General features: G+C 41.7%; 2 protein-coding genes and 1 long non-coding RNA gene across 15 annotated transcripts in view; 2 read left to right on the top strand and 1 right to left on the bottom strand.

The window, feature by feature from the left end:
- Positions 1 to 46,480, top strand: part of ank2a (ankyrin 2a, neuronal) — a 99,812-nt gene extending 53,332 nt beyond the window's left edge. For 2 of the 8 annotated variants that reach the window (XM_037532925.1, XM_037532920.1), the window contains 25 exons: positions 685 to 811; positions 1,282 to 1,357; positions 3,126 to 3,229; positions 4,673 to 4,705; positions 7,564 to 7,788; positions 9,140 to 9,238; positions 10,701 to 10,855; positions 11,392 to 11,603; positions 12,311 to 12,518; positions 12,827 to 12,923; positions 13,482 to 13,710; positions 15,820 to 15,945; positions 16,057 to 16,179; positions 16,966 to 16,998; positions 17,154 to 17,175; positions 20,098 to 27,609; positions 28,205 to 28,282; positions 29,808 to 29,939; positions 31,066 to 31,206; positions 31,773 to 31,977; positions 32,124 to 32,199; positions 38,089 to 38,172; positions 40,849 to 41,013; positions 41,186 to 41,359; positions 43,045 to 46,480. In XM_037532925.1, the coding sequence (XP_037388822.1) occupies positions 685 to 811; positions 1,282 to 1,357; positions 3,126 to 3,229; positions 4,673 to 4,705; positions 7,564 to 7,788; positions 9,140 to 9,238; positions 10,701 to 10,855; positions 11,392 to 11,603; positions 12,311 to 12,518; positions 12,827 to 12,923; positions 13,482 to 13,710; positions 15,820 to 15,945; positions 16,057 to 16,179; positions 16,966 to 16,998; positions 17,154 to 17,175; positions 20,098 to 27,609; positions 28,205 to 28,282; positions 29,808 to 29,939; positions 31,066 to 31,206; positions 31,773 to 31,977; positions 32,124 to 32,199; positions 38,089 to 38,172; positions 40,849 to 41,013; positions 41,186 to 41,359; positions 43,045 to 43,065 (10,457 nt within the window). In that variant the 3' untranslated portion in view covers positions 43,066 to 46,480. Of the gene's footprint in view, positions 1 to 684; positions 812 to 1,281; positions 1,358 to 3,122; positions 3,230 to 4,672; positions 4,706 to 7,563; positions 7,789 to 9,139; positions 9,239 to 10,700; positions 10,856 to 11,391; positions 11,604 to 12,310; positions 12,519 to 12,826; positions 12,924 to 13,481; positions 13,711 to 15,819; positions 15,946 to 16,056; positions 16,180 to 16,965; positions 16,999 to 17,153; positions 17,176 to 20,097; positions 27,610 to 28,204; positions 28,283 to 29,807; positions 29,940 to 31,065; positions 31,207 to 31,772; positions 31,978 to 32,123; positions 32,200 to 38,088; positions 38,173 to 40,848; positions 41,014 to 41,185; positions 41,360 to 43,044 lie in introns of all 8 variants that reach the window. The other 6 variants (XM_037532921.1, XM_037532919.1, XM_037532926.1 and 3 more) reach the window with 4 other exon arrangements.
- A 2,057-nt stretch (positions 46,481 to 48,537) lies between these two features.
- Positions 48,538 to 101,632, bottom strand: camk2d2 (calcium/calmodulin-dependent protein kinase (CaM kinase) II delta 2). 4 transcript variants are annotated; one of them, XM_037532932.1, is made up of 21 exons: positions 101,188 to 101,632; positions 95,321 to 95,415; positions 85,409 to 85,468; positions 83,976 to 84,030; positions 83,191 to 83,256; positions 82,803 to 82,875; positions 79,035 to 79,137; positions 78,778 to 78,861; positions 78,076 to 78,170; positions 73,712 to 73,834; positions 73,136 to 73,219; positions 72,873 to 72,915; positions 69,811 to 69,848; positions 63,861 to 63,920; positions 59,987 to 60,031; positions 59,794 to 59,842; positions 57,847 to 57,867; positions 56,340 to 56,415; positions 55,633 to 55,727; positions 54,111 to 54,339; positions 48,538 to 51,517 (listed from the first exon to the last, which is right to left on the bottom strand). In XM_037532932.1, exons 1-21 carry the CDS (start codon positions 101,247 to 101,249, stop codon positions 51,514 to 51,516), a joined length of 1,560 nt encoding a protein of 519 aa, XP_037388829.1. In that variant the 5' UTR covers positions 101,250 to 101,632; the 3' UTR covers positions 48,538 to 51,513. The 4 variants fall into 4 exon arrangements, with proteins under 4 accessions (XP_037388829.1, XP_037388830.1, XP_037388827.1 ...); XM_037532933.1 differs by lacking the exon at positions 57,847 to 57,867; XM_037532930.1 differs by lacking the exons at positions 85,409 to 85,468; positions 95,321 to 95,415; positions 101,188 to 101,632 and adding an exon at positions 84,287 to 84,306.
- A 131-nt stretch (positions 101,633 to 101,763) lies between these two features.
- Positions 101,764 to 119,821, top strand: LOC119262052. 3 transcript variants are annotated; one of them, XR_005129381.1, is made up of 3 exons: positions 101,764 to 101,886; positions 105,063 to 105,161; positions 119,570 to 119,821. It is a non-coding gene; the product is annotated as an uncharacterized LOC119262052 (long non-coding RNA). The 3 variants fall into 3 exon arrangements; XR_005129382.1 differs by lacking the exon at positions 101,764 to 101,886 and adding an exon at positions 104,789 to 104,879; XR_005129380.1 differs by lacking the exons at positions 101,764 to 101,886; positions 105,063 to 105,161 and adding exons at positions 117,055 to 117,141; positions 117,272 to 117,639.
- The last annotated feature ends 24,358 nt before the right edge of the window (positions 119,822 to 144,179 follow it).

Here is a 144,179-nt window from a genome sequence, read left to right as displayed (position 1 = left end):
AGGTGTCATTACCTGGAAGGCCCAGTTGCTTTTGGGTTCAGTTCTTAAGGGTTCAGTAGCTGTAGCGTTTAGTAGCTTTTGAGTTTAGTAGAAGTAGGGTTCAGTAGCTGTAGGGTTTAATAGTCGTATGGTTTAGTAGCTGTAGGGTCCAGCAGTTGTAAGGTTCATTAGCTGTAGGGTCAAGCAGTTGTAGGGTTCAGTAGCTGTAGCATCCAGCAGTTCTAAGGTTCAGTAGCTGTAGGGTTCGCTAGCTGTAAGGTCCAGCAGTTGTAAGGTACAGTAGCTGTAGGGTCCAGCAGTTGAAAGTTTCACTAACTTAAGGGTACAGTGGCTGTAAATTTTAAGGGACAACAGCAGTGCAGATTTGAGTGTTCTGCTTTATTAAATGTGCTTCATTCAGTTCATTAGCGAATTAATACGACATTCATTAATTGAATTTGGAACATTTGCTTAAGGAAAGCATTAATCTCTGCAGAGCTGGGATCCAAAAGATTCCCACATTGACATGCCTGCTCTGAATAAAACCTGTGTGCTGTGTATGATACTGGAGACAGACTCCTGGAGAATACAGGAGATTCCCTCTGACTGTTACGTGTGGGAATCACTAATGATGGTTTGACCATTAATCCTGGTTGACCCACAATGCAAATACTGAGTTATGTGATAATAAGTGTTTGTGTTTAGGAGAGGACACTATGACCGGGGATGGTGGTGAGTATCTTAGAGCAGAGGATTTGAGAGAACTAGGAGACGACTCTCTAACTGGACAATATCTGGACGGCGTGAGCTACTTCAGCCACAACCTGGACAGGTATAGTGCCACAAGTTATTTGAGTAATCCATTAATTTAACTATTCTTCTTTGGTTCTGCTTTCTTTGCTGTTGCTATCATTCAAATATTCACCTGTACAATAAGAGTGTTCTTCTTACATGGTACAGTAAAACAATAAAAGCCATATCGCCCCCTACACTTCCTGTAGTGTATTACAGTCTGTCAGAGTGACTGTGTGGATCATATGAACATTATAGAGCTTTTTAAATGAAAGAGTAGAAGCTGTATCGCCCCCTACGCTTCCTGTAGTGTATTACAGTCTGTCAGAGTGACTGTGTGGATCATATGAACATAGAGCTTTTTAAATGAAACAGTAGAAGCCATATCGCCCCCTACGCTTCCTGTAGTGTATTACAGTCTGTCAGAGCAACTGTGTGGATCAACTAATGGTTGTAATCATAATATACATAATATTGTCAATTATAATATTAATCATTTCTTGCTTGTAGAGTCCATCAGACTACACCCCATTTGGCTTACTCAAGAGAGGGAGTGCTGATTGAGGACATGATAACCAGCCATCAGGTAAAACATACAATGACCAAATTGTTCAGTAGCTGTATATTTCAGTAATTACAGGATTTAGTAGGTGAATGGTAACTGTGGGGTTTAATATTTGTAGTGTTTAGAAGTTGTGAGGTTTAATCACTATATGGTTTAGTAGCTGTAGGGTTTAAACACTAGGGTTCAGTATCTGTAGGGTTCAGTAGCTGTAGGGCTCAGTTACTGTGGGGTTCATTAGTTGAATGGTTCAGTATCTACTGTTCAGTAGCTGTAGGGCTCAGTTCCTGTGGGATTCATTAGTTGAAGGGTTCAGTATCTGCAGGGTTCAGTAGCTGTAGGGCTCAGTTACTGTGGGATTCATTAGTTGAAGGGTTCAGTATCTGATGGGTTCCGTAGCTGTAGGGCTCAGTTACTGTGGTGTTCATTAGTTGAAGGGTTCAGTATCTGTAGGGTTCATTAGTTGAAGGGTTCAGTATCTGTAGGGTTCAGTAGCTGTAGGGCTCAGTTACTGTGGTGTTCATTAGTTGAAGGGTTCAGTATCTGTACTGTTCAGTAGCTGTAGGGCTCAGTTCCTGTGGGGTTCATTAGTTGAAGGGTTCAGTATCTGTAGGGTTCAGTAGCTGTAAGGCTCAGCTACTGTGGGGTTCATTAGTTGAAGGGTTCAGTATCTGTAGGGTTCAGTAGCTGTAGGGCTCAGTTACCGTGGAATTCATTAGTTGAAGGATGCAGTATCTGTAGGGTTCAGTAGCTGTAGGGCTCAGTTACTGTGGTGTTCATTAGTTGAAGGGTTCAGTATCTGTACTGTTCAGTAGCTGTAGGGCTCAGTTCCTGTGGGATTCATTAGTTGAAGGGTTCAGTAGCTGTAGGGCTCAGTTACTGTGGTGTTCATTAGTTGAAGGGTTCAGTATCTGTACTGTTCAGTAGCTGTAGGGCTCAGTTCCTGTGGGGTTCATTAGTTGAAGGGTTCAGTATCTGTAGGGTTCAGTAGCTGTAAGGCTCAGCTACTGTGGGGTTCATTAGTTGAAGGGTTCAGTATCTGTAGGGTTCAGTAGCTGTAGGGCTCAGTTACCGTGGAATTCATTAGTTGAAGGATGCAGTATCTGTAGGGTTCAGTAGCTGTAGGGCTCAGTTACTGTGGTGTTCATTAGTTGAAGGGTTCAGTATCTGTACTGTTCAGTAGCTGTAGGGCTCAGTTCCTGTGGGATTCATTAGTTGAAGGGTTCAGTATCTGTAGGGTTCAGTAGCTGTAGGGCTCAGTTCCTGTGGGATTCATTAGATGAAGGGTTCAGTATCTGTAGGGTCCATTAGCTGTAGGGCTCAGTTACTGTGGGATTCATTAGTTGAAGGGTTCAGTATCTGTACTGTTCAGTAGATATAGGGCTCAATTACTGTGGTGTTCATTAGTTGAAGGGTTCAGTAGCTGTAGGGCTCAGTTACTGTGGGATTCATTAGTTGAAGGTTTCAGTAGCTGTAGGATTCAGTAGCTGTAGGGTTTATTTGCTGTAGGGCTCAGTTACTGTGGGATTCATTAGTTGAAGGGTTCAGTATCTGTACTGTTCAGTAGATATAGGGCTCAATTACTGTGGTGTTCATTAGTTGAAGGGTTCAGTAGCTGTAGGGTTCAGTTACTGTGGGATTCATTAGTTGAAGGTTTCAGTAGCTGTAGGATTCAGTAGCTGTAGGGTTTATTTGCTGCAGGGTTTAGTATTTGTAAGTTTCAGTACCTGCAGTGTCTAATAATGCTTAGCTTGTGTGCTGAGTGCAGAGTGTGTTGTGTGTCTGTTAGCAGGTTTCTGCTCTCTCCAGAGAGAATGAGAAAGACTCGTACCGGCTGAGTTGGGGAGCAGAGCACCTGGATAATGTTGTACTGACCAGTACACTGCTGCACTCTGGGTCAGCCACACACACACAAACACACACACATATATATATATACAGTATGTCCAATTGTATCCAGTCACTGAAACACCAGCTGATCCAGTATTTCTTCTGAAACAAGGGTAATTAAAAGTGAGTTTGACCCCCTTTGCTGCAGAAACAGGCTCTACTCTTCCTTACACTACATGATACCCTAGGAACATTGCTGTGAGGATTTGATTACTGAGGTCATGTACTGATGTTGGATGGTCAATTCTGGATCTGAATGAAGCTCCATTACTCCAGCATATCCCACATCATTGTGGGAGGAGAACCACAGTCCTGGAGTTTGGACAATTTGGAAAAGAAGGTATCCTCTGATGGTGCCGTATTGAAAGGCCGCTGTTCTAGATACAGATCACACAGCTGTACCTTCAATCTAACATCTGGATCAGCTAAAGGATTTTGGTTAAATAGGCCAATACACTAAATAGAAGAGGTGTCTGGATACTTTTGGACATGCATAGTGTTATACTAGTAGATACGAATACACCCAATTCGAATTGGGATAATATATTATTCCAATCAAATGCATTAATATATAGCACCACAGGCCCACGCAGAACGGTAGGCTGCAGTGTACCTGGGGCGTTTGTCCACCGGGGGCAGTATAGTGCAGCAGTGACAGTGTGGTACAGTTAATAACTGTGTTATCCCTACTGTACAGTGACCGATACTCTGCCTGAGTGCCTGAGCTGAGTTTATGTTTTGACTTTGAAGCTTCCATAGTTTAGGCATCTGTGTGGCACCAAGTGTACTAATCTGGGATGTGTGGGCGGGGCTACACATAGTGCAGGCCACGGATTGGTGAAATGCACTCGCCGCAGAAAAGCTCAAACAGGACTGGAAGCTTGTCGAATGTTGCTGCTGTTGTTTACCGTTAACACTAGCATTGGGTTGGAAAAATGGCGTGACCCCCACCACACCCCCCACCCCTACCCTCCTCCAACAGAGAACCCCGCCCATTGTGCGATGGGTGAACGTGAACAGGTCCTTGTGCAGGGCATGGATAGCTCTGGGTAGTAACCATACCACGCTGCCCACTGGAGCAACAGCTATAAGTGAATATAGACTTATATCCTGTAAGGGATTTATTAGAGACTGGCTGTGGGAGGAGCTCCACCTACAGGACGCTCACTCTCACTGCAGCAGACGTCGGATCCTCTCAGGCAGTTTTTACTGATAAAGTTCTGCTTTTCCAACACATTAGCATTAGCTACAGCCACCATGACTTTACATACAGCCAACTCAGACCATCAATCAAAGCTGTTTCCTCTCTTCCTCTTTTGTGGTGTCATCCCCCTTTCTCTCTCTTTCTCTCTCTCTCTTTGTCTCCCTCTCTTTCTCTCCCTATCTCGCTCTCTCTCTCTCGCCCTCTCTCTATGCTGTGTGTGATGCTGTGTTGTGTTCTGCTTATAGCCGGTCAACTCCGTGCCTTGACCATGACAGCAGGTGATTTCCCCCCCACCCCCACGGTCTCTTTCTTTCTTTCTTTCTTTCTTTCTTTATTCATGCTCTGTTTTGTTCTCCTCCCCTTATTCTCTGTTCCACACCTTCTTCATCATATCTTGTATTTTCTCTCCTCTTTTTTCTCTTCTTTCCTTTTTTTGTATGTTTGTATTTTCCATCATTCATTCATCCCTTTTTCTTTCTCTCTCTCGCTCATTCTTTTCTCCCCTTCTGTTTTTCTTTTCTGCATGTGTTTGCTGCAGATGTGTGTGAGTGAGGTCTTGGCCTTGCTGTGATGTGGTTGCCATGGAGACCACCTGTCGTTTCCATAGTAACAGTACACATCTGAGTGTGTGTGGAGTTTGGCTGATGGTGGAACTCTAATGATAGAAAGACCTTCAGAAAAAAAAAAACTCCTAGACTCGGTTTCCTTGGTAGGTCAGCGGAACCTTCTGGAAGCTTTTTGAGGTCCAACAGAATCCAGTACCACACCGAGAAAGAGATGAACATCAGGAACCACCCAGCTATCTGAAGTAATTTCTGCTCTGAGATGTAAACAGAGAGACTCTGAGCGTTTTGGTGTGAAACGGTTCAGACCTCTTTACAGTGGCGGTGATAGGAACCAGGCGTCGCCATGACTACAACACAGACATAGACACTTTATTTACCATTCAGAACCACCAGAGAACCTACACGAGTTGTCTGAGTTTATATGGAATGTTGATGATGGAAAAAAGTGCAAAATAATCAGTTTTCCTATAATAAGAAATCTGGAATAATAAGTCGCTCCCATCTAGGTGCTGCCGGTGCAGCACATGGTGGTTACTCTGGATATTGGTCCAGTGGTCATAATAATATGACTTGACTGTGTATATGTGTGTGTGAGGTTGGACAACATGGACAGGCTGCTGACTGGCTACAGCTGCTAAAGGTGATCATTCTCTGAAAGCTTGTAGAGGCGGACGTCTGGTTCCTATCGCCACCACTGTGAACAGTTCTGACTGAGTGTTTCACACTAAACCACTCTGAACGCCTCTTTTTACATCTTAAACGTTTCATTATGGAGGAATTTTGATACATTAGATGATCAGGATTCATCAGCCTTCTTGCAGGTATTTGGGTGGCTGCTGGCTTTACTCTCACACAGTGTGTGTGTGTGTGTGTGTGTGTGTGGATATACACACACGCACACACACACACATATTAAGAGGATTCTGTTATCAGAGTTCATTCTAAGTGTGAAAGCTGGAGTGAGTGTGTGTTTCACGTCGGTCTCGTGACCTCCAGCACAGCTTCTCACCGAGCTTTGAGTACACCACTACATGCATTCCTCCATACATACAGCCCAGAATATAACTGTACTGCACTCACAGTCTGATCAAACGTACCTGCAGTCCGATGCATGTTTGTGTAATGATGTTGGTCTTTAAAGCGATAGTTCTGCGAAATAATCAGATTTACCCCCTTAAACCAAAGACAGCCAATCAGCCAAGACCTCTTTGGTGTGTGAAGTTTGCTTCTTTCGTCTCAGCACGGGAGCTACGGAGCTAATGTAGCTAACAAGTACAGGAAGCTTGTACCCCACCAATTAGCGTGGTGCTAAATACATTGCTGAGTCAGCTCATTTGCCTCAAATGTGTTGGTGAAGTTGGCTTCCTATTCCTCACTTGAATTTTCCATTCCACCTTAAATGGTGCAGCGGTTATAGTGCATTATTTAAGGTTTAAATGGAAAATTCAAATAAGTACCAGCTTTCGTGAAGCCTGAATGTTGTCCAGACTTAATTGGTGGGGGGTACAAGCTTGCACTGCTTGCTAGCTACATTAGCCTGAATATTACAGTATTAGAAGAATGAACAACATCCAGGAATCAAGGTGACTGCCACTGTTTATTAGCTATGCTAACATATTTTAGCCCATGTTTATAGTTCACGGTGTCAGAAACCACATAGTGTATTAGAGTCTATTAGAGTCACTGAACAACGCCAAATGCCTTGAGGCATGCAGTTAGCATCATGCTAACTGCAGGCAGGGTAGACCTGTTACCTGCTGGCTACATTAGCCTCATAGCTCCACTGTGAAAACTATAGAAGCAAACTTTTGGGGTAAGGGGAGAAATGCCCTGTCTATGCTCCACCCACAAATCCAGTTCCAGTTCCAGTCTAATGAGAAACTGTAGTATACAACCTACATTCAAATGTATAAATTTAGTGTATGAATATTGTTATTTTCAAGTGATGAAGGTCACGCTGGAAGAATCGTTTGGAGTGATGGGCTAAGCAGAACGTTCACCAGCTTCGTGCGGTCTAAAACTGCTAGCTAAGTGAGTTAACACAGCTAGCTACTGCAGCATGGCTGAAACTACTCTGAGGTTCACCGCAACATTTGTCCTGTCGTACAGCCAGATTATATATTCAGATTACAGTGCGAATTGAGACAGCGTCCAGTGTCCAGCATCAAGCTACGTCAATGAACTCAAGCTGCTCTGTAACAGATGAGATGTATAGAAGCATAGCTAATTAGCAATGCTAAAACAGCTGAATTGGGTACAGCAGTACACAACAAGGGAAAAGTTGTGGGTAAATATCTGACCGTAACTTCAGCCGTGCTACAGTAGCTAGTGGTGTAGCCCGTGACGCTATGATGCTGGTTAACTTTCACACATGAAAATGAAAATGATTTGAAATAAACTCCATATTTAAGTGATTATTGACACCATCTACATGGTCAAGCTTGGTCAACTGTGCAGGTATCTGTGGGCGGAGCCTGGAGAGGACAGTTATGTAAATTAAATATTTAACTGAGCTGTTTATTCAGTGGCGGTCTGTATTTGGCTGTTTGCTTTCTCTCTCGTCCAATCAGCTTTCTCGTGAGCTTTATGGTGGATGCCCGGGGTGGTGCCATGCGCGGCTGCCGTCACAATGGCCTGCGCATCATCGTGCCACCCAGGAAGTGTTCAGCACCCACAAGGGTTACCTGCAGGCTGGTGAAGAGACACAGACTCGCCACCATGCCCCCTCTGGTGGAGGGTGAAGGAATTGCAGGCAGGATCATAGAGGTCGGACCCACTGGGGCACAGTTCCTCGGGTAAGAGAGGTGAAATATCTCTAGACAGTAAAAAGGAGAGGGGAAATAAGTCATTGAGTTGCAAGCAAGAAGTAAGTATTAAGTTTAGACTGTCAAGTCCCGATTCAAGGCAGGCGAGTCCTGAGGCAAATCCAGAGTCAAATCCTAAGTCAAGTCTCAAGACCAAACAGACTCAAGTCATGAAAAAAGTCAAGAAAAGGAAAGTTCAAGTGAAATTCCAGGTCAAGACATACAGTACAAGTCTAGAGTCAAGTGTCAAGTCAAGAAAAGGAAGTCACAAGTCAGCGCATGAAAGTCCTGAGTCAAGACTTCAGTCAAAATAAGCAAGTCCCGAGTCAAGACAAGCTAGTTTAAAATCATTACAGGCAAGTCTCAAGTCAAGACAAGAAAGTTTCCTAGTCCCAATTCAGAGAGATCGGTCCTGATCATGTCCAGTCTCCAGCCACAACAGGCAAGTCCCAAGTCTAGTCCCATGCCACAACAGGCAATTCTCTAATCTAGTCTCAAGTCAAAACATGCAAGTCTCAAGTCAAGACAAGAAAGTTTCATGTCTAGTCATAAGCCACAACAGGCAATTCTCTAATCTAGTCCCAAGTCAAGTCAGGCAAGTCCCAAGTCTAGTCCCAAGCCACAAGAGGCAATTCTCTAATCTAGTCTCAAGTTAAGACAGGCAAGTACCAAGTCAAAACATGCAAATTTCGAGTCAAGCCAGGCAAGTCCCAAGTCACAACAAGAAAGATTCGTGTCTAGTCCCAATTCAAGGCAAGCCTAAGGTCTAATCTCAAGTCATGAAAGGCAAGTCCCAAGTCTAATCCCGAGTCATGACAGACAAGTCCCATGTCTTGTCTTAAGAAAAACAGGTAAATCCTGAGTAAAACAGGCAAGTCCCAAGTTTAATCTCAAGTCAAGACCTGAATTAAACCACAAGTCCTTACAGTAAAGTCCAAAATCTAGTCTTAAAGCATCAAATTTTTTATAGTCTTGTGTCTTGAGTAGAATAACAGCAGTATTTAGTGTCACACAGCAGTAATTGTTCCAAGTTGAAGCCTTTGCTGTTTACAATATTGTCAGAGATGGAATAGCATATTAATTTTTGCAAAAGTACACACCTCTTCTATATTAAAAAAACATGTTTGATTTGCCTTGGATAATAACGATCATCAGTGTATCCTCCAGGACTAGTTCCAGATGTTTATGCTGCTTATAAATCATTGTGTTTGATCATTTTGGAGACCCTTGTTATCTTTAATGGAATTGATGTGTGTGTGACTTTGAGCAGTCTGTGGTATATGTGTGCCTGTATGTGTTACATTTTCTTATTTTAACCACTTTAACGCTGCGTGTGGAGCAGAAAGCTGCACCTGCCCACAGCTCCGCCCCCTCTGAATGAGGGTGAGAGTTTGGTCAGCAGGATCCTGCAGCTCGGCCCACCTGGAACCAAATTCTTAGGGTAGGACACACAGTGATTCCCTGATGCATTCACGCATACACACACTGATACACTGGAGGACCCTGCCACTCCCTGACAGTGTGGATCAGTTCATGTATCCCCTCAAGCCCGCACCCACAGGCTTTATTTGGTGTCAGTTTTTCTTTACAGGGCTGCCCAAAGTTGGCCCATGCTTGATTTCTCCAGCCAGAAAGTCAACCTACTTTATTTGTAAATGGTTTTGTCCTTATGGTCTTAAATCCACCACAAGTGTTGCACTTTAGTTTGGGCACCCCTGATTTAGAGTGGTAGTGGTTGGTTAGTACTCTGTAGACTGGGGTTCAATCCCTACCCTACACTATACCAATAAGAGTCCTTGGGCAAGACTCCTAACACTACCTTCGCCTTCTTGTGTAAATTGGATATAAGAGCATCAGCCAAATGCCATAAATGTAAATAGTAGTGCTGTTTTCTGGGCTCAGGTTCGCTCTGCAAACCAAAAACTGCACTGACTCCAGAAACATCACTCATAAGCCGGCAGTATATTTTAAACAGAAAAGTGGCAAAATGTCACCGTAATTGACATCTTGTCTTGTTCTGAGACCTCTTCCTGGCTGTGACTGCTCCATATATCAAATGGCTGCCAGCGTCACTGCACAGTCCAGGGCTGCATTCAGCCCCAACGAAACGCAAACGTCTATTTAAATGGAACCTTCTAATGTCTGCACCATGAACTGCAGTGGCTGCATTTGTAGAAGACTCAGAATTCATTGTGTGTGCTGCAATTTTAATATGGTGGGGTTTCTGTACATGTCACCGCTGATCAGATAATACCTCTGACAAGCCCAGCAAACACGAGAAAGCGTCCCTCAAAGTTTGCTGCACCCCATTTCGCACTGAAGCATGTTGTTCAACCCAGGAAGTGTAGCAAAATGGTGCAGAACATCTTGAGATAGAGATGTGCTTCAAGCCTCTAGTGGTGCTGAGTCTCAGAAAGACGTACCCCTGGTTCTCTTTAACTATACTTACATCAGTGTGTTTAGTTCCAGTTCTAATTCATGTAGTTCTTTTGTCGTTTCAAGTATACTGCTGGCTTTATGGTTCATGTAAGTAAACTCTGTAGTGGTTTGTCTGTTTTTAGTGTTTGGGTGTTTTCAGTGTTGTTTTACCTGAGTGAGCTAATGCTGCTGTATCCTTTCAGTGCAGCATTGAAATGTGCACTGCTCCTGTTCAGTTTTGCGCATACACTGTTGTACATGTTGATGTTACCAGATCTGTGAAGTTTGTTGTGCTGCTCTGAGATCAGATGGAATGTTCTCCTAACAATAAACTCATTATTTTATTTTTATGTCTATATAGAAGCTCCCAGCTTGATTTTCATTTGTTTATTCTCATTTTATTGTACACGTCTTTAGATATTAAACATTTGAATGTGTGAAGTTAAACTCTGACTGTAAGTCTTGTTCCTGGCTGTATCTGTTAGGCCGGTGATTGTGGAGATTCCTCACTTTGCAGCTCTGCGTGGTTCTGAGCGTGAGCTGGTGATTCTGCGCAGTGAGACGGGGGAGAGCTGGAGGGAGCATCACTGTGAACACACAGAAGAGGAACTCAACCAGATCCTTAACGGCATGGATGAGGGTAAACCCTACACCCTATACCTCTTTTCCAGTACCGGATTGTCTGGATGAGATGTTTTAGACTTAAGTAAGGGTCAGAGTAGCTTATTGGATACTGACTGGAACCAAACACTGCAGGAAAGTAGGGCTCCATGACCAGGGTTGGAGACCATCACTTTAAACCATGACAAGTCGACCAGATCCTCAAAGGCATAGATGAGGGTAAACCATAAACCCTAAATCTTAAACCTTACTTGTGGTTGCACAGACTACTTGATTTACTGCTTGGTGATAATGCTTGATGTCGACTAGTCACTGATCATGAGATTATGGCAACTAACAACATAGAAGACAGCAGGTGAGGAGCCTGTGATTTCAGGGTTCAGTTTCCTGAAGGCTAGTATTCTACTCATGATTTGGAGTAGAGAAGTGCACATTCCTATCCCTAAACCCTTACCATTAGCCCCTAACCCAGGTCCTGTATGGAGTAGGGAATGGTTGTGCTGCAGTGTAATGAACAAACATTCTTTTGCTGTACCTCTATTGTGTTTGGTTCAGAGTTGGATTCACCAGAGGAGCTGGAGAAGAAGCGAATCTGCCGTATCATCACTCGTGACTTCCCACAGTACTTTGCAGTGGTGTCCCGGATAAAGCAGGACAGTCATCTGATTGGTCCGGAGGGCGGAGTCCTGAGCAGCACGCTGGTTCCACAGGTGCAGGCCGTGTTCCCTGAAGGAGCGCTGACCAAGAGGATCCGAGTAGGCCTACAGGTGCTCATGGATATATCTGCAGTTCTTCTGTAATTGGGCAGTTCAGATCGTAGTGTTCAAATCTGAGTCATTACACATGGTTTTGCCAAAGGTACAGCTCTAATTTGTGATTAGGTGGGGCGGAAATGGGACATCACCATCCTACATGTCAATAACATTAGCTTCTTATGTTACTGTGGCATGCGCCCACCCCCCGGGCCCCGATGATGATGGCCATGAGAGCCAGGACCAGCGTCCTCGTCCTCCTCCTCCCTGCGTCACTCTCGTGACTTGCATATGTCTGGGGAGCTCGGGCTTTGCGCTCCACCCCCTCCACTCTCACAGCTCTCTCCATGGCGTCCTCGCCGAGGTTCATCGCTGTTGGGTGTTCGGGCCCCGCCTTCCTGCCGGCTCTTGCGGCCGTCAAAGTAGGGGCCCAGAGGGGCGGGCGGCTCAGCAAACTCATTACAAAGTGTTTAGTCTTCTAGTTCAGAAACAGCTGCAGTTCAAGTAAACAAACATAGCTCACTGCTGCCCTCTAAAGGCGATCGAGTGCCTGGTTTTTGGAAGACCCATGAGATGTCTCAAGGTGTTTTCTGCTTGCTTTTATTATGTATAGTTTAGCTTAATTCTGGGAGGATTTAATAATTTCTTTTCAGTGTTTGGAAAGTTGATACCATCACCCACCTCTGACTTTAGACTGGCTGTTTCCTGGGGGTTGTTTTCAGGCCCAGCCTATAGGGGAGGATATGGTGAGGAAGATTTTGGGGAATAAAGCTACGTTCAGCCCCATCGTTACTCTGGAGCCCCGACGACGCAAGTTTCACAAGCCGATCACCATGACGATCCCCATCCCCAAAAGCTCCACCAACGATGGAACCAGCAATATGTTCGGTGGGGACACGCCCACCCTGCGTTTACTCTGCAGCATCACAGGTTTGTTATTGTGATCATCACAATGACCTTCTCTATGGTCAGAGTTACTGATGTCGTTTTATTGACATGTAAATGTATTTTTTTAAATGTCTGCATTATTATTATTATTAAGTTTGGTAAAGATAATGTTTCTCCAGTAGGTCCTGTCTTCTTAAACCTAATGGCTTGCTCATGATTCCTCTGATTGTCTGTATCATGTGTTGTGAAAATGTATTTAAATACAGTGAACTTGTTTTTTTGCCATATCGCTCAGCCCTGCTTTAATGTATGGGAAATTCAGTATTACTATTGTATGTCTTTCTGTTTAGGAGGCACAACTCCAGCGCAGTGGGAGGACATTACAGGATCTACTCCTCTAACCTTCATCAACCAGTGCGTCTCCTTCACCACCAACGTATCAGCTAGGTCAGCTGCTCACTTTCATCTTCTTACACATTGCTTTTTAAATGAAACAGTAGAAGCCATATCGCCCCCTACACTTCCTGTAGTGTATTACAGTCTGTCAGAGTGACTGTGTGGATCATATGAACATTATAGAGCTTTGTAAATGAAACAGTAGAAGCCGTATCGCCCCCTACGCTTCCTGTAGTGTATTACAGTCTGTCAGAGCGACTGTGTGGATCATATGAACATTATAGAGCTTTGTAAATGAAACAGTAGAAGCCGTATCGCCCCCTACGCTTCCTGTAGTGTATTACAGTCTGTCAGAGCGACTGTGTGGATCATATGAACATTATAGAGCTTTGTAAATGAAACAGTAGAAGCCGTATCGCCCCCTACGCTTCCTGTAGTGTATTACAGTCTGTCAGAGCGACTGTGTGGATCATATGAACATTATAGAGCTTTGTAAATGAAACAGTAGAAGCCGTATCGCCTCCTACGCTTCCTGTAGTGTATTACAGTCTGTCAGAGCGACTGTGTGAAACCGCTGCAGTAATGCTGTTGTGTGGTGTTGTGTTTCAGGTTCTGGCTGATTGACTGCCGACAGACTCAGGAGTCGGTGAATTTCTCCACGCAGCTTTACCGCGAGATCATCTGCGTTCCCTACATGGCCAAATTCGTCATCTTCGCCAAAACACTGGACCCCATCGAGGCGCGACTGCGCTGCTTCTGCATGACCGATGATAAGATGGACAAAACCCTGGAGCAGCAGGAGAACTTCACTGAGGTGGCACGCAGCAGAGATGTCGAGGTATGATGGTGCAGCGTAGAGGAGAGGATGATGGGAAATGTAGTCCCTGTGTCTGTGCATCTCCCACACTAAGGTGGAGTTCAGACCGATAACATGAACTGAACTTCACCATCTAACTAAACTTAGATAAACGTGTCTTCAACTTTTTTCTCCTTTGGCTCAAAACTGAAATTGCCACTTTATGGATGTAAATTTCTGATCGTCAGCGACTACTGATGACTTTACTTCTACATCAAAATATAAAGAAACTATAAAACTATAAAAAGGCGACAGAACAGCCTTCGTCCACTTTGTCTCTGGTGGTCTAGTGGTTAGGATTCAGCGGTGTCACCACCTTGGCCGGGGTTCAATTCCCGGTCAGGGAACACCATTTGGGGCAGTCATGGACTGGAGGTTAGGGAACCAGCGTTTCGACCGGAAGATCCCCAGAGCCGATAGCACATAACTGAGGTGTCCTTAAGCAAAAGACACCTAACCCCCAACTGCTCCCTGGGTGCTGTGGATTGGGCTGCCCACCGCTCCGGGCAAGTGTGCTCACTGCCCCCTAGTGTGTTTGTGCTCACTAGTGTGTATGTGGTGTTTCACTTCACAGATGGGTTAAATGCGGACGTGAAATTTCTCTGTTGTGGGACGAATAAGGGTCACTTAATCTAAATCTAAGAAACATCACCAAAGTATATTTATAACCTAAAGTGACAGTCTCTTTGGAAAAGTTATGACAATTAAAATGAAATGCACACAATTTTCACCATAACTGCTCCAAATTACCAGCTTAACCAGAAACATTTTAAGATTTTTAACCTTTTCGGTTTTTACAAGATTTACAAGCAGTTTCCATTGTGACCAGTAGGGGGAGTGCAGTGCAACTTTGGCTCATGGTTCTTTGCATAGTCAAAAGGTTCTTCAGATTGATGAAGAATGTGTTGTATATGGTTCTATGTAGAACTTTTTTGAAAAGGGTTCTGCTGTTGCTTGGATGACAAGCTTGTATACAATAGCAGAACCCTTTCTGGTGCTGTATAGAACCCTTTAACACAACACAATTCCCAATAGATTCCAATTTCTACATAGAACCATTGGGTTGTCTTCTCCTCTGAAATGAGACCCTCTAATAAAAGAGCATCACTTCATTATCAGCTACTAGCGCCGCTCTGTAGGCGACCCTGCCCGTCTGCAGGGACAGCAGAGGAGGGGAAAGTTCAGCTCCTCACTGCTGGGCTTTAGTTATATTTAGGGATCAGACGCCTTCAAAGAGGGGGGCAGTTATTTATTATCACCCCCCCTAATTCTTCAGTGATATGAAGCTGAAGTCAGAGATTCTCCAGATTCTTGTTTGAATTTTCCCGTTCCAACTTAAATGGAGCAGCAGGTACATTCAGGAGCTTCAGGCATCAGAACTGCTGGACTATTTAAGGTGGAAAGGGAAAGTTAGCTAGCTAGCTACTGAGACATTAGCACGCTATCAGCATTTTTTCATGCTTGTTATGAAGAAAAACAACCAAAATTTACTGAAGCCACATTAAACTAATATAAAACGGTGGTTATCCTGATTTTTTAACAGAGAAAATTTTCACATTTGTGGGTTTCTTTGGTCTCTTCTGCTCCGTCTTGCTAGTTTTTATTTTTTCTCATATCTCTCTCTTTTTGGAGTCTCTGAAAAACCTCCGTTTGGAGGGTCATGAAGCCCCAACACTTCACCCCTCTATCACAACAAGAATCGGGACACCCTACACCGAAACGTGAATGCGCAAAACAGAGGGGTAGGGCTAAGTGGTAGGGGACAGGGGTGAAATGGGACTGGACCTTTATATGCAAAGTAGAGCCATTTTCACTAGAGCTCTCAAACTTTTGGATGTTTCATCACTGTCCAAAGAAAAAACAACATCTCCAAAATGATAACAGGAAACTGTTCCAGCTGTTCTTCAGTTCTAATGTGAGTCAAGGTAAAGGAGTTTGATTTCTGTTGAAAGGGCGGCTGTGTGGCTGTCATACAGAAGACTGAGCAGTGGAGACTCTTGTGTCTTTGCTGACAGTGACGATGTGTTAATATGCACTGTACCACATTATAATCAATGCCTTTTACATGAAGGAGCTCTGACTCTCTTGCAGGTTCTGGAAGGAAAGCCCATCTTCGCCGACTGCTTTGGAAACCTGGTGCCTCTGACCAAAAGTGGGCAGCACCATGTCTTCAGCTTCTACGCCTTCAAGGAGAACAGACTCTCGCTCTTCATCAAGGTCCCGTCCCACCTGCTCAGACTCTGACTGGCTCGTTGACGTGATTCATCCGTCCGTTTATCGGTTATCTGATTGTTTGGGCTGCTCATTGATCGGTGCTTTTCTTAACAGATCCGGGACACCGCGCAGGAGCCCTGCGGCCGGCTGTCCTTCACCAAGGAGCCGAGGACTTACCGCAGTCTTACCCACAATGCCATCTGCAACCTCAACATTACACTTCCTGTTTACTCAAAGGTACGGAAGAGGGTTAAAGGTGCAGTAGCATTCGGCGCTGATCAGCTCATTTCTCTAAAAATACAAAAATAATGAACATTAATGAAGTGCATTTATTATATGATGTAATAACTAATATATAATACAATCCGATGTGACAACATATTGTAATAACTGCTAATGTAATAACTAAGCTAATATGATTATAAAATGTAATAGTTACTAATATACTGCAATGTAATTTAATAACAAAGTAATAACTACTGTCATGCAATGTAATGTATTAATATAATGTAATAACAGATAATAGACTCGCATGCAATGTATTAATATAATGAAATAACTACTAATACAATACACTGTAATGAGAGAATATGACATGTAATAACATAATAGACTAATGTATTAATCTAATGTAATAACAGATAATACACTGTAATGTAATGTATTTATATAATGTATTATCTCTTAATATAATACACTGTAATAAGCTAATCAAGTGTGAGAACTGATTATATACTATAATGTAACAATATAATATGAAAACTAAAAATATGATTTAATGTAATGTAATATGATGTCAGAATTAATAATATAGTCCAGTGTAATGTTATAATAAAATGTAATAACTAATAATTTACTATTATGTAGTAATATAAGGTAAGAATTAATAACACAATATATTGTAGTAATAACTTGTAAGAATTAGTAATATAATATGAGGAAGTGTAATCATATAGTAATCATGTAATAAATACTAATATTACTAATAATGAAATTATTGCCTTATTATTTTATTGTTTCCAGGAATCTGATTCAGACCAGGATGCTGATGAAGAGGTTTGTTTTTTTGTCTGTTTGTAATTTATTGGTAAATGTATGTAATTTCAGCAGAATTATCACACAGTAATGCATTATTACAGAATTATTATCATTTTATTAAGTGGAGTTTAAACTGATGACTTTCTATTTTAACCACTTTCTTCCTTTTTCAGAGCGACAAGACTCATGAGAAATGTAAGCAATTACTTATTTCTGATTTCTATAGCGCTGAAATCCAAGCTTTACTACTGTGATCTCTTCACAAGCCCTGTTTAACTAAAGAAAGCAGTTTAACTGGACCCGAGGTTGCTGTGCTCTGGCTGCTGAGCATTTTCTCCTCCATCTTTATGTTGTGTTTCGCTCTGCTTATAACTCCACCCCACTGAGCGCAACATCACTCATATGCAGCAATGTTGCAGGAAGAAAACCTCGTACCTTCATTTTTGTCGTTTTTCAGTTTTTTTATATAATTTGAAACTGTCAAATACCCTTTACATTGTACATAAATTTCATGATGAATGGACCAAAAGAAACGGCCCAAAACGACTTGGAGAAAATTCTGGTTCCATTGGCTTCCATTATAAGTAAAGAAGGTTTTCCCTTCTACTGTGAAGTGACCATACTGGAAACATGACGTTTTCTTTCAATGACAGTGAAATCTATATGTACAGAGTATATACCTACATATGTATGTATGTATGTATGTATGTATGTATATATATATATATATATATATATATATATATATATATATATATATATATATATATATATAGCTGCTGTCTGAACTAAACCCCGTGTCTCTTTGCTGCCTGTATATATATATATATATATATATATATATATATGTCGCTTAGCATGCAGCTAAAACACAACTGATGGTTTTATCAAGATTCATGTCGTGTATTTACAGCATCTATGATCTGAGTAGAAACGAATGGCGAATGTTGTACTTTAATATTAAACTCAAGGTTGGAATCCATCTCCACGTCCTTCCTCGGCTGTGCAGGCTGGGCGCGTTTTCCTGAAATGAAATCACTGATTTCATTTGCATGTCACATGTCATACTGGCAATGTTGGGGTACTTACTCAAAAAACTAACCCTGAGGGCTGATTACTCCCGTGTTACTTTACTGATTACTTTCTAGATTAAAATGAACCTCACTTCTAATAGAAGTGCTCGACCGAAGTCAAAATCCAGGACACTCAACTAATAGATACTGAAAATAGAAACTTGGGGCAGTCATGGGCTGGAGGTCAGGGAACCAGCTTTGTGACCAGAAGGTCACCAGTTTGATCCCCAGAGCTGACAGAACGTGACTGAGGTGCCCTTGAGCAAGACACCGAACCCCCAACTGCTAACCGGGCACTGTGGATAGGGCTGCCCACCGCTCTGGGCAATTGCATTCACTGCCCCCTAGTGTGTGTTCACTGCTGTGTATGTGGGTTTTGTGGGACTCATAAGGGTCACTTAATCTGAACTTTACGTATATATATATATATATATATATATATATATATATATATATATATATATATATATATATATATATATATATATATATTATAAGCATGCAAATGGTTCATCGAGTGTTCATGGTTCTATATAGAACCATGGGCCTCATTCCCCAACTGTTTTTAAGAAGAAATTTCTTCTTAAACCCCACTTACACAGTTTTCACGAAGACTCTGATATTCACCAATGTTTTCACATTTGGGATTTGTTCGTAAGAACAGAATCTACACACTCATGAGCACAAAGGTGAGAACAGTTCTGCGCTTTAAGAACACGTCATGAACCTGACGTAGACCTTTTCTTAAGACCTTTCTCAAGAACACATATAAAAACAAACATGGGACAAAACTCCAGAATAAGGCCCATGTTTTTCACTAAAGAAGCCTTAAAGAACTGTCTTCTTTAAGCGTATTTTTAATTTTTTGCTTTTTTTTTTGGCTGAAAACTGAAATTGCCACTTTGGGCTCTTCTTTTAGGTGAAAATTTTAGATCCTCAGCCTCTACTGATAACTTTACCTCTGCAAGAAAGGAAAATCCAAATAGTCCACATCACCCCCAACACTGCTTGTTTCATGTACAACTGCATGGACACTGGTATCTCGCTTTGCATGGAAATAACTTGACTTGCACATGTTATATGTGTGCTTGTTAGACCTGTGTGCGTGTGTTCCTTCTACTTTGTGACTATTTATTATTTTATGTTTTTGCGTCTCTTTTATTTTTTTGTTATTCTTTTGTGTGGCTTTAGTTCTGTTTGTCATTCATCAATGTCACTATGCTTTCACTGGACCAATCATGTGTTCAGATACTTGTTTTATCACTAGACTGACGACTGAAAATGCCATAGCACCAGTGGATTTAAAGCATACCGTGTGTAGTGTCTGCCTAAAAGAGTTTGCATTCAAGGCCAGAGCCTTTTCAAGACCAGAGTTCACCGGACCAGAGTGCTTTTCAAGACCAGAGTTCACCGACAGGACAAACACAAACGTCTGGTCGGTGCACTATACCTGAGTTTGGCTGTTAGAAGGTTCTCTTCTTGTTCTTGTCCTTGATTTGGCTTTACTTTTTCTAGACAGTGTTTGTGTTTGTCTGGTCAGTGTATTCTGGCTTTATGCGCTCGATGGAAAAATAATGGGATTATTTGGTATTCAGTGTCTGTTTCTGTTGGCATGAGTTCTTAATGTCGAGAACAATCTTGAGATGCCTCTGTGGCTCTGTTTTGCTCTGTTCCAGATTGCTTTGTCCATTTGTTTATCTTTGTTTTGTATTCAGCTTTCTGTGTTAGTCTACCTCTCAACTCTTCCCTCTTTCATGCGTATGAATGGGTACTCTTATATAACATGTTTAAGCAAGTTATTTCCTGCCCATTGTGTCCCAGCTCTTTCTTCCGCTTTGCTTAGCTGCTCCCATGCCAACCTAAATTCCCCAAACCCATCATTCCAATCTAGTGACTTTCTAATCTGTCAGCTTCACCACACTTCTGTCAGTCCTCTCAACTGAAGATTTATTGTATTGCTCCTGCCCTGACCAGTTTTCCAATGTCTTTTGTCCTCTTCATTTCCCTTTTGTTCTTTAAATCCATTTTGCTCTCAAAATTGAAGATGAGGATGAAACAGAATCTACAGAACTTTCCATCTTACACACACAAATGGCTCATGATCCAGCCACGCTCGCAAGTCCAGACCTTCTCTCAGATGTGTCTGATATGAAGCAAGACCTAATCAGAATGTCCACTATTCTGACCACTGACCTGTCAGAGCAATCACTAGTTGCAGATGGAGATGAAAAATTAGAAACAGGCATTGCTAGTGCAGAGGCTGAGGAGCCTTTTGATATAGTGGAAAAAGTTAAAGAGGACCTGGAGAAGGTAGGCGAGATTTTGCGCGTTGGAGCATTTGGTGAAACAGATAGTAAAGAAACTGTAAGAAAATCAAAGTCTGGAGATGAAGACTGGGTACTTCAAGGTTTTGAGGAAACAAAAAGTAAGGAGATTGTTCATGTTCAGGAACCTTTACTCACAGAGGTCAGAATCACAAGAGCCACTGACTCCAGTTCCCCACCCAGGAAGGATACGTCTGAAATGGTTTCGCATCTTACTACTGACTTAGAGACCTATCTCCAGGAGATTCCTGTGGGAGCTCATCATGTTCAAGAAGGGGAGATTGTTGAAGAAACATTTACGGAAGTTGTGCTACCACGAGAGCGGAGGCGTCATCCTCCGAAAATCAAAAAGCCAGCAAGAAGGAAGCTTAAAGAGAGAGAATTTGCTAGTGGTAGCTCAGAAGATGAACTTGAAAGAATGAGTTCTGAAGAATCGCTGGATGGAGACACAGTTCTTGGAGATCCTGAGGTAGTGCCTGGACCAGCTCCTGTGTCCCCCAAAGTCGTGGACACTCCCATAGGCTCCATCAAGGACAGAGTCAAAGCACTTCAAAAGAAAGTGGAAGAAGAGGAAAAAGAAGAGAGCCTCAAGAAACAGGTTCGACAGGAATCCAAACACATGTCCACTGTCCAGAGCAGGATCACGAATGACTCATGCACGGTGCTTCCTAAATCACCCAAATCTCCACGATCCCAGACTGAGAGAATAGAAGAGACAATGTCAGTGAGAGAGCTGATGAAAGCATTTCAAACCGGGCAGGACCCGTCAAAGAACAAGTCTGGTCTTTTTGAACACAAAGCTATAACTGATCTAGCTGTTACTTCTACTGCAACTGCATCTCAGGACTCTCAGTATAGTCAAATCCTAGAAACTCAGCAGTCAAAGCAAAAGACTGGAGAATCATCACATGATGTTCTTGGCCAGTATCAACAGACAGTGATTAGTGATGAAATTGTACATGGACAGTCAGTGATTACCTCAGAAGATTGTGGTACCAGTCAAAACATTATTCAAACAGTTGTACAAGTAGTAACTTCAGATGTTTCACCCAGTGACCAGGAAGATTATAGACTGAAGAGACTGCACACTCCAGAAAAAATAGTCATTCAATTTGGAGAATCATATCAAGGGCCACATGAACAAGTAGAAAATTCAGATTATCAACTCAGTAAAGATTCAGAAGAGTCTAAAAAAGTTGAAGAATCAACAATAGGAGGGATTCTCCTATATGAGGAGGGAGAGCGTAGCCCTGAGAGGTTGACCTATCAGACCATTAGGCATGAACGAAGAATCTCTGAGGAGCCACAGATTAGCCCAGACCGGAGACCCTCTGAAGACTTCAGTGCTGTCATCAAGGAGGAACTGGAAGACAGTCCAGAGTATCAGCTCTTTAAGCAGGCTGCAGGCTCAGCCCAACTCGGATTCTCCAGAGAATCTAGAATCATTCAAGATAGAAAATCCTTGGACCGTGCTACTTTTGAGTACCATTCATATAAACCAAACTCTGTGGTCAGATTTGCTGAAGCTATGGTACACAGCGTACCATTCAGTCCTAGTGCAATCCATGATGAAATTGGGGAAAGTTTGGAGAAGGACAATGATAAAGTTGGAGATTCACCTGGCAGGACACCTCGTACAAGCTTAGGGGACAGTGAAACATATGAGGAACAATTTCAAAGCCCCCAAGCAAGTCCCAAAGACCAAATTTTAGCTGTTAAGGAGGCTACATTATCCATACAGAGAGACTTTGAGAAAGAAGGTAAAGATACAGTGCCAGATGTATCATCCATGGAAGTCAAATGTTTAGGTCAAAAGCTTCAGGGAACATATTTACAAGTGACAGAACAAGAAGATGAACATGAATATGAGGGTACAATGAAAGAGTTGACACCCACAGAAATCCAAACAGGCATGATGACAGAGTTGTCAGCTACAGAAGTCCAAAAACAAGCCCAACCAGAGATTAAGGGAATACATCTACAAGAGACAGAGAAAGGTCATCAGTATGAGGATACAGTGAAAGAGTTGTCACCTACAGAAGTCCAAGAACAAGCCGAAATGGAGCTTGAAGACACGTGTTTACAAGAGACAGAAAAAGATGATCAGCATGGATATAAGGATATGAAGAAAATGTTGTCACCTACAGAAATTCAAACATGTATCATAACAAATTTGTCATTTACAGAAGTCAAAGAGCAAGTCCAAAAAGAGCTTGGGGGAACATGTTTGCAAGATACAGAGGAAAAAGACCAGCATGTGTATAAGGGTATGATGAAAGAGTTGTCACCTACAGAATTTCAAACAGATATGGTGAAAGAGTTGTCACCTATAGATGTCCAAAAACAAGCCCCAACAGATATTGGGGGAACATATTTACAAGAGACAGACAAAGAAGACCAACATGGGTATGAGGGTATAATAAAAAAGTTGCCGCCTACAGAATTCCAGACAGCTATGATAAAAGATATATCACCTGCAGAAATCCAAACAGGTACATTGAAAGAGTTGTCACCTACAGAAGTCCATGAACAAGTTGAAACAGAGCTTAAGGCAATATACTTACAAGAGACAGAGGAAGAAGACCAACATGAATATGAGAGTACAGTAAAAGAATTATCACCTACAGAAATCCAAAAAGGCACATTGAAAGAGTTGTCACTCACAGAGGTCCAAGAACAAGCCCTAAAAGAGCTTGAGGGAATACATTTACAAGATGCAGAGAAAGATCAGTATGGCCATAAGGGCACAGCAAAAGAGTTGTCGCCTCCTAAAATCCAAGAATGTGTTGAAATTGACCCTGAGGAATTGTGTTTACAAGACACCAAAGATGAAGACCAGACAAGGTATGAGGGTGTGATGAAAGAGTTGTCACCTGCAGAAATCCAAGCAGGTGCATTGAAAAAGCTGTCACTAACAGAAATCCAAACAGGTACAATAAGAGAATTGCCACCTGAAGAAATCCAAACAGGTACAATGAAAGAGCTGTCACCTACAGGAGTCCAAGAACAGTTCCAAACAGAGATTAAGGGAATGCATTTACAAGAGACAACAGAAGAAGACCAACATGGGTATGAGGGTACACTGAAAGAATCATCACCTACAGGAATCCAAACAGGTGTGATTGAAGAGTTTTCACCTACAGAAGTCCAAGAACAAGTTCTAACAGAGCTTAAGGGAATAACTTTTCAAGAGGCAAGGGAAGAAGATCATTATGGATATAAGTGCGCAACCAAACAGTTGTCACTCACACAAGTCCAAGAATGTTCCAGAATGGATCCCAAGGGACTACATTTGCATGACACAGAAGAAGAAGACCAGAAAAGATATAAGGGTATGACGAAAGAATTGTCACCTACAGAAATCCAAATGGGCATTGTGAAAGAACTGTCACCTACAGAAATCCAAATGGGCATTGTGAAAGAATTGTCACCTGAAGAAATTCAAACAGGTACAATAAAAGAATTGCCACCTGAAGAAATCCAAACAGGTACAATGAAAGAGCTGTCACCTACAGGAGTCCAAGAACAGTTCCAAACAGAGATTAAGGGAATGCATTTACAAGAGACAACAGAAGAAGACCAACATGGGTATGAGGGTACACTGAAAGAATCATCACCTACAGAAATCCAAACAGGTGTGATCGAAGAGTTTTCACCTACAGAAGTCCAAGAACAAGTTCTAACAGAGCTTAAGGGAATACATTTTCAAGAGGCAAGGGAAGAAGATCATTATGGGTATAAGGGCGCAACCAAACAGTTGTCACTCACACAAGTCCAAAAAGAATGTTCCAGAATGGATCCCAAGGGACTACATTTGCATGACACAGAAGAAGAAGACCAGAAAAGATATAAGGGTATGATGAAAGAATTGTCACCTACAGAAATCCAAATGGGCATTGTGAAAGAACTGTCACCTATAGAAATCCAAATGGGCATTGTGAAAGAATTGTCACCTGAAGAAATCCAAACAGGTACAATGAAAGAAGTGTCACCTACAGGAGTCCAAGAACAGTTCCAAACAGAGATTAAGGGAATGTATTTACAAGAGACAGCAGAAGAAGACCAACATGGGTATGAGGGTACACTGAAAGAGTCGTCACCTACAGAAATCCAAACAGGTGTGATCGAAGAGTTTTCACCTACAGAAGTTCAAGATCTAACAGATCTTAAGGGAATACGTTTACAAGATGCAGAGGAAGAAGATCAGTATGGGTATAAGCACGCAACAAAAGAAATGGATCCTGAGAGACTACGCTTGCAAGACACCAAAGATGAAGACCAGAATGGGTATAAGGGTACAGTGAAAGAGTTGTCACCTGCAGAAATCCAAACAGGTGTAATGAAAGATTTGTCACATACAGAAGTTCAAGAACAAGTACAGACAGAACATGGAATGGTTTTTGAGTTCACCAAAAGAGGCAGTTTTGTTGAAGATATGGACTACAGCCATGAGGTTTCTGAGTTTGAAAAAAATGTACAGATTAAGGGAACTGATGAAGCTTTGAAAGTTATGGGTGAAACAGCTGAATCTGAAGACTTTGAGAAAATGCAGTCTTATAGTGAAATCCCACCAACTAGACCTGACCACCTAGCCACTGTCCAGCCTGTAATGATAAATGATCCTAGAAGTGTCTATCAGGGTGACTCACTGGAGACCACTCCTGTTAGAGAGGGTTTCTCTTCTCACAAGTCTCCTGACTCTATTGAGCCTAGCCCAATCAAGGAGTTCCCATGCCCAGACTCTTTAGAAACCAGCCCCACAGAGCAGAGACCAGGGCCTCAAACTGCTGAAAAGCTGTTTGAAAGCAGCACGGATTCTCCAAAGATTTCTGACCTCATGGAAAATATAGAAATGGAAAAAAATGATAAAGTGATTATTCAGAGAGAGGGTGAAGCCTCCCAACATTTTGAGTCTCCAGACACTCAGTGCCTTTCAATGCCCTTAAAGCCATGTTCAGCTCCATTCGATGGTGACCAAGAGGAAGCTCTGGGAAGCAGCGGTCTAGTGGAAGAGCAGTTCACTGCTGAGGAAGAGATGTTGAACATGGCTGCAAATATCAAAATACTTGATGAAATGACAAAAGATGGCACAGTAAGAAAGGAGATGATTGATTCCACAAGTTCAGCAAAGGTAGAAGAATTTGTGACTGATGGTACATTTAGTGAAGTGTCAGATAACATAAGCTTCCCAAAGAAATCCTGCTCTGAGATTGCAGATGTACATGGCTTTTCTGTGCCCATAACAACAAATTCATCTCAGCAAGAAGCAGATGATGATTTAGATTTTGCCAGCACAGTAAAAAAGCAATTCACTCCTGAGGAAGAGATGTTCAAGATGGCTGCAAAAATCAGAGTGTTTGATGAAATCGAAAAGGAGGCCAAAATGAGAAAAGAGAAGTTTGATTTCTCCTCTTCCTTACAGGACAGGGCAGATGAAGCAGATGAAACAGCCAAAGACACGAAACAGGAGGGTTCACTTGAATCTAATCAGGTGTTATCTTCATATCTGGAGTCTGAGCAGTATGATAGGCCAGAGTTGACAAAACTACCTCAAGAGATCAATGGACAAGCCATATCTGATAGTCAAGCCTCAGAGTACATAGAGCATGGTGTTTTAGAAGATGAAACACCACTAAAGGAGTCACCTATGCAAATTCACATTGACAAAAAGGACTGCCATGATGAATTTTCTTTTGAGTGCCTTACTAAACCAGTAGATCAGACTGTCACTGCAGATTCTATGGATGATAAGTTATCTGCAGCTTCAGCAGATTACAAAATTGATAGTCATGCTGATATCCTGGGTCCTGTCACGGATGAGAAAACCTCAAGTGCATCAGATGAAGCTATACCAGAAAAGCCACAGTTTCTCAGTGACACTGTGTGTCCCATAACTGATGCAGGAGAACCTCAAGGTCAGGCTTTTGTTCTTTCTGGTGATATTGAAGAGGAAAATGCAGAAGAATCCCACAAATCTGTTCAGGGAGATTTAGTTCCTTGGAGTGTTGAGCTGGAGGATGACGAAAGCTTTGAGTCACGGATTGAAGCTGAAGAGAGGAAAGTCTTTGCTCTGGTTGCAGACAGTCAGTCTCCTGGGACAACACCAGAAACAACTCCTGGTCGGACTCCTGCAGAAGATGGAACACCAAACCCTTTCCTATTTCAGGAAGGAAAGCTTTTTGAAATGACAAGAGGAGGTGCTATTGATATGAGCAAAAGGAGTATGGAGGAAGAACAAGATGCATTTGTCTTTTTCCCCCTAAGAGAGGATCCTGCTGAGGAGGCTCCTACCGAACAAGTAGAGGAAAGTGGAACAACATTTTGCACTCATGACTCCTCAATTGAAACTCTGTTAGATTCAACCAGAGCAGCTTCACAGGATGACAAATGCTCTGAAGAATATTCTATAACATCTAGTAGTCCCAGCAAGGTTTCAGATGGAGATATTCATGAGCCCAATGATTCAGATCATTATTTAAATCAGGTTGACTCAGAGCATTCCAGAGATAAGGATCTGGACTCTGTAGATTCATCCATAGCAAATATTGATACTGCCACCTCAACAGTTACCCGATCAGTTTATTCAGAGCAGGATCTGGAGTCTTCTGACTCATCTACAGAGGAGGAACAGCATTCAGTTATTGAAATTCCCACTCCTACACAGGAAACCATCATGCTCCCTAGTGTCACTGAGCCTCCTGATACTGATAAGACACTGCAGTCTCCAGCCTCACCCAAAGAGTTTGTTGCAGAAACTGAGGGCAGGAAACCCAAATCAAAGATACCAGTGAAAGCAGCAAGCTTTGACCAAATGTTAGGAAAGGGCAGCTCAACTGAGCAGAGCCAAAGGCCAAAATCCGAGGCAGACATGGGCCTCTCAGAGTGGGTCACAGCTAGCATAGACTGTTCCTCACCTAAACCAAAGCTTCCAGCATCTAAACTACCCGTGCCTGTTGAACAGACACTGTCTGGTGCACCCCAGCCAAGTGAGACCACTAAGCCCTCTGACATTGACCTTCAGAAACCTGAAGGTAGAGGCAAGCTAGAGCCCACAGATGAGAAGGAACATGTTGTAGACTGTCTTGACTCAGAAGGGGATAGCAGGCCATTGCCAGCAGTTAGACCCTCCTCTGTGGCTGAGGAAGTGTTTGAGACAAGACCCAACTGGGAGGATTGTGTGGAGACCCAGATCCAGCGAATCTCAGACAGCAGTAGTCCAGATCAAAGTAAAGGTACATGACTTGTGGCCCCTTGTTCCCTACCCTTAGAGACTCTTTAGTTCCATGCAAGGCCAAAAAAGTCACTTTTTGTTTCTGAACGTGTTGTCTTGTCCTGTCTTGTGATGTTTCGTACGGTCTTGTGTTGTTATCTGTTTTTTCCATTTTGTGCAGTGTTATCTGTGTGCTGTATGCCAGTGTTTGTGTCATGGTATCTGTTTGTCTTTCTTTTTATGTTGTCCATGTCCATGTGTTTATTGAAATCTCAAGATTGACTGTCTGTTTTTCTTGCTTTCTCTAATAAGGACACTTAAATAGAGCATCATCTTCTTTTCCAGTTGGTTGATTTTGTTTCATTTTACTGCATCACTTCAGCATGGATTGATTTCTGTCATTATTTTGAATGAACATTCATCGAAAGTCAGATTTCGTAACATATTATTTCACTTGCTTATTCTAATTTATTTTTTACCTGTATTAATTTCACAGGTGTTAAAATAAGTTTTAGATTGTTAGTTTGTTGTATGTGATGAGTGATGCGCCACATGATTTCTAATTTCTGGTCCCACAACTGTTAATGGAGCATACCTTACATCACTCATGTTCACAGTGGACTGGCATGATGATGCTGATCGGAAGGAAGAGACATTGGCCATTATTGCTGACCTTCTTGGTTTCAGCTGGACAGGTGAGTGGGGCCCTGTTTAATACAGCTGTACCGATTTTAGTACAGCGTATTCAAACACTGCATGCAATTGTAAAGTTATATCACTGATTCGCCCATCACTCTCTACAGAGCATCTCTCTTTTACCGTATTGAATGAAAAACACTGTTAATGATCAGAACTAGACTGCCTATCAAAGTAAAGTAGGAGGGACTTAAATAGACACACCCACACCCAAATAAGTGTTATTTTTTTTGTAATTCTACATATTGTGAATTTGGGGTATGTATTTTGGTAGAGAAACACTGATGGAGAACTTTTGTTTATCTTTTATTTATCCACTTAGAATAGAATTAGAGTTTTGTAGAATGAAGAACATTTTAATCCAGAAAATCTTCAAAATCAAATCAAATATTGACCTCAGGATTGAAAACTGTATCAAACCTCAAGAAATGCCTTACTGCACTTTTGGAAATTGTTAGTGTCTAATTCAACATGAATATTGCTTTATATTAAAATTGTATGTATAGTTTCTGTCCAACTTTATTTGCATTGCCCTCCATAGATTATCTACAGATGTTTAAATTATTAACAAAGTCGACTTTCAAGAGGGTTTAGACCATCAAAAAGGACATGAAAATGCAAAATATTCAGATGTGATTTTGCCACATCAAAACTATACACATCAGACACAGCGCAAAACTCTAACAATCAGTTTGAGCTGATTTTAGAGATGCAGATCCACACAAGATGAAACACATAACAATCAGGCTGAATGTCTTTAACTGCAAAGAAGATCTGATTATTTGCCCCCAGCAGAACAGAAAGACGATGATGCTGGACAAGTGTCCATTTTGGAAAAGTGAAAGTAGCATGAAGAGCTTCATCACTTGATTCAGAAGCTAAAACTCTGACTTCTCCCACATTTAACTTGATGTTTGTTGCTCAGTTTGAGCTGCTGTTGGAGATTATGGTCCTGTTAGTGTTTGTGAAAAAGTTCTATTTGCAAGAACACAACTGGAGTGTCATCTTGGTTGTCGCCATGCCAACAGCAGAGGTGACCATGATTGGCCAATGAGTTTATGCTGCTGGCAGAAGTTTGTGAACATTAAAGAGAGAGCACATAAAATAATGTTATATTTTTGCCATTTGACAAATTGTGTTTGGTGTGCAAGATGCCATCAATTGTACACACACATTATTTTACTGTCATTTCAATAAATCACATGAATAAATTTAGTGCGGTGTGTAACAGAGTTTGGGGTTAGGATCAGGGTTTAGGTTTATATTTTTGTTTGAGGTTGAGGTTAAGTTTGGGGTTAGGATTAGAATCAGGTTTAGAATTATGGAAAATTTAGGTAAGTTTAATAGATATTTAATGAAATATATGTTAAAAGTAAGGAGCAGAGCATCAGTGGGCTAGTTGTTGTTTTCATTGTTCTTGCTAAAGTAATGAAGTGCTAGGGTTAGGGTTCTAACAGGATGATTTATTTGTAAGTCAATAAAACCATGAACATTGTCCAGCCTTATCCATGCTGTTGTTGACAGAGTTGGCAAAGGAGCTGGAGTTCAGTGAAGATGAAGTTCAGCAGGTTCGTTCTGAAAACCCGAACTCACTGCAGGAGCAGAGCAATGCTCTTCTACAGCGCTGGGCCGAACGAGAGGGAAAACATGCCACTGGTCAGTCCTTCACTGTCTGACTTCACTGATATGCTGCTTTCTAGTGTAAATCAATCAGGAATTTTACCCCAAGGAGGGACCTGTTGACTTGACTTTGGCACATTCATGGAGTTCATGTGGGAAGTTAAATAAAACGTGGAGGTTGTGAAATAATTTTTGTAGTTATGAGCTACCACTTTGCTAGCATCTGTCCAAATTGAGCATGGTTTTGAAGTCATTTCTAGTAGAAATAACATATAGGTTTTTTTTTTTTTGGAAGGTGGCTCCTTCCCTCTGACATGACAAAAACACAGCGTCAAAACTCAATGTCCAGGCTTCAACTTGGGGGTGATCTTGTGGCACCCCCTGGTGGGAATCCACATTAAATTCCACCTAAGTGGCTTTTTCTGGAACCATCATTGCATAAATATGATTCTAAAAAGGACCATGGTATTGGTATGGAAGCAGTTTTGGGAATAATTGGTCATTATTGTGTATAATTGCTATCATTTCAAAAGCTTTTTAAATATCAAGTCAGATCGAAATGTTTTTTAAAACTTAAAAATACTTTTTAAAAGCACTTTTTCTAAGTTTTTATTTGATTATGAAAAGACAGCATGACCTGGAATTGAATTTCATTGGCGTTAATGTATTTTATATGGTCAAAAATGTGTGCATGTTCTGTATTTATTGAAAAATATTGTTCTGTAGTGTTTATTCGATGGGTTTTTCTGTAAGGACTCTTATTGTGAGGGTGGTGCTAGCTGTGGCTGTGTATACTAACAGTGTTGATCCAGTCTAACACTGATGGCAGAGGAAGTGAGACGTAGTGACAGACAAAATTCTCTTTATGTACAGCGTGGCTGTGGCCAACTACAGCCCTTTATTAAGCACAAAAAAACTTGAACCTCAGCTTTGCCTTCTTTATTAGCAGAAACACTAAAATATGTTAAAATTCTGAATGTTGATTCCCTTCTTCTGTAAAGTTACTGTTTTGGAGATTCTTGTAACAGTAGAGTTTAGAATTTAGAGTTACTAGGAATAACAAAGGGCAGTGAATTTAAGAATCAAAGAATAAGCTAGATTGTGACCTTTAGAACAATCTGTGGACACTTGTTTCTGACCTTTATTGCTGTGGTTTCCACAGAGGACTGCCTGATAAAGAGACTGACTAAAATAAACCGCATGGACATCGTCCATCTCATCGAGACGCAGATGAACAAGTCTGTCCAGGAACAGACCTCCAGAACGTATGCCGAAATCGAGAGAACCCTGGATCACAGTGAAGGTGAAGAACGCTTTCATACAGAGTCATTACCCTAGAGCTGGGACGCATTTAATTAACCTTTTTTTAATTTATGCATAAAACAGTCATTGTACACTCAATCATTCACTGTTTTTTAACATTATAAACCCAAATTTATTTGCAGATAAACATATAAAATTATAATTATTACAATTGACTAAAACAGAATTTAGCTCAAAGAAATGAAACATCCAAAATGTAGGTTCTTATAATATTATTATCTATAAAGAATCTCATGTAATTTGAATGTATTTGTTAATTATTCTTTAATCACCGTTTGTTGATTACACAATACTAGAACTAGTGAATCCAACATTAAAAAATAGTGTTTGTTTTGTTTACAACATTTAAAAGAACATTAAGTACCTTCAAGTCTACAACAGGTAGTAATCATGGCAGCTAATTTTTGTAAAAAAAATAGTCATGACTGTAAATGTTATAAACATTATTGTATATAAATAAAAACTACTGCAGAGTGTAGAAATCATACACAGACACTGTTTATTTCCTGACGAAGTTCTTCTCTACATGTTGTATGGTTTGTGCAGCGCTGTCGTCGGTGCAGGAGGACGTGGACAGTCCTCGACTGGTCAGGAGAGTGGACGTCTCCTCTCAGAGACACCCTCCCGCCGTCTCAGAGGAGGATCTCTCAGTGGCCTCTCTGCTGGACATCCCATCCTGGGCAGAGACGATGGGACACCCGCACTCGGAGAGCATCCATGGAGACATGCTGGAGGAACTGGACATCACTCAGTGAGAAATCACAATACGGACACACAAACATAGATACACAAACATATTCATTAATTACTAATAGATGTTAATAAGGCCAGAATCACAGTTACAGTTAAGAATGGTAAACTGACACTAACATGCTGGTGGTCTTTGTTGTTTTACAGGGACAGTTTTACTAATGCATGGGCAGCTCAAGAGGTCAGAATTGAGTGTGCTGGGAAATCTGAACACGACGAACAAGTAAGCAAAGCAGAGCTACTGAGATTACTGTGTTGGGTTTTTTACCTGCTGCACAGAAAGGCATGTTTCTTTAAGTTCTCAGATTCTGTCCTACAAGCTTCACATGGCACTAATGAGGCTTCAGGGATCATCCAAGAAGAGATGATCCCTTTTAAAAACACATTTTTGAAGGCAAGGGGTCTTTTACCATGACTAAGCTCAATGCAGAATAGGGATAGAAAAATTCTACACATTCATTTCATACTATTTTCTGAAAGACTGTATAAATTCTTCAGTGGAGTGATGATCACAGAGCTGAAACAAATAATACTCTCATTTGATTATATTAATACATTGATGATTACTTGGCCAATTATGGATCGTTTGCTGCTTTAATCCAATTTAAGAGATAAGATAATCGTTTAGTCCAACAACCAGGGAAATTCTCAGTGCTAAAGCAGCAAAATGATAGCAAGGCACTCAATTTACAGTTTGTTACTTATTACCGTATAGACTAAATATACACTCACCGGCCACTTTATTAGGCACACTAGTAAAAGGTTGGACCCCCTTTCGCCTTCAGAACTGTCTTAATTCTTCATGTCACACTTTCAACAAGGTGTTGGAAACGTTCCTCAGAGATTTTGGTTGGTTATTTGAGCTACTGTTGCCTTTCTATCATCTGGAACCAGTCTGCCCATTCTCCACTGACCTCTCACATCAACAAGGCATTTTCGTCCACACAACTGACCGCTCACTGGATATTTCCTCTTTTTCGGACCGTTCTCTGTAAACCCTAGAGATGGTTGTGCGTGAAAATCCCAGTAGATCAGCAGTTTCTGAAATACTCAGACCAGCCTGTCTGGCATCAACAACCACGCCATGTTCAAAGTTCCTTAAATCCCCATTCTGATGCTCGGCCTGCACTTCAGCAAGTTGTCTTGACCACCTCTACATGCCTAAATGCAGTGAGTTGCGGACGTGTGATTGGCTGATTAGCTATTTGTGTTAACAAGCAATTGTACCTAATAAAGTGGCTGTTGAGTTTATATAATACTAAAGATACAAATATTTAAACTCTGTCCTTCACAAAATAAACAATATGAACATTTTAAATAAAACGGCAAAAAATACACTAATATGATGAAAATACAGCTAACATCAAAACTGTGAGCCCTTGACTTCACTTTCGAAGGGGGATCTTGTGGTGCCCCCTGGTCATGGCTTTAACTGTACTAAGCTTAGGTTTTGCTACATATGCTGTGTTGGGACTCTACAGCGCCCCCCACTGATAATGTGTCTATTTCCACTTACATCATCTTCCCTCGTCTTATTCTGTCTTGTTGTCTTTTTGCTGTCTCCCCCCCCCCCCCCCCCATCCCATTTTGCCATTCGCCATCCAAGCTGTCATCTACATATCAAGAAGAAAACCAAACTCATTGTGATCCTTTAGACCACGTGGACACCTGTCTCTCACCATCACCGACATTTCTATCTAAATGTTTAGAGCAGCAGCCACTTGTTGTAAGTAGGAAGAACTTCTTCAATTTCAGTCAAGTGTCCATTGATAGATTTTCAGAAGAAATTTCAGCAGGAGAGCCCTCAAACGAACGGGTGCATGCTTCTCAAGATCATGGACCAGAAAGCCTGGAGGATTCTCCACTTGAGGATCTCTCTCCTGTGTGTGAAAAAAGTGATATCGAAGGAAATGAAAAGTCCTTGTCAGAATTAATACAATCGCCACTCTCTGAAACGATTGAAACTTCAGACATCCTGCTATCGTTCTCTAAAGATAATGAGCAATCTTCCGGTATACAGGTTCCTGAGAGTGAACAGACATCTGGGCGAGTATGTATCTCCCCATTGCCAGTTCAAATGTTGTTTGATGGCCCTCCAGTGAACTGGGTGTCTTCAACACTGCCAGATCAGCAGGATCAAGGGGTTTCACAGGCAACCCCAGAGCTCACTAAGACCCCCATAGAATCAGATTACGTATTTGTTGAATCTGATCAGATCTCTGATTGTCCAATGCAGTTTAGGGACTTTCATCCATCTGCTGTAAGTGAAATGCACAAAGTGACGGAACAAGAAGGTATTGTGTCAACAGATACAGTAACTTCCACACAGTCATCTTGTAACCTTGAATATGCCATGGAAAAGCAAGGCTTTTCAGCAAAATTAGATGAAGTTTCCCAGACAATTGAAACAGAGAAGGAAACAGTTAATCCAGATGAATTTGTCATCATCCCAAATGATTCTGAGTTGCAAGAAGACAAATATCCTGCAAAATCAAGTGCATCTTCTATGGAATCTCCAGAACTAATACATTATAAATCAGAGAAACTATGTGATGAACATGATTCTGCACAAGAACAAGAGGTTCTCCAAATGCAAGATGGCCAAAGAACCCCCAGTGATTACGCTAATGATAGTAAAATGAGTTGCGATGCTCAGTTTGAAAACACCACTATGCCAAACTCTTGGAACAAGACCACCCTTCATAGAGAAGTGTCACCATTTTCTGCCTCTGATGTTTCTCCACAAACACCAGAAACAGTTAGAAGCGCTCAGCACTTTGAGTTTGGGGATATACTTTCAGAAACAGTCAGCACTGAGCCAAACTTTGTCAAGGAGCAATTTTCTGTTCTTACCAAAGATGCAGGAGATTCTTACCAAAGGATTCTTACCAAAGATTCCCTGGCTTCAGAGTCTAAAGACTCAAAACGATCACTGTCTCAGTCATTTGCACCAGTGTCACAATATTCAGAAAAGGCTTCTTTGGTCCGTAGTTTCTCAGAGGCTGAGCAAACAGACACTTTTACCACAGATCAATATTTGCCATTGCCTCAAAGACCTGTTTCCATAGAGCATCCGTTGCCTGGTCAACTGGTCATCTCAGAACCTGTTGCTTCAAAAGATTTTGGAACTGAAAATGATAATACACTCATAAAGACCTTGGCTGACAAATCTCACTCTACAATTGAGCCTGAAATTGTGGTACCAGATGACCCTGCAGAGGATTCTACTTCAATCACAATCTGTGAATCTTTCAAAGTCTCAGATGGAAAGCCTTGTGTTCCCCCGAGAGTTCTCCAGAGGCCTGAAGACTCTGATTCTGAGACCTTCTTTGAATGCAAACAGACAGTCTCTGATTACTCAGAACCAGAGCTAGATGGTTGTTTTGATAAACCAAAGCCACAACTCCAAACCCAATGGCCTTCTTCTTCTAGCAACCTTAAAAAAGTCTTTTGGGGTTCCATCCAGTCTTTGGGAAGTGAAGACTATGAGGATGCGCCAATCATCCAGGAGCCCTCAGAAAAATCTCAGGAAGAAGATGAAGAAGATTTGGCACACATGAGACAGAAGATGTCACGGCCTTTCATACGTACTCCTCAAGAGCCTCATACTCAAGGAGGAGCTATGGATGATGATGATGATAGTGATGATATTTGGAGGGTAAGAGTTCAGAGCATGAGCCTTTCCTCCGTCTTACCCCAAACTGCTTAACCTTGCTCCTACTAAAGAAGGAATGCTGTTGCTTCATGACACAAGATTATGTGATTTAATTAACCACCAGTGGATTTATGCAAGTTCAACAAAAGTATTTAGGGAGAATTAAACTTAACTCTAAAGTGAACTTAACACACATCTGAGCTTATTTCTCAATAAAAATGCAGACAATTAACCATGTCCTATTCAAAATGTAACATTCATAACCACTGGCTTAATTTATGAGCTTGATCACATTCTGTTGCTGCATGTTTTGTACAGTTGTGTCTAAACTTTGTTTGTCTTATCTGTGACAAAATAATAATTCAATTAGAAAAAGATCAATGTGAGAAATTATGTTTATGTAATGTATTACCAGTTTGCCAACAGATTGTTGCTCTTACATTGACTTTTTATGAATTGATTATTATTCTATTATCATTATTGTTATTGTTGCATGGATGTTCCCATAGGACATGTGCATGTCATCAGATGAGCTGAGGTTGTATCCTTGTTGTTTCTTCAGTCATGTCCAGTTTTTATTCAGTAGTGAAGTGCTCCAACAAAATCATCCATAGTTTTTTCTTTTGAGTAGATATGCACAATAGAGAATTAGGAGGCAATGGGACATCACGTTCATCATCACCCATATACCAAACCCAGTGTTTTTAAACTTTTTTCTTTATTATTATGTTTTTCAAGTAGGCACAGGAAGTGCAAAATACAGTGCAAAGTACAAGGTGTTTATAAAATTTCATGAAGCTGATTACACAGAGCTAATATCTTTAAAATGTTTTTATACATTCATTTTCACATCAAACTTTTTGCTCTTACTGTGTAAGTCATGAACTGATCAAGCATAACATTCTGACCACGTCCTTGTTTCTACACTCACTGTCCCTCTCATCAGCTCCACTTACTGTATAGCTGCACTTTGTAGTTCTACAGTTACAGACTGTAGTCCATCTGTTTCTCTGATACTCTGTTACCCTGTTCTTCAGTGGTCAGGACCCCCATAGACCCTCACAGAGCAGCTACTATTTGGGTGGTGGGTCATTCTCAGCACTGCAGTAACACTGACGTGGTGGTGGTGGTGTGTTAGTGTGTGTTGAGCTGGTGTGAGTGGATCAGACACATCAGCTCTGCTGGAGGCTTTAAACACTGTGTCCACTCACTGTCCACTCTATTAGACACTCCTACCTTGTTAGTCCACCTTGTAGATGTAAAGTCAGAGGCGATAGCTCATCTGCTGCTGCACAGTTTGTGTTGGTCATCCTCTAGCCCTTCATCAGTGGTCACAGGACGCTGCCCACAGGATGCTGCTGGCTGGATATTTTTGGTTGGTGGACTATTCTCAGTCCAACAGCGACACTGATGTGTTTAAAACCTCCAGCAGCACTGCTGTGTCTGATCCACTCAGACCAGCACAACACACACTAACACACCACCACCACGTCAGTGTCACTGCAGTGCTGAGAATGATCCACCGCCCAAATAGTACCTGCTCTGTGAGGGTCCATGGGGGTCCTGACCACTGAAGAACAGGGTAACAGAGTATCAGAGAAACAGATGGACTACAGTCTGTAACTGTAGAGCTACAGAGTGCAGCTATACAGTAAGTGGAGCTGATAAAATGGACAATGAGCATAGAAACAAGGAGGTGGTCATAATGTTAGGCCTGATCAGTGTAAGTAATGGCATGCTTACTAGATTTTTTTGATGAAGTATCTATCCACCTCACTCAAAACTGACAGGGTTCATTTCTGGCAACTCCAGAAAATATGTGCATAATGTATATGATTTTCTGATGATTCTTATGCATGGTCAGGATGTAGAGGAGGAGCTAGGTGTGTTATGTGAAAGCTCTGACGAAGATGTGCTGAGCACCAGGGTGGTCCGGAGGAGAGTGATCATTCAGGTACAACATTTGAAGGCTTGCTGAACTAGACCTCCTGATTTGGAGTGTCTACCCATTGCCTGGTGATTTGGGAATGTCAGTTTGAGTCCTGTTTGGAGTAGTTTCTCTATATTTCCTTAGAAAGCTGACTGAAGTAACCTTCTCTATTTCCCCCCAACTCCCTGCTTCTGAAGATGATGCTGATCTTTTCTAACTTAACTTTCCAGCTGCTTTGTGGAGAAGTTGATTTGCCAGTTAATTCTAACCTATGTAAGCTTGACCACATTTTTTTCAAGTGCTGGTTGAAGTTGGCCTTTTCACTGATCTGAAGTCACTTTTGTGCATTTGTGCAGGCGGGACTCAGATCACTGTGAAATTGCAACTTTTTTCCTCCCTTGTTTTATCTTTAACCTTATCTTTAACCTCACCCTATCCTACAGATTTGGTGCGACTGCTAACCTAGTGGCTATCTGTATTAGAGCAGGTTCTCTGCATTAATATCTTATCTCTCTGTTTGGGAACAGGGGGATGAAGTCCCAGATATTCCTCTACAGCCTGTGACTGAGGAACAGTACATTGATGAACAGGGCAACTTGGTGATTAAAAAGGTACGTCCTGAACTCCAGAATTAAGCCTGAATCTAAACATCTGCACTGGAGCTACAGGGTCACCAAGCATTTGTTTACCAATTAACATTAACAGTCTTGCCACTAAACCCACCTTAAATCCTGAATCATTTCCTAAGTCCTTATTTTAAACAATTGAACACTATAAGAAGATCTTGAAGGTTTTGTACCAACTGTACAGTTTTATCATCCTGTGATATTTTTCTTTAAACACATAGATGTTTTTCAAAGGAAGATTCACTGCTGCTCTGACCTTAACAATCTAAATATTATAGCTCCCTGAAAATGTAGAGCTTAGAACCATTTTGCCAACTGTGTTTTTCCCACTGTGGAATTAGACCTCCGCATTTAACCCACATACATGCACGCTAGTGAACACACACACTAGACGGCAGTCCTATCCATGGCGCCCAGGGAGCAACTGGGGATTAAGTGCCTTGCTCAATGGCGCTTCAGTCATGGACAGTCAGCCAAGGGGTTCGAACTGGCAACCTTCCGGTCACAGGGCTCCAGCCTCCAGCCCACGGCACTTGACTGGAGCGGTGGGCAGCCCTATCCACAGCACCCGGGGAGCAGGTGGGGGTTAGGTGTCTTATTCAAGGGCACTTCACTCATGGACTGTCAGCCGAGGGGATAGACCTTCCGTCATGGAGCTGGTTCCCTAACCTCCAGCCCATGACTGCCCATCATACAAGAATCATTAATTGTACAAGAATGATTAAATTTGTTCCACTGCTGCCTGAGAAATTCACACATTTATTCTCATTGAGGTGTCTATGAGCTTTATTTTAAGTTCCATCAGGTGGTGTCTTTGTTACCTGTGCAGGATAATCAGGTGGTATCTTTGTTATCTGTGCAGGATAATCAGGTGGTGTCTTTGATATCTGTGCAGGATAATCAGGTGGTGTCTTTGTTATCTGTGCTGGATAATCAGGTGGTGTCTTTGTTACCTGTGCAGGATAATCAGGTGGTGTCTTTGTTATCTGTGCTGGATAATCAGGTGGTGTCTTTATCTGTGCTGGATAATCAGGTGGTGTCTTTGTTATCTGTGCAGGATAATCAGGTGGTGTCTTTGTTATCTGTGCAGGATAATCAGGTGGTATCTTTGTTATCTGTGCTGGATAATCAGGTGGTGTCTTTGTTATCTGTGCAGGATAATCAGGTGGTGTCTTTGTTACCTGTGCAGGATAATCAGGTGGTGTCTTTGTTACCTGTGCAGGATAACCAGGTGGTGTCTTTGTTACCTGTGCAGGATAATCAGGTGGTGTCTTTGTTATCTGTGCAGGATAATCAGGTGGTGTCTTTGTTACCTGTGCAGGATAATCAGGTGGTGTCTTTGTTATCTGTGCAGGATAATCAGGTGGTGTCTTTGTTATCTGTGCTGGATAATCAGGTGGTATCTTTGTTATCTGTGCAGGATAATCAGGTGGTATCTTTGTTATCTGTGCAGGATAATCAGGTGGTGTCTTTGTTATCTGTGCAGGATAAGCAGGTGGTGTCTTTGTTACCTGTGCAGGATAATCAGGTGGTGTCTTTGTTATCTGTGCAGGATAAGCAGGTGGTGTCTTTGTTACCTGTGCAGGATAAGCAGGTGGTGTCTTTGTTACCTGTGCAGGATAAGCAGGTGGTGTCTTTGTTACCTGTGTAGGATAAGCAGGTGGTGTCTTTGTTACCTGTGCAGGATAAGCAGGTGGTGTCTTTGTTACCTGTGTAGGATAATCAGGTGGTGTCTTTGTTACCTGTGCAGGATAATCAGGTGGTGTCTTTGTTATCTGTGCTGGATAATCAGGTGGTGTCTTTGTTATCTGTGCTGGATAATCAGGTGGTATCTTTGTTATCTGTGCAGGATAATCACGTGGTGTCTTTGTTATCTGTGCAGGATAATCAGGTGGTATCTTTGTTATCTGTGCTGGATAATCAGGTGGTGTCTTTGTTACCTGTGCAGGATAATCAGGTGGTGTCTTTGTTATCTGTGCTGGATAATCAGGTGGTATCTTTGTTATCTGTGCAGGATAATCAGGTGGTGTCTTTGTTACCTGTGCAGGATAATCAGGTGGTGTCTTTGTTACCTGTGCAGGATAATCAGGTGGTGTCTTTGTTACCTGTGCAGGATAAGCAGGTGGTGTCTTTGTTACCTGTGCAGGATAATCAGGTGGTGTCTTTGTTACCTGTGCAGGATAATCAGGTGGTGTCTTTGTTATCTGTGCAGGATAATCAGGTGGTGTCTTTGTTACCTGTGCTGGATAATCAGGTGGTGTCTTTGTTATCTGTGCTGGATAATCAGGTGGTATCTTTGTTATCTGTGCAGGATAATCAGGTGGTGTCTTTGTTATCTGTGCAGGATAATCAGGTGGTGTCTTTGTTATCTGTGCTGGATAATCAGGTGGTGTCTTTGTTACCTGTGCAGGATAATCAGGTGGTGTCTTTGTTATCTGTGCTGGATAATCAGGTGGTATCTTTGTTATCTGTGCAGGATAATCAGGTGGTGTCTTTGTTACCTGTGCAGGATAATCAGGTGGTATCTTTGTTATCTGTGCAGGATAATGAGGTGGTGTCTTTGTTACCTGTGCAGGATAATCAGGTGGTGTCTTTGTTACCTATGCAGGACGATCAGGTGGTGTCTTTATCTTACCTTTTGTTATGTTATGTTATGTGCAGGTGAGCCGGAGGGTGATCAAGCGTTGTGTGTCTGCGGATGGTGTGGAGAGAGAGGAGATCAGGGTGGAAGGACATCCTGCGGGACCTATTACAGTTGGTCAGACAGACTCCTGCTCTAAAGTGGTGAAGAGAACTGTGGTAAAGAGTGAAGGAGACCAGACAGAGGTGAGTCGATACGCTTCCTGAGAAAAAAAAAACAATTAGTCACATACCCACATAGAGGGTAACACCTCTGCCTTCTGCACTGTCGATCTGCGTTCCATCCCTGCCTGGGTAAATACCCCACACTATGTTAAAGATGGCATTTCGTCACTCATGACGTTTTTATTCTATGCAGGTAACATTCTGTGAGCGAAATACTGCGGCAGGCAACGTGGAGGAGAATGGCGGGGGTCGAGAGGTCACTCAGACAGTGCGGACGATGGTGGTGAAGGGTGAAAGAATGGAGAAACACCAGGGAGACCCTCACCTGGCCATAGACCTGCCCACCGCCCAGGATGACTTCACACAGGTGAGTCCGTCACAGCAGTCTTTGGCTTTTAGGTTCATTACTGCTGTGTTATTGCAAAATAGCCACTTTACGCCAGTCTTAGCATTAGCATCAGTCTTAGCATCACCCCAAACTCCTTCACTGTTAGCATTAGCATCATCCCAAACTCCTTCACTGTTAGCATTAGCATCACCCTAAACTCCTTCACTGTTAGCATTAGCATCACCCCAAACTCCTTCACTGTTAGCATTAGCATCACCTTAAACTCCTTCACTTTTAGCATTAGCATCACCCTAAACTCCTTCACTGCTAGCATTAGCATCACCCCAATCTCCTTCACTGTTAGCATTAACATCACCCCAAACTCCTTCACTGCTAGCATTAGCATCACCCCAAACTCCTTCACTGCTAGCATTAGCATCACCCCAAACTCCTTCACTGTTAGAATTAGCATCACCCCAAACTCCTTCACTGTTAGCATTAGCATCACCCTAATCTCCTTCACCGTTAGCATTAGCATCACTCTAAGTTCACTCACTGTTAGCATTAGCGTGACCTTAACTTCCTTTAGCATTAGCATTAGCAACACCCTAAACCCCTTTACTCTTAGCATTACCATGAACCTAACTTCGCTAACCATAAGCGTTACCACCTGGCTGATTGAGCGTCCTGTTTGCAGGGGCTGATGGTTAATGTAGTTTTTTGTGGTTCTCCAGGCTCTGCGGTATTTGGGGGGCTTTGAGAAGGTTCAGGTTCCTGCAGGTGTAGAGCAGGAAATAAAGCAGCGTGATGGATCTGTCATCAGGAGGTCTGACCGCTGGCATGGTGTGTGTGTTGGAGTGTCTGCTGTGCGTGTGACGTCTACATGAACTCACAGGATAAATCTACAACTAAACCAAGAGAAAACCCGAAATGCTGATCTTTGGTACCACCTGGGATAGCATAGCAACTGCCTAGCAACCTGGCATAGTGTAGCAACTGCCTAGCAACCTTAGCAACCACCTGGGATAGCATAGCAACTGCCTAGCAACCTGGCATAGTGTAGCAACTGCCTAGCACCCTTAGCAACCACCTGGGATAGCATAGCTTCTGTTTAGCAACACCCAAACACTGTTTCACCATTTAGATTTGTACAGTCGTTCGAGGCGACTGTGTGCCGTCCTGCCTCAGAGCGCTGAGTGTTTGTGTGTGAACACAGAGTCGGAGCTGAGATGATGTGCTGACTGACGAGCGTCTCTCTGGTTTAATCTCTCCTGCTTGTCCTGCTGGATCTGCTGTGGTCTTAATGAGTCTGTGTCTGTTTACACTGCCTGAGATTAAACCCACACTAACGCCAGACTGCAGTCGCTGAGCTGGCATTCACTGTTTCTCTCTCTCTCTCTCTCTCTCTCTCTCTCTCTCTCTCTCTCTCTCTCTCTCTCTCCCCCTCCCTCCCTCTCTCTCTCTCTTGCTCTCTCTCTCCCTCCCTCCCTCTCTCTCTGTCTCTCTCTCTCTCTCTCTCTCGCTCTCTCTCCCTCCCTCCCTCTCTCTCTCTCTCTCCCTCCCTCCCTCTCTCTCTCTCTCTCTCTCTCTCTCTCTCTCTCCCTCTGCCCCTCTCCCTCTCTCTCCCTCCCTCTCTCTCTCCCTCCCTCTCTCTCTCCCTCCCTCTCTCTCAATCTCTCTCTCTCTCCATCTCTGTCTCCCTTTCTCTTTGTACCCCCCCTCAGGGTGAAGATGAGCAGTACTAAGTCTCTGAAGCAGACTGTGCTGAAGGACGTTAGAGGGAGGCTGCGGGTGTTTGTTGAACAGCTGGACCTCCCTCACCGTCATCATGACGACCTGCAGCATCACGTCCGCCGCCTCGTCCAGCACTACTGTGGCCGGGCGGAGGAGGAAGAGGAGGAGGAGAAGGAGGAGTGAAGGCCTCGTCTTTCCTCTTCTTCCTCCGAGTCCTTCCTCCTTTGGCCCCGCCCCCTAATTTCCCTATGCATCGCGCTCCAGCAATCCCACAGTGCACCTCACTCCTGCCACGCCCAGTCTTCCTGTCCGTCAAGCTGTGGGCGGTCCTGTCGCCATCACCTCACCGTCCCTCGCGTTTATCTCGTGGAGTTTCGTTTGTGTTTCTTCACTTTTTCGTGACCAAAGAGAGTTTACTGATTTTTCTTTGTAAAATTTGAATCCATCAATCGTGACAAAGTAAAAGAATCCAGTACACGGTCAGAGACGCTCTGATGCTCCAGGGCGTTGGTTTATATGTGTTAAAGAGGAAATTCTGCACTTCATATCATAACTGTTCATCTTTAAAGCAGTCCCAAAGGGGAATTCCACCAAATTCCTCCACGTTCCTCCGTAATTACGAGTGTGACAGGTAGACAGGCGTTAAACAGGTTATCACTACCTTTAAAACTGAGCTCTGTACTGATTGGTGGCCCTGCTGTAGGCTTAATGGGTGTAGCCAAACTGCTGTAAACTGAATGGGTGGAGCTAAACAGCTATAGAACGAATGGGTGGAGCTAATTTGATGTACGCTGAATGGGAGGAGCTAAATTGATGTAAGCTGAATGGGTGGTGCTACACTGCTGTAGACTCAATGGGCGGAGCGAAACTGCTATACACTGAATGGTTGGAGCTAATTTGATGTAGACTGAATGGGTGGAGCTAAACTGCTGTAGGCTGAATGGGTGGAGCTAATTTGATGTGGACTGAATGGGTGGAGCTAAATTGGTGTAGGCTGAATGGGTGGGGTTAAATTGGTGTAGGCTGAATGGGTGGGGCTAAGATGTTTTAACAGTGTTTACGTTTGGTATCGGACGCAGTGTTTGGTTCTCGGCGATGTTGGGCTCCTTGAACTTTCCGTCTGGTTCTTAACACCACAACTCTGACTCGGTTCATCCCTCTAGATCAGCGCTTCACACCAAGCCGCTCGGAACGGCTCCGTTTACACCTTCAACACTTCATTACGGAGAGAACGTCAGAAGCTGGATGGACTTCCCCTTCTACACAGCATTTATATTGCGCTCTTTGGGTGAAGCTGATAAACTCGTGTGCGTGTTCTCCGCCGTGACGGCGGCGGTTCTGTATATAAACGCGTCCGAACGCGACTGTCGTGCACATTAACCGCGTGTGGAGGAAGTTAGCAGGCATGCTTCAGCTAGCGTCACTAATAACTGTGCTCTCATATCTCACTGTGTGTGTATGTCTCTCGCCCTGCTCGCTCTCTCTCTCTCTGTCTCATATCTCACTGTGGTGTATGTCTCTCGCCCTGCTCGCTCTCTCTCTCTCTGTCTCATATCTCACTGTGTGTGTATGTCTCTCGCCCTGCTCGCTCTCTCTCTCTCTCTCTGTCTCATATCTCACTGTGTGTGTATGTCTCTCGCCCTGCTCGCTCTCTCTCTCTCTCTCTCTCTCTCTCTCTCTCTCTCTCTCTCTCTCTCTCTCTGTCTCATATCTTACTGTGGTGTATGTCTCTCGCCCTGCTCGCTCTCTCTCTCTCTGTCTCATATCTCACTGTGTGTGTATGTCTCTCGCCCTGCTCGCTCTCTCTCTCTCTCTCTCTCTCTCTCTCTCTCTCTCTCTCTCTCTCTCTCTCTGTCTCATATCTTACTGTGGTGTATGTCTCTCGCCCTGCTCGCTCTCTCTCTCTCTCTCTCTCTCTTTCTCTCTCTCTCGCTCTCTCTCTCTCTCTCTCTCTCTCTCTCTCTCGCTCTCGCGCTCTCTCTCTCTCTCTCTCTCTCTCTCTCTCTCTCTCTCTCTCTGTCTCATATCTTACTGTGGTGTATGTCTCTCGCCCTGCTCGCTCTCTCTCTCTCTCTCCCTCTCTTTCTCTCTCTCTCTGTCTCATATCTCACTGTGGTGTATGTCTCTCGCCCTGCTCGCTCTCTCTCTCTCTCTCTCTCTCTGTCTCATATCTCACTGTGGTGTATGTCTCTCGCCCTGCTCGCTCTCTCTCTCTCTCTCTCTCTCTCTGTCTCATATCTCACTGTGGTGTATGTCTCTCGCCCTGCTCACTCTCTCTCTCTCTCTCTGTCTCATATCTCACTGTGGTGTATGTCTCTCGCCCTGCTCGCTCTCTCTCTCTCTCTCTCTGTCTCATATCTTACTGTGGTGTATGTCTCTCGCCCTGCTCGCTCTCTCTCTCTCTGTCTCATAGCCTCACTGTGTTTCTCAGAGTGGATTGATTCTCTTTAATATTCTGAATGTAGCAGATCTGCGCTGAAGGTTCCGAGAGAGATGATTGGCTCATTCTCTGATCCTCCGACCAATCAGTGACCTGCTTTTCATTTCAGACACTGTAAAACACATTTATTTATCTGTGAGTTAAGAAGAAAACATTGCAGTCTGTGTTAATTATTTATTGATTATTTATTTATTTATGGAAGATTTATTTGTGTTTCTGTTAACAAGGAGGATCGGAGACGATGTGCAGTGAGTGAATGAAGATTATGGAGGAAGGAATGAGTGAATATGTGAGTGAATGAAGTGAATGAGTGGATGAATGAATGAATGTGTGAATTCATGAGTGAAAAATTGGGTGAGTGGATGAGTGATTGAGTGAGTGGGTGAATGAGGGAATGAATGAGTGAACTGTTGAATGTGTGGCTGAGTGAATGTGTGAGTGGATGAATCAATGAGTGAACGATTGTATGAGTGCATGAATGAAAGAATGAATGAGTGAACAAATGAGTGAACGCTTGAATGAATGAGCGAACAAGTGCATGAACGAATGAAAGTGAGTAAATGAATAAGCAATGAGTGAGTGAATAAATGAAAGTGAGTGAATGAATGAACGGAGAAGCAAATGAGTGATTGAGTCAGTGAATGAATGAATAAACAAACGAGTGAGTGAATGAAAGTGAATGAATGAGTGATTGAGTCAGTGAATGAATGAATGAATGAATGAATGAATGAATGAATGAATAATAAGGTGGTTCACGGCTGCTGCTGCTGCTTTTCACTGTGATGCTCCACTTTCTGTTGATTGAATCCACATCCTGTCTGATATAACGATGATAATAATAATAATATACTTCTATACAGTATTTACAGTATATCTATAACAGCATGTATTAGTTTATTATTATTATACGACAGAAAGACATTTAAACAGTAAACAAGGCTGCAGTGTGTGTGTGTACGGCTGATAGAATAAAAGTGTAAAGTGTTCGTCTCCCAGCGTCTCTGCTTTTCTTTCTTCACTAAAACAGAAGATCGTAAACCCTTCGTCCAATCAGGAGCGTCTCAGGCACATTTTCAGATGGAGCGGAAACGTGTAAAGTGGTCTCGTATAGAGGGTGCGCAGCTGAGGACCACTCCTTCAGTGTTTGGTGCTGATGTCCAGGTTTAATCTGTAATCTGTGAATGTGTATCAGTGGCTGTGTTTACATGCAAAGATGTTTGCCAATCCGATTGAATACATTCTGATTACAGATGAGGACCGAGGTGTTTATGCTCACTCTACTCAACAATCTGATGGAAAATCTTCGTTTACATGCTCACTAGAAGTAATCCAATGCAAAATAACGTGCATGCATAGAGAACCACTTAGAGGAAACATTTCTGAACAGCACGCTGATGTGAGTGAGATGAGCAGCAGTGAGCAGTGCTTGTGTTTTTAACTGCTTTAAAATGACGTCAGACTCAGGAAAACATCCTTCACATGTCCTTATTAAAGACGGCCGAGAGGAAGACGTCGTGTTCTGAGACACATAAGCTGGACATCCGTCCCACCGCCGTCTTTTAAAGATCAGAGCATGAACTTCGTCTCCTCTGCAGACCAGTTTCTGCTCTGCCGCGTTGAACAGTATAAACTCTCACTGTGACGCGACGCACATGTAGAACGGACTTAAACTTTCCGATAGGGAATGTAATCGGATACAGGCGTTTACACGGATATTATTCCTCTATTTAACAGATTACCCACCTTGTTCAATTGGATAGAATTTGTATTCTGAATGGCCTCAGACTAGTCTATTCCTAGTGAGGTGTTTACATGGACGTATTCTATTCCGATTGAGCTATTAGTCGATTATTAACTGATAAGACTGCATGGAAACGTGGCTTGTGCTAGCTTGATGCTAACATAACATGGCGAGATGCTAGCAGAAATTAGCTGTGCTAATCTCTTCGATTAGCTCGTACATTAAACGCTGCTGTATGATAATATTCAACACTCATGACGATGCGATTCTCACTGTAAACAAAATCTAATATTTTTGTTATTCTGATTTTGAAAAAAATCAACATCTCAGGTAAGAAAATCTTAAATGTGCCTTTTTTCCTTAACTACATGCTTAAGAAATCCGTTTTTCTATCCTCAAAAAAAGTTTTCCTGCTCTAACCTTTCTACCTCTTAGCGGAGTAACATCACTATATTCTTGAAAAAAATGATTAAAGACGTCTTTACGACAGTCACACTTACCTTAGACTGTGCTCATTAGCCTAGTAAACTTCTTGAACAGCGATTTCTAATGAACGCCACAAATATAATTGTTAAAATAAGCAAAAGAAATTTCCCATAACCTAAAAGCGATATTAATCATCTGCATGACGACATCATCTATAGCCTTAACATGAAAACGAACAGCTGATAGAATGTTAACATGTCAGGGATTAGCTGATAGGATCTTTACTCATCCAAGAACAGCTAATTATCAGAACATTAGCACATCCTGGAACTGATAGAAACCTATTGCATCTAGGAATAGCTGACAGAACCTGAACTCACTCAGGAACAGCTAATAAGAACTGTAACGCATCCAGGAACAGCTGATAAAATACGTCCTTATGACAGTCAAACTTTACTAAACTGTACTAATTACGACAAAATAACTTCTTGATCAGCGATTTCTCATAAACGTCATGTAATTGGTAAAATAAACTTTTTTTTTTCCCCATAACTTAAAAGTGATATTTATAGTCTACATGACGACATCATCTATAGCCTACTTATGAAAACATTTGCAATTTTCTTAAGAAAATAAGTTTGTCTTTAGAATTTTTTTTGTGAAAGTTGTTTTTTAGCACACTCTAACAAACCTCTTAGCGTTTGTCTTGAGATCCTTCGTAAGTTTTCTTTTCTAAGGAATGCTTTCGCCAATTGAGCCCAGAGATCCAGTTTAAATCAGAACCGAAGCTGAATCAGATTGTGTTGTGAATCCAGAGTGGAAAAAAGTCGGATTTCCACGTTTGTTTTGCAGAAAATCGGAGACGAACAGAGTGAGTTCACTACATATCACACCTTTATTGTCATTTTCTTTAAATATGTTGAGTTGCTAATGCCGTCGTTGGCAACCAATGATATATCACACCCCCTGTATCCAGGGTTTCTGCAGAGAATGATTCCCCCCCAAAAAATTAACAATAACAGCAATAATAAATAAAAATAATAATAAAAACAGACAAATGGACAGTTTGTAGCATAGTCTTTTAGTGATGAGGTTTTTTTCCTCAAGGAAGACCGTTCCCTTCTGACATCGCTATGACATCATCCGTTTGAGTGGCACGCTGACGGGCGGCGGCCACCAGGGGGCAGTGTGCTTATAGCCTGCATCCATTTCAACACAAATGGAATTCCTCAGGGTTCTTCACATCCAGGAACAGAACTTCAACACATCTGGAATCAGCTTATAGAAGCTTAACGCTGCCAGGAACAGCTGGCAGAACCTTAACACATCCAGGAACAGCTGACAGAACCCTAACTTGTTCAAGAATAGCTTATAAAACTTTAACCGGAACAGCTGATAAAACCTTAACACAACCAGGCATAGCTGATAGAACCTTAACTCACCCAAAATAGCTGATTAATAGAACAATAACGCATCTAGGAACAGCTGATAAAAACTTATTGCGTCCAGGAACAGCTGATAGGAGCTTAATGCATCCAGGAACAGCTAATAAAACCCTAACACCTCCAAGAACAGCTGATAGAGCCTACCTTATAGATCCTTGACATGTCCAGAAACAGCTGATGGAAACATATTGTGTCCAGGATTTACTGACAGAACCTTAACATGACCAGGAACAGCTGACAGAACCATAACATGACCAGGAACAGCTGACAGAACCTTAACATGACCAGGAACAGCTGTTCAAACCTTACCATGTCCAGACATAACTAAGAGAACCTTAACTCATCCAAAAACAGCTGAGTAATAAACCTCAACACATCCAGGAACAGCTGATAGAAACTTATTGCGTCCAGGAATAGCTGATAGAACCTCATTTAGGAACATCTGATACAACCTTAACACAGCCAACTACAGCTAATTAATAGAACCTTAACATATCCAGGAATAGCTGACAGAACCTTCACATGTCCAGGAACTGCTTATAGAACCCTAACTCATTCAGAAATAGCCGATAGACCCTTAACACCTTCAGGAGCGGCTGATAAAACGTTAATGCATCCAGGAACAACTGATAGAACCTTCATGTTGGAATGTATAACTTTAGTAAGCCATTAATGAGTATAAAAACACCACAGAACGTTCCGTTTGGTCCTAAGTGCTCTAGTTGTGTTTCAGGTGAACTAAAAATTAGAATTTCGAAGGTTTCATGTAATCTTTTTATGCTTATTTACGGATTCTCAGTAACGATTACAAGACCTAATAATTAGCAAATTAATTGTTGTTTCATAGTTTATCAATGATTGTTAATAACTGTAATTTCTACATATACATATAATAAATGACTATTAAAATATAAAAGAATTGTTTTACTCTCTAATAGTTAATCACTATTTTAATAGAAATCTGATCAAGAATAGTTTGGATTCTGGCTTTCAGTTTTCATTCACGTTTAATCTTCAACCTCCATCGTTCTTAGAAATGTATTTGAAAATATTAAATAATCTTAAATATTAAATATTTATCAATACATCATAATGTGCTGCGCCAACTGTACAACTGGGCTAGAATGAAGAATTATTAATGTTTAAAATACACAAAAACATCTACACCCTTTTGATGACCTAAAACATTTTAACGTAACGTGATGATGAACGCTTATTCATAATGTTATAATGATTATGAATTGACTGTGTGAGTTATGAGTATCATATTGTTTGTAAGTCACTGAATGAAAAAGGTTAATAATTCAAATGGTAGCATTTATTAAAGCACACGTAGCCATTATATAATTATTACAGTGCTATCATATTTTCTTTTGTTTTAAAAAGCGATCATGTGGCCGAAATACTGATATTGATGATGAATTAATGATGATAACTCACTTTTCTGGCCTGCTGGTGTGATTAATTGTTATTGTCCTCAAATCTGCAAGATTTGGACATTAATGGGTTAAATTCGTGATGCATGATATGTAAATATGCAAATACGTAAAATCACAGAAATGATGACCGACCCTCATTTTAATTAATATTCGTATCTATGTCATTGATAGAAAGGGCCAAGAATTACGTTACTTAAAGAAGAAAACCATGACCTTTCGTAAACAGTCCTCCATGCACGACTCTGGCTGATATGCTACATTCTCATTAATATTAATATTTATATTTGTATATATTTCTGTATGTATGCGTCTGCTGTGACGTGGAGGAAACGGCCAGCCTCTCTAAACTCGCTCGTCATAAACGAAGCCCGTAACAGTTCTGCTCAAAGCTAAAATTCAAAGTATGTAATTTTTCATTTTCTGTTTTTTTTTTTTTTTTTCCGTAACAACCACAACGATATGTACATCACCATGACAACAGCAAGCTTAATATTAACATTCTTATCTTCCAAATGTCGATATATTGCACGCGCACACACACCCGCACACCCGCACACACACACACACACACACACACACAAATAGACATAAAAATACAGTTTAGACTCCGAGGGGGTGGGTTTGGGGCAATGGGGGCGGGGCTTGGGTGGAAGGGGCAGGGCTATCTTTACATTTCTATACATTTAAAATGCATACCAAAACAGCTTAAGAAAAAAAAAAAACAAACACAAAATAAAATGGTAAAAATTCACTCCCTTTGATAAGATAATGTCCATATGTGTCTGAGTGACCCGCCGGCGGGGGTGGGGGTCGGTGGTGGGGGTCGGGGTTGGGGGTCGGGGTTGGGAGGGCGGGAGTTGGGCAGGGGGCAGTACAGGTGTAGAGGAGATGGTGCTTGGGCAGGTGGGTCTGGGGTTTAAGGTCAGGCTTTAACACAAGCTGGTCCTCTTCAGCTGGAACTGATTCCGTTAACTACAAAACAAACAAACACACAGCATTAATACTATAAACACAAATTGGAACCGTAACAGGTTTTAATAACCGAATCAGTTTATTGGTAAAAATGTCTAAGTTCACACAGTCATAAAGCTGAGTTAGCTTTGTGCCCGATGTGTCAAGAATAAGTTCCGCTTTTAGCTCATTAGAACGGCACTTGAGACCATCGAGATGTTTTCCTGGTGTATGTGAGACGGCGCCTTTATGCTCATGTTGCTCGGCGGAATGAATGGATGGATGCATGTTGACCTTATATGAGGCACGGCTGGATGATACGGACACGAAACACTATGACCAATGAGGCTGCCGCATATCAGGACAATACGGGAAGTTATCCATTCTTATTAAAATAGTGTGCCTTTTTGGATGTGTAAACAGAAATCCAACCAATCCATCTTCTCCTTTAAACAAATAGCAAAACACAAAATAACAAGTTTTTTTCTGTACTAAAACAGTTTTTACTATAAAAGCTACTGTGGCATTTCCTTGGGCCCTGATGACGGCCGTGAGGCGGGGCCTGAACACCGAGAGGTGAGGGAGAGCCGTGAGTGATTGGAGAACGGCCTGCAAACCCTGACTACCGCAGAGGGACGCGAGTGACGGCAGGAGGAGGATGTCAGCCGCGGGAGAGGTGACAGGGGTGATGATGACGACCACGAGAGGCACGGAAGCAGGAAGGGAGTCCCGAGCAAAGCCACCTGGTCCCTGCCCCGTGTTCTGCATTGAGGTCTTCCACTCCACCTCACGCTTGATCTGGATGGATGAGCTGCGAGCGGGGGCAGTGATGGGGAGGCAGAGAAAGGAGCTCTCATTCCCTCTGGGCTCAGGTGCTCACACTGCCCTTAATGAGAGCCAGCTGAGGCTGATCCAGCTGGCAGCATGAGTGCCTTGTAAAAGAGGGGAGAGGGAACAGAGGGAGAGAGGGACAAGCAGCAGCAGTAGAAAAAGAGGCAGAGTGAAGAGCTGAAAAGCTCCAGTGAAGAAGGACTGAAAAGTCTTGGTAGAAGCCACTGAAAAGTGGGCAGCGTAGCGTTGGTTTTGATTTATTTGCTTAGTTTTTATTTGGTGAAAATATGGCCGCTACAACCCCCGAATCCTGCCTCCAGCGTCCTCCTTGAGGCCAGGATCGTGCATGTCGTGCTACAGCTGCATAAAGGGATATACATACATATATATATATATATATATATATATACATATATATATATATATATATATATATATATATATATATATATATATATATATATATATATATATATGTGTGTGTGTGTGTGTTTATATAGGCACACAAAAACAAATGCAGATTTTTTTGTTTTGTTTTAAATGTTAAATATGTTTATGATGGTACACACAGCCTTACACATTGTAAACACAGTCAGTCCTAACGTGTGATGTGTTTCTCAGAACGGAGGCGTGTCTGAGTTGCTGTGTGTGTTTGTAATTGGCTGTTTAGCCTAATGGGTAAGTCACTCATGTGTGAGAGGCCTCTAACGTCACAGTAATTATAAAAATATGGTTTAACGTACAGGCATAATCTGAAGCAAATGAGGTTCACTGTGGGTCACTCCCACGTCTGAAAAGGTTGCCCACTGTTCCACTTTTCTCTATTTGGAGATGATGGTTCTCATCTGGCTATGTTTACATCAGTGTTTGCCAATCCACTTGAATACATTCTGATTATGGATTAAGACTGAAGTGTTTATATCGCATGTGTGGAGTACCACTTAGAGGAAACGTCACCAGGACAGCTAACATCACGTGAGGTATATATCAGTCTGTTTATATCAGGTCAGACTAAAAAAAAGTACGTCACATCCTTATCAAAGAAGGCTGAGAGAAAGACGTTGTGTTCTGGGACACACAAGCTGGACGCCTGTCCCACTGCAGACCAGTTTTTGCTCCGCCATTCAGAACGGACTTAAACTTTCCGATAGGGAATGTAATCAGATACAGGTGTTCAGACAAGTATTATTATTCTATTATTTACAGGATTTACAAGATTACCCACCTCCATCAATCGGATAGAAATTGTATTCTGAATGGCCTCAATCGGACTAGACTATTCCGACTGGGGTGTTTACATGGATGTATTCTAATCCAATTTAGCTATTAGTCGGATTATTAGGTTGCATGTAAACGTGGCTACTGTGGCGCTCTGGAGTCGCGGAGCCTCAGAAATGGCTTTCCAGTTTCCAGTTTTTCCATTACTTTTTAGTTACTCCACATTGGTGGAAAGGTTCTTCTGAAGTGATGTCCAGTTTCAGCAAGGCCTGCAGTGATCAAGACTGAGTGTGCATTAGTGCAACAAAGTCCAATTATCAATTAAGCATGGTTAATTGGCTGATTAAGTCTCTAAAGGGGGCAATTACTTTTTCCCAGTTGGTGCTTTTTCCAGTTGATGCTGGAGCGTTTTTGTCCTCCAGTAAATTAAGTGATCATTTATAAACTGGGTTTTGTGTTCAACCAGTTTGTCTTCATCTTGTATCACATCCTTTTAAAAAGACCTAAGTGAATAATAGCAGCGCTGCAGGTGATTGATTACGGATCAGTACGGAGCTCTTCTCACTTGATGGGCACGCTGGGGGCGCCAGAGCGGTGGAAGTGGATGTTCTGCCATTTGCCGTCGCGGCGGTGCCACACGCGGGTCTCCTCGGACTGCATGGTGCGCGGCCGGCCGCTGCCGTCCATGTACTGCGTCAGGCGGATGTAGGCAATGCAGGCGGCGTCTTCACCAATCAAGTGGACGTGAGGGTTCAGCAGGATGGTGTGGACCGGCTTGTTACCCTTAGACAGGCCTAAACACGGAAAACACAAACACACCAGCAGCTCTGCAGTGAAAGATGGCTTTAGTGTTTACAGTTTATAAACCGCGGTGAAAATTGGAAACTGAATGTGCAGCTATGTGTAGTTTTAACACCTAAAAAATCTATCTGAGCAAGCTGAATTGTCTTAAATCTATGGCGTTGAGCTGATATTTCTCATTATGAGACTGTTGTGCGAAAATTCTAAGATTATTCAATTCTGTGTTTTTTAGGCGTTAGTTTTCTCTTGTGAAATTCTGTCAGCAGATCATTTTGTGTATTTGAAGAGCAAAACTATATGCCAACAGAAAAATAAAATGACTTATTATACCCATCTCTCACAGCCACTGTTTCTCACGGTGTCCCCCAGGGGTCAATATTGGGTCCCCTTCTTTTTCTCCCATTTGTACATATTATGAGGCATTATTGTAATAATAACAATAGTAAAATAGTGATTTCCATATACCTACCTTTTCTACAGCTACTTCTCTACATTCTGCTCTCACATATGGCTTTCAGAGATGCCAAACTGGAACGTTTCTTCAAACTTTTAACTAATAAACCTGAGGTTATTTTAATTAGATCTAAACATAGTGTATCGAAATGGTAAGATGTTAATGATGCTCCTCATTCATACACCACACAGTCTTGGTGGCACATTGGTTAGGATATTATATTTTAATATTTTATTTCAATTTTATTCTTTTTTAATTTCCATCTCTAGAATTTTATTCCTACCAATTTTTCACTCAAAGTGTTATCATTATATTAATCTTTGGGTCAGTCGTGGGCTGGAGGTTAGGGAGCCAGCCCTGTGACTGGAAGGTCGCTGGTTTGATCTCCTGAGCTGACAGTACGTAACTGAGGTGCCCTTGAGCAAGACACCTAACCTCCAACTGCTCCCCGGGCGGTGCGGATAGGGCTGCCCACCAATCCAAGCAAGTGTGCTCACTGCCCCCAAGTGTGTGTGTTCACTAGTGTGTATGTGGTGTTTCACTGCACAAATGGGTCAAAATGCAGAGGTGAATTTCCCTGTTTTGGGACTAATAAATGTTAACTTAGTTACACTGATTTTCAGCTCATAAACATAATAATAATTAGTCTTTGTTTATGTAGGACCTTTCATACATTATGGCACATGTATGAGAGCAGACTGAACTGTAGCTCTAAGAAATGTGATCAAAATCCAAAACATGATCACGATAATTCACCAGTTTTCTCCACACAATGCAAGACACAATGTTTAAAATAAAAACACAGTGATAAAAAATAAAACATTCTAGATACCATTCTCAAAGTAGAACCTGTGGAAATCATGGCCTTCCACCAGGTTACCCAGAGCTTCAGGCTCGAAGGACGTCAGGCCGGGGTCGCAGATTTTACTACCGAACAAACAAACAAGCAACAAAAATATGTTTTACTTCATTTTATAGAAAACATCCTATTAAACTTCACTACAGTGTTTATATTTTATGGCTGAATTTTATTGTGATTATTTTGTTTTTTTAATTCTGCTTCTGCTATTCTAGGACTAAATTGTGACTGCAGTTAAATGATGAACAGATTATTCATAATATCTGTCTATGAATCCACACATCGGACTTATGAAGGGTTTTATTCTAGTCACAGTAACATGTTCAAGACTAAAAATATTAAATGTTCTATTCACTTCTTAATATATTCTACGTTCTATTCACGCTTAATATATGATTTTTTTTTTAGAGCTACACAGAGCTGGGCAAAATGGGAAAATGTAATATCACAATACTTAAAGATGTTATTTATGTATATACACACACACACACATCAGGACATGTAATCAAAACGTCTGTAACGTTTGTAGTAACTAATTTAGCTGATTTATTTTGCTGAAATGTGATGATCTGCTTTAAGCTCTGATATTCCAATCTTTTCAGTCTTTTGTGTTTATGTTTGTGTTTGTTTGTGTTTATATTTGTGTTTATGTTTGTGTTTGTGTTTCTGTGAGCACTCACGAATAAGCCTCGAAGTCTCCGCTGTTGATGGACTCGATGAGCTGCTCTGTCACTTTGATGATCTCCTGCTTTCTGGCTGTAAAACACAGAGGACGGAATCATGACTTAGCACTTCTCACTGCAGCACAGCCAAACCACGACTCAGCATTCCTCACCACAGTCAGCATTACTTATCATTTACACTCAGTTTAGGAGGCAGTTTATACCCAGAGCTGCGCTGCACGATCACACGTTCACACTCAGAGCTCAGCCATTACGCTTTTATCCTCAGTTTACAAGAGCATTAAGCAGCTTCGCAACCAGGGCTGTCAAAGTCACCCGTCGTGGTTATTCACACTGATTTGTGCAGTTTGCTGCAGTCAGTTTAATTATTTCTGCGATTTATCACAGTTTAACTGCAGGATTTTTGTAGCTTGTTGTGATGAATCACATTACTTTGTACAGTTAATCCCTACAAGTCAAATTTGATTATTATTTGGTTTTCACATCTGTTCACATTATTTTGTAGTTAACTGCAGTCAATCCCATTTTCGCAGTTAAATCATAAGTATTCACATTATTTTTGTATAGTTAATCATGATTAATCACATTATTTTGTGATCAATAGTTTGTGTAGTTAAGCGCAATTAATCATGTTATTTTGTGACTAATTGTGGTCAATCACAGTTTTGTAGCTACATCACATCAATCTCATCATTTTATGTAGGTAATCACAACTAATGTTATTTTGAATAGTTAATCACAAATAATGAATTTTTTGTGTAGTTAACTGTGATTAAGCACATATTTGTCTAGTTAATCATGATTAATCTAATTAGTTTGTGTAGTTCAGATTAATCACAGGTGTTTGTGCAGTTAATCACAATTAATTACCATTTTTGTGTATGTTAATCACAAATAATCAATGTTTTTGTAGTTTACGATCTGTGATTCGTCACATTTCTATTCAGTTAATCATGATTAATCAAATTATTTTGTGCAGTTAGTTGTGATTATTCAGCTTTTGTGCAGTCAATCGCAATCGCAGTTCCTGTGTAGTTAATTGTGATTAATCGCAGTTCCTGTGTAGTTAATTGTGATTAATCACAGTTCCTGTGTAATTGCAATTAATAGCAGTTTTTGTGTAGTTAATTGTGCTTAATCATAGTTTTTGCAGTTTATTGCGATTAATCACAGTTTTTTGCAGCTGTGATTAATCACAGTTTTTGTGCAGTTAATTGCTTCAGCCTGCACTACTGCAGAGGGGCTGAAGGGTCAAACTAGGAAAATGAGTTAATCATTAGTGGTGGTAATAATTTACTGTTAACGGTCAACATTAAAGCGTTGACATTGACCGCCCTGATAGCAGCGTGCTAGACAGGATGGAGCACATTAGACTGGGTATAAATGGACGCCTAAAGGAAAGTGTTTCCCAGAATTCCTCGTTGTCCGATTTGAAGAATGAACAGTGTTTAGGGTCTGATTCACAGGCAACACTTTCATCCAAAAGATTAAAGGACTCATTTACCTTTACTGATTACATGGCAGGCTAAGGGACAGCAAAGAGACGCTCGTAATTGGTCAAAGAGTCAAATTTATCATGGAAAATAAAAAGCAGTTCAACTACAACTACTGCATGATAGCCACAGTGGACCTTCGACCTACCGGGCAAAAAGACACGACATTATTAAATGTAGATCAGTTTTAAATCATGTTTTTCAAAACGTGCGTTCATGATGAGGAACTCGTTTCATCTTGCGCAGTTTTGGAGTTTTTGGTGGAGTGTCTCCTGCCCGGAAGGCTCCAGATGAGAATCTGATGGCTGGGAAATATTTAGTGACTTTGAAAGAATAAAGATGTTATATGAAGGTGTGATCTGATAGCCGGAGGTTAGGCTCTGTATGGTGAGTTAAGGTTTAAGCTAATAAGATCCAGACTGACAGTTCAAAGTGTTGTTAGGTTTCATATAAACTCAGTTGTTCGATGTTGAATAAAGTGGGAATCATTAAAATATTCCTCTTTCAAACAAATATTTTGACATTAACATTATAAACTGCTCAGCCCTAGATAATGAGCTGTGGTAACGGTTAGCCAGTGAGCAGCTGTGGTAGTTTGCTAGTGAGTTAGCTTTGGTAATAACTAGTGAGTTAGCAGTGGTAATAGCTAGCTAGTGAGTTAGCAGTGGTAATGGCTAGCTAGTGAGTTAGCAGTGGTAATAGCTAGCTAGTGAGTTGGCTGTGATAATAGCTAGCTAGTGGGTTGCCTGTGGTAATAGCTAGCTAGTGAGTTGGCTGTGGTAATAGCTAGCTAGTGGGTTGGCTGTGGTAATAGCTAGCTAGTGAGTTGGCTGTGGTAATGGCTAGCTAGTGAGTTGGCTGTGGTAATAGTTAGCTAGTGAGTTGGCTGTGGTAATAGCTAGCTAGTGAGTTGGCTGTGGTAATACCTAGCTAGTGAGTTGGCTGTGGTAATAGCTAGCTGGTGGGTTGGCTGTGGTAATAGATAGCTAGTGAGTTGGCTGTGGTAATAGCTAGCTAGTGAGGTGGCTGTGGTAATAGCTAGCTAGTGAGGTGGCTGTGGTAATAGCTAGCTAGTGAGTTGGCTGTGGTAATAGTAATATATAAGAGTTAGCTAGGCAGTTGGCTGTAAGCTAGCTGGGCAGCCTTAAAGGAAACTGAAGGTCATTAAAGGCAGGTGCAGAGCTTTTAACATATTTAGAACACATAAAGTGTAATTTCAGGGATATTGAGTGTAGATAGCAGGGCAATAAGGGCAGTTGGATACAGTTCAACTGGAGACAGTTCGATGGGCATTTAGAGCAGTTGGGGGGCAGTTAGAGGGCTCTAATGACAGCCGGAGGGCATTGCATTAGTTGAAGGGCACTGATTGCAGTTTGAAGGCACTGATAACAGTTGGGGGGCATTCAGGGCAGGTCAAGGGTTGTGATGGCAGCTGAAGGGGCATTAAGGGCAGTTAGAGTGTGCTGATAGCAGCTGGACAGCATTATGGTACTTCAAGGGCACTGATGCGAATTGAAGGGGCATTAATGGTTGTTGGAGGGGCATTGAGGGCTGTTTGAGGGCAGTGGTGGGTAACTCTCACCCTCAGGCCGGAGGCAGGACTTACTCGGGGCTTGCTGGGGCGCCATGTTTAGTGGGCAGTTGGTGGGTTGCCAAATTGAGCTAATGCTTAAATTAGCTTTGTGTGTGGAAACATCAGGTGGAGAACAAACAAACAAAAACAAACAAAAACAAGACATCCCTGGGATCTAAACAATAAGCAGCCACAAACAAATGAAGAAAGCAAGTGATGGATTAACAGTTGCAAGTGGAGAAGAGAGGGATTAGTAGACAAGAAAGTGAAGATGCACTAAAAAAGACAGATGGGCGAACAGACAGACGGAAAGATGGATATACAGGTAAACAGACTGAAAGACCAATAAAGAAAAAGACAGACGGATGAACAAACTGGCTCATACCTTTAACGTCCTCCTCCTCTATTGTGGTGTTGGCGCTCTCTGTTGATTCCTGAGAAAAAGAACAGAAAGAAACAGGAACTTGAGATCAGCTACAAGTGTTTATAGGCTTCTTCTGAGAAGGTTCAGCCAGATTAGACCACCAGCAGCACAGTCCACAGGGTCTGTTGGGATCTGTAACATGAATACATCTCACCTTGTTCCTCTCCACAGGGTTATGAATGACTGTAGTCTGAGGTTCCTAAAAACAGAGAGAGAGAGAATTACAGAAATACAGATACTGAACATATTACACTAAGAGCTATGCCATATGCTAACATCCACACTACACACTAACATCTACTTGTACAATAAAATTCTACAGATTTGCTGAAAATGGTCTCCTTCACTTTTTAATAATAATTCTTACACAAACACATTGTTCAGGATCATGCAGACAAACACTAAGTGTAATGTGACCCATTAATACTGAAACCACAATTATAGCGCCATAATTATTGGTGCCTTGATGAAGTTGAATAGAAAAATCCTGAGAAAGTGTTTTTGTGCTAAGTTAGCTCAATCACACAGAAGAAATCTAACCATTAATTGAATTAGATTCAGTTGCAAGACAGTGCAAGGTTCTTTCTAGGTCTTGGTTGATTCTCTCAGTTTACCCATTTGACTGAGGGTGGGAACCTGATGTCAGGCTGACAGAGGCCCCCAGGAGCTAATAGAAGGCTTTCCAAAAGTGGCTCACAAACTGGGGGCCACTATCAGACAAGACCGTGGCAGACTGTATATTCTCACTATGTGCTGCAAGAGCAGCGCAGCAGTTTCACTGGCTGATGGGAGTTTTAGCAGCGGGATAAAGTGGCATGCTTTGGAGAACAGGTCAACCATGAATAACACTATTGCCCAGGGAGGCTGGGACTTGTTACAAGGTTGAGCAAGCCTGCTGGACGGATTTTTTAGTTCCTTATTCTTGGCGCACACCTGGCAAGCTGCCACATATCACATCATGATCAATACTGGGCTGCCAGAATCACCTACATAGAAACTCAGAAATGATTCTGGTTACCCCAGATGGCTAGTTAACTGTGATCCATGCACCCATTGCAGCACCTTAGGCCACTGTCTTTCTTTTCAACAAAGAAGAATCCAGGCCTGAGAAGAGGAAGGCCGTATGAAGCCTGATGCCAGAGCTTCCTGGATATAGTCCTCCATGGTGGCTTACTCAAGGCCTGAGAGGGAGAAGTGTCTACCACGGGGAGGACAAGTGGCAAGAGACTGATGGCACAATCGTTAGATCTATGGGGGTAGGGCCTTTGCCTTTTTCTTACTAAAAACCCCCTGAGATCCAGGTATTCAGGGGGTACTAGGGAGACAAAAGGAATCTCGAGAGAGTCCAGTAATGGAAAAGTGATTTTAGATTCCTTGATGCAAAAATGTGAATATTGGGGTCTTGATGCCACGACTGATCATGTCACCCAACTGATGTGAGGATTATGGTGGAACAGCCAGGGGACCACTAGGATGAGTTGTACTCCCGGTGATGGAATAAGGAGTAGAGAAATGCATTCATTGTTTGGACCTATTTTCAAGGTCAGAATGAGGGTCTGCTGGGTCACATTCCCTAACCCTAGAGACCATCTGTCAATAGCAGAAACTGACAGAGGATGTTCTAGTGTCTCCATAGGTAAGCTGAGACTGGCATCCAGAGTTCAATCAGTAAAATTTCCTGCAGTGGCTGTGTCCGGGAACACCGTGACTGATTTCTGTACATGTTCCCAGGAAACTATGGCAGTGAGAGAGAACCCAGAGGGAATGGACTCAGGAAAAGCATGGGCCCATCACAGCTCCCCCCTCCTGGGACGGGCCCTGGTATTTACCGACAGCTCAGGACACAAAACTTGAATGTGACCTAGACTCACAGTACAGGCACCTCCTCCTGCTCATATGAGCATCTTGCTGTTGTTGAGCGAGGCAGGTGCTCCCTAATTGCATGGGCTCTTTGGGGACTCCAGAGGGCTTTCTAACTGGGAAAATAGGCGTTTCAGGTTGAATAGAGATCCCAGGAGAAGCTCTGCATTCTCTATGTCTTTCTTGCAGGCATTTATCAAGCTTGAGGGTAAGCTCATACAAGTCCTTAAGAGACGTAGGTGAACCTGCAGGTTACAGGTTTATCTTTACTTAATGGCATGCTGAGTGATTGCCCTTAATGTGGAGAAGGTGAATGTCTGACTCTCTACCCCCAACTGGATTGTCAAATGTGCTACTGCCTTCATGAACTGGTTTAGAGTAGAGCATTCAACACATGCTTCCAGACTGAGGTGGCCCTGGTAATTGCCCTTCCTGTAAAGAAAGGAAATTATTTAGGCCACCTTGGCACATTGAGAAGGGAAGTGAGACAGTTGTTGTCCAAAGGCAAGAGAGGACAGCAGGAGGAAACCATGGTATTGTCCAGAGTTATGGATCATAACATACAGAGGAGATCAGGCCTAGAATCACTGACAGAAAAGATGCTGCTTGGGTAAGGGATCACTCCCCAAATCCTCATCTGGTTGGGAAGGTTGTGTGAGTTCCACTACTTCTTGTAACTAGATTGAGACTGAAGCTGTGACACAGATTTGTCACTGATGTGATGGAATTTCTTGTAGCACATGTTCATGTCTACCAATTGCAGTACCCTGGTTAATAAAGGCTGTTCTGAACTGGTCTTGCTCAGCTGGATCCATTTTAGATGGCTCAGTCATGCTGGGCTCCTGCCAATGGCAGACTGACACAGACCTGTCACATGAAAGGGAAGCCCAAGAGGCATTACTTTACATAACTTTACATAATTTTTTTCTTCATAATTTTAACATGAGACTGAGCTGACTGACCACAAAGACATTTTCTACCCATCTTTACCAAGTGGATGAATAATTATGGAGCAGACTCTATATACACTAAGGCTGCATAGCAGACAAAATACCAGGATTGTGATTCCATTGCTGTATACTGTCATTGCGATAAATATAAAAGTATCACAATGGCAGATCAATAATGTGATGTGGTTAAGGATTAGCCTGCTTCAGTTTGTTTAAAATTATTTACATTAAATTTTTTAAAGGCTCATTTACATGTTCCAGCCTTCTGTCAATATTGCAAAAGCCAATATAGTGATAATGATTATTAAGTCCTAATGTAGACACATATATGTCACATATGTACAGAATCTGTGTTTCAGACTCAGATTAAACAGGACAGAAACATTCAAAGTTCATGACAGCAACCAGAAACACAAAGTAGCTTTATATCCTTTTTGTAAAAGGTACACTAAACTAAGACTTTTCTTTGAATGTAGCCACCAGACACAACTACAACTGATAAACAATGGTTAATTTATTAATCTCGTTATTAGAATCATCCGAACTCTTGGTAAGTTATCGATGGTAACAGTGAGTTGTGGTAATAGGGAGTTACACCTGGTAATAGTAAGTTAGCTGTGGTAATAGAAATGTTTACCTGGTAATAGTGAGTTAGCTGTCGTAATAGAGTTATTCCTGGTAATACTGAGTTAGCTGTGGTAATAGAGTTATTCCTGGTAATAGTGAGTTAGCTGTGGTAATATGGACATATATCTGGTAATATGGAGTTAACTGTGGTAATAGTGAGTTAACTGTGGTAATAATGAGTTAGCTATTAGTAGTAATAGCATTTTAGCTCTGGTAATAATGGTAGCCCTAGAAATAATATGGATTAATATCTGGTAATATGCTGTTAGCTGTGATAACAGGGAGTTACATTGGTAATAGTGACTGTGTCACTATTAGCTCTGGTAATAGTGATTAGTTGTAATAGGGACTTACTGTGGTAATAGTAAGTAGCTGTGGTAATATGGGGTAATATCAATTAGAATATCAATTAAAAAAACAATAAAAATATATTTCTTAGTGTACCTTTTATTATTGAGGACATAAATAAGAATGTATATCTTTAAATCACTAAAGCTTTTAATGTTTCTGTCCGACAGAAAAGACACCACACACAGTATTGGTGGAAAGGCCATGCAGAGGGTGGGGTCACGGGTTTGTCACTGTGGATACCAGTGCTGGGGCAGGGCCTGTGTCTTTGGGGCTGCTGGCTATGTTGGTTTTGTTGTTGACCTGTAGGGGACGGGAGGAGGAAATCAGATATTACCAAAACACACACTGCTGGAACAGAGCAAAAAAACGGACAGAATACTCAGACAGAACAAGGGTGACAAAGAAAGATTCCTGGACATGTAATGATCCACTCAATGTACTTCTGACCTACACGGCAGTGTCAGTGGTCAGTCATTACTGGAACTACTGTTAAAGCGTAACAGTAGAAAAGAGTAAAGCGTTGACCATTTTTTAAAAGAGTGTAGTACACGCCGGACATGCTGGGTAGACCCTTTACTTCTGCTTGTTGGTCCTCTCACTAAAAGGAGCGTTGATTAGCGAGAGAAGCTAATAGACTGAGGATCTTTTTGGGCAAGAACAGCCTAGAATGGACCTCGATGATCTAAAATAACAGTGTGAACTAAAGCAAAGAGTCACTGTTACGTTCTCAGCATCATTCTCCAGGCTTTCAGCTCTGCTCTGCAAAGGGGGCGGGGCTAAACTGCTGTAGGCTGAGTGGGTGGAGCTGGCATGCAGCATGTGCAGCCTGTTTTGCTAATCGCAATCGCAATATTATATTTTGGCTAAATTCACAACCCAGTTATCCGTTGGTTAAATCTTAAATTATCTTTAATGAAAATGAAATGAAAGTTGTTTTAAAAAATAAAATAAAATAAAAACGTTTTGATTAAAACTTTTTTTCTAGCCAGTGTTAAATACTTTAAATATTTAAATAACTGCATTCATTCAAACTTGTTACTCAGACTTCAAGTCAGAATTCCTTCCTATTACTCAGAATTCAATCCTGTTACCCAAAATTCAATTGTTACCCAGAATGCAGTCCTGATACCCAGAATTCAGTCCTGTTACTCAGAATTCAGTTCTGTTACCCACAATTCAATCCTGTTAGCCAGAATTGAATCCTGTTACCCAGAATTCAGTCCTGTTACTCAGAATTCAGTTCTGTTACCGAGAATGCAATCCTGTTACCCAGAATTCAGTCCTGTTGGTCAGAATTTAGTAGTGTTAGCCAGAATTTAGTCCTGTTGGTCAGAATTTAGTCGTGTTAGCCAGAATTTAGTCCTGTTAGCCAGAATTTAGTCCTGTTGGTCAGAATTTAGTCGTGTTAGCCAGAATTTAGTCCTGTTGGTCAGAATTTAGTCGTGTTAGCCAGAATTTAGTCCTGTTAGCCAGAATTCAGTCCTGTTGGTCAGAATTTAGTCCTGTTAGCCAGAATTTAGTCCTGTTAGCCAGAATTTAGTCCTGTTGGTCAGAATTCACTCCTGTTGGTCAGAATTCAGTCCTGTTAGCCAGAATTCAAACCACCAGAATTTAGTCCTGTTAGCCAGAATTCAGTCGTGTTAGCCAGAATTTAGTCCTGTTAGCCAGAATTCAGTCCTGTTGGTCAGAATTCACTCCCGTTGGTCAGAATTCACTCCTGTTGGTCAGAATTCAGTCCTGTTAGCCAGAATTTAGTCCTGTTAGCCAGAATTCAGTCGTGTTAGCCAGAATTTAGTCCTGTTAGCTAGAATTCAAACCTGTTGGTCAGAATTCAGTCCTGTTAGCCAGAATTTAGTCCTGTTAGCCAGAATTCAGTCCTGTTAGCGAGAATTCAGTCGTGTTAGCCAGAATTTAGTCCTGTTAGCCAGAATTCAGTCCTGTTAGCCAGAATTCAGTCCTGTTAGCCATAATTCAAACCTGTTAGCCAGAATTTAGTCCTGTTAGCCAGATTTCAGTAGTGTTAGCCAGAATTTAGTCCTGTTAGCCAGAATTCAGTCATGTCAGCCAGAATTCAGTCATGTTAGCCAGAATTTAGTCCTGTTGGTCAGAATTTAGTCGTGTTAGCCAGAATTTAGTCCTGTTGTTCAGAATTCAGTCCTGTTGGTCAGAATTTAGTCGTGTTAGCCAGAATTTAGTCCTGTTGGTCAGAATTTAGTCGTGTTAGCCAGAATTTAGTCCTGTTAGCCAGAATTTAGTCCTGTTGGTCAGAATTTAGTCGTGTTAGCCAGAATTTAGTCCTGTTGGTCAGAATTTAGTCGTGTTAGCCAGAATTTAGTCCTGTTAGCCAGAATTCAGTCCTGTTGGTCAGAATTTAGTCCTGTTAGCCAGAATTTAGTCCTGTTAGCCAGAATTTAGTCCTGTTGGTCAGAATTCACTCCTGTTGGTCAGAATTCAGTCCTGTTAGCCAGAATTCAAACCACCAGAATTTAGTCCTGTTAGCCAGAATTCAGTTGTGTTAGCCAGAATTTAGTCCTGTTAGCCAGAATTCAGTCCTGTTGGTCAGAATTCACTCCCGTTGGTCAGAATTCACTCCTGTTGGTCAGAATTCAGTCCTGTTAGCCAGAATTTAGTCCTGTTAGCCAGAATTCAGTCGTGTTAGCCAGAATTTAGTCCTGTTAGCTAGAATTCAAACCTGTTGGTCAGAATTCAGTCCTGTTAGCCAGAATTTAGTCCTGTTAGCCAGAATTCAGTCCTGTTAGCGAGAATTCAGTCGTGTTAGCCAGAATTTAGTCCTGTTAGCCAGAATTCAGTCCTGTTAGCCAGAATTCAGTCCTGTTAGCCATAATTCAAACCTGTTAGCCAGAATTTAGTCCTGTTAGCCAGATTTCAGTAGTGTTAGCCAGAATTTAGTCCTGTTAGCCAGAATTCAGTCATGTCAGCCAGAATTCAGTCATGTTAGCCAGAATTTAGTCCTGTTGGTCAGAATTTAGTCGTGTTAGCCAGAATTTAGTCCTGTTGTTCAGAATTCAGTCCTGTTGGTCAGAATTTAGTCGTGTTAGCCAGAATTTAGTCCTGTTGGTCAGAATTTAGTCGTGTTAGCCAGAATTTAGTCCTGTTAGCAAGAATTTAGTCCTGTTGGTCAGAATTCACTCCTGTTGGTCAGAATTCAGTCCTGTTAGCCAGAATTCAAACCACCAGAATTTAGTCCTGTTAGCCAGAATTCAGTCCTGTTGGTCAGAATTTAGTCGTGTTAGCCAGAATTTAGTCCTGTTGGTCAGAATTTAGTCGTGTTAGCCAGAATTTAGTCCTGTTAGCCAGAATTTAGTCCTGTTGGTCAGAATTCACTCCTGTTGGTCAGAATTCAGTCCTGTTAGCCAGAATTCAAACCACCAGAATTTAGTCCTGTTAGCCAGAATTCAGTCGTGTTAGCCAGAATTTAGTCCTGTTAGCCAGAATTCAGTCCTGTTGGTCAGAATTCAGTCCTGTTAGCCAGAATTCAGTCCTGTTAGCCAGAATTTAGTCCTGTTAGCCAGAATTCAGTCGTGTTAGCCAGAATTTAGTCCTGTTAGCTAGAATTCAAACCTGTTGGTCAGAATTCAGTTCTGTTAGCCAGAATTTAGTCCTGTTAGCCAGAATTCAGTCCTGTTGGTCAGAATTTAGTAGTGTTAGCCAGAATTTAGTCCTGTTGGTCAGAATTTAGTCGTGTTAGCCAGAATTTAGTCCTGTTAGCCAGAATTTAGTCCTGTTGGTCAGAATTTAGTCGTGTTAGCCAGAATTTAGTCCTGTTGGTCAGAATTTAGTCCTGTTAGCCAGAATTTAGTCCTGTTAGCCAGAATTTAGTCCTGTTTGTCAGAATTCACTCCTGTTGGTCAGAATTCAGTCCTGTTAGCCAGAATTCAAACCACCAGAATTTAGTCCTGTTAGCCAGAATTCAGTCGTGTTAGCCAGAATTTAGTCCTGTTAGCCAGAATTCAGTCCTGTTGGTCAGAATTCACTCCTGTTGGTCAGAATTCACTCCTGTTGGTCAGAATTCAGTCCTGTTAGCCAGAATTTAGTCCTGTTAGCCAGAATTCAGTCGTGTTAGCCAGAATTTAGTCCTGTTAGCTAGAATTCAAACCTGTTGGTCAGAATTCAGTCCTGTTAGCCAGAATTTAGTCCTGTTAGCCAGAATTCAGTCCTGTTAGCGAGAATTCAGTCGTGTTAGCCAGAATTCAGTCCTGTTAGCCAGAATTCAGTCCTGTTAGCCAGAATTCAAACCTGTTAGCCAGAATTTAGTCCTGTTAGCCAGATTTCAGTCATGTCAGCCAGAATTCAGTCATGTTAGACAGAATTTAGTCCTGTTGGTCAGAATTTAGTCGTGTTAGCCAGAATTTAGTCCTGTTGGTCAGAATTCAGTCCTGTTGGTCAGAATTTAGTCGTGTTAGCCAGAATTTGGTCCTGCTGGTCAGAATTTAGTCGTGTTAGCCAGAATTTAGTCCTGTTGGTCAGAATTCACTCCTGTTGGTCAGAATTCAGTCCTGTTAGCCAGAATTCAAACCACCAGAATTTAGTCCTGTTAGCCAGAATTCAGTCCTGTTGGTCAGAATTTAGTCGTGTTAGCCAGAATTTAGTCCTGTTGGTCAGAATTTAGTCGTGTTAGCCAGAATTTAGTCCTGTTAGCCAGAATTTAGTCCTGTTGGTCAGAATTCACTCCTGTTGGTCAGAATTCAGTCCTGTTAGCCAGAATTCAAACCACCAGAATTTAGTCCTGTTAGCCAGAATTCAGTCGTGTTAGCCAGAATTTAGTCCTGTTAGCCAGAATTCAGTCCTGTTGGTCAGAATTCAGTCCTGTTAGCCAGAATTCAGTCCTGTTAGCCAGAATTTAGTCCTGTTAGCCAGAATTCAGTCGTGTTAGCCAGAATTTAGTCCTGTTAGCTAGAATTCAAACCTGTTGGTCAGAATTCAGTCCTGTTAGCCAGAATTTAGTCCTGTTAGCCAGAATTCAGTCCTGTTAGCCAGAATTCAGTCCTGTTAGCCAGAATTCAGTCATGTCAGCCAGAATTTAGTCCTGTTAGCCAGAATTCAAACCTGTTAGCCAGAATTTAGTCCTGTTAGCCAGATTTCAGTCGTGTTAGCCAGAATTTAGTCCTTTTAGCCAGAATTCAGTCATGTCAGCCAGAATTTAGTCCTGTTAGCCAGAATTTAGGCCTGTTAGCCAGAATTCAGATGTGTTAGCCAGAATTCAAACCTGTTGGTCAGAATTCAGTCATGGTAGCCAGAATTTAGTCCTGTTAGCAAGAATTCAGTCATGTTAGCCAGAATTTAGTCCTGTTAGCCAGAATTCAGTCGTGTTTGCCAGAATTTAGTCCTGTTAGCCAGAATTCAAACCTCTTGGTCAGAATTCAGTCGTGTTAGCCAGATTTTAGTCCTGTTGGTCAGAATTCAGTCCTGTTAGCCAGAATTCAGTCGTGTTAGCCAGAATTCAGTCCTGTTAGCCAGAATTTAGTCCTGTTAGCCACAATTCAGTCCTGTTAGCCAGAATTTAGTCCTGTTTGCCAGAATTCAAACCTGCTAGCCAGAATTCAGTCCTGTTAGCCAGAATTTAGTCCTGTTTGCGAGAATTCAAACCTGTTAGCCAGAATTCAGTCCTGTTAGCAAGAATTCAGTCCTGCTAGCCAGAATTTAGTCCTGTTAGCCAGAATTCAGTCCTGTTAGCCAGAATTCAAACCTGTTAGCCAGAATTCAGTCCTGTTAGCCAGAATTTAGTCCTGTTTGCCAGAATTCAAACCTGTTAGCCAGAATTCAGTCCTGTTAGCCAGAATTCAGTCCTGTTATTCAGTCATGGTCAGAATAGTCTTTAAGTGTATAATTTCGTAGGTCTTGTTAGCAGAATTATTCAACCTTTTCTTTGTTTTGAGAGGAAAAACTCTAAAGGCTTTAATGTAAAACATGCATAACACACACAGAAAGTAAACACGAGTAAAGTTTTTTACCATTTTATTATTTATATAAACATTATAGATGATCTGAAAGCCTGAGGTGGAAATATCGCCGTCTGAAAGTCGAGCTCCTACTTGATTAACATTTAGTCAAAAATCACCAAAAACAGTGTATTTTAAATGAGCTGTACTCAGGAAAGAGCCAGACACTGCAAGTGTTTATGGGTAAAGACTATAAAAGCTGTGTGAAAGTCAGAGTGGACATTACTCACCTTCACTCCGTCCGCCTTCTTATTCAGGTAACTCTTCGCTGCTGTGGAGAAAAAAGATAGAAAGACGTGAATATCAGCTCGTCAGCCGGTCAGACTGCTGTTCATGCAGCAGCCAGTTCGGTTTGAACCTAAAAGGCTCTAAACACAAAGTTAATGCAGGTCATTTGCAGTTGAGGCCAGAAACAGACACAGTCGCAGCAGTGAGTGATGTCATCGGTCAATGCAGTGGACAAATGTGTTGTTTACTTTATGACAGCTCACGCACACAAACAACAGGTATGATAGGAGACATGAGCTCTGATGGGGTGGAAGGTTTCTGTAGCGCCCCCTGCTGCAGTGCGATTAATTACACATTCAGCATAAAGAGGTGTGAAAGTGGTTTTGTGTGTTTGTGTGTGCATTTGTGCTTGTATGCATTGGTGTGTATTACAGAGTAATTCTGTGTGATTGTGTGTGTTTGTGTGCAATTGTGTGTATTTGTGTGCGACTGTGTGCGATTGTGTGTGTGTTTGTGTGCATTTATGTGAGTGTTTGTGTGCCTGTGCAGTGTCTGTGTGTGACTGTGTTTGAGTGTGTTGTTTGTGTGTGCGTGTTTGTGGTGTTTGTGTGCTTGTGTGCATTGGTTTGTGATTGTGTGCGTTTGTGTGCATGTTTGATGTTTGAGTGTAACTGTGTGTTTATGTGAGTAGTGTTTGAGCATAATTGTGTGTTTGTGTGCAGTGTTTGTGTGTGTGTGTGCGGGGTTTGTGTGCAGTGTTTGTGTGTGTGTGTGCGGTGTTTGTGTGTTTGTGTGTGTGTGCGGTGTTTGTGTGTGTGTGTGCGGTGTTTGTGTGTGTGTGTGTGCGGGGTTTGTGTGTTTGTGCAGTGTTTGTGTGTGTGTGTGGTGTTTGTGTGTGCAGTGTTTGTGTGTGTGTGTGCATTGTTTGTGTGTGCGCGGGGTTTGTGTGCGGTGTTTGTGTGTGTGTGCTGTGTTTGTGTGTGCGGGGTTTGTGTTTGTGTGTGCGTGTGTGTGCAGGGTTTGTGTGCGGTGTTTGTGTGTGTGTGTGTGTGTGTGTGCGCGGTGTTTGTGTGTTTGTGTGTGTGCGGGGTTTGTGTGTGTGTGTGTGCGCGGTGTTTGTGTGTTTGTGTGTGTGCGGGGTTTGTGTGTTTGTGTGTGTGCGGTGTTTGTGTGTGTGTGTGCGGTGTTTGTGTGTGTGTGTTTGTATTTGTGTGTGTGTGTGTGCGGTGTGTGTGTGTGCGGGGTTTATGTGTGTGTGTGTGTGCGGGGTTTGTGTGTGTGTGTGTGTGCGGTGTTTGTGTGTGTGTTTGTGTGCGGTGTTTGTGTGTGTGTGTGCGGTGTTTGTGTGTGTGTGCGGTGTTTGTGTGTGTGTTTGTTTGTGCGGTGTTTGTGTGTGTGTGTGTGCGGTGTTTGTGTGTGTGTGTGTGTGTGCGGTGTTTGTGTGTGTGTTTGTGTGCGGTGTTTGTGTGTGTGTGTGCGGTGTTTGTGTGTGTGTTTGTGTGTGCGGTGTTTGTGTGTGTGTGTGTGCGGTGTTTGTGTGTGTGTGTGTGCGTCTGAAGAATTACATTCATGCAGCTCAGCTCACTGGTAAAGGCTATTGATCAGCGCTGTGTGAAGGACTGAGGGAAAAAGCCACTCTGTGAATGTAATTCTTCTCTCATGCACATGAGGGCGCTCACTGAACAAACAAACAGGCACAGCGTCTGATCGGCCAGACAGTAACAACGACTTCTCACGTCGAGTCAGGATCTTACCTCCAGAAGCACATCACACGCAGAAAAGAAGAGGAAGAAACGATCAATAGAAAAAAGTAATAAAAGAACAATCTGACCGCTTTACTGACCAAAACACAAAAACACAAATAAAACAACCAAAATAACAACAAAGAATCTAATCAAATATAAAAAAACAACAACCACAAAACCTGAATTAAACAAACAGCTCAATTCTCTAAAGAAGCTCCGTCTCAAACACAGAACAGCCACAGATCTATTTCTCCTGTTCACAGCGGCGCAGTCTCACTTCAATTAATGACTCAGTATTAATCACATCTGCTGAAACAGTTCCTTGAAATTTAGCAACTTCATTCAACACAGAATTTCAAAATCTCAGGAACATGAGAATATTTTAAGAAAATAAGAGAATACTGTGAGAAAATTAGAATATATTGAGAAAAAGAGAGAATATGTTGAGAAAAAGAATATGTTGAGAAAATGAGAGAATATGTTGAGAAAATGAGACAATATGTTGAGAAAATGAGAGAATATGTTGAGAAAAAGAGAATATGTTGAGAAAAAGAGAGAATATGTTGAGAAAATGAGAGAATATGTTGAGAAAATGAGAGAATATGTTGAGAAAAAGAGACAATATGTTGAGAAAATGAGAGAATATGTTGAGAAAATTAGAGAATATGTTAAGAAAATGAGAGAATATGTTGAGAAAAAGAGAGAATATGTTGAGAAAAAGAGAGAATATGTTGAGAAAAAGAATATGTTGAGAAAATGAGAGAATATGTTGAGAAAATGAGAGAATATGTTGAGAAAATGAGAGAATATGTTGAGAAAAAGAATATTGTTGATAAAATGAGAGAATATATTGAGAAAATGAGAGAATATGTTGAGAAAATGAGAGAATATGTTAAGAAAATGAGAGAATATGTTGAGAAAAAGAGACAATATGTTGAGAAAATGAGAGAATATGTTGAGAAAAAGAATATTGTTGAGAAAATGAGAGAATATGTTGAGAAAAAGAGACAATATGTTGAGAAAATGAGAGAATATGTTGAGAAAATGAGAGAATATGTTAAGAAAATGAGAGAATATGTTGAGAAAAAGAGACAATATGTTGAGAAAATGAGAGAATATGTTGAGAAAATGAGAGAATATGTTAAGAAAAAGAGAGAATATGTTGAGAAAAAGAGAGAATATGTTGAGAAAAAGAATATGTTGAGAAAATGAGAGAATATGTTGAGAAAAAGAATATGTTGAGATGGCTGTCAGAAAGAGAAATATGGATGAACAAACCCGCAGGAAACTCCCTCAGCGTGAAAGAGGAAAAGACATACCTGAAAAGTTTCTGGTGACCAGTAGAGTGGTCAGAATGGCACCCTGAGAGAAAACAGTGTGAAGAAAAAGAGGAAGAACAGAAGAAGCAAAAGAACAGAGAAAGAACAAAAGATGAACAAGAAAGAAGTTCTGCTGACGAAGCACTGAACTGCAGAATTACCTCACAGAGGAAGAAGACCAGCGGAAGAGATGGGGGAAGGTTAGATGAAGGGAAAGAGAGAGAGAGAGAGAGAGAGAGAGAGAGAGAGCGAGAGAGCGTTACCTTTAACTTCCTCCTGGCGTTAAATTTCTTCAGACACTCCACTGTTTCCTGTCTGTGCATCATTGACGCCACAGTGGAGCGTTGCTGAGAGAGAGAGAGAGAGAGAGAGAGAGAGATGTGAGAACCATGATGTGTCACCATTATATTTCTCGATGAAATGCTTGTTTACTGCATGTGTGTGTGTGTGTGTATGTGAGAGAGATAGAGAGCGTGTGTGTGTGTGAGAGAGTGTCTGTGTGTGTGAGAGAGATTGAGTGTTTGTGAGAGAGAGAGAGAGAGAGAGAGAGAGAGAGAGAGAGAGTGTGTGTGTGTGTGTGTGTGAGAGAGAGAGTGTGTGTGTGACTGTCTGTGTGTGTGTGTGTGTGTGTGTGTGTGTGTATGTGTGTGAGAGAGAGAGTGTGTGTGACTGTCTATGTGTGTGTGTGTGTGTGTGTGTGTGTGTGTATGTGTGTGAGAGAGAGAGTGTGTGTGACTGTCTATGTGTGTGTGTGTGTGTGTGTGTGTGTGTATGTGTCTGACTGTGTGTGTGTGAGAGAGAGAGAGTGTGTGTGTGTGTGTGTGTGTGTGTGTACATACACAGATCCAGGGGTGTTTGAGGGCCTCAGAGGCGGTGATGCGTTTCGACGGGTTGATGGTCAACATTTTGTTAATCAGATCTTTGGCTTCAGGAGTCACTGTGTCCCACTCTGGAGATGGAAACTAAAGAAACAACACAATCACAGAGTCAATCACACCATCAATCAACCAGTCAATCACACCACCAACCAGCCAGTCAATCACAGAGTCAATCACACCATCAACCAGCCAGTCAATCACAGAATCAATCACACCATCAACCAGCCAGTCAATCACAGAGTCAATCACACCATCAATCAACCAGTCAATCACACCATCAACCAGCCAGTCAATCACATCATCAATCAACCAGTCAATCACACCATCAACCAGTCAGTCAATCACACCATCAACCAGCCAGTCAATCACACTATCAACCAGCCAGTCAATCACACCATCAACCAGCCAGTCAATCACACCGTCAATCAACCAGTCAATCACCGAGTCAATCACAGTGTCAATCACACCATCAATCAACCAATCAGAGTCAATCACACCATCAATCAACCAGTCAATCACACCATCAACCAGCCAATCACACCATCAACCAGCCAGTCAATCACAGAGTCAATCACACCATCAACCAGCCAGTCAATCACAGAATCAATCACACCATCAACCAGCCAGTCAATCACAGAGTCAATCACACCATCAACCAGTCAATCACACCATCAATCAACCAGTCAATCACACCATCAACCAGCCAATCAATCACATCATCAATCAACCAGTCAATCACACCATCAACCAGCCAGTCAATCACACCATCAACCAGCCAGTCAATCACACCATCAACCAGCCAGTCAATCACACCGTCAACCAGCCAGTCAATCACAGAGTCAATCACAGTGTCAATCACACCATCAATCAACCAATCAGAGTCAATCACACCATCAATCAACCAGTCAATCACACCATCAACCAGCCAGTCAATCACACCATCAACCAGCCAGTCAATCACAGTGTCAATCACACAATCAACCAGTCAATCATACCATCAACCAGTCAGTCAATCACACCATCAATCAACAAATCAGAGTCAATCACACCCTCAATCAACCAGTCAATCACACCATCAACCAGCCAATCACACCATCAACTAGCCAGTCAATCACACCATCAACCAGCCAGTCAATCACACCATCAACCAGTCAATCACACCATCAACCAGCCAGTCAATCACAGTGTCAATCACACAATCAACCAGTCAATCACACCATCAACCAGTCAGTCAATCACACCATCAATCAACCAATCAGAGTCAATCACACCATCAATCAACCAGTCAATCACACCATCAACCAGCCAATCACACCATCAACTAGCCAGTCAATCACACCATCAACCAGCCAGTCAATCACACCATCAACCAGCCAATCACACCATCAACTAGCCAGTCAATCACACCATCAACCAGCCAGTCAATCACAGTGTCAATCACACCATCAACCAGCCAGTCAATCACAGTGTCAATCACACCATCAACCAGCCCATCAATCACAGTCAATCACACTATCAATCAACCAGTCAATCACACCATCAACCAGCCAGTCAATTACACCATCAACCAGCCAGTCAATCACAGAGTCAATCACACCATCAACCAGCCAGTCAATCACAGAGTCAATCACACCATCAACCAGCCAGTCACAGTCAATCACACCATCAACCAGCCAATCAATCACAGAGTCAATCACACCATCAATCAAGCAGTCAATCAGAGTCAATCACACCATCAACCAGCCAGTCAATCACAGTGTCAATCACACCATCAATCAACCAGTAAATCACAGAGTCAATCACACCATCAATCAACCAGTAAATCACAGAGTCAATCACACACAGAATCAGGAGTCACTGCATCCCACGAAAATCACTACAGTAAACGAAAACACCACACAGTCAAACTACCAACCAATCAGACTACCAGTCAAAATACCAATCACCACACAACCAACCTAACTACCAATCACCACACAATCAGTCTAACTACCAATCACCACACAACCAACCTAACTACCAATCACCATACAATCAGTCTAACTACCAATCACCACACAACCAACCTAACTACCAATCACCACACAATCAGTCTAACTACCAATCACCACACAACCAACCTAACTACCAATCACCACACAATCAGTCTAACTACCAATCACCACACAGCCAACCTAACTACCAATCACCACACAATCGGTCTAACTACCAATCACCACACAACCAACCTAACTACCAATCACCACACAATCAGTCTAACTACCAATCACCACACAACCAACCTAACTACCAATCACCATACAATCAGTCTAACTACCAATCACCACACAACCAACCTAACTACCAATCACCACACAATCAGTCTAACTACCAATCACCACACAACCAACCTAACTACCAATCACCACACAATCAGTCTAACTACCAATCACCACACAGCCAACCTAACTACCAATCACCACACAATCGGTCTAACTACCAATCACCACACAACCAACCTAACTACCAATCACCACACAATCTGTCTAACTACCAATCACCACACAACCAACCTAACTACCAATCACCACACAATCTGTCTAACTACCAATCACCACACAATCAGTCTAACTACCAATCACCACACAATCAGTCTAACTACCAATCACCACACAACCAACCTAACTACCAATCACCACACAACCAACCTAACTACCAATCACCACATAATTGGTCTAACTACCAATCACCACACAATCAGTCTAACTACCAATCACCACACAACCAACCTAACTACCAATCACCACACAATCTGTCTAACTACCAATCACCACATAATCAGTTTAACTACCAATCACCACACAATCAGTCTAACTACCAATCACCACACAATCAGTCTAACTACCAATCACCACACAATCAGTCTAACTACCAATCACCACACAACCAACCTAACTACCAATCACCACACAACCAACCTAACTACCAATCACCACATAATTGGTCTAACTACCAATCACCACACAATCAGTCTAACTACCAATCACCACACAATCAGTCTAACTACCAATCACCACACAACCAACCTAAGTACCAAGCACCATGCAAATTATTAGACAAACTACCAATCACCACACAGTTAAACTACCAATCATTCGAACAACCAATCACCACACAGTTAAACTACCAATCATTCGAACAACCAATCACCACACAGTTAAACTACCAATCATTCGAACAACCAATTACCACACTGTCAAACTACCAATTAGTCAACCAATCACCATACTGTCAAATTACCAATCAAACTAGTTTTCCATCAGTTAACCAATCACCATACACTCAAACTGTCAATCAGTTCAACTACCAATCACCACACAAACTAATAAACACGACAGTCAAACCACCACTTAATCAAACTGCCGATCAGTCAAACTATCAATCACTCCATGATCAAAAGACCAATCACCACACAGTGACCAGTTACCACAGGATCAGTAAAACCCCAGTTAGTCTAAATTAGCTGGATGATTTTGCTGATGTTACGGTCACTGACAGCTAACGCTGATAACGGCAGCACAGGTTTCAGATCATCGGTTAGCGCTTTAGTCTGGAGGGTCAGTGTTCACAGCTGGCTGGCGTCTGTGTTTGTGTGTGAATCAGTTTGTCCATTTAATTCTTTAACAGTAGATTTTAGGTAGTCTGATCCACTGAGAGTCCGAGTGCAGCTATCACAGCACATCAGACTAACCGCAGCTGATCACGGGTCTGCTGGCAAATGCAGTCATATGGATGAGAGCAGTCATACGTGACTTCCCTGTTATCTGAACGATCCGGTCCAGAAAACGGTGAAAAGCCAAGAAATCCCAATTTAACGATAGTCTGACACAAAACAGAGTCACCTTCCTGCTCCCTGCAGTGATTTTCATGTAATTATCGTCATAATCCAATTTCAAAGTGACACTTCTGGCCACTGGGTCTGGTCAGTGATACATTTTGATGGCTGCAGACTGAAAGGACACTCATCAGATCTGTTTTTTTTTTCCCGTTTTTTTCTGCATGACAATGCCGATTGTTGATCGGCCACAACGTCAGATAACAGTTTGCCTGACTGGCCGCAGGATTCGGGCTCTGCCTGCTGATTTAGAGCTATTGATTTTATGCAATTAAATTGTCAAAGACCTCGGAATTTGTGTTTACAGTCAGTCAAATTAGAGGGGCTGCTTTCACCCAAAAAGGGGGCGGGGCCATTACGCAAGGGCAGGGTGCCCGGATGTGCTGCTCTCATCCATTCTGTGTCCTGTAGAGGAGCTACGGAGCTGCAGTCGGACTGTGTTTATACGCACGTCGTACGCGCCAGCCTTGATCTGCTGATACAGACGGTGCTGATCTTCATCCCAGAATGGAGGATACCCCACCAGCAGGATGTACAGGATGACCCCTGCAGAACACACACACACACACACACATATCAGTGACTGTAAACACACAGTCACAATTTGCCACATTTTTTTCACAATTTACCACAAAACTGTTTGTGCATGTGTATGTTAGTGATATGTGTGGTGTGTGTGTGTGTTGGTGATGTGTGTGTGTGCGCGTGTGTGTGTGTGTGTATGTATAGTGTCAAAATAAACAGGTTGATAGCACAATAAATCAATAAATAAACATTAATATTCATATATTAATTTATTGATTGTTTTATATAAACAATATACAGTCTCATTTGTATTTGATACATTAGACATACACAATCATTGTATATATGAGATATTTTATATACACAGATTTTGAGTGCATATTTATATATATGATATACACTGAGTGTTATATAATATATATGGTTATTGGCCATAAATATGATACATTATTGTATGTATTACATTTACAGCAATTGATTATAAACACACTCACTGAGAAAAAAAAATGTGTGTGTGTGTGTGTATATATATATATATATATATATATATATATATATATATATATATATATATGTGTGTGTGTGTGTGTATATTTAAGTCTGAAAGAGGTACTGCAGCATTGCTCACCGCAGGCCCACATATCCACTGGTTTTCCATACGGATCTTTCCGCAGCACCTCCGGAGATAAATATCCAGGAGTTCCAGCAAAGCCTGAACAGACATTAACACACTCAGCACGGCTCAAACTACGAAAATGGAACACTTTCATCGAGTGGATATTCCTTTTAATAGTTAACAGGTTTATGATAAATATCAGTAAACAGTACCAAACAATAATGTCATGTGATGAGAAATGTATGCGTGAGATTGTTTATAGCTCTTACCGAACCAGGCCTGCTGCTCCCCCTGAACCTCTATGGCCAAACCGAAATCAGCCAGCTTCACTGCTGCCCCCTTCAGCTTACTTGCTAACAGCAGATTCTCTGGCTACAGACACACAGAGGGACATCAGGAGAGAGATCTGCTGAAGCTGCTCTATAGCTGCTCTACAACTAACACAAGAGCTAACAGAAGAGACACACTAGCTCTAACACTAGAGCTTACACACTAACTCTGGCACTAGAGCTTACACACTAACTCTGACACTAGAGCTTACACACTAACTCTGGCACTAGAGCTTGCACACTAACTCTGGCACTAGAGCTTACACACTAACTCTGACACTAGAGCTTGCACACTAGCTCTGACACTAGAGCTTACACACTAACTCTGGCACTAGAGCTTACACACTAACTCTGGCACTAGAGCATACACACTAAATCTGACAGTAGAGCTTACACACTAACTCTGACACTAGAGCTTACACACTATCTCTGGCACCAGAGCTTACACATTAACTCTGACACTAGAGCTTACACACTAACTCTGGCACTAGAGCTTACACACTAACTCTAACACTAGAGCTTACACACTAGCTCTGACACTAGAGCTTACACACTAACTCTGGCACTAGAGCTTACACACTAACTCTGGCACTAGAGCTTACACACTAAATCTGACAGTAGAGCTTACACACTAACTCTGACACTAGAGCTTACACACTATGTCTGGCACCAGAGCTTACACACTAACTCTAACACTAGCGCTTACACACTAATTCTGGCACTAGAGCTTACACACTAACTATAACACTAGAGCTTACACACTAACTCTGGCACTAGAGCTTACACACTAACTACGACACTAGAGCTTACACACTAACTCTGGCCCCAGAGCTTACACACTAACTCTGACACTAGAGCTTACACACTAACTCTGACACTAGAGCTTACACACTAACTCTGACACTAGAGCTTACACACAACTCTGACACTAGAGCTTACACATGAACTCTGGCACTAGAGCTTACACACTAACTCTAACACTAGAGCTTACACACTAACTCTGACACTAGAGCTTACACATTAACTCTGGCACTAGAGCTTACACACTAACTCTAACACTAGAGCTTACACACTAACTCCGGCACTAGAGCTTACACACTAGCTCCGACACTAGAGCTTACACACTAACTCTAACACTAGAGCTTACACACTAGCTCTGGCACTAGAGCTTACGCACTAGCTCTGACACTACAGTTAACACACTAGCTCTGACACTACAGCTTACACACTAGCTCTGACACTACAGCTTACACACTAGCTCTGACACTACAGTTTACACACTAGCTCTGGCACTAGAGCTTACACACTAGCTCTGGCACTACAGCTTACACACTCGCTCCGACACTAGCGCTTACACACTAGCTCTGACACTACAGCTTACACACTAACTCTGACACTACAGCTTACACACTAGCTCTGACACTACAGCTTACACACTAGCTCTGACACTAGAGCTTACGCACTAGCTCTGACACTACAGTTAACACACTAGCTCTGACACTACAGCTTACACACTAGCTCTGACACTACAGCTTACACACTAGCTCTGACACTACAGCTTACACACTAGCTCTGACACTACAGCTTTCACACTAGCTCTGGCACTAGAGCTTACACACTAGCTCTGGCACTACAGCTTACACACTAGCTCTGACACTACAGTTTACACACTAGCTCTGGCACTAGAGCTTACACACTAGCTCTGACACTACAGCTTACACACTAGCTCTGACACTACAGCTTACACACCAGCTCTGGCACTAGAGCTTACACACTAGCTCTGACACTACAGCTTACACACTAGCTCTGACACTACAGCTTACACACTAGCTCTGACACTACATCTTACACACTAGCTCTGACACTACAGCTTACACACTAGCTCTGACACTACAGCTTACACACTAGCTCTGACACTACAGCTTACACACTAGCTCTGGCTCTAGAGCTTACACACTAGCTCTGACACTACAGCTTACACACTAGCTCTGGCACTAGAGATTACACAATAGCTCTGGCACTACAGCTTACACACTAGCTCTGGCACTAGAGCTTACACACTAGCTCTGGCACTAGAGCTTACACACTAGCTCTGGCACTACAGCTTACACACTAGCTCTGACACTACAGCTTACACACTAGCTCTGACACTACAGCATACACACTAGCTCTGGCACTAGAGCTTACACACTAGCTCTGACACTAGAGCTTACACACTAACTCTGGCACTAGAGCTTAAACACTAACTCTGGCCCCAGAGCTTACACACTAACTCTGACACTAGAGCTTACACACTAACTCTGACACTAGAGCTTACACACTAGCTCTGACACTAGAGCTTACACACAACTCTGACACTAGAGCTTACACATGAACTCTGGCACTAGAGCTTACACACTAACTCTAACACTAGAGCTTACACACTAACTCTGACACTAGAGCTTACACACTAGCTCCGACACTAGAGCTTACACACTAACTCTGGCACTATAGCTTACACACTAACTCTAACACTAGAGCTTACACACTAGCTCTGGCACTAGAGATTACACACTAGCTCTGACACTACAGCTTACACACTCGCTCCGACACTAGCGCTTACACACTAGCTCTGACACTACAGTTTACACACTAGCTCTGACACTACAGCTTACACACTAGCTCTGACACTACAGCTTACACACTAGCTCTGACACTACAGCTTACACACTAGCTCTGGCACTAGAGCTTACACACTAGCTCTGACACTACAGCTTACACACTAGCATGGCACTAGAGCTTACACACTAGCTCTGGCACTACACCTTACACACTAGCTCTGACACTACAGCTTACACATTAGCTCTGGCAGTAGAGCTTACACACTAGCTCTGGCACTACAGCTTACACACTAGCTCTGACACTACAGCTTACACACTAGCTCTGGCACTAGAGCTTACACACTAGCTCTGACACTACAGCTTACACACTAGCTCTAGCACTAGAGCTTACACACTAGCTCTGACACTATAGCTTACACACTAGCTCTGACACTACAGCTTACACACTAGCTCTGACACTAGAGCTTACGCACTAGCTCTGACACTACAGTTAACACACTAGCTCTGACACTACAGCTTACACACTAGCTCTGACACTACAGCTTACACACTAGCTCTGACACTACAGCTTACACACTAGCTCTGACACTACAGCTTACACACTAGCTCTGGCACTAGAGCTTACACACTAGCTCTGGCCTTACAGCTTACACACTAGCTCTGACACTACAGCTTACACACTAGCTCTGACACTACAGCTTACACACTAGCTCTGGCACTAGAGCTTACACACTAGCTCTGACACTACAGCTTACACACTAGCTCTAGCACTAGAGCTTACACACTAGCTCTGGCACTAGAGCTTACACACTAACTCTGACACTACAGCTTACACACTAGCTCTGACACTAGAGCTTACACACTAGCTCTGACACTACAATTAACACACTAGCTCTGACACTACAGCTTACACACTAGCTCTGACACTACAGCTTACACACTAGCTCTGACACTACAGCTTGCAGAAAAGAAACAAACTTCAGATGCCGAACTAATTGGCAACATTTGGAGGGAAGATTTTTCACTGAACTATCTCTTTAAGGAAAATGCAGACATGCTGCATCACTACAGGCTAAATCTGTGGTACTGGAGGCCGAGGGCGAGTGACCTTCAGATCTCTGTGGACGATCCCGTTAACATGGCAGTGATGAACACTCTCCAGAATCTGCTGAATACAGTGACTGAGAGAGAGAGAGAGAGAGAGAGAGAGAGAGACAGAGAGAGAGAGAAAGAATATGATGAATTAAATAACAGTCAATAAAATGAAAGGAGCAGTAAAAACTCAGGTTAATCTAAAATTGGGGGGCTTAAAGAGCAAAAGAGCACCCCATTTTTGGAATTTATTTATTGTATTATTTATTAACAAATACAAGTTAGTAGATTCTGTTTCTCCGTGTTTATGTATAAATACACATACTTCATTAATTTAATTAATTCATTAAATTAAATAAATGATGAATATGCATAAATAGATTTAAGCAGGGCCCCCTGTTTACCTGGCATCAGCCTCGCTGTAGTACTCTCTCGCTACTATATCTTCAAACAGCTCTCCTCCTGTAACCCTGTGGTCAAATGTCGTGACACATCAGCAATACACCAGATTATGAATGCAGAAATATAAATATACAGACACCAGAGTACCAAACCAGTTTATTTAAAGAACACATTTCATTAAAGGTCAAGAGCTTAAGCATAAATAAACTACAGTGTAGCAAGGCTGTAGTTATGGTATTCCAGGTGGTTGCTAAGGTGTTGCTAGGCCATGGTTATGTTACCCCCAGGAGGTTTCTAACGTGTTGCCTGGCCATTGCTTTGGTATTCCACATAGTTGTTAGGGTGTTGCTAGGCCATTGCTATGGTATCCCAAGTGGTTGCTAAGGAGTTGCTAGGCTATTGCTACGCTATCCCAGGTGGTTGCTAAGGTCTTGATAGGCCATTGCTCTGGTCCGCCTGGACATTGCTGTGGTATTCCATTTAGTTGCTAGGGTGTTGCTATGCCATTGCTATGCTATCCCAGGTGGTCGCTAAGGTGTTGTTAGGCCACTACTATGGTATGCATGGCATACACGACTGTGTATCCTGGGTGGTTGTTATTATGTGCGTATATATGTGTGCAGGTACATATGTGCACCATTATTGCAAAGGTGGCTTGATCCAGCAAAGTTTTGTGGTTCTAACTGTAGAACCCACCACCAGTGAAACGGTACAAATTAAGCACAGAATAATAATAAAATGAAGAACAGTTACCTGGCTTTGAATTGCTGCTCTTTGTAATACTTACAAATCAAACACCAGGTAGTGGAAGCCCTCCTCCGAAATGCTGTCATGGAGCCGAACTGCCCCAAAACAAAAAAGGGAAAAATAATTTGGGGTGTTTGAGCAGATAATTCAAACTGATATTGGACTGCCTGAGGAGGTAATTCATACCGATTTTAAAATGTTTGAGGAGAGAATTCACACTGATGTTGGGGTGTTTGAGGAGGTAATTCATACTGATGTTGGGGTGTTTGAGGAGGTAATTCATACCAGTACTGGGGTGTTTGAGGAGAGAATTCATAACAATATTGTGGTGTTTGAGGAGGTAATTCATACCGATATTGGGGTGTTTGAGGAGGTAATTCGTACCGATATTGGGGTGTTTGAGGAGGTAATTCGTACCGATATTGGGGTGTTTGAGGTGGTAATTCATACCGATATTGGGGTGTTTGAGGAGGTAATTCATACCAGTACTGGGGTGTTTGAGGAGAGAATTCATAACAATATTGTGGTGTTTGAGGGGGTAATTCATACCGATATTAGGGTGTTTGAGGAGGTAATTCGTACCGATATTGGGGTGTTTGAGGAGGTAATTCGTACCGATATTGGGGTGTTTGAGGAGGTAATTCATACCAGTACTGGGGTGTTTGAGGAGAGAATTCATAACAATATTGTGGTGTTTGAGGAGGTAATTCATACCGATATTGGGGTGTTTGAGGAGGTAATTCGTACCGATATTGGGGTGTTTGAGGAGGTAATTCGTACCGATATTGGGGTGTTTGAGGAGGTAATTCATACCAGTACTGGGGTGTTTGAGGAGAGAATTCATAACAATATTGTGGTGTTTGAGGAAGTAATTCATACCGATATTGGGGTGTTTGAGGAGGTAATTTGTACCGATATTGGGGTGTTTGAGGAGGTAATTTGTACCGATATTGGGGTGTTTGAGGAGGTAATTCGTACCGATATTGGGGTGTTTGAGGAGGTAATTCATACCGATATTGGGGTGTTTGAGGAGGTCATTCGTACCGATATTGGGGTGTTTGAGGAGGTAATTCATACCAGTACTGGGGTGTTTGAGGAGAGAATTCATAACAATATTGTGGTGTTTGAGGAGGTAATTCATACCGATATTGGGGTGTTTGAGGAGGTAATTCATACCAGTACTGGGGTGTTTGAGGAGAGAATTCATAACAATATTGGGGTGTTTGAGGAGGTAATTCATACCGATATTGGGGTGTTTGAGGAGGTAATTCATACCAGTACTGGGGTGTTTGAGGAGAGAATTCATAACAATATTGTGGTGTTTGAGGAGGTAATTCATACCGATATTGGGGTGTTTGAGGAGGTAATTCATACCAATACTGGGGTGTTTGAGGAGGTCATTCGTACCGATATTGGGGTTTTTGAGGAGGTAATTCGTACTGATATTGGGGTGTTTGAGGAGGTAATTCATACCGATATTGGGGTGTTTGAGGAGTCGGCAGATTCTGGCCTCTCTCTCCAGTTTCTGGTGATCTGTGAGTGAAAGAGAAACAATAAAACTTTGATCACAGACAGTTTAAACATGTTTCAGAATGAAGTGTTCTGATTACTGAGGCTAAAGGTGGATATAAGCTTAGTTTATCTGGACTCGACACTTCACAACTCTACACTACATAACTCTATACTTTACACAGCTCTACACAGCTCTACACTACATAACTCTATACTTTACACAACTCTACACAGCTCTACACTACATAACTCTATACTTTACACAGCTCTACACAGCTATACGCTACATAACTCTATATGTTACACAACTCTACACTGTGCAACTCAAATCTACATACCTCTACTCCAGTCTACACAACTTTACGCTCTACACAACTCTACACAACTCCACACTTTACACAACTACATACCACTACACAACACTACACATTTCTACACTACATAACCTTACACTTTACACAACTCTACACTCTACACAACTCTACATGTCTCTACACTCTACACAACTCTACACACTTTTACACTCTATACAAATCTCCTGCTTAAAGAAATTGTTTTGTAAAAAAGCTACATTTAAATATTTCACATAAATAAAGTGAGTAAAATGATTACAAATATTCTGTAAAGCATTTGGAAGCCAGCAGAGATTCAGCAGCAAACTCTAAAACTGACCCCTGCCCTTGACCCCTGACCCAACATCTGTTCCTCTCCCTGCATAACACTCTACTCAGTTGAGCTGATCTAGAGCATCCGTTTCTCCAGTACAGCAGAAAGACGAGCTGTTCAGAGCAGAATCTCTATAAAGCACACGGATATTACCTTTACACAGCCTTTACAAACACCATGGACATCAACACCACTGAGTAATCTGGTCTGGTATCAGCACTGCTAATGAAGTGATGATCTGCATTATTAATAAAGTGTAAATTATATTTTATTTACAAAATGTAAGCGCTATTGTAATCTTATTCTGGTAAAACCTGCTCTCAGATCAGCCCTGTGATTTTAGCTAGTCTGGTTCCTCTGGTCAGTACAGAGAGCGCAACGCCAGATCTGGGCAGTGACTCATCACCGCTCTACAGTCTGTGTGCAGGACAGCTGGCACGCTGATCTACTGAATCTATAAATAACTCCCCACCCCCCGCGGTTTCTTCCCCCCACTCTACTCTGCCCAGTCTTCTCCCTGCTCTCCTCATCCCATAATCTCTCTGATAAAACAAGCTGAAGTAGTAAATCTGTGCCAGCGTCACTGCCTGCTTTAACGACTCCAAACACTAATGCAGCTCTGAGCACAGTAACATACACTGTATCACACTCTGCACCACACATCATACACTACAACAACCACTACAACAACCACTGCAACACATGCTGCATCACACATCACGCACTGCAATACACACCACAATACATGCAGCATCATACACTGCAGTACACGCCACAAAACACACTGCATCATACACTACAACAAACACTACAACCACTGCAACACATGCTGCATCATAAAGTAGACCAAACACTGCAACACATGCTGCATCTTACACTACAATAAACACTGCAATACACACTGCATCACACACTACAACAACCACTGCAACACATGCTGCATCATACACTGCAATAACCACCGCAATACATATTGCATCAAACATTACAACAATCACAACAATGCATGCATTATACACTTCAACACAATGCAATACACACTGCATCACACACTGCAACAAACACTGCAATATACTGCATCATGCACTACAACCAACACTGCAACACATACCATACACTACAATAAAAATTGCAGCAAACACTACAACACACACTGCATCATACATTACAATAAACACTGCAATACACTGCATCATAGACTACAACACTGCAACAAAACACAGTTTACAGTAATGTTTCTTTTTACTGCCACAGACCTTAATAGTAAATTATTCTTAGTCTCATCTCTGATAAACAGACTTTATCAGCTCTAAACCCTGTAAACCATTAATGCTTCAGTTGCACCACCATAATCCCAAACTCAACAGAGTAACCCTTCTACTAATGCTTTAGCCTTACTGCTAAGGCTTTATCTCTCCTGCTAATACTTTATATCTACTTCTAATACTTAAACCTTACCACTTTAGCCCTACTGCTGTCACTTTATATGAAATGGTGACAAATGTAAATGGTCTTTATTGCAGAACTGTACTGAAAATGTAAATGAAGTTCAGATGTGAGGGATGAAAACTGCAGAACAATGTGATCTGAGTTTAGACTGACTGATCCATTTCAGCTCAGCGTCCAGTTCTGTTAACCTTGACTCTCTCTCTCTCTCTCTCTCTCTCTCTCTCCACAGGTATTCCACCTATCGACCGGTCAGACATCTGTTGTCTAGCAACTCCTCCTCCAATCAGATTCCTCTCTTTTCTGCAGTGGAACTGGTCCTGCATGCAGATTATACTCTCTTCATATCCAGAGCTTACTAACTAAACTTTGAAGCTATAGTTCAACCACACATCCCTCACCACCACCCCTGTTACCCCAAATGAGGATCATCAGCTGAGACATGTTTGCTTCTTTAGCTTTAGCACTTGATCCTAAATGATGTTCTACCATCACGCTACCATCACGCCAATGAAATCCCCATCAGTGATATCAACTCCAAACTGCACACACTGGCATCCAAGGAGACACTGCAATATGATACTGTGTTAATTTGCTACTGTAAAAAAACAGAACGCTGTTTTTATGTAAATGTTGAAGTGTTAGCATTAAGTGCACCACTTGGTGCCTCATAGCAGTGACCACGAGGGGCGTCCTGATTGGACTGCTTTAATACTGAATGTCAATCAATCTGATATTTACCAGGAAAGGACTCTAACTTTACCCCTGAGAGAGAAGATGTGAAGATGGTGGACAGCTTTTGCCTACTCGGATCAGTCATCAGAGGATCCAGTGCGCAAGAAATAGGACACGGAAATACGGCACTCAGCGGAATGGGGGTGAAGGAACCTGAAAAGACCTTCACATATACTGATGTTTCTACAGACAAAGACCAGAACTGTCCAGGCTGTGGTCTTCTCTGTGGTTCTTTATGGGTGTAAAAGCTGGACTATAAACAGGCAGGACAGGAAAAAGTAAAGATGACTTTGAATGATGGTGTTGTCGAAGACTTTCAAGAGAAGCCTGGACAGCAAAGCAATTAATGGATCCTCAAATGAATCAAGCCTCAGCTCTCAATCAAAGCCCAGATTAGCAAACTGAAGCTCTAACTTTGGACACATTCTGAGAAGAGCCGATTTGGAATGGAAAAGACCATCACACTTGGAGGAGTTCAGGTTTAAAAGACGACAGATTCAATCAGAGGAATCATGAACCAGCCATTCAGAAGCTTGAAGACCCAAACAGAAGACAGGATGTTCTGGAGAAACACTGTCCATATGGACACCAAGAGTCAGAACTGACCTGATGGTGCTTAGTCATAGCATTGTGAATGCGGTGAATATCAGGTGTGCAGCACTTCAGTGTAGCATCGTGAACCTTCACCACATCTGTACAAATTGCCGCTAAAGCAACACAATTTGAGGAGAACTCTCACTACTAACTCTGTCATTTTAGCTAACAGTCAGATGGTTAGCATCCTGCCAAGTGCCCATCCTACCCAGAGAGAGGACAGTTATGATCCCTTGGTTTCAAATCTCCTGACGATAGTGCCAAAACTCAGATGGTAGGACTACAGCAGGCAACTACCAGCAGAAACCAGTTTCCATGATGCTCTGGTTTGGATTGTTTTGAAAGCATTTCTGCTGTAGATAAAGTGCCAAAGAACAACTCAAAGGAGAAGAACTGGATCAAACTTCAAAACTTAATTCCAAAAAAGCTGGCACAGTGTGTGAAGTGATGATAAAAGCAGAAAGCAGTGATTAGTAAAATCTATCTGAGCCCTATTCAGCTGAACACCACACTTAATGCTTTACATTGCAACCTTTTATTAAATAAACGTTTATTCCAATACATAATAGAAAATATATACATATGATGAGGTATAGTCGATAGTGAATCAGTCTGAACAGAGAACCGTGTAAACAATGCAGTGTACAGGCGGAGGATGAGGAAGATGATGGTGAGTGTATATAAGAGATTTATGAGTTAATCCTCCTCGTTTTCTCTCTCTTCTGCACTGCAGCTCAGCTCTGCTTTAACAGGAGATTAATGAGATCTGAAACAGTCAGAAAATCTGAGTGAGCCACCCACCCATGCACTACTCTTATCTCACTCTTTCTCAGCTCCATACACATCAGACACACTACACCAAGAGGCAAATCTAAAACATCCACACTAATAAAACTCTAAGCCTTAAAACCCTGAACTGGTGGTCTCCAACTCTGGTGCTGAAGATCCACCTTCCTGTAGAGCCTCTTTCTTACCACACACTGCCACACCCGCTCCAACAAATCAACCACTTCTCATGTCCCATATTGGGGCAATGCAGCTTAGTGGATACAGGTTGGAGCTAAACTCTGCAGGAAGGTATTTCTCCAGGACCATGGCTGGAGACCACTAACCAACAGCCTAACCTGTCAACAATCGCAACTGACCTACATCCTAATCTCTGCAACAAATGGTGACCCGCTCAGAGTACTAAAGCGTCCTGGGACACTTTGTTAACCCTTTACCCTACACTACTACAAATGGAATCCTGACCTCAAGGGTTGATCCAGACCAGAGTACCGAAAGCTTTCTCCCTACACTACTCCAAATTGACCCCATACCCAAGGGTACCCCCACTGAGACTGCTCAAGTGTTCTCAGGTGGTTCCGTACAACTTTACGCTGATGGATTGCTTCTGCTTCGCACCCACACACTTTATGAGGCAAGTAGTCTTTTGCACAAGCAATTTCAGGTCTGTTTGCTCAAGCGTAAGGTACACTGTCATGGATTGCTTGTTTTTTACAGCCTCTCCATCAGTGCAGTCGACATTGATGGTGCTATGTCCTTGTTTAACATTTTTGGTATTGTTGGGATGCTTTGCTACTCCTATAAAGCACCCTAGAGCATCAAAGTGGCCATTCCTGGCAGTGGACCGACTCTAGAGGCCCATAGTACAAAAGTGTCACAAGAGTTGTAAAGTATCCAAAGACCATAAAACCCAAGATGTAGACCAAGTTCATTGTACGGCAAGCTCAGACCAAATGTGGGACCTGCACAGGTGAACTGGAGTCTCTCAATGTGCTTGTGATGTTGACTTTGCATTTAACCATCAAAATGTCCTGGGAGTACCAAAGCATCTAGGGGTCATATCTCCTTGACCTTTGGGCCTAGAGTCACCAAACTTGGACATTAGTAGTGTCCCAGTAGTACAACAACGTTCTGTGTTTGGCTCTTGCTGGACCCTGTATGGTATGCTTTTTCCATAGGAGCTCATTATGGATATATATCTCTTTGACCTTTGGGCCTAAGGTCACCACACTCAGATAAGGTTAGCATCCCGCTGGGATGACAAAGTTTGGTGGCACTACAACCTTCCCCCACCTCGCTAGACTTCATAATATATGTTCTGCTTAGTCATGCCCTAGCCTCTGATTACCACAGCCGTATTTCCTTGACCTTTGGGCCTAATATCATCGCACTCAGATATGATTGCCCTACCAGTTGGAATGTGATTTTGTCAGCGCTATGACCTTGTTGCACTTTGCTAGGGCCCCGTGCATTTGCGGTGGACTTCTGCTGAAGCATCTGAGGGGAACAGCTGGGTTCCCATGCTCCAACCTGCATGGGACTTCACGTATCAGAGCACCGCCCCCCTGAGAGGGTGTCTGAGGAGAGCCAAAGTGGCTAAACCACATTAAAATAGCTCATAGCTCCACCAAACTGTATTATGTTGGACAGGACACTGTCTACATCATTGTAGCAGTTTCAAAGATCCATGACTTTGTTTGGTGGTTTAGGCACTTTGGTACTACTCTAACGATTTGATTCTTTTTGCCCCCAGTGAAATGTGGTTATTATTTAGCCATAAAACAACTTAACTATTGTTGACCTATCATCAGGAGATCACAAGTTTGATTCCCAGTGATGCTACAGCCATCTGTGGCTGGGAATCCAAGACTCTCTGGGTGGGTAGGATGGCCCTCCCTCAGAACCGGCAGTTAGGGTTTTCCTCTACATCGGTACTCCAATAACATTTCATTAGTATTTGGTCCTAAAATAATGAAAATATACCAAAAATTCTGCTAATACTTTAATTAGTAAATAGAAAGAAATATTATAAGAGCTGTTTTTAAATTCAGCATATTTTTACTTCACGATAACGTTACATTACTGCAGCTGCATGAATCCCTCAAATGAGGCTCATTAACAGTGTTGTTCATTGAGTACATGAGGAAGTCTATTCATTCTATAAATATGAAGGGATGTTTATCTATACTACAATATTGTTTATAGGTTGTAGCATATGTTGTACTTAGTTTCATTCATAAGAAATTATACGGTTGCAACAATTACCAATGAATTTTAATTAATTTAATTCATTCACTTGATTAAAAAATATTTTTTAATTCCATTAAAAATAGTCATTTCTTGTCCCTATATTTTTTGATAAATCTAAAATGACAATAACACATTGTTAATTATTTATCCTGTAATGTCTTTCATCAGTCAGAGCAGGAGAAATAATTTAAGCTTGCCTCTGTGGGGCCAGCAAACCTATCCACCACTGGGCCAGGATAGATTACAAAGGTTCTCTTCCGCCTCATCTCTAACTGAGGGCATTGCCTTGTCTAGCTTACAGCATAGCATATTCTTTCCTGATTCCTCTGACCTGTCCACCACTAGATTCTCCACTGTAGGCCCCTCCATCGCTCATCTCTCCACAGTTGACCCCTCCACCAGTGGTCTTTCCATGTCTGGCCTATCTACCGCTGGCCCCTCCATGAATGGCCTCTCCACGACTGGCCTCTCCAACTCTGGTCTTTACATTTATGGCCCCTCAACAGCTGGGCCATCCACTACTGACCCCTCCACCACTGACCCCCCCACTGCTAAACCCACCACTTCTGGCCCCTCCACCACTGACCTGAAGTTTTGTATCAGGGCCAAACTACCGGCCGAGAAACTGGACAACAGCAAAACATCAATCAGCCAGATGCACCTTTTCCTTGCATATACTCCTATTAGGAAGTTTCCAATTTTGATCACGTTGAACCAGTGTTGGCAGAAAGCCGTGAGAGAAAAAAAATGAGGAGAGAAGAGAAAACAAGAAAATAGCGCTCTCTAGAGGAAACACAGAGGATAATCTGACAGTTGGAAATGAGTATTTTCACTGGTGTTGCTATTTGAATGTCCAAATACTTAAACATTACATGATAATCAAATTCCTGACGAGAAAACAATTCATACTGTTGTGAATACTTACAGGAATTCACTGACTTTCTATCAAGTTTAATAATGCTCTCAAATAAAGTAATAACTACCAAAGAGTTTTATATTTAGTTTGACAAACCACAGGATCCAGTAAGGAATTTATATCCATCTTAGACTCTGTTGGTTTCACTCAACATATAATGGACCCCACTCATTATTGCAATCACACTCTAGACTTTGCAAGAAATAACCAGATCTTACCTGACTGGTTTGCGAATGTAAATGGTGAATCATATTTTCTTACCAAAGTATAGTATGGTGTTCCACAAGGCTCTGTTTTAGGACCCATATTATTCACATTATATGTGCTACCACTGGGTACAATTTTCAGTAACCATGACATCAATTTCCACTGCTACGCTGGTGGCATACAGTTGTATATACAGTATTGACCAAAGCAGATGATGAACTTCAACTTAATAAGATTTAAGACATAAAAGACTGGATGTTGAGTAACTTCCTCCTACTCAACTCAGATGAAACAGATATTCTTCTTCTTGGTCCAAAAGCTGCTAGAAACAAACTGTCTAATGTAACCCTTAAACTTAACAGCTTCTCAGTTGCATCAGGTACATCTGTAAAAATCCTTGGTGTCATGATTAATCTGGTTCTGTCAATGTTTACACTGACATATTCAACACCAATTTAGGGCCTTCTGACAGGGTACATTTGGATTTCACTACCTGAAAATCCAGGTGTAAATACTGTCAAGATTTAAGCAAATTATGTTCAGAGGGACTGAGATGGATTTGACCACATTTAATATCAAAAACAAACTAGGTTTTTGTTAACTGTATAAAATTACATGAGCACAAATGTGTCTGAGCACTGCTTGAGAATAAACAATGATAGAAAAGAAGGCTGAAGCTCCTCAAACCAGTAGCCTCTCTCACTGAGGGCCAATAAACTGAGCTTATCCACTCGTATCATAATGGAGGAAAAGAGTAAACAAAAGTAAAATGGAACAATATAAGTGTTGACATGCTTTTTACGCGGGAAAAGTCCAAGCAGGTCATTTGTTCACACTGTGGACACATTTTCGGGAAAAGAATAAATGAATTTGACCAGATTTCTAAAATGAAACATGGAGACTGTTCCAGTTCAGTGGTCGATATATCATTAAAATATTCAATGTTTTTATCTATGCAATAAAAAAGGAGGCTCAGATCCAATTTCAGGTATTATGACCACAATAACTGCTGTACTGTAATAACCTATGATAAAGGCCAACTGATAAAACTGGGTACTAAATAACTTTGTAAACCACGTCAGAAAACCATACAGGAGCTACCGGGGATAGGAAAGCCACACTTTAGTACACTCAATAAAGAAAATTGTCAGCATGCATAGGAATAAATTACAACTGTCCTATTTGTCCTATTGAGATTTACATTTCTTGCTTTCCTCCTCACAAGATTTGTCACTCGTTGCTTTTTTAGAAAAAGATTCACCGAAAAAAGTGCCCCAAAAGTCACTAAGTCTAGCGGCTCAGGCAGGGCTGAGGCAGAGTTACGCTTACCACAGAGGATTCAGTGGCTGTGTGAGCCCTTAATTCATATTCATATTCATATTAAATATTGTGGCAGTAAAAAGAGACACATGGCTACATAATAAAGACCCCAGGCTGTAGTCCAATATCCAGACCCTGAACACACACCTGGGCAGCTCCAATTCTGGATATAAAGGCGCTGCTATCAGCATATGTCATATATGGAGGGTGGAAAAATGATGCAGTTTAAAAAATGATGCACTATTTTAGATCATATGGTATTTTAAAATCCTACCAATGACTAAAGTTCATTACTGCATGCAGGTTTTGTTATTTATATGAGAAGACAGCTACATTATATTTAAGCAATAAAACACGAAAATGATGAAGATGATTGGTTGATGTGAAGGTAGGTGGAAGATGATTGGTTGTTGTAAAGGTAAGAGGAAGTTGACTGGTCATTTTGAAGGTAGGAGGAAGATGACTGGTTGCTTCTTGCGGAGCTGCAGGGAAACAGCCCGCCGGCAAAAATGCAGTAAAGCAAACCAATATGAAAGAACTGGGTCACTCACATTTTCAATCTCAGCACTGACCGACCAGAGAAAAGACCAGCTGAAGCCCTCAGATTTCTCTCTTTATACTTTATAGAATTATCGGTTTGGTTATATGTATACATTTACACTTATACAAACATATGCTGTATATATCACGTGAGACAAACCATGAACAGCAGACCTATATTACAGTGTAGTCACCGCGTCTGTAAATGTATAATGTATAAAAACGTTGTTTACTAGTTTATGGGATCTTTGTCACTATATGGAGATTTAACTTAACAGGTTCTTCACAAAAATAATGGAACCGTAGGGAATGCGTAGGGAACCAAACACGGTTCTTCTACGGCATCAAGAACCCTTTGTGGCACTTTTATTTTGAAGAATGCAAATCAGTGTACACAGTCAGGCTCCGCCTACCTCTGGCAGAGAGCTTCTTGGTGTTGATGATTTTGGCAGCATATTCTTGACCGGAGGAAATCTTCACACACCGCCGGACCACTGAGAACGCCCCCCTGAGAGAGAGCGAGAGAGCGAGAGAGAGAGAGATAAACAAGTGCAAAGAGAAGGCAGAGTGATGACGATACAGCATATGGCACCAAACTGCTGATACACAAGTACAGACCTAACTGAGCGTGTGCATGTGTGTGTGTGTGTGTGTGTGTGTGTGTGCGCTCCATCTGTGCTCATGGCTCTGTTCTGATTGGACGAAAACAGGGTTAATGAAGTCACCTCACATTCTTCTTCATTCTAGTTTACTGTGCCCTTCAGTCCTGTGTCTGAGAGTATTTCCATAGAGTACCAGCCACAACGTTAGCTAACTGCTAACCCAGAAATGATACACTCATAGTGCCCTATCTGTTTACTGCAAAACATTTATGATTTCAGATGATAGTGTGTGGTTACAAAACAGTGTACAGTGTACGTATGTGGTGTATGGTGTAAAAACACAGAGCACAGTGTAAGGATGCAGTGTATGGTGTAAAAATATAGTCAATAGTGCAAAAACGCAGTGTGCAGTGCAAAACGTAAGAATACAGTATACAGTGTACAAATATAGTCTGTAATCTAAAAATTTGGTCCATAGTACAAGAATGCAGTGCATAGCGTAAAAATATAGTGCACTGAACAAAAAATGCAGTGTATAGTAAAAATCTATAGTCCACAGTGTAAGAATGCAGTGGATTTTGTAAAAACATAGTCCACAGAGTAGGAAGATCATAATGTAAAAACACAATTTTAGTCTAAGAATGCAATGTATGGTGCAAAAATATAGTCCGCAATACAATAATGCAGTGCATAGTGTAGTATATTGTATAAACATATAATGCATAGAGTGAGAATGAACTGTACAGTGTAGTATGAAGTGTAACAACAGAATCCACACTATAAGAGTACAGTTCATAGAATGTAGTGTATAGTATAAAAAATGAATGCATAGTGTAAGATGCAATGTATATTGTGAAAACATAGTTCATAACACTAGAATGCAGTGTAGAGTGTAAAAATATAGTCCACAGTGCAAGAAGGCAGTTTATAGTGTAAAACTATACTTTACATGTTGTAAAAATGTAGTGTAAGAATATAATCTGTTGTGACTATATATGCTGTGGAACATTATGGTGCACAGTGTAAGGATATAATTCAGTGTGTAAATATAGTGTAAAGAGTAATAACATAAAGTTAGAATAATACATATTAGCAGTATACAGTGTAAGAATATAGAAAGAGTACATAGAACAAGAATATAGTATGCATTGTATGAATGTTATGTAGTTAGTATATAGTGCAATGACATAGTTCATAGCGTAGAAATATAGTATAAAGTGCAATTATATAGTCCACAATGTAAATCTGTATGACATAGCGTAAGAACATAGTGTATAGTCTAAGAACATAGTGTGTAGTCTAAGAACGTAGCTTATAGAGTAAGAATGTAGTGTATAGTATAAGAATGTAGTGTATAGTGTAAGGATGTAGTGTATAGTGTAAGAATGTAGTGTATAGTCTAAGATCAGAGTGTAAAGTATAAGGATGTAGTATATAGTGTAAGGATGTAGTGTATAGTCTAAGAATGGAGTGTATAGTATAAGGATGTAGTGTATAGTGTAAGGATGTAGTGTATAGTATAAGAATGTAGTGTACAGAGTGAGAATGTAGTGTACAGAGTGAGAATGTAGTGTACAGAGTAAGAATGTAGTGTATAGAGTAAGAATGCAGTGTACAGAGTGAGAATGTAGTGTACAGAGTAAGAATGTAGTGCATAGAGTGAGAATGTAGTGTATAGAGTGAGAATGTAGTGTATAGAGTAAGAATGCAGTGTACGGAGTGAGAATGTAGTGCATAGAGTGAGAATGTAGTGCATAGAGTGAGAATCTAGTGTATAGAGTAAGAATGTAGTGTACAGAGTGAGAATGTAGTGTACAGAGTGAGAATGTAGTGTATAGAGTAAGAATGTAGTGTATAGAGTAAGAATGTAGTGTACAGAGTAAGAATGTAGTGTACAGAGTGAGAATGTAGTGCATAGAGTGAGAATGTAGTGCATAGAGTGAGAATGTAGTGTATAGAGTAAGAATGTAGTGTACAGAGTGAGAATGTAGTGCATAGAGTGAGAATGTAGTGCATAGAGTGAGAATGTAGTGTATAGAGTAAGAATGTAGTGTACAGAGTGAGAATGTAGTGCATAGAGTGAGAATGTAGTGCATAGAGTGAGAATCTAGTGTATAGAGTAAGAATGTAGTGTACAGAGTGAGAATGTAGTGTACAGAGTGAGAATGTAGTGTATAGAGTAAGAATGTAGTGTACAGAGTAAGAATGTAGTGTACAGAGTGAGAATGTAGTTCATAGAGTGAGAATGTAGTGTATAGAGTAAGAATGTAGTGTACAGAGTAAGAATGTAGTGTACAGAGTGAGAATGTAGTGTATAGAGTGAGAATGTAGTGTACAGAGTGAGAATGTAGTGTATAGAGTGAGAATGTAGTGTGTAGAGTAAGAATGCAGTGTACAGAGTGAGAATGTAGTGTACAGAGTGAGAATGTAGTGTATAGAGTAAGAATGTAGTGTATAGAGTGAGAATGTAGTGTATATAGTAAGAATGTATTGTATAGAGTGAGAATCTAGTGTATAGAGTAAGAATGTAGTGTACAGAGTGAGAATGTAGTGTATAGAGTGAGAATGTAGTGTATAGAGTAAGAATGCAGTGTACAGAGTGAGAATGTAGTGTACAGAGTGAGAATGTAGTGTATAGAGTATGAATGTAGTGTACAGAGTGAGAATGTAGTGTACAGAGTAAGAATGTAGTGCATAGAGTGAGAATGTAGTGTATAGAGTAAGAATGTAGTGTACAGAGTGAGAATGTAGTGTACAGAGTGTGAATGTAGTGTATAGAGTAAGAATGTAGTGTATAGAGTGAGAATCTAGTGTATAGAGTAAGAATGTAGTGTACAGAGTGAGAATGTAGTGTACAGAGTGAGAATGTAGTGTATAGAGTAAGAATGTAGTGCATAGAGTGAGAATGTAGTGTATAGAGTAAGAATGTAGTGTACAGAGTGAGAATGTATTGTATAGAGTGAGAATGTAGTGTATAGAGTAAGAATGTAGTGTACAGAGTGAGAATGTAGTGTATAGAGTAAGAATGTAGTGTATAGAGTAAGAATGCAGTGTACAGAGTGAGAATGTAGTGTACAGAGTGAGAATGTAGTGTATAGAGTAAGAATGTAGTGTACAGAGTGAGAATGTAGTGTACAGAGTAAGAATGTAGTGTGTAGAGTGAGAATGTAGTGTACAGAGTGAGAATGTAGTGTATAGAGTAAGAATGTAGTGTACAGAGTGAGAATGTAGTGTATAGAGTAAGAATGCTGTGTACAGAGTGAGAATGTAGTGTACAGAGTAAGAATGTAGTGTGTAGAGTGAGAATGTAGTGTATAGAGTGAGAATGTAGTGTATAGAGTGAGAATGTAGTGTACAGAGTGAGAATGTAGTGTGTAGAGTGAGAATGTAGTGTATAGAGTGAGAATGTAGTGTGTACTCTAAGAACGGAAGTAGATAGTAGACAGCAGCAGCATCACATTCACTGCACATGCATGAACACACATGGTCCCTGCTTTGACTGACATGAGGAGGATAGAGGTGATGATGATAATTATTATGGTGAGTGTGATAGTGCTGATGTGAACTATGGTAGGGGTGATGGTGGTGATGATGATGATGGTGATGGTGCTGATGGCGGTAATAGTGATTATTGTAACGGTGAGGATGGTGATTGGGGTGCTGATGATTATGGTGATTGTGACAATGATGGTAATGATAATAATGGTGTTGGCAATGGTTATGATTGTGATTGTGAAGATGATGACAGGGACAGTGTTGATGATGGTGGTGTTGTTGGTGGTGATTATGGCAATAGTGATTATTGTAATGATGGTGGTTGTGATGGTGATTGTGATGGTGACGATGGTGATGATAGGGACAGTGATGATGGTGGTGTTGTTGGTGGTGATGGTGGTAATAGTGATTATTGTAATGATAGTGATTGTGATGGTGATTGTGATGGTGGTGATGAAAGGGACAGTGATGATGATGGTGGTGTTGTTGTTGGTGGTGATGATGGTAATAGTGATTATTGTAATGATGGTGATCGTGATGTTGATGATGGTGATGATAGGGACAGTGATAATGATGGTGCTGTTGGTCATGATGGTAATAGTGATTATTGTAATCAGTGATTGTGATGGTGATAATGGTGATGATAGGGACAGTGGTGATGGTGGTGTTGTAGGTGATAATGATGGTAATAGTGATTATTGTAATGATGGTGATTGTGATGGTGATGATGGTGATGATAGGGACAGTGATGATGGTGGTGTTGTTGGCGGTGATGATGGTAATAGTGATTATTGTAATGATGGTGATTGTGATGGTGATGATTTTGTTGATAGGGACAGTAATGATGATGGTGCTGTTGGTGATAATGATGGTAATAGTGATTATTGTAATGATGGTGATTGTGATGGTGATGATGATAGGGACAGTGGTGATGGTGGTGTTGTTGGTGATAATGATGGTAATAGTGATTATTGTAATGATGGTGATTGTGATGGTGATGATGGTGATGATAGGGACAGTGATGAAGGTGGAGTTGTTGGTGATAGTGATGGTAAAAGTGATTATTGTAATGATGGTGATTGTGATGGTGATAATGGTGATGATAGGGACAGTGATGATGGTGGTGTTGTTGGTGATAATGATGGTAATAGTGATTATTGTAATGATGGTGATTGTGATGTGATGATGGTGATGATAGGGACAGTGATGATGGTGGTGTTGTTGGTGGTGATGATGGTAATAGTGATTATTGTAATGATGGTGATTGTGATGGTGATGATGGTGATGATAGGGACAGTGATGATGGTGGTGTTGTTGGCAGTGATGATGGTAATAGTGATTATTGTAATGATGGTGATTGTGATGGGGATAATGGTGATGATGGTGGTGTTGGTGATGATGGTAATAGTGATTATTGTGATGATCGTGATTGTGATGGTGATGATGGTGATGACAGGGACAGTGATGATGGTGGTGTTGTTAGTGGTGATGATGGTAATAGTGATTATTGTAATGATGGTGATTGTGATGGGGATAATGGTGATGATGGTGGTGTTGGTGATGATGGTAATAGTGATTATTGTAATGATGGTGACTGTGATGATGGTGATTGTGAAGGTGATGATGGTGATGATAGGGACAGGGATGATGGTGGTGCTGTTGGTGATGATGGTAATAGTGATTATTGTAATGATGGTGATTGTGATGGTGATGATGGTGATGACAGGGACAGTGATGATGGTGGTGTTGTTGGCGGTGATAATGGTAATAGTGATTATTGTAATGATGGTGATTGTGATGGCGATGATGGTGATGATAGGGACAGTGATGATGGTGGTGATGATGATGCTGTCGCATTGCTGAACGCTTCAGTCCTCCTTTACTCCCAACCCACGCGCACGCCGCCCTGCACGGTTTGGGCTGCACAGCACATGCCCACAACCTCCGGTCCCCCGCCAAACGCCCACTGCCTCCCCAGATCTCCCCCGCAGCGCCTCGCGCTGTTCTCTGCTGCATTGTGCGCTGCTGCGTCCAGCAAACCTCAATTCCGCAGCCCAGACGCCCCCCTAACCCCCCGCGCGCGCTCACACGGCAAACACAGCCAGCAGGCGCGCGCTCGCTCAACATGCGAGGCTAAATAACAGCAATAATAACAATAATAACGATGGTGGAGATTCACTCACTTGCCGAGCTCCTCGAACAGCTGGTACTCATCCGTGAATCTCGTGCAGATGGTGAGCGCCATGGCGCAGGAGCGCGTGCACGAGCAGTGCAGATAGATAGAGAGAGAGAAAGAGAGAGAGAGAGAGACAGAGACACAGAGAGAGAGAAAGAAAGAGAAAGAGAGACAGAGAGAGAGAGAGAAAGAGAGAGAGAGAGAGAGAGAAAGACAGAGAGAGAGAGAGAGAGAGAGAGAAAGACAGAGAGAGAGAGAGAGAGGGGGGAGGAAGGCGCGCGCGCGCGCGCTGCGGTTCACGCTCCGATAGCTACCGCTCAGGTGTCTTTTGGCAAAAGACCCGCGAGGAGAGAGCGCGCTCGCGTGCAACCCCGTCGGTGCGCGCGCTCACGGTGCCATCGCGCGCTGCCGCTCTCGCTGCGCTGCCGAGCACAAACAGCCTCGCGCCGCTTTGACGACACCTCGCAGGCCCGCCCCTTTCCACCCGCGCGCCTCACTCCGCCCCGCCCTCCCTGCGCCATCGGCTCGCCACGTGATTTGCTTTCGTCATCCGAACGAGAAATAAAGCACAACTGTAATTATTATGACTGGAAGAGGAGAAGGACTGACCGGTGCTTACGTCATCACCGCACAAACTCGACAAAGACGCTGCAGCTGTAATATGCAAACAGCCAATGGGAGGAGACAGAGGCAGCTCATTTGCATGGTGCGTCATTGCCCTCAGCAGTCAGCAAAGCCCGGCTATTAATATCACTGCATGAATATGAAACAGCAGATCATGAAGCCTAATGGAGTTTCATGCCACTGTAATATTGTACTGCTGTACTGCCTCAGGAGGTGTGGCCAGGCCAGGTCTCCTGAAGAGGGACACTTTGTTGTCGTTCATCTGTTAATGGTGTGTGTGTGTGTGTGTGTGTGTGTGTGTGTGTGTGTGTGTGTGTGTGTGTGTGTGTGTGTGTGTGTGTGTGTGTGTTGGGGGTCACTGTGAGGGCGAGGACCAGGAGTCCAGTGCTGTGTATGGGCCTTTCTGCTGGGGTTTTATAAAGAGCGCTTCTTACGATGTAATCAGGGCCTCTTCACTGTGTCCTACTCTACTGTACACTGCATTATTATTCATGTTAGTTTGAATAATTATTATCTGATATATGTGGACAAAATGACAATTTACATCATTATCGCGCTGAACTATGTCAAGACACAATACAGCCTGCTCTCATTGTTATCACTTGTAGACACTGACCAGCTGCCAGTTTCATCATAAAGAGAGCAAAATGAGTCCATATTCCACAAATTCATACTTGAGCATGGTCAAAATGTTTTAATGTGTTTGTTATTTAAAATTGATTAAATAATGGAAATAGTGGAGAAAGAAAACATCTAAAGTGGCGTAGTTGGTGCAAAAAATCGAATTATTCTCTAAAAACATCGGTCTATTAATCACAAGACTAAACAACTCCGGCTTAGTAACCTAACATTTACACGGTTAAATTGATATCATTTCAATGATCATTTGGAATGTGTCATGATTGGCCCCTCCCAGTCCTCCATGTGCTTTAGTTTACTTCTGGTCTTGTCCATGTGCTTACTTGTCTTGATTCTTCCCTGTTCTGCCCCCTTGTTTCCAGACCCTGCCCTTGATTATTCTCACCTGTGTCTTGTTAACAATCTTGTTAACCACCTGTGTCTTGTTAACCTGTTCCTGTATTTAAGCCCTGTGCTTTCCCCTGTTAGTTTGCTGGTCTATTTATTGTCTGCTGTCATATCTTCTGGCCTCCGTTATTTTTCCTTTCTCTGTTTTTGTGTTTAGTCTGTGTTCCTTTTTGTTATGTCTGTCCCTCCATTTCTCTGTGTTGGCTTTTTGACCCTGGACTGTTTAGACCCCAATTATGGATTTGCCCCTAATAAATCTCGCTTCTTTCAGCATATGCATCTGCCTCATCATCGCTCCCCGGCATTACAGAATGTATGGCAATAATCACATCATAATAAGATACACAAACTTCACACACCTGTAATAAGACATGGGCACATCGGTGTCCTGATCAAAAAAAAAGTTTATTTCCTGTTTAACTTTGTTTAATCATGCTCAGTCAATATTATTCATGCAGTAATCTTTAATGAGTTTTCATTGAGTAGACATGTACACAAAAGTGGACCAACATATTTGGATCGGATGTCACAATTCCTTTTGTCAAACCTATGATTTTTTCCAGTGGTGTAATGTATATATCAGGTCATCTGTTAAAGTTACAAAATCTCTGAAATTATGAAATGTAGTTATAAATAATTGTTTTTTCCCCTTTTGAATGTGATCAAAAGTTGTAAACGTAGTCTCAGAGTAGCCTAGTGCAGTGTAATTCAATTCAATTCAATTACAGTCCAGTAGGTTGAATGCACACAGACAGTGTTCATTCTCACATTTAGTTGCCACATGGCAACAAATTTATTTTACAATTTCACCAAAAAAAACTGTCACATTGACACTGGTTTTAATGATGACATTTATGTTAAATTACACCAGATATTATTTACATTTTTTGCTGAAGGAACTTTGCCTAAATATTGAATAATTGGTCACTTTTAGGAGCCCTCAGGTCATGACCTTTTCAGGGTCAGTGTCACAGTGAGCACAAACAGGATTTAAAGTTTTTGTCCTTTCAAAGAAAAAGACTGATTAAAAATTAAAACATAAATTGTATATTAAGGCCTTTTAGGAAAATGAAGATAAAGAAAATGTTGCCATATGGGCTGTAGTGTTTAAAATAGTACTGCACAGTGTATCATTCAGACTGTAATGTTTGAAATATTGAACTTTACAGTGTGTTTATATATATATAGTCACACGAGTCAAAATCTTATATCTTCATCACATTTTGCAGTGTTTTCTAATGACCCTAATTTCTGTATCTTCTATGGAGTCCATGTCTGTGAAATAGTTAACTGCACAGTGGATCATTCGGGCTGTAATGTTTAAAATAGTGAACTGTGCAGTGCATGGGTCAGACTGTAAGGTTTGGGTCACGGTTGGCTGCTCCCACTACTCCATGTGCTTTTTCTGTTTACTTTTTGAATTTCTTTTTTGTCTAGTCCGGCCCCTTTTTTCGTGACCCCGCCCCTGATTATTTCCACCTGTCCCTCATCATCCCTGTTGTATTTAAGCCCTGTGTTTGCCCCTTGTCTTGGCTGATCTTTGTTGTTTGATGTTTTGGATGTTTTGTTTGTTCGTTTCGAAGTGTTTTGTTAAGTATTACTATTTCTGTGTTCCTTGTCATGTGTGTCCCTTCTGCTCTTCTTGTTGGCTACCTGAACCTGGACTGTCATGACCAGGACCCTGGATTTGCTCAAAACAAAACTTGTTTATCTCAACGTATGCGTCCTCCTCCTCACTCCCCAGCATTACAGTTAAAAATAGTGAACAGTACAGTGGATCAGCTGGGCTGTAATATTAAAATAGTGAACTGTGCAGTGTATAATGTCGCATACACTTTGTGTTTTAGTGCTTTACATTTGTAAATTGGCGCCACCTATGGGCAGTATTCTATATGTAACTTAAGTAATGTGACTTGGACTTGGTTGATGATGTCATCAGTATGAGTCTGGTTCATGCAGTTATCAATGGAAGCATGGCTATCTTTCCTCTGTTTCATCTTTAAACATTGTCTACATTTTGGCTTTAGATGGCTTTAGATGGCGTTGTCGGTATGTGATCAGTTTCTTCTACTGTATATTTCTCTCTGTTGATAAGCATTTGTGAAGTTTGTGTAGATATAAAAGTGGATTTAGTAGGTTGATTATTGATGTCATCATTAGTCATACTGTTGTACCCCACCATGTTTCCAGACTTAAAATGTGACAGAGAATTATGTTGATTTTCTTTCTCAGTTTTACCCTACTCCAAGTGCCTTCAGTGACGGAAATATACTGGAATCTCGTTGGTGTGGCTATTGAAGAGGAGTTTACCTGCCTGTCAAGCTAAGCAAGGTGCTTCAGTTGAGGAAAGGACAGTAAAATAACACCTTCTGGCTGGCCTACCTACAGATGTTTAGAGTGAAACCTCACCGTGAGGAGTTTGTGATTCTACACTTAAAGCTAACATCTGCAAACAAGTGCAATGTCAAAGTCAGGCTCTAAGTCTGGATCAGGGAAGATTAGATCTAGCGCATCATGTTCCTCTAGACAGACTCACAGCTCATCAGCAACTATAGCTGCTGCTCTTGCTCGTGCCAAAGCTCAAGCAGCCAAAGCTGAAGCAAATATGCTGAAAGAGAGAACCAGCTTAAAGTACAGCAAGTGCAAATGGAAGCTTCTATGACAGTAGATAAGGCATGTTTAGAGGTATCACTTGATATATTATACTTGAGAAAAAAGCAGCAGCTGCATTAGCAAAAGCAAAAGCCTTAGAAGCTGCAGCAGAGCAAGAAAATGAGAATGTCTTCAGCAAAGTAGAACTATTGTCTGATGATCGAAAAGAGCGTATGAAGGAATATGTACAGGGACATAATATATACGGGAGTAGCATGATCATTCCTGTGCTTGAGGGTCCTTTCTTTGATAGTGTTCATCTTGCTGGCTCAGTGCCCCAGTACAAACCCACTATTACCATTCAGCACCAAACTGATGAACAAGGTAATGAGTGTGAAGAAGGTAGCAGTCTTCAGCAGGATTCAAAACCTCTCACAAGAATACTAGGCCCAGATGTCAAGAAGACCTTTCCAAGTATGTGTCAACAGATAAATGAAAATATCTCTCTCCAGGTGAGAAATGAGATTGTCCATTATCCAAATTACCACAAACAACATTCCAAACAACGCAGAGTCCCTTTGGTGTCTACAGCAATGGTAGCACTCACAGACAGGTGCTTAGTGATCCACACATTTATTACAACACTGCTCAGGGGTATACAGAGTCACACCAACTTCACTCAGGGGAGAGTCAAATCATGTCAGACTTTGTGAGATTCATTGCTAGACGTGAGCTTGTTTCTACTGGGCTTATGCAGTTCAACGTCCAAAGAATTATAGAGCATCATTCATAAATGCTATCAGAGATCTTAACCTCTCAGCTAGTGAGGAGATGGATTTGCTTGTGAAATGGCTAGGTAGTGAGTCAGCAGATCACGCAAAAAGGATAAGAGCTGTGCATATAAATAATCCCTAAAAAGGACTCAAAGTTATATGGCATAGACTCAATCAATGTTATGGTTCAGCAGATGTTATAGAGAGCTCCTTGTTTAAGAGGTTAGAGAATGCTCCAAAGATCTCAAACAAGGGTTACCATAGGGAGCTTGGAGACCTTCTCCTGGAACTTCAAGCAACAAAGGCTTGGTGGCGATCTGCTCGGTCTTACTTACCTTGACACACCCCATGGTATCAACCCAGTGGTGCAGAAGTTGCCATTGTATCTGCAGGAAAAATGGTTTACACTTGGTTCCAAGTATAAAGAGGAGCATAAAGTGTCTTATCCTCCATTCAGTTATCCTGGTGGAATTTGTGTCATCAAGCAAAAATGCGCAATGACCCAAGCTTTAGTCTTCTGACAGTCCAAGAAGAACTATTGGGACAGAACAAAAGGGCATTCAAACAAGATCATAGAAGGAGTGTTGCTGTTCACAAGACAGAAATGCCTTCTAATAGTTCCCCTGCTGAATCAATATCCAAGAGGAAAGTAGAGCAAAGCACTGCCTCCTGCATAACAAACCTTACCCTTTGCCTAAATGCCATGGGTACAGGGAGAAACCTATTGAAGAAAGAAAGGCATTTCTAAAGCTACAAGGAATTTGATACAAGTGCTGCAGATCCTTAGTGCACATGGTAAAGAACTGTGACAATGATGTCAAGTGTGTAGAATGTGGAAGTGACACTCATGTTTTGGTGCTTCATGCAGGACCTGCTCCATGGTCCTCCAAGTCAGAATTTCCAGAGCACGGTGGGAAGGAAACTGACAGCCCTGTAGAAAGTGCTGTGTCTTCAGCTTGTACCAAGATATGTGGTAAGGGCATCTCGGGACGCTCATGCTCAAAAATCTGCCTTGTCAAAGTGTATCCAGTGGGCCATCCAGGAAGGGCAGTACAACTATATGCTGTATTAGATGACCAGAGTAATCTAAGATCTAAGAGTTTTTTGACCTTTTCAACATCACAGGCTCCAGCTCTCTTTACTCCATAGAATCAATTGATGGTAGCATCACTCTCCCTTTGCCAACATTGATCAAATGTGAGATTCCTCACAATCGTCTATAGATTCTGCTATCTTGTAAAATATTGCAACAGCCAGTTCCAGTTACAAAAACATACCATGCTGAAGACTATGATGTGTTTAAGAGAACAAAGGATGATGACAAAATAGGTCCTTCATTTGAGGACATGCAGTTCCTAGATATTATGAATCAGGGAGTCTACAAGGACAGAGATAACAGCTGGGTGGCTCCATTACCATTTAGAGTGCCTTGACTTTGTCTCCCCAACAACCATTCCCAAGCAGTAGAATGCCTGAACTCAGTTCAAAGAACCTTCCAAAGGAAGCTGGAAAAGAAGTTCCAGTTCTTTGAATTCATTAAGAAAATCTTCCAGAGTGGCCATACAAAAGCAGCCTCTCCATTAAAACCAGGGGAGCAATGCTGGTACTTACCTTGTTTTGGAGTGTACCATCCTAAGAAAACATCTTGGATCAGAGTTGTTTTTGACTCAAGTGCTCAACACATGGGCATGTCATTGAACCAAATCCTCCTAACTGGACCAGATCTTAATAACAACCTCATTGCCATCCTCCTTCGGTTCCGAAGTGATGCCATCACCTTTACTGTGGACATACAGCAAATGTTCCACTGTTTCATGGTTTGGCCTAAAGATAGAAACTTTCTGAGATTCCTCTGGTTCCAAGATAACAACCCAGAGGAAAAAGTGGTGGAGTATTGCATGAAGGTACACGTTTTTGGAAGCAGTCCATCCCCAGCGGTAGCTATTTACTGCCTCAGAAGAGCAGCTCAGGAAGGGCAGAAGGAGTTCGGTGAGGATGTCAGACAGTTTGTTGAGTGAGACTTTTATGTGGATGATGGGTTAAAATCTTTGCCTACAGCAGATGCAGCAATTGACTTGCTTAGGAGAACACAGGAATCACTGGCTTGCTCCATCCTCAGACTACACAAACCTGCCTCAAACAGCAAAGAGGCCATGGATGGCATTCCCACCTGAAGATCGTGCCAGTGACCTGAAAGTCCTTGATCTAGGATCAGAAAGGGTCAAGATGGCAGCACGCATAGACACAGCAGCTTACAGCTCTCCAATCTTGGAGCACGTTAAGCGTGCAACTAGGGGTGGAAACACACTGGACAAAGTCTATATTAACATCAGAAAAGGCTAGAAGACAAATCCCTTACCACACCTGGGCCTGACGGATCATATATCCATGCTGTTAGTTCATGCATACACACCCTGCAGGAAGAGAATTCCACCAGCCATAAGGATTATAAGAACATGGCCAGAGGGGGCATTGTATCATCTGCAGGACTGTTTTGAGAGTACAGATTGGAGTGTTTTTGAACACCAGGATCTGGAGGTATACACCACAACTGTGCTCTCCTACATCAACTTCTGCATTAAAAATGTGACCGTGGACAAACCACTACAGGTATATTCCAACCAGAAACCCTGGATGACTAAAGAAGTTCATATCCTGCTGAGGCAATGTGACATCTCTTTCAGGTCTGGTGATGGTGCACAGTATGGTGCTGCCAGAGCTGACATGAAGAGAGGGATCAGGAAAGCCAAGATGTACAAAACAAAGATGGAAAATCATTTCAGGACCAACAATACGAGACAAGTGTGGCAGGGTCTGAAGTTTGTCTGAAGTCAGCTATAATTGTACCAGTACCTAAAAAGACCAGTATCAGCAGCCTCAATGATTATCAACCAGTCGCTCTGACACTGATCATCATTAAGTTTTATGAGAGACTAAACGTCACATCGTCTCCTGTCTCCCACCCACACTTGACCCGTTTCAGTTTGCATACAGAGCTAACAGATCAACAGATGATGCCATAGCAACAGCACTCCACACCACCATCTCCCACCTGAAAGTGCAGGGGTGCAATGCCAGGCTGCACTTTGTTGGCTTTAGCTCTGCTTTCAATACCATACTCCCGGAAAGACTGACAGTTAAGTTATTGGACATTGGACTTTGGACATCTGCTGATGGATTAGAGACTTCCTCTCAGATCACATACACAGAGTTAGAGTTGGTCCAGATCTCTCCACAGCCCTCAACACCAGATCTCCACAGGACTGCGTGCTGAGTCCACTACTCTATACCCTGTACACGTATGACTGTGTTAGTAACCATCCAGACAAGTTAAGTTCGCAGATGACAACACCCTATTTGGACTTATATCTGATGATGACGAAACAGCATACCAGGAGGAGGTCCAAATGCTGGTGGGTTGGTGTTCAGACAACAACTTAGTCTTCAACACCTCCAACTAAAGAACTTATTGTAGACTTCAGGAGGAGGAAGTCCGATTTGCAGACAGTCTGTGGAGAGGGTATTGAGTTTCAAGTTCCTGGGGGTGTATATGGATGCAGACCTCCAACGGAGTTCCAGCACCTCAGCGGTTATGAAAAGGGCACAGCAACGTCTCCACTTCCTAAGGATCCTCCGGAGGCTCAATCTTAAGAAGGAACTGCTGACTGTTTTCTACCACTGCTCTGTGGAGAGTGTGCTGACTTACTGTATTTCTGTGTGGTTCTCCAGTTGCACCATGGCACACAAAAAGGACTTACAAAGGGTCATCAACACCGCCCAAAAAAATCATTGGACATCCCCTACCATCCCTTAAGGTACTCTACAGCAACCGCTGTCTCAGAAGGGCAGACAGGATTAAAAAAGACAGTTCATACCCAGGGTACCGAATGTTTGAACTGATGCCATCTGGCAGATGTTACAGACAAATGAAAACAAGGACAAACGGACTAAAAGACAGTTTTTACAACAGGGCCATAGCTCTGTTAAATACAAACATGTGATTGATCTGTTTAAATACAAACGTGTGATTGACTGGGTTTTGGTGCAATTCCACACTAGGACAATGTCATACTATGCAAATTAACAGTTCATTTCAAATGGACCAGTGCAATTTAAAACTGAAAATTCAATAACTTTCATGGGTCATGTGCAAGGACGGATTAAGGATAGTCTGGGCCCCTGGGCAAAGAGTTGCACAGCCCCCCCCCGTCACTAACTAACCCTAACTCAAGAGTCTATTTTATATAAGTTTCTTTCTACTCTTCTTTCTTGCAAAGTCATCCACTAATTCATCAAAATTAAGCTGTCTGACCAAATCTGATTCAATGGCCAGAAGTGACAGTGAGTTCAGGCGGTTTTGGCGCATCCTAATCCTGAGTTCATTCTTAATACGAGCCAGTTTGGAGAATGAACGCTCCCCTATATCCTGAAGGATATGCTGCAGCGAGTGAGTTAGCCTTTAAAGTGAGCTCACTGTTGGACAGAAGTATGCCATGAAGGCCATCTCCAACGTGTCCAATTTGTCACAGACTGCAGAGGCTTCACTTCGAGTTACACATTTCTCCTCCATATCTTTAGACATATCATTCAATGCCTCTCTCAGTTGTGCATAATATTTCCAAAGAGCCTTAGTTGACTCAGTTTGTGCGCTCCATCGAGTACCTGACAGTGATTTCAGTGTGAGTTTGATATCAGTATCATGGAAAACCTTTCCCCACCTGTGTGTAGATGATGCACAAAATGTGTACATTGCCTGTACAAAGTCAAAAAAACGTCCAGCTTCTGGGCTACAGTCAACAGCATTGACACCAACTAAATTCAGTGAATGTGCTGCACAGGGGACATAACAAATCAAAGGGTTTCTTTGTTTAAGATGAGCTTGGACTCCATTGTACTTTCCCGACATGTTACTTGCATTATCATATGACTGGCCCCTACAGTTGGATAAGTCTAGGCCCAGATTCTCCACCATAGCAACGACACACTCTGCCAAACTGTCCCCACTATGGTTTTCAATAGGCTCAAAAGCTAGAAAACGCTCAACTACATGTCCGTCATTATTAACAAACCTGAAAATAAAAGTAAGTTGGTCCACACGAGCAAGGTCTGGAGTGGAGTCAACTATAACAGAGAAGTAATTTGATTCTTTGATCTCATTAACAATTGCCTGCTTTGTTCTGTGTCCCATCAAATGGATAAATTCTTCACACACTGTTGATGATAAGTAGGACACAGAACCTTTTCCCTAACCTCCAAACCTTTGGAGGTGCTCAGCTAGGAATGGGTCAAATTTGGCTAAGAGTTCTATGATGCCCAAAAAATTACCATTGTGGGCTGATCCTAATAGCTCATCATCTCCCCTGAAAGCAAGTCCCCTCTCCCCCAAAAACTGGATGACTGTAACAACTCTTTTCAAAACTTCCCGCCAGTATTGTCTTTCTGCATCAATTTGTTTGACAATATAAGAATCAATTGTTGCTGTGCCTCTGGAGCGATTATATAATGCTAGCATGCAAGCCCTATGCTCCACACTCCCCTCATGCTCACCAATCCGTTCTGAATGTTTCCAGTCAGAAAATCCATGAACAAAAGTATTGTGCTTACTGGAAAACAGTTTGCAAGCAAAACAATACACACAGCCAGTTGAAGGAGAGTAAAGTAGCCACTGCCTAGTCACAGTTTGCCCGTTGGGTAGAGAGCAACTGAGTAGAGCATTTGTAAAGCTCCTACTGGTACCCCCAATGCCTCTATCCCTGACTGAGGCTGGGTACTTAGCACTTCTGTTTTGAAATGCAGTTTCTCCTCTACTAACAAGAATCGACTTGGCTTGGTCGGTAATGGTACTGGGCCATAAAGCAGGGTCGTTGACCGTTTCACACCAGGAGTTGGGGTCCTTGCCCTCCTCATTTGAAAAACGACATTCACACGATGCAGCTGGCTGGTCTGATTGTGGGTCTGACACACCTGCAACTTTCCTTTCATGGTCTTTCTGCTGCTGGTCTGTGGTAGCCTGCCAGGGCTGGCATTCCTGCTCTGCACTTGACTGGGTCTGCAAAGGTACATAGTCACTGACAGGTGACACTAAGCCAGTGGTGATCACATCTTCATTGCTAGAACTCTGATCACTGCTAACATTAGCAATACTTGTCTCACTCATATCCAGCGGTTTCTCAAAGAAGTTTGAGATCAAAGGTACGCTTTTCAGGAAATCTGCCTGATTTGCTTCCTTAATCTTTTTTGCTTTTCTTTTTGAGGCACCACTTTTTTGTTTGGGATCCATGTTATTAATGGCAAGTGTTTCTTAAGATGCAAATATAGAAGCTTGTCTTGCAAATTCCTATTCCTATCCAATACTTACTATGTTGTTTCTATGTTGTATGTTCAGGAAAAAAATACAATCAAAAAATTGTAGAACCAGATACAATATGTAATAAAAAAAAGGCTGACCTATAACTATTTAGCTATGAATTGTTGTTATTGTAAATGTATTGTATGTATGTACTATTATAAAGCTTACACTTCTACTATTATCAATAATGTAATATGCAAATAACAATAAGCTTTTAAAAAAGCTGTGAGTTGCTAGTTAGCAACGTTACACTAGCCTTGAAAAAGGCTGTGAACCTTTCAAAGTTTAATATATAATATATAAGCCTTTGAAAAGACTATGAAAAGAATGTAACAGAATATACGCAATATAGTATAGTATAATATAATATAAAAATATTTATATATATATTATAAAATAATATAATGCAGTATAAAGGGCAATGAGCCTTTAAAAAGGCTGTTGGTTGCTGATCTGGTAATAGCAAGGTAAAAGTTGTAGTAAAAGCACAGAGCAAGTTCGCAAGCTGAACTGTCTGAATGTGAGGAGTTTTGATACTGGCAGGGGGTTTTATGTAGATCTTGCATATTCACTTGGAAGTTCTCGCAACACCTGATTGGCTCAGCCCCCGTGGGAATTTAGGGCAATGTAACAATTTTTCACCACTGAGTGAGAGGGTGGGGGAGGGGCAGCCACTATCTACTACAAAAATGCTGTTTTGTGTGTGTGTGTGTGTGTGTGTGAGAGAGAGAGAGAGAGAGAGAGAGAGAGGGGCATGGAGAGGGAGACAGGGGGAAGGTTTTGAGTATATTAAAAATGCTGTGTTAATGATATTAAATCAAGTTTAATTATTGTCAAGACCCCTTCACACTGCCTTGAAACATGTCAAGTCATGTCAAACTGTCATTGAATAGTCATTGAATAACAAGCTGAATAAAATATGTTTTCCAATAAATAATCCTCAAACAAAATATCAGGGTTACATGCATACGCAGCCACAGCTACTACAACAAAACCACTTGCTGTTTCATCATCTTTCACCAAACCAAAATTGTGCTACTCAGTAAAATTAGCTTGCAGTTCTGTTGTATGAAAAGGCACTTTTCCTTTCATGCATTCCTTCAGAACTAGAGTGACCACTGGTCTCTTTACTGTTGTTTATTAAAGGGGAAACATGAAACTAGTCAAATGGCTTGTTGTTTTCACATAAGTGAAATCACACCCTTGGCCAAATTCACTCAATTTAATCGGTGTCAAAGATAGCATTCATCAGACAAGCAATTTTGTCTTAAATTTAAATAATTGCAAAATTGCTAAATTAATTCGTGTCTCTGCGCTTAAGAGAAATTGAACATAATAATTTTGAAACAATACAAATTCAGAAACATTAAGTAAGGGCCTGAATTTGTAGGTCCCTAGAAAGTCAAGGAGCCATGGTAAAAGACTTCTATGGAAGTCAAGGGCCCCATAGCAGGGGCCCTCGTGATCAAGGGCCCTCTAATGGTATGCCCTGCTCTTCTCTAGGGCCCCCTGGTAGGGGCTCTCATAACCAGGGCCCTCTAAAAATATGCCCCCCTCTTTCCTAGGACCCCTAATAGCCAGAAGTCGAAGTCAGAGCAGTGCCACAACGCCTCATCCATTTTCCTAAGGGGCCCAAAAGCATGGCTAGGGCCCAAAAGCATGGCTAGGGGCCCCAAAAGCATGGCTAGGGCCCCCAAGAGGCCCTGGGGTCAAATCCCTAATAGTCAGAGGATCCTTAAAATGGAGGGCCCTCGGAAATAAAAATATATTGTACCATAAATGTTGATAGGCATCGCAAAAAGTTTTCGGCCAGGGCCCCCCCGGGGCCCCCTGACCTCAAGGGCCCCTGGGCGCTGGCCCCACTGGCCCGGTCAGTAATCCAGCCATGGTCATGTGCAATCATTTTTGTTTGTTTTGTTCAGTGTAAATTTGTATAGTGTTCAGATTATTTTATCTTATTTTATTCTCTCTTTCTGCTTTTTCTTTGCACCGAGAGTGGGGCTTTGTACTTCAATTTCATTGTGCAAGTGTACGAGTACAACGTGCAATGACAAAGTTCATTCATTCAGAAAATCTTCCAGTACAGCGCAGCCTCTGCCTTCTGTGGGACTTAAACCCAGACTGCTTCATGTTCTGTGTGCTGGATGAAGAAAGACCATTCACTCCATGTGGAGTGTTGTCGACAGTAAATAGTCTATACGACCCACTTGGATTCGTAGCCCCTGTGACAATCCAGGGAAAGGGTCTTCTCAGAGAAATCACCATAGCCTTCTCAGATTGGTATCCTCCATTGCCCTCTGACAAGGAGCAGCTGTAGTCATACTCTGGTCATACTCGGGTACATTTACAACAAAAAAGGAGGTTTTATGTGTGTTTAAATAATAGAGTTCAGAGGATCGGAAGAAGCAGTGGCGTTATGTGCGCACCAAGCATAACCCTGCAGACATTGCAACATGGCCAATACCCACAGTCTATCTGAAGGATACCATCTGATTCACTGGTCCCAAGTTTCTGTCTCAGGCAGACGAGCCCTCTGCTAAGGAAACATTTACACTTACATTTACAGCATTTAGCAGACGCTCTTATCCAGAGCGACTTACAAGAAGTGCTTTGTCAATCTAGAGAAAGTATATTTGCAAGTTACCAATAGTTTAGAGAAAAGACAGTCCTGAGCTCAGATACTGCTAGAAACAAAATGTCACTGCAGACACCAAGAGAAAAAGAGACAGAGTTGAACGTCGAACTCCATTCAATGCAATACAATAACAATAAGATACAATACAATACAATACAGTACAATACAACACAATACAATACAAAGGAAAGTATTCAAACTCATGGAACCAGCAAAAGGTTCAGAGATACGGCCACAAGTGACAGCATTGTCCACAGTAGTTTCTGTGCACTTGGGATCCCACGACTTTGAGCGCTTCTCAAGCTGGAATTCTCTCACTAGAGCTGTCAGTGTTTTGATCCATATCATTCAGTGTTTCAAGAAAACTCAATGACAACATATAGCAGTGTAAAGGATGGCACCATTGCAGTTCAGCCCTGGCTGTAGATGCACTCACTCAGAGTACAGCTGTTATTATCCACACAATTCAACAGGAAGTCTACAGTGAGGAGCAGGAATGCCTCAGACTCCCCAAGAGTAGCTCACTATGCGCTTCTGAGAGTCGGAGGTTGCCTGAAACAGGCAGATCTTGGACATGATGAGAAAAGGCCTGTTATCTTACCTGGAAGCCATCATGTATCTACCCTCCTAGTGCATCACTTTCATGAGCAGACACATCATCAAGGTCGGCATTTTACAGAGGGTGCTATCCAGTCTGCTGGCTATTGGATAGTTGGAGGAAAGCGTTGTGTAACCAGCCTCATTTTTAAGTGTGTGACATGTCGTAAGCTTAGAGAGAAATGTGAAGTGTAGAAGATGGCAGATCTGCTTCTAGACAGGCTGAGCATGGATTCACCCCTTTACTCATGTGGGCTTAGATTTGTTTGGGCATTGTTCTGTATCTGCATGTAGGACTAGAGGAGGCCATGCTGAAAGTAAGTGGTGGGCTGTGCTTTTTACATGTTTGAGCATCAGGGCCATCCACATTGAGATTGTGGAGTTTGTGGACTCTTCTAGCTTTATAGATGCCTTAAGGAGATTCCTTGCTCTCAGAGGTCCAGTCAAGCACATCCGCTCTGATAGGGGTACCAATTTTATCGGAGCCTGCAAAAGCTTGAGAATTCCTTCCCACTCCCCACTCTTCCCATATGTGAGAAGTCTGGGAAAAAATTGTAGGCATCACACAAAGAATTCTGGATTCCATGTTACAGCAAATGGGGTCTTCCAAGCTCACTCATGAGGTACTCACAACCTTCCTCGCAGAGGTTCCTGCCATTGTCAACAACAGACTATTAGTTCCTGTGTCAACTGACCCTTTAGATCCTTTCATACTCACTTCAGCTACCCTGCTCACCCAGAAAGTGAGCCTTTATCCTCTTCCAGATGGCAACTTCCAGAATTCTGATCTGTACAGGTAGCAGAGTCTCGTAAACACCTTCTGGCACAAGGGATGGAAAACACACCTATCCACTCCACAGTCTCATTGTGGCATTTCAACCAACCTGACTTTCTACCGGGAAGTGTGGATTTGCAGTCTAAAAGAAATGACTGGACCTTAGGGATTGTAACGGATGTGTATCCCAGCAAAGAGGGTAAAGTTCACAAAGTTCAAGTGAAGATCAGTAAACAGTATGGACAAAATACCTATCAATGAGGTGGTCCTACTTGTTCCTCCAAAAGACTAGAATGGACTGGCATAAAGCAGATTTCCAAATGTGGACAGTGGTATCCTCGGGATACCAGGCGGGGAGTGTAACCTCCCATAGACTTTGTGTTTTAGTAATTTACGTTTGTAAATTGGCGCCACCTACTGGCAGTATTCTATATGTAACTTAAGTAATGTGACCTTGGCCTTGGTTCATGATGTCATCAGTATGAGTCTGGTTCATGCAGTTATCAATGGAAGCATGGCTATCTTCCCTCTGTTTCATCTTTAAACATCATCTACATTTTGGCTTTAGATGGCTTTATATGGCGTTGTCGGTATGTGATCAATTTCTTCTACGGTATATTTCTCTCTGTTTATTGATGTTATCATTAGTCATACTGTTGTACTCCACCATGTTTCCAGACTTAAAATGTGACAGAGAATTATGTTGATTTTCTTTCTCAGTTTTACCATACTCCAAGTGCCTTCAGCAAACAGAGATATACTGGGATCACTTATTGGTGTGGTTGTTGGAGAGATGTTTAGCTGCCTGTCAAGCTAAACAAGGCGCTTCCGTTGAGGACACAGTGTATCAGTCAGACTGTAAGGTTTGAAATAGTGAACTGTACAGTGTCAGTCAGACTGTAGTCACGCTTCCTGGTTCTCAGTCAGACACTCATACCATCAAGGACTCAACTTCCCAGAATCCTTCTGTCAGTCACGAGACTCTTCCAGCCAATCACAAACCACCCAGTGGATCACAGTTTCCTGAATACTAATCATTTCCACCTGTTGCCCTTGGGAAGTATTGCCATTGTTCTGTCAGGTCTCAGGTCATACCAAGCCTTTAATTTTTCCTAATTGCTGTTCCGTGTTTCGACCTCACTTTGTTTCCTCCAGGTTTTGATTCTTGCTCCTGTTTTTGGCTTTGTTGTTTGTAGGATTCTTCTATGTTTATGACCCTCGCCTGTTTTTGGATTCCGTTTTCATCTACTCTTATGTATTGTATCTGGCTCTTCTGGTTATTTACCTGGTCTGGTGTTCACCCCGTTTATCTCCTTTCAAATAAACCATTCATTTGTTCATTTGTATCCATGCATGTCTAATCTGCAAACCCAGCATTACAACTGTAGTGGTTAAAACAGTGCACTATACAGTGTATCGGTTGGATTCTAGCATTTGATATGGTGAACAGTACAGTGCATCAGTTGGGCTGTAGTGTTTAAAATAGTGAACTTTATCGTGTGTTAGTCAGACTGCTCTGTTTAAAATAATTAGCTGTACAGTGTATCAGTCAGAGTGTAGCTGAAACCGCGAGCCATACAGTGTGTCAGTTAGACTCTGTTTGACAAAGTGAGCCGTACATTGTATCACTGGGACTGTAGTCTTTCAAATAGTAAACTGTGCAGTCTATTAGGCCGATTGCAGTGTTTAAAATGATTAACTGTACAGTGTATCGGTCAAGCTGGAGTGTTTTAAATAATGAACTGTACACGGTGTCAAGATTCAAGAGTTTTAATGTCATATGCACAACAGAAACAGGCAGTTATACTGTACAATGAAATTCTTACTTTGCTGTTCCTCCATTCACCAAATATAATCTTAATATAATCTTAGAATAAAAAATAGAAAAAATGAGAAAATATAAGTAACACTTAAAACTAAAAAAAATATAGTGAAATAATAATAAGAGTAATAAAAAGTACAGTTATATGTGCAAAGTTGAAAGAAAATGAAAGTTACATGTGCATATGTGCAAGCAGCGGTTCATAAAGTGCATGTTGCAAGTAACAGATGTAAACAGTAGTGAGTGAGGTGTTCACCAGCCTGATGGCCTGTGAATAGCAACTGTTGATCAGTCTTGTAGTCCTGGACTTCACACTCCTGTAACGTCTGCCTGAAGGTAGGAGTGTGAAGAGTCTGTGCTGGGGGTGTGTACTGTCCCTGATGATGTTGTGGGCCCTCCTGCTGACCCTGGTGTGATAAATGTCTTGTAGTGCGGGGAAGGCTGCTCCTGAGATGGACTGTGCAGTTTTGATCACACGCTGGAGAGCCTTTCTGTCCTGAGCAGTACAGTTTCCATACCAGACTGTGATGGAGCTGGTAAGAACACTCTCGATCATGTTCCTGTAGAAGGTGCTGAGAATTTTGGCTGGCATGCCAAATTTCCTAGGCCTTCTCAGAAAGTGATGAGGTGTGTGCTGTGAGACCAGGTGAGATCCTCACTGATGTGGAGGCTGAGGAATTTGAAGGTTTTCACCCTCTCCACCTCTGTCTCACCAACATACAGGGGTGTGTGTAGCTCCCGCTTCCTCTTTGGATCAACAATCATTTCCTTGGTCTTGTCTCCATTCAAGGAAAGATTGTTCTTATGACATCAGGCCACCAGCTCAGCCACCTCCTTCCTGTACGCCGTCTCGTCCCCACCAGTGATCAGTCCGACGACTGTAGTATCACCAGCAAACTTGATGCTGGTGTTTTTTTGTCTGAGGCCACGCAGTCATAAGTGAAGAGCATGTACAGAAGAGGGCTCAGTACACAGCCCTGAGGGACCCCTGTGGTCACTGTTCTTGTGCTGGATGTGCGGCTGCCGACTCTGACTGACTGGGGTCTGTCAGTTAGAAAGTTCAGCTCCCAGTTACAGAGGGCGGGTGTCAGTCAGAGGGTGAGGAGGTTTTCTGAGAGTTTGTGTGGGATGACTGAGTTAAATCCTGAGCTGTAGTCGATGAAGAGCATTCTGACATACGTCTCCTTTCCCTCCAGGTGTGTGAGGCTGTGTGAAGGGCTGTGTACACTGCGTCGTCTGTGGACCAGTTCCATCGGTATGCAAACTGGAGAGGACCTATAGTGTTCGGAATGGTCTCCTGGATATGAGCCATGACTATTCTCTCAAACACTTCATCACGATTGGGGTGAGTGCAACAGGGCAATTTAGGCAGGTTACAACACTTTTCTTTGGGAGGGGCACAATAGTGGTGGTGGTCTTGAAGCAGGATGGCGCAAAAGCTTGCGCAAGGGACACTGCAGTCAAGCTGTAGTGCTTGAAATGGTGAACTGTACAATGTATCATTCAGGCTGTAATGTTTGAAATATTGAACTTTACAGTGTGTTTTTTATATATATATATATGTGTGTGTGTGTGTGTGTGTGTGTGTGTGTGTGTGTGTGTGTGTGTGTGTGTAGTCACACAAATCAAAACCTTATATCTACATTTTTGCAATGTTTTCTAGTTACCCTAATTTCTGTATCTTCTACTGAGTCCATGTCTGTTTTGAAACCAAAAGTCTGATCATAAAAACATGTATATTCTTTTTTTTTTCCATTTTATATCCTCAAAACAATACCAGATTGTTTCATGTAAAACATGCACACACATGGGTGACCAGCAGGGGGCGACAGAGGATCAGATCAGAGAGAAAGGAGAAACAGGAGACAAAATGTTTCACAACAATATGACTCATCCACGTTTCTCCCAGTCCTCAGTAATCTCATTGCGTTTAACACCCAGCAGGACAGATTAGATCACTACTCAACACAATGCTGGATTATCTGGACTGTTATTGATATTAAATCACCTCAAACACACATTGCAGTTTTAAAATCACAGTGAAGCCGCTTTGCAAATACGACTGTATCAAAAATGTTACCATTAGACACAAAGATCTTCCATCTGAAGTATATTTGAAGACCAGAATTCCATAGCTGAAAGCTGTGGGGAAATCCAAAGTTGCAAGACAGTTTTCTCAGTAGCTGTAAAACCCACCACTGAAATGAAGAACCCTGAAAAGCTGAGTCATCATTTAAGACATAAATGTTGCGACAGTGGCTCACTGAGAGCAAGTACTTTAACTAATATATCTGTCATAGAGGTCCATGTATCTGGCAAAGAGGTACATGTGGTGCATTGTACAGCAAAACAGTCCCCCAAAAAACCTTATGGCTATTTTACCTTCATTCACATTACGTGTAAAAGCTAAGAAGACATGCTTATGAATAGTAAATAAAATGGATGTATTTGTTTGCAGACATGACCACCGCAGTAAATAGTCTCTTAATGAGTCAGTGGTGCCGATAGAAACCAGATGTCCACCTCTAAAGTTTATTTGCCAAAAATGAGTAGAATTCCCCTTTACATGAGCTCTTAGTGTTTCAATCCAAGGACAGACCATGTACAGGAAAGCTCTCGTTCCCAGAGTTGTTTGACTGATAACAGCTGTATATGATAGTCTACCAAAGTATTATACATTCACCAGCCACTTTATTAGGTACAACGCTCCAGCGCTGAGAAACAAACACTGGAAACGTCAGTAAATAAACTTTATATTAGTCTTTACTTTAAACTCTCCAAGCTGGGACTGACTTCTTTGGCTCTGACCATATAACATGTTATTAACACTACTTCTAATGCATTATATGAACAATTCATAATGTATAGTAAACATGGTTATAAAGTGTAATTCATTGGCTTGTGACTGGCTAAATGTATTCCACTGTCACTCAATGTTGCTTCTAGACAACAAACATACTTTTGCAAATTCTCATTACAAAAAAAACATTCTACTTTTCCTCTTTCTCTTTGTTAGTCATATCATTGTTTTTAAATATGTGGGATGTTATTGTATGAGGAAGCAAAAGAGTTTGTTGCCCTGAGGCAACATTGTGCAATAGAGGCTTAATCAGATTAAACATTTTACTAGCAAGCAAGCAAAGTTTATTTATGCAGCGCTTTTTACAGCGCTTTTTTGTTTTCACAAAGCAGCTTTACAGACCAATCAGTACTACAGAAAGACAGAAAAGAAAATCCGGGTCCGAGCCCACATGAGCGTCGCCAGTGGCAACAGTGGCAAGGAAAAACTCCCTAAAGAGAAAGAAACCTTGAGAGGAACCAAGACTCAGAAGGGGAACCCGTCCTCCTCTGGTCAACACCGGACAGCAAACATTGTTAGTATATAGTATTATAGACCAAAGCAGGAAAAACAGGTGGGCACTAGTTAATTAGATTAGTTTATGATGCAGCAGCAGCATCTGAGGGTGAGGACTGCACAGCGTTGTACAGCAAGAAGCTCAGTGGTGGTCAAGCCAGTCCAGAAGGCTGGTGAGCAGTGGTACCTGATCAAGGCAGAAGGGGCAGCAGCATCAGACGCTCAGGATGGGCAGCTGATCAACTTGGCAAAGACAGTAAAGAAAAACACAGAGTCAGTTCTGTAAAGAGTGGCTGACCACAGATTACAGTGTTAACAGAGCAGCAGAGACTCCAGCAGGTCTAGATCTGACAGGGAGGACTAAGTCCAGGCTAAAAACTTACTTGTATAATTAAGCCTTTGGTACTTAAAGATTGAGGCTGTGTCTGAGTCCCGAACATTAACAGGAAGATTATTCCAGAGCTGGGGGGCTTTGTATGAGAAACCTCTCCCCCCTGATGGAGCTTTATTAGTTCTAGGTACCAGTAGTAAGCCAGCGCCTTGTGATCTAAGTAGGCATGATGGTTCATAGTGGAAGAGAAGGTCACTCAGGTGCTGAGGGGCGAGTCTGTTTAGAGCTTTATAGGTCAGTAATAGGATTTTATAATCAATGTGAAATTTAACTGGTAACCAGTGCCGGGCTGATAAAACTGGACTAATATGGTCGAACCTTCTGGTTCTTGTGAGACTCTGACTGCAGCGTTCTGGACCAGCTGAAGCTTGTTGAGGCTTTTGCTGCGACGTCCAGACAGCAGGGCATTACAGTGTCCAGCCTTGAAGTAATAAAAGCATGAACTAACTTTTCTGCATCCTGTAGAGATCACGCATTTCTTAATTTAACGATATTGTGGAGATGCAGGAAGGCTGTTGCAGTGATACTAGTTATATGTGCATTGAAGGACAGATCAGGGTCCATCACGACACCAAGATTTTTATAGATGAGCTTGATGCAACTGAGAAATTGTTAATGTTTAAAGCTCCATTAACCGTCCGTCAACATTTACCCAGTCTTACACAACCACTTCTTTCAGCCATCTCAGCTGGATGAGGCATTCTCTGTCTGGAAGGACAAAGCATTACAGTGTATTGGGGAATTTTATGTAGATGGTAGATGTGTTTCTTTTGAACTGCTCAAAAAATGTGGCGTTTTTCATTAACATTGTTTCAGTATCTACAGTTCAGGCATTTTGTCAGACAAAATATTTTGAGATTTACAGTCAAAGCCGTCTTTGCTTTGTCTGGATCCGTCTTCTGCATGTTTAGTGTTCCAATTTCAATTCAACCCCAGCTTCTCAGAGAGGCCTGAGAGCATGAGCTTCACAGCCCTTTAACAGAGGGGGTTTGGGTGGAGAGCCTGTCCAGGCTGTCAAATTCTAGATTAAGGTTGACCCAGTTTGAGTTGATTCATAGACGTCACTATTCCAAAGTAAGATGAAGCGAAATTTACGGTTCAGTCTACAATAAATGTAAAACAGATGAAGGATCTCTAGGACACTTGTTCTGGTCTTGTCCTTGTTGCAGAACTTGTTCAGTGTTTTTCAGTGGTTCTCTGAAATGTTTAGCACACACTGACCCCCTCACTGCGATCTGTGGATTCTCCGATCCAATGTCTACCTTTTCATGTTCTACCATCTGAAATGACCAGCTACGGTGGGGAGATGTTGGATTTATGGGGTTTGTTTTTCTGTGTTTGCACATTACAAGAATGCCATTGTGAGTGCCTCAAGTAAAGGGATTGATATTTTTAGGTATTTATATTTAGTTATGTAGTTTTATATTGAAGTTATTTCTCCTTGTAAATGCACTGTAATTGACTGATTAAAATGAGCTCATGAAATCATTTTTCTAAATTTGAACACTTAATTACAAAATACAACCCCACTTCCAAAAATTTGGGACGCTGTGCAAAATGTAAACAAACAAACAAACAAAAAAAAAGCAATGATATGCAAATCATTTAAACCCCATATTTAAATGAAAATAGTACAAAGACTACACATCAAATGTTGAAACTGAGAAATTTGATACTTAAAAAAAAAATGCCTATTTTGAATTTGATGCCAGCAATACGTTCCAAAAAAGTTGGGGCGGGGGCAACAAAAATTGTGCAATGCTTAAAAAAACACCTGGTGATTAATTGGCAACAGACCACTCAGCCTGTTATCAGTGCTCAGTTCTAAAGCCAGTATTGATGATGGTTTAGGGGGGCATTAGTGCACATGGCCTGGGTAATGTGCTCCTCTGTGAAGGCCCCATTAAAGCTGAATGATATAAACAGGTCTTGGCAGCATGTGCTGCCATTCAGACAACGTCTTAGGGTTAGGGTCACCACTGAGAACATCTGGCACATTATGAAATGAAAACTATGACCCTGACAGCCCCTGAAACTGATAAGCAGCTGAAATCCTGAATCAAACCAGAACAGAAAACATTTCACTGTCAGAGCTACAGCAGCGTCTCCTCAGTTCCCAAACACTGACAGAGCGCTGTAAAGAAGAGGTGATGAAGCTCAGCGGTGAACAGGACCCGTCCCGACTTTTTTGGAACATGGTGCTGGCATCAAATTCAAAATGGGCAAATATTTTTTCAATAAACAATCAAATTTCTCACTTTCAACATTGATTTTTTTTGTGGTATTTTCAATTACATCTTGTGCAGCATCCCAACTTTTTTGTAAATGGGGTTGTAAAAACAAACATATTGCAGTTTATTATTTTATAATGGTTTATTATAGCAGAGCGAAACTGAAAGGCAACCCTGCAGGCCTGGTGTGTAAAATGCATGCACTCTTGCTCATTGTCAATAACCTGCATACATCGAAACGTGAAAATTACAAAGTAACACATGCTTAGACATTTATTTAGTTTTTACAGTTGCACTTTAGTTATGTTGATGTTACTTTTGAGGAAAAAGAACTGACAACTGAAGAATAAACTAGAAAGAATGTGGAGAGAACATTCTTGAGCCTTTGAGAAAACAAACACAGCTTTGGGCCACAAATCAAACATTTCTAATTGTGAAAAACATGCAGTAACAGCTAATTTAAAAAAGTATTTGCAGCTGACGAGAGCTCTCCATCTATTTTCATTTGACAAATCTTTTCCTTTACATCACTGGTCGCTGCTCCACGCCATTGTGACACATGTTTATAAGTTACAAAACTATAGTCTTTTGAGGCCTCACTGGAGTTTATAAGCATGCTGACACAGCATTAAGTTAGTAAAGTTTTACCCAGTTAATTTTACAAATGTACAACTAAAAAATAGTAGTATAGTATATATAACAGTTGCCGATGTGATCTGCAGCCTGGATGTCATGCTAACGTGTCAAAGTGAGTACAAATGGCGTTGGCCTAACTGCCTCCTCTACTGATGCGCTAGCTGCCAAACTTCAAGCAGGTTATATAAAAGGTGAATTAAATGGAAGCGATAAATGAAAAAAGTAAATACATTGTAGTTTTGTTAACTGGCTGCTGTGAACCTAGCTAGCAAGCTCATCAACTAGCAACCTCATCGAGCCAAAGTTAAGGTCAACACACAGTGGGCATTACAAACCATCATTACAACCATCACCCTTTTTTATTATTAAATAACAAATTTTCTAAATTAAAGGACATCATCGCATGGTCCAGTGCATTTAGACAGATCAACTTGGCGCTTAGTGCCATAATTTCTGACCTACGGTAGCCGAAACACCGAAAAATACCAACAAGAATTTAACACCTTTCATTTTTAATTTTTTTATATATACCAGTTTCAGTTGTTTCCTCTTTGCACTTACCAAACCGTGGTTTGCGCAAATGTATAGAAATTGCAAAGAAGTTTATCACAGAAAAGCTCATCAGAAGCCACCACTGGCACCCGGTCTCAAAGAAGTATTCCACACATGTTTCAGTCACAAGTTGCTGAGCCCTCTAATTACTTTTTGCTGAATTTCCCGAGAATTTCCTACCCATGTGTTGAAATCAATTCTGCAACCCATATGATCGCCGTCTGAGAGTGTTTTGAGTGCTGTGCTCTCTAAGGATCACTTTCTAGGCCAATTCAAAGAGAGATCAAGCACCTGCCATAACAGAATTTAGTGCCATGGAATGTGTTAAAAGAAAAGAAAAAAGGAAAAAAGAAAAAGATTCAGCATTTTCAGTTTAGAAATAAAAATAAATACCACAGCTGCCCTTCTGATTACGAAAACCCTGCAACTTAAAGTGCTGTAACTCAATGTGACTAAATGCTTATATCAATAAATACTTACTAAATACTATAAAATATTTATGTGTGTGTGTAAAGTAGTATGATGTTTGATAAAACTTGACAAAATGGCTTTACTTAACATTTGGGTTGCCGACCTCAGGACTAGGCTTATGATGCCTAATGCTGTGAGCTGATGCCGTTACTTTTGCACGCTGTAAATGATGAGCTACACAGCAAATGAGAAAAATCCCAAAAACGTTGCTGACACACTGTTTATTATATAGCACGCTTGTTATTGTACTGTTAATGACAGAAAAACACTAAAGGTGAACGATGTTAGCAGCTGGTAAAAGCTTACGTGTCTGTGTCTGTGTATTTGAGCTATCAATGCACTGCATGTAAGGTGCATTAAAGGTAGCGCTGAATTTAAGGTGGTGGTAGATTTAAGGTAGCACTTAATTTAGTGTAGCAGTGAGTTTAAGGTAGCACTTTATGTGGCAGTGAATATAAGGTAAAACTGAATTTGAGGTTGCAGTGAATTTAAGGTGACGGTAGATTTAAGGTAGCACTGAATGTAAGGTGGTAATGTACCTAAGGTGGCAGGAAATTCAAGGTGTCGGTCAATTTAACATTGCATTGGATTTAAGGTAGAAAGGTAGGTAATTTCCAGGTATTGGAAATTAAGGTGGCAGTTGATGTAATAGCATAGCAACTGGCTTGCATGAGAAGAAAACAAATCTTGTGGATGGGCCTCATCAAAGCTGACCTAAATACTATACAACGGTGAATATTAGCAATGAACCAGTTAACACATTAAGATCACTAAAATTGGCCCCAAAGGCTTTAATCTGTCTATTGATCTCTGATTGGTTTCTGCTGATGTTCTAGCAGGCTATAAGGAACATCCTGGCTGAAACATATCAAACCAAAGAAAGTTTTCCTGAAAACTGTATTTCTAAAATGTGCTGTTTCTCAACCTCCCCGTTAAACTAGTAATCGTTCTGAGTCACCACGCTCGACTTGAATTGTCCATGAATTGTCCATTGCAAACCAAAGCAGCTAAATTTGATCGTCTCGCCATCTCTTATTGGAAATCCTTTTTTTTAAAAAGGTTCCCATCATCTGAGTTTCACTTCCTCGGGCTGAGGTGAGCTTGCACTTCAACAGCATTGAGTCCAGCGTGGGGGTCATAAGACTGTGGATGAAGCAGGAGGAGAAAGAAACAGCCTCCCTGACCACAACGCTGTTCTAAATCCAGAAACAGCATCCTTCACATGCACTATGACCACTGTGAAGTCCCCTGTTTCTGAGGAAAACTTGCTCAGAGGTGCTTTTCTTGAGAAGTAGTCAAAGATAAAACAGCAGAAACTAGATATACTTCAGTCCAAAAATATTTACGGTCATGGAGAGGCTTTGTTTTTTTTTTGTTTTTTTTTAGCCTCATGCAAGTATGAACTAAACCAAAATAATCCTTCGCCAAATAAAACCAAACACTGAACACTTAGTAAAGACTGACAGATTCTGTTATGTTAGTCTGATGGGGACTCAAAACGCTGTCCTAAGCAATCAAACAAGCTCTTATTTACACAAAGAAAGTAAAATACCTATTATTATTATTATTATTATTATTATTATTATTATCTTGTTTATTCATTCCTTGAAGCTTAGAAAGCATTTTAACCATTGTATATGCCTGTCTTTAGGATTAGTTGGGAGGAAAAGGTCTAGAAAGTCAGTGAGTGCATTTGCATTGCACTCAATAATCCAATCATAATCACGTTTCTGCCGTTATCTGATTATTCAAATAGTCATGTAAACACCACACTGATTTCCTGGATCTGAAGGTCTAGAAGTAAAAAATCTGATAAAGGAAGCTGGATTTTAACTCAGATTTCTCATTGCATATGAACTCTTATTCTGATTTCAGTTACTGACACAATCTGATTATCTGCTGTTATCAGATTATTAAGTGTAAACGCACTGAACCAGTTACTGACACAGTCTGATTTTCTGCGGTTATCAGATTATTAAGTGTAAACACGCTGAACCAGTTACTGACACAATCTGATTTTCTGCGGTTATCAGATTATTAAGTGTAAACACACCGAACCAGTTACTGACACAATCTGATTTTCTGTAGTTATCAGATTATTAAGTGTAAACACACTGAACCAGTTACTGACACAATCTGATTTTCTGCGGTTATCAGATTATTAAGTGTAAACACACCGAACCAGTTACTGACACAATCTGATTTTCTGCGGTTATCAGATTATTAAGTGTAAACACACCGAACCAGTTACTGACGCAATCTGATTTTCTGCGGTTATCAGATTATTAAGGGTAAACACACTGAACCAGTTACTGACACAATCTGATTTTCTGCGGTTATCAGATTATTAAGGGTAAACACACTGAACCAGTCACTGACACAATCTGATTTTCTGCGGTTATCAGATTATTAAGTGCATGTAAACACGCATTGAAAAATACAACAACTTAATATGTTGAACAGAATGTGTCACAGAAGCTTATAAAGTCAGTGCTACGTTTTGTAGGAATCACCTGATCTGGTCTAAAACAAACACCATTCGAATTAAACCACAGCAAGAGAGCTTGGAGAGCTGTGTCTTTCTCAGAGCATCAAACCACACGCTGTCAATCAGGGAACATCCACTAACATATGGAATTTAATCCATTTGTGTTTCTATTTTTTCACAGTGACCTCAGAATAAAGTCGGTCACACCGGTGATGTCAGCTAAAAGCTTCATATGAGATCATGAGAAAATCTCTGAGAACTGAGAGACACAGAGAGCCTTTCTTCCTAGATCCTTAGAAAACAGGTCAAAGGAGGTCGAGTGACTTCATCGGCGTGACATTTATTTCAAAATAAGAGGCTTTTGTTGCGCAGTCACGACTCCTGGGGACCTTTCATTACATATTTTATAATATTTACATGGCTTTTGTTTTCTTTGTCATTTAAATCATATATTCCATAGTCATGTATAGATTATTGTAGTTCAAACTGGAGGAAAATGTGTCGCCCCCCCCCACTCAAAATATGTCCTCAGCCTTCACACACGAAATTGACGCTGAAGAAGGAATAATTGTTAAAATAACTTGTTTCTTTATTTGAAAATCTAAAAAAATGTAACCTGAACATGTTTTTCAAGTGTATTATACACTATATTCCAAAAGTTTTCACTCCCCCATCCAAATCATTGAATTCAGGTGTTCCAGTCTCTTCCATGGCCACAGGTGTATAAAGCCGAGTCCCTAGGCCTGCAGACTGCTTCTACAGACATTAGTGAAAGAATGGGTCGCTCTCAGGAGCTCAGTGAACTCCAGCGTGGTACCTTGGAAATTTCCTCACTTTGCCAGGAGACGGTACTTGTCCGACTGCATTGTGCCGAGTGTAAAGTTTGGTGGAGGGGGGATCATGGTGTGGGGTTGTGTTTCAGGAGTTGGGCTCGGCCCCTTAGTTCCAGTGAAAGGAACTCTTAAAGCTTCAGCACCAAGAGATTTTGGACAATTTCACGCTCCCAACTTTGTGGGAACGGCCCCTTCCTGCTCCAACATGACTGCCCACCAGTGCACAAAGCAGGTCCATAAAGACGTGGATGAGCCAGTTTGGCGTGGAAGAACTTGACTGGCCTGCACGGAGTCCTGACCTCAACCCGATAGAACACCTTTGGGATGAATTAGAGCGGAGACTGTGAGCCAGGCCTTCTCGTCCAGCATCAGTGTCTGACCTCACAAATGTGCTTCTGGAAGAACGGCCAAAAATTCCCATAAACACACATATTAAACCCTATGGATTAAGAATGGGATGTCACTCAAGTTCATATGCGTGAGAAGCCAGACGAGCAAATATTTTTGGCAGGATAGTATAATAAGTGCTTCGTTATAGTGTTATGAAGTGATATATGGCCTGAGAAACACTCACTAAAATCCTGAACATAAATTGTAATGATAACTGGGACACTTGCCCATTGAGAGTCTTTACCTGTGCGCACACACCCTGGCAGTATAGTGTACCTGTAAACGCCAGAGACACAAAAATGGACGTTTCTAGAGAATATTAAATCACTGGCCGGTTTGAATCAGTGTTTGGCCCATAAACGTAGCATATGCTCACAAACACAACTTAAGGGATAACAGACTCGCTCACACGTTCCTTTATATACACACACAGATGAACGTCAACCCCAAAAATGTGGTCTTCATCAAAAACAAAAAGCCTGTGAAGGACAAGATCAATTCAAAGGAACTGAGTCCTGTTTCCAAGTTAATATAATTTCACTTACCCTGCACCCTTTCAACTGCCCTTTGGGCCCCACTTATCACGCTTCCCCTGGTATTGCTTTACTCTTCTCAAGTGTTGGTTCGCAGTGATGAACTCTTCGCTGACCAGCTGCAGTGATGCGCCACCTTAATCACTGGGAAAGAGCGAAAGATTGCAAAATAATGTGAATGTTGCAATAAAATGAGCCTCTTGATCCGTCAATGTCAGCTTTAATTCAAATGTGATGTTGAAATGACATTAATAGACAATAGATGGCCAGTTGGTCTTGGAAACTCAGGTGTTGCTCATCCGTTTTAACACTGAAGTCTTGGGTAATTACTGCAGCATAATGGAGAAAAAAGTTGCTGCATGCACTTAATAATCTGATAACTCCAGAAAATCTAATTTAATCAGTAGTCCAATCAATGCATCTATGTGTGTTTGAGTATTCAGACACTGGGGAAACTCCAGGTCTACACGAGTCAGACAGTAAACTCACAGACGTGACGCACAACTTAAACTTCACGCTGCGGCTTCTTGGAAATGTCTCGCTGCTTTATCTGAAAATATGAACATGCATCGTCTTGAAGATGAAAAATACTTAAATCCTCTATTTTGTCCAGCATGTAGTCGCTCCGAATGTTTTGCTGCATCCCACAGCGACGCTGCTCGCTTATTTCCGGTAGCGCCTTCTGTTTTCACACGTGCTCAGACTGAGAAATCCGTAGGAAATCGGAGTCAGAGCTCACAGCACTGAGAAGTCTGATTACTGAGCTAAAATCCAGCCTCTTTATCAGATTTGTGGACCATGCTCTGATGTAAGAAATCAGAATGTGCATGGCCTTTTGAATAATCAAATAAATGCAGAAATCCCATTATTACCGGATTATTAAGTGTATGTAAACACACTCACTGTGCCTCTTAATGACGACAGCAAACATCACTTTCTGTCAGGCTGAAGGTCTTGAGGGATCTCAAATAGTCACCTTTCACCCACTTATACAAGATCCCATATTCAACTCCTGTAGGACACACTATGAAACATCAAACATTTGCTAATGCTAATCTAGTTCCACTAAATATTTCTTGCAGTTTCTGAGCTACTGAGGTAAATCTAGTTAAGATCAGTTTGAGGTCCTGCAGGTGTGTGTCTATCTGTGCAGGCTGCAATTAAATAAATGTGTGTGTGTGTGTGTGTGTGTGTGTGTGTGTGTGTGTGTGTGTGTGTGTGTGTGTGTGTGTAAATTATCATTACAATTTATTTTCAGGATTGTAGTGAGTGTTTCTCAGGCCATATAGCACTTCATAACACTATACCTAAGCACTTATTATACACTATTATACTAACTACTCTTAATCCATAGGGTTTAATATGATGTCGGCCCACCCTTTGCAGGTATAACAGCTTCAGCTCTTCTGGGAAAGCTTTCCACAAGGGTTAGGAGTGTTTATGGGAATTTCTGAACGTTCTTCCAGAAGCACATTTGTGAGGTCAGACGCTGATGTTGGACGAGAAGGCCTGGCTCACAGTCTCCGCTCTAATTCATCCCAAAGGTTGGGGTTGAGGTCAGGACTCTGTGCAGGCCAGTCAAGTTCTTCCACACCAAACTGGCTCATCCACATCTTTATGGACCTGCTTTGTGCACTGGTGGGCAGTCATGTTGGAACAGGAAGGGTCCGTCCCCAAAATGTTCCCACAAAGTTCGGAGCAAGAAATTATCCAAAATCTCTTGGTGCTGAAGCTTTAAGAGTTCCTTTCACTGGAACTAAGGGGCCGAGCCCAACTCCTGAAAAACAACCCCACACCATGATCCCCCCTCCACCAAACTTTACACAGACTACACACGCACAGAAACCCACACATAGGACTACACACATACATACACACAAACACACACACACACACACACACACACACATAGAGGACTACACACACACAGAATTACTCACACAGACGACCACACACACACACACACACACACACACACACAGAGGGACTAGAGACACACACATAGAGGCTTAAACACAGAGGACTACACACACACACATACAGATATATATATATATATATATATATATATATATATATATATATATATATATATATATATATATATATATATATATACACACACACACACACACAGAGGCTTACACACAGAGGACTACACACACACACAGTAGCACTGAATTTAAAGTAGTGTTGAATTGGCACTGCATTTAAGGTGTTACTGCATTAAGGGTAGTACTGAATGTACAGTATCAGTAAATTTAAGGAGGCACTGAATATAAGATGGCAGTAAATTTAAGGTAGCACTGGATTTAAGGCTGCAGGGAATTTAGGTATCAGTACATTTAAGGTGGCAGTGGATTTAAGGTAGTCATTTATCATAGCACCTAACAACAAATTACCATCCACCTTCTTTTTCATTAGTTTATCAATTTGATGCTCGGCCAGAAATCAAACACAGATCTTTGCTCTTATTTTATGACTTTTTATTCATACGTCACTACCTGCCCACTACAAACTACTGCCTCCTCCTGAATTAAGCTTACAGCCTAAATGCACAGCATTTAAGGTAGAACTGAGTTTAAAGTGGCACTGCATTAAGGTGGAATTGCATTCAAGGTAGTACTGAATGCACGGTGGTAAGGAATTTGAGGGGTCAGTGAACTTAAGGTGGCACTGAATTTAATGTTTCAGTAAAACTAAGCTGTCTTTGAATTTATGGTGGCAGTCATTGTAAGGAGGCACCTAATTTAAGGTAGCAGTGAATTTAGTTATCAGTACATTTATGGTCACAGTGGATTTAAGGTACAGCACTTGGCAACAAATTGCCATCCACCCTGGTTACCGTAGCAACCCCCTAGCAACATCTAAGCAATGCTTTAGCAACCGGCAGCAGTCTTCCACCCTTTTAAGGTTTTGCTGTAATTAGCTGGCTTTTCCAAGTCATCTTAGTTTGTTCACAAACTTTTCCTTTGTAGTTTATTAAATGTAAATTAATAGTAAAAAAATAGTAAATTAAATGAGGTCTTTTCTGAAATAACTCTACTGTAACTGCAGAGTCAGTCAGTTGTTTCTGTGCCTGAGGCTGGAGCTCAAACCACACTGACCGACTATGTGGTGATTGATGGGCTTGTGTGGAGGAATCGTGTGATTTTATCACTGTTCACACTCTGGTGAGGGTTTTATTGGATCTTTTAGGAGCTCAGGAACTCTGCGGAGTGAGGTTTCATTCAGCGGATCACTCATCCCGACTAAAGGAAGCAATAAAGCTATTATTACTATATGGATCTCCACAACTCCTTTAGCCCGAGATTCATATTAATAATAAATCATTTTAGCACAATAATATTGTCTTTATTAACATCTTTATTGGCGGTAAAATCTCAATAACGGCGAAACGCTGGAAAGATAAAATAGTTAGAAACAATGAGCGGCAGTGCTTTTCCTCATAGAGCCAAACTAAATATGGGCTTAATCAGGATTTAAGATTTAAGAGCGTTTATTTGGTCCAGCTGCTGTCGGATGCTGTTTCAGACATTAAGAGCTCTTCATGAAAACCATCATCAAGCACTGTAAAAGACTCAAACAAGAGCCTGTAATGTGTTGCCTGAAGGGAAAGACCATATAAACAGAACTCACTCAAGCCTGAAACTTGACGCATGTTGTAGTTTTGATAGCGTGAATTGTTTTCTCCGCGTCTCATATATTCTGCCTTTATCTCATTCTGTTAATAAAACACAGGCTTGGAAATGTCACAGATCCAGGACTCTAATGAAAAAGAAAAGCGTCCAGAGTTGGAGCTCAAGGATAAACTGCCGTGCAGACTTTTGATGAGAATAATCAAAATAAGATGAGAAACTTTATTTGATTCGGAGGAAATGAATGGTGTATCCCTGGACTGTAGGGTAGAGATCCTCCTACTGGCCACCTCAACACAAATATCAGTGACATAAGCCGATTATAACATGATGAAAGATCAAGGTTCTGCAGAAGAGGAACTCAGCAGCGCTTCTGAGAAAAGTCATGCCGATCCAGACTTTTATATATTTAACCATGAATTCCAGCAGCAGCGCTTCTGAGGAACTTCATGCTTTCCCAGACTTCCAGCTTTTTAAGCCATGAGTAGTAGGAGAGAAACTTTATTCATGCACTCAGGATCATAAATATAACTGTGAAGCACCGAGAAAGGACATCAATTTGCAAGTGAATAACAGAAATAATAAAAGTTGCTTAGTCAGCTTCCCATTATAGTAGACTACTCTAATACGGGGGGAGCTCATGTTTCTTAATTTCCTCACAGCGATTAGTGGAGAGAGAGAGGGCAAACGCTCAGTACACAGAAGTAGGTGTAGTTGGAGAACAGGCGAAATTTGGGGGAGTCACATGTGTCAGATTCCACTGACCGAGTTAGATCAGCCTCTAGGGTGTGAATAACACCTCCCTGCCAAAACGGGCAGACGATATAACGGCATTATGTTCAGCGACCTGTTGGCTCCCCTTTACTACCCTGTTTGCACCCCATTGACACCTTGGTAGCATCCTGTTAGCACCCCATTAGCACTGTTATCACTGCTAGCTCCCAATAGCATCCCATTAGCACTCGATTAGCTCCCCTTTACCACCCAAGTAGTAGCCTGTTATCACACCATTTGCACATTGTTAGCATCATGCTAGCTTCCTGTTAGCACCACATTAGCACTGGAACCTGCACATTAGTGCACCGCTAGCTTTTCCGTTAACACCCCTTTAGCACTCTATTAGCTCCCCTTTAGCACACAAGTTCTACTCTGTTATCACCCCATTAGCATCTTGTTAGCAATCTGTTCGCTTCTCATTAGCATTCCATTACCTTTCCACTAATGTCCCTTTAGCACCCAATTAGCACACCATTAACACTTTGTTAGCTCCCATTAGTACACTGCCAGCTCACCCCATTAGCACTTTTTTAGCTCACCATTAGTACACTGCTAGCTCTCCATTAGCCTCTCATTAGCTCCTTATTAGCACATTGTTAACACCTCTTAACACCCCGTTAACTCCCGATGGCACCACATTAGTTCCCCATTAGCACCCTGATAGCACACTGTTAGCTCCCCATTAGTACACTGCGAGCTCCCCTTTAGCACCCAATTAGCACCCGGTTATCTTCCCGTTAACACCCCATTAGCGCTCTGTGAGTTCCCCATTAGTGCACTGTTAGCTCTCCATTAACATCACATTAGCATGCTGACAGCACACGGTTAGCTCTTTGTTAACATCCTGTTAGCTTCCTGTATTGTTTATATATTAATATCATTATGGTGACTTTGCTGAAAGATCACATTCTTTTGAGCTGTTAAACATGAATCACTGTTTATTCCACCCAAACAACCAATGAATAAAGGCCAGAAACAGTGAAAGTAGCCACGGCTTCCAATGAGTCAGCTTCCCCGTCCGTTATGACACTCCTTCAGTACTCACAAGTCATGGTGAGTTAGTCTTTAGAGCTGTTGGACCACCGCAATGACTGACCACAGCATCCAGAGCCGTCTTTTATCGTGAAGAAGATAAGATTAACTTATTTGTTTCAGAGGAAAAGAGAGGTGTATCTCTGGACTGTAGGGTAGAGATCCTCCTACTGGCCACCTCAACACAAATATCAGTGACGTAAGCTGATTATAACACAATGAAAGATTCATGTTCTGCAGAAGAGGAACTCATCAGCGCTTCTGAGGAACTTCATGCTTTCCCAGACTTCCAGATTTTTAAGCCATGAGTAGTAGAATGAGAGAGAAACTTTATTTGACAAAAAGGAAAATATTGATACACTCAGGATCATACATACAACTGTGAAGCACAGAGAAAGTACATAAATATGCAAATAACGAAAACACAAATACTAAAGTTTATTCAGTTAGCTTCCCATTTGCAACCCTTAGAACCCTGTTAGCACCGCTTAGCTCCCACTTAGCACCCTTATTAGCAACCCATTTACTTTAAATGTTGTATATACCCAATACACAGACGTGGGTGTAATTAGAGGACAGGCAAAACGTGGGCAAGTAGTACATGTGTTAAATTCTACTGACCCAACTATATTAGCCTTTAGGTTGTAAATAAGACCTCCCTGCCAAAACGGGGAGTGATGTACAGTCAGATTGCGGCAGGACAAAATGTCTCCTGTGGTGCAAAACCATGTGCGCAGGGAGCTTCATGGCATGGGTTTCCATGGCCAAGCAGCTGACTGCACTGTGCTAACTGTAAAGTGTGGTGGAGGTGGGATAATGATATGAGTTGTTTTCAGGGGTTGGTCTAGAACCCTTAGTTTCAGTGAAGGGGAAATCTTATTGCCTCAACAGATCAAGACATTTTGGACAATTGTACACTTACGACTTTGTGGGAACAGTTTGGGGAAGAACCTTTCCTGTTCCAGCATGAATGAGCACCAGTGACCAAAGCAGCTCCATAAAGTCATGACTGGATGAGTTTGGTGTGGAAGAACTTGACTGGCCTGCACAAAGTCCTGACCTCAACTTCATCACACACCTTTGGGATGAACTAGAACCGAAATTGTGAGCCAGACCCTCTCGTCCAACATCAGTGTCTGACCTCACAGATGCTCTTCTGGATTAATTGGCACAAATTCCCACAGGCAGACTCCAAAATCTTGTAGAAGCTTCCCAGAAGAGTGGAAGCTGTTAGAGCTGCAAAGGGGGACCATCTTCATACTAATGACTGTGGATTTAGAATGGGAATCATAAAAGCTCCTGTAGGTGTGATGTGGAGGTGTCCCAATACTTTTGTTCATATAGTATATGTTTATTATTATGATTATTACATAATAGAATATTTTAGGCTGTATTTTTTTTAAGATAATGATGTTTGATTTGGTTTCTGTGAGGGCTGTTGCTGTATTATGAACAGCTCTGTCACACCACTCTATGAAGCTCTGCCTCATTTCCTCAGTCTACCAATCACTGCTTAGCAACTGTTGCTATCTAGCTGTTATCTGAGCTTCACTGTTAGAATCTGAAGCTTCAGTTGCTGTTACAGGATCTATCTGTAGGACGGTTAAAGGAGTGATCCCATCCCTGATTCCTTGGAGCATGTCACTCTTGACCCATCAAGAGCCAATCACAGGTTTTCATAACGTCATTGTGATCTGTGAATTTGACTCTTACAGTACTCTTTAACTACAAAAGCTAAACTGCACTGTGAAAAAGCAAATGTCTACCTAAATACATTGAGTCATCAAAGGCAAGATATATTTTAGATGCCTGTTGTTGCAGTAAACCTGAAACATAGCTGTCACATGTTTTTTTGCTTTGTTTTTCCTTGTGCTTGTAGATTTCATCTGCCTGGCTGATTGAACTCCGTTATAATGTCTTCAGTGTTTGGGAACTGAGGAGACACTGCTGTAGCTTTGAAAGTGAAATATTTTCCCATTCTTACTCGATACAGAATTTCAGCTGCTCAACAGTTTCAGGGTCTTTGTCGCATTTTTTAAATTTCATAATGCAGCAAATGTTGTCAGTGGTGACCGGTCTGGACTGCAGGCAGGTCAGTTTAGCACCCAGACTCTTTTAATATGGAGCAGTGCTGCTGTAATACATGCAGAATGTGGTTTGACATCGTCTTTCTGAAATAATCAAGGCCTTCCCTGAAAAAGACGTCGTCTGGACGGCAGCAGATGTTGATAAAACATGTTTATATCATTCAGCTTTAATGGAGCCTTCACAGATGAGCACATCACCCACACCATGTGCACTAATGCCGCCTAAACCATCATGAATACTGGCTTTAGAACTCAGCACTGATAACAAGCTGAGTGGTCTTCAGCCTGGAGGAAACAGTGTCCATGATTTCCAAAAAGAATTTCTGATGTTGATTCGTCGGACCGCCGGACACTTTTCCACTTCCCCTCAGTCCATTTTAAATGAGCTCAGGCCCAGAGAAGGTGGCAGTGTTTCTGGATCCTGTTTATATTTGCCTTCTTCTTTGTGTTTTAGAGTTTAACAGCACTTGTGGATGCAGTGATGAACTGTCTTCACAGACAGTGGTTTTCAGAAGTGTTTCTGAGCCCATGCAGTGATTTCCACTACAGAATCATGTCTGTTTTAATGCAGTGCTGCCTGAGGGCCCAAAGATCACGGCCAGCAGATACTGGTTTTCAGCCTCGTCCCTCACAGACAGAGATTTCTCCAGATTCTCTGAGTCATTAATGACACTCTGTACCGTAGATGATGAAAAGCAGAAGTTCTTTACTGTTCATTAAATATCACATATTTGATATTACATATGAAAGTTCTTTACTATTCATTACAAAACGTTCTTGAACTGTTGCACTATTTGATGGTGCAGTCTTTCACCGAAGTGGTGAACCCTCCTCATCTTCACATTTGAAAGACCCTGTTGTCAATTAACTGTAATGTGCTTTTTTTTAGCATTACACAATGCTTTGTTCCCCCTGCCCCAACTTCTTAGAACATGTTGCTGCCATCAAATTCACAATGGGCATACATTTTTCAAAAAATAATCAAATTTCTCAGTTTCAACATTTGATTTGTTGTCTTTTTACTATTTACAACTAAATATAGGGTTGAAATGATTTGCACATCATTGCATTTTGTTTTCATTTAAATGTTTTGTAAAGTGAGTTGTATATGAAGCCAATATTCCAGGTGGTTGTTATTTTTGTGTCATTCACTTTGTTTAGCATCGCTAAAATGCAACACATTTAGTTGTGATGAGTTAAGCACATGCAGAGTTGAAGACTAGTTTGTGCCTGCCACCTAAACATACATACAGCTCCACCTTGTTGGGGGCTTGTTGTTTCAGCACGTCTGTAAACAAAAATTTCACTGCATGGACTGTAGGGTTTGGTTCATATAGCTGCATGACCCCAACATCACCTTGTCATGACATCTGACATAATTCCCTTCTTTCTTTTAGGGTTTAGCTGTGCTGCTATAAAGAACACTGCTTTCTGACGAGCCCCTTTCTGGCAAACTTGTATTTTTATCAAATGTTTATCAAATTTTTTAATTAACCTTTAGTGAAGGCTTCACTGTTATGGTTCTAAACCTAATTGGTTTTGGAACACAGTAAAACCTCTTTCATGAACCCTTAAATGGACCCTTACCCCCATTGTTGTTCCTTGGAACTGGTGCCCCATTGCTTACTGATAGAAACCATATGGCTGAAACCGGATCAGCACTGGATACGCGCCCATGTCTGCAGTTCATAGGGCTTCAAACGCTTCACTGAGCCAAACCTCTGCTTTGCCGTTTCTCTCTGCAGACCATCACTGAGAGTTGTTCTGAGTGAACTGCTTAGGCTAAACTGGCAGGTCAAATAATTATCCTCCGTCATGGCTGCTCCTGTTGATTTATCCATTTTCCCAGGCCTGATACTACGAGGCCTATTTCTGTCTCACCTTGTTTCCAAAGATCTGGTGAACATTATGGTTGTGTTTGTTGTGGAAAATGAAGAATGCTTTCAATTAAATAATCCTCCTCCTAATCCAAATCTGAAAACATTGTTTTGTATTAGGTGATATTTTTATGAATGGCAGAGAAAACGTAGAACCTTTTATTATTGATTAAGGCCTCACTAATGGAAGTGTTAATCTGAGCTGCCAGAGCTACAACAACAAAAAAAGGAAAATCTAACTTATACTGATCTGAAGATGTTAAACAATTACCTTAACTTATCTGGGCTGTCTTACAGTCACATGCAACTCAGGTTTATCACACCATGTCATCCTTCATCAGCTGTTTCAGCTCCATTCCTTCATATATCAGTGCATAAAATGATGACCTCTGGCCTTAATCTGTGTATCTATACCATGATCTAGGGGCCAGTCATGGGCTGGAGGTTAGGGTACCAGTCTTGTGGCTACAAGGTTGCAGAACCGACAGCACGTCATTAATGAAAAGAGAACAAAGAAGGTAGAACCTATTGATTATCCCTAAATGTGACTAAGCAGGTTGTTCCTAATTGGGATTAAACAAGGAAGTGTTAAAATACATGCTAGGCTCACACAGCAGGTAAAGAGTGGCCCAAATCCGATTGTGTGACTCAGATGTGTGTCTGAGCGTCAGTGTGAACAGATAAACACATTGAATCTGACATTTTCACATCCGATCTGAGACGCTTTCATATGTGGCACTGAAATCTGATCTGCGGCAGTGCGACTCGGTCTGAACAGCCAGATCGGAATTCATGCGACTTTTAAAGTCCAACTCGACACTCATCCTAATTTCACGTTGCTGAGACTCAAAAAACACTTAGGCTCATGTTTCTGTGCCAAAAAATTAGAGGAGATTCATTGCAGCCGCTCCGAGTTCAAAGAGGTTTCCAATGAAACGGCTGGAGAAGCCGGAGGCTGCAGAGCCAGAGAACAGTTGAAAGAGGACATGAACCAAAGGCCTGGCTGACATCGAAGAACGGACCCTTTTTACAGTGAACTCGCAGATTCTGGGTAATGAGCCCAGCTGTCAACCATTGGATCTTTATAATCACTCCGGTGATGCTAGCGAAGCCAAAACTGAAGCTCCAGGATCAACAGGCGCTGGCTGGCTGTCATGACTGTTTATCTCTGCACGAGCCATGTTGAAGTATTGTTCTTTAGCATATGTGGGTCAGCTCAGGTTCAGCTTCAGACTGACGTCCATACAGATCACATTTAAAAGACAATCCCAACAGCCAAACAAAGCAATTGGATTTGATGAGGAAATCAGATTTGGGCCACTTTTACCTGCTGTGCAAACATAGCCTTAGACAGTTTCCTAAACAATGGCCAGATGTCCCTGTCATAGTTACTATGTATGTTCAGGATGGGACTACGCAGTTTCCCAGGCCTGGTTGAAACATGTACAGCATTCCAGGACAGAGTCCAAGCACAGAGGGCTGCACTCACAGAGAGTAAGAACCAACACAGCGTAGTGTAATTAACCATCAAATCAACTGTTAATGTTGATACAACTGAGTATCTCTATGTACACTGCTCAAAAAAATAAAGGGAACACTTAAACAACACAATATAACTCCAAGTAAATCAAACTTCTGTGAAATCAAACTGTTCACTTAGGAAGCAACACTGATTGACAATCAATTTCACAGCTGTTGTGCAAATGGAACAGACAACAGGTGTAAATCATTGGCAATTAGCAAGACACACTCAATAAAGGAGTGGTTCTGCAGGTGGGGACCACAGACCACTTCTCAGTACCTTCTTTCTAGCTGATGTTTTGGTCACTTTTGAATGTTGGTGGTGCTTTCACACTCGTGGTAGCAGGAGACGGACTCTACAACCCACGCAAGTGGCTCAGGTAGTGCAGCTCATCCAGGATGGCACATCAACGCGAGCTGTGGCAAGAAGGTTTGCTGTGTCTGTCAGCGTAGTGTCCAGAGGTTGGAGGCGCTACCAGGAGACAGGCCAGTTCACCAGGAGACGTGTTGGATGCCATAGGAGGGCAACAACCCAGCAGCAGGACCGCTACCTCCGCCTTTGTGCAAGGAGGAACAGGAGGAGCACTGCCAGAGACCTGCAAAATGACCTCCAGCAGGCCACAAATGTGCATGTGTCTGCACAAATGGTTAGAAACCGACTCCATGAGGATGGTATGAGGGCCACCACCAATGCCACGTTGCACCACAGACTGTCCAGGAGTTGGCAGATACTTTAGTCCAGGTCTGTGAGGAGATCCCTCAGGAGACCATCTGCCACCTCATCAGGAGCATGCCCAGGCGTTGTAGGGAGGTCATACAGGCACGTGGAGGCCACACACAATACTGAGCCTCATTTTGACTTGTTTTAAGGACATCACATCAAAGTTGGATCAGCCTGTCGTGTGTTTTTCCACTTTAATTTTGTGTGTGACTCCAAATCCAGGCCTCCATTGGTTAATAAATTTGATTTCCATTGATGATTTTTGTGTGATTTTGTTGTCAGCACATTCAACTTTGTACAGAACAAAGTATTCAATGAGAATATTTCATTCATTCAGATCTAGGATGTGTTATTTGAGTGTTCCTTAATTTTTTCGAGCAGTGTATTTGCCAGGCCTTAGCCTTTGAAGAGGCCTGCTTGGCACACACTGCATACCCAGGGCCACACAAACATCATTTGGTTGGTTTTGATGAAAGCATTTATTTATCTCCCTCATGTCACTGCTGTTTGAAAATGATGGTTTTTCTGCTTTAGATGAAAGCAAGATTAGCATGCAATATTGACCTGGTGAAACTGAGCATGGACCAGAACCACATGCCCTCTTTGCCGTAGACTGGACTGCAGAGATCAGTCTTAGCTTGGTACATTAACTAAAAATGTTCTTTCTCAGTCCCACACTAAGAGTCCCACAAGAGTCAATACTGGGGCCTACATTGTTTTATATATATATATATATATATCCATCCATCCATCCATCCATTATCTAAGCCGCTTCTCCGTCAGGGTCGCGGGGGGGTGCTGGAGCCCATCCCAGCAGTCTTCGGGCGGAAGGCAGGATACACCCTGGACACTCATTTAGCTGCTGGTAATGCTTTAATTTCTAGGCTGGTCATTCTGTCCTGTACACCACTGGCACTTCCTCTGAGACTGTGCTGTCAGCTCTCCAGGGAACCCTCCTCAAGCCTCAAGAAAACCTTCGCCAGCCTTAAACTGTCATTATAAAATGGATAGTTTTAACTCTCATACTGCTCACATGGACCACTGAGTGTACTGATGAAGTAAGAACCCATTTTTTGTTTAAAATGAGGAGCTGACCGCTTATGTTCTTATCTAGAACTAGAACGGCCAGCTAGCAAACAGGCTTAAAAAATAGCAATCAGCCTAAACAGCTCCATCATTAATATCTCAGGCTTGAAATGTAAAGGTATTTATGGTACGATTAACTGTAAAACAGCAGTATAAAAGTCTCTCTCACACCCTTCAAATATTGATGTTTCAGTCAGAAGTCGTGTCAAAACCAGATTGAATCCCAAACAGCAGCACACTCTCTAAATAGTGTTCTACCTATGAAGGTTTAAGTTCTAACCTCCGCAGCCAAACAGGTGTAAATGTGTCTGAATCCCAAATCTGTTTCTTAGGTGTATTTTGCTCGGCTGGGCTGCATGATCCAGTATTTAAATTCCTACGTAGTGCACTATGTAGGGAACAGGGAGCCGTTTGAGACTCAGCCCCAAAGTGAGAAGAGGGCGACACTGGATTGGTGCTAAATAAGACTTGCGGTGGTAATTTGGTGACTGAAATGCACTTAGAAAGAGAAGGTTTCAGCATTAAACAGTGCTGTATTATCGTATGTTCATTGTTATACAACAAAAAGAGTGGCCAACATAAACTACGATAATAGAAGCTTTCGCTTTATAAGTATTTTTCACTGACCACCACCACAAGTCTTATTTAGCACCAACCCAGTGCCCCTCCTCTCATGCTGGGGCTCTCTGCTCCCTACATAGTGCACAATGTTGGAAGTTAAATACTGAGTCCTGCAGCCCAACAGAGCAAAAAACAGCTAAAATACAGCTAATTCATTAAATAACTGCAATATACAGCAATGGGCAACTGTTGCTTGGCAACAATACCATATTCATAAGGAACTACATATCTTGGTGGATCATTATTAATAAAAACATGGATTATTTTCCAAACATTTGTGTATTTTATAATGGTTTAAGTTGGCCGCTGTTTCATTAAAGCAATGAGCCATTTAAGGCCGTGCATTGCAGTGATTTTACCACAGGGAAGTTTTACTTCAGCATGCCTAAGAACATCCTTCCCACGAAATATCGCAGTAATGCACAGCCTCTCATGGTTCTTGCTTTATTAAAACCATTAAAGACCAAGACCATTGGGTCCAGATGGAAAACGGCCACGACTCTTTCTACTTTTAAATTCTCTAGAATCGAGGGAGCCCGGCTGGAATAGATTACAGTGCATACATA

This window comes from Pygocentrus nattereri, chromosome 22, assembly GCF_015220715.1.
Source record: "Pygocentrus nattereri isolate fPygNat1 chromosome 22, fPygNat1.pri, whole genome shotgun sequence".
In the NCBI taxonomy this organism is placed as follows: domain Eukaryota; kingdom Metazoa; phylum Chordata; class Actinopteri; order Characiformes; family Serrasalmidae; genus Pygocentrus; species Pygocentrus nattereri.
The sequence above is the reverse complement of the archived record's forward strand: the minus strand, read 5'-3'. Positions and strand labels throughout refer to the sequence as shown.

Bases quoted from the DNA above. Each gene is read 5' to 3' on its own strand.
- camk2d2 (XM_037532932.1), bottom strand. From the start codon at position 101,249: ATGGCGCTCACCATCTGCACGAGATTCACGGATGAGTACCAGCTGTTC. The intron at 79,138-82,802 runs GTCACTCGCCCT...GTGTGTCTGTAG, and splicing joins TCGTCCACAGAGATCTGAAG to CCAGAGAATCTGCTGTTAGC. The intron at 56,416-57,846 runs GTAAATGAGTCC...TGTGTTTTACAG, and splicing joins CTGCCATGTAATCAGTAAAG to CCAGAAAGCAGGAGATCATC.